The following is a 144,179-nucleotide window of genomic DNA, read 5'->3' on the forward strand; positions in this document are numbered from 1 at the left end:
TGAGTGCAGGGGCACAAACACTTGGGCCGTCTTCTGCTGCTTTCCCAGGCACATTAGCGGGGAGCTGGATAGGAAGACTAGAAGTCAGGACTTGAACTGGTGTCCATATGGGATATGGGCATTGCAGGCAGTGGCTTTACCTCCTATGCCAGAGCGCCAGCTTCACACTTGATTTTTAAAATGGTTATTAAAAAATGTGATGCTAAGGAAACTCAGACCCTCTGCAAGGACTGATTCATCAGAAAACATGTGTGTATTGTGTGTAGATGGTCTTAAGATGTTTTCTTAGTCTAGGTTTGAAGGCATTACACTTGCATCAAAAAGGGTAAATATCTGTAAGACTAAGTGATCATACATAATATCTGCCAGCCAATCAATATCTAAGCGAGAGGATTCACAGTCTTGGTGTAGACTGTGCAGAATATTCACAAGTCATTTCTGCAATTTTAAATGGTGTAGTTGAATTTTGCAATGACTTTCTTCAATGTCAGCTTGATAAATAATCTTTGGCAGTAATGCTTATGCTTAAATGGTTTAGATATTTTCTTTCAACATTAATAATTATATCATTATAAGCACCGTTCCTTTTCGTCTGTGTACAAATTCTTTTACTCTTTGGTGGACCTTCCCAGTATAAGCTTCTTGATTAAAGAGAAACTTAGAAAATTGTTTTCTGCTGTGGGGTTCCTGAAAGTTAGAGTGCAGGATAAAAAGAGACATGGGAAGCCCAGGTTTTCAGCCAAAGTCCCAGCATCATGACGGGTCTATGAGAGAATCCAGTGCTGTAGTACATTTCATGGTGTAATTCCAAGCAAGCCTTTTAAGCATACTCTGTGCTCTTCTTTATTTCCTTTGACTTTCCTTAAGAAAAAGATTTATTTTATTTGAAATGCAGAGTTCCAGGGAGAGTAGGAAAGAGCAGACCTTCCATCTGCTGGTTCATTCTCCAAAGCACAGTGTTGCCAAAAGCATCTTGGGCATATTTGGAATGGGTTTTGGAGAAGACTGAATTAATGGTTTTATTATTAAACAGTTAAAAATTTAGTATAGAAATCCTCCTGGTGGAATTCTGACATGAGTTGAAAACTCCGGAATGTATGAAAGTCCTATTTTGAAACACATACACATGGTGTAAGAAATACAATGGAACAGCTATGAGGTGTGGAGTTCTCTGAATGTGCCCGTTTTCACCTTCTCTTGTACCTCTGCACTCGATATTCCCTCTATTCCCTTTGTCCTTTCTGTCCTCTATCCAACGGTTAATCCCTTCTAATACAGGTTGCCCTTTTCAAACCCATTTCACTCTTTGAACTCTTTTCTCTCAGAAAGGGGTCTATATGGGGCTGGTGTTGTGGCAGGGTGAGTTAAAACACTGCCTAGAACACTGGCATCCGATAGGGTACCAGTTCAAGCCTTGGCTGCACCACTTCTGATTCAGCTCCCTGATAATACACCTGGGAAAGCAGGGGAAGATGGCCCAAGAGCCTGGACCCTTGTACCCATGTAGGAGACCTGATTGAAGCTCCTGGCTCCTGGCTTCAGCCTGGCCCAGTCCCATCTATTATAATTTGGGAGTGAACCATTGGATGGAAGATTTCTCTCTCTCTCTCTCTCTCTCTCTCTCTCTCTCTGTCAGTTCTGCCTTTCAAATAAATAAAATAAACCTTTGGGGGAAGTAAAAGAAAGACATCTATGCTGCTGTACACAGAACCCAATCCCTGCCTCATAGTATGAACCATGCTAAATCTTGGACACTCTAAATCTATGCCTATCCTACATACTTCTTCAGCATTCCATTGTTATTAACCACTAACTACTATCTGTAGTTATATATTTATATCTGTGATTACTTGATTGACATATGGTGTGTCAAGATTTTATAGGACTTGGAGGCATCTGCTTTGTTTTCCATTTCATTCCAGTGGTTTAGCATAGCACCTGACATCTTGTTGTTGAATAAATGAATTCTGAGTTGCCAGGGCCTAACAGGAGGTCTGGTGTGGAGTATCACTCAATATTTATCTGATGAATAATTAGATTTAATTTCATTTAAAGTCCAAGCTTTTTGACTTATATGGTGGAGATTATAATACATACACATTTGATACCTTTCACACAGAATTATCCCAAGGATAAAATTGAATGATGTATGTAAAGGAATGTGTACTCTGTGCATGATAGTCATTATAATTGATGATAACAGATGGGCACTAGGCATAGAGGATTTGGGATATATATCTATACAAGCCTAGGAAAAACTTTTTGGTAAATTTAGAAAAAAATGCATGGTTTATTTTAGAGGCAGGAAAGCAGAGAGAGAGGCAGACAGGGAGAATGCCCATCTACTGTTCCACTCTTCGAATTTCCACATGGCCACGTGCTAGCCAAATCTAGGAGTCAAGAACACAATCCATGTCTCCCCTGTGGATGAGAGGAACACAATTACTTGAACCATCACCACTATCTCCAAGGACTACCAGGAAGCTGGAGTCAGGAGCTGGAACTGGGAAATGAACGTAGGTCCTCCAATGTGAGATGTGGACATCTTCCCTGTGGGGCCCTCAACTTCTTGCAGGAGTTTAATTCTCAAAGTCACATGCTAACAGTATTAACAGGTAGGAACTTAATCCAACTACAGTATTCGGGGTGGAGCTCGTGTGATTGAATCCTGGTAGCTTTATGAACATAGAGAGAGATGCACAAACATAGGCACAGACACCAGCAGGCACTCACCATATCCCTCGCTATGTGGTGCTTTGCATTGCCCGGGGGGCTCTGCCAGCAAAAAGGCCATTACCAGGTGAGGCCCCTCAACCTTGTACCTCCAGAACTGTGAGTGAAAATAGACCTCTTCTCTTTATAAAATTGCCTGCTACAGCGATTTCATTAAAGTAATGAAAAACTGACCAACACATAAGGCTCGGCACACAAAGTCTGAAATTCACAACATGAGTGCCTGGGTGCAGTCAGAACCTATTCAAAGTAGGAGACAGGAGAAGAATGGGAGGTGAGAATATTCAAGAAAACTTTGCCTTTTTCCCAGAGTTCACTAAAGGCCTCACAATAAGCTCAAAACTATAGGTTAGTCACAATCCTGCGTTTCAGATTTAGTCTGTATTTCTTCGTATGAAATTTGGAATATATAGGCACTGATGAAATGTCAGAACTGAAATCTTCTCTTTTTACTTGAGAATCTAAATGAGTTTAGGAGTCAGAAATGCAAATGAATTTTCATAATCTATGTCATTTTAAGCATTTGTGCCATGATCATCATGCTGTGATTTTTTCCATTTGAGCAGATCAGTCATCATTTCTGTATTTACTGTTTTAAAATTTTTCTATTCTCCTGGTATATCTAGGTTCACTTTCTATGAGTGATGCAAAAATCTGCTTATTGTCTACTGCATTTCTTATACCAGTTTTTCAAGCCTTCAATCACTTTGTCCTTATCTGATATGTACCGGTGTATAAGCTTTAACATTTCCCTCCCTTCCTTCAAAACACAAGCAGGAAAGTACAGTGACAGCAGGGAGAGACCCTGAAGGCCAGTGCCCCAGGCCAGAGATGTCAGCCAACTGAAAGGGACACTAACTGAGACCAGGGAAGGACAAGTCCAGCTAATTCAGCAGCAGGAGATTTTGTATAGTACTGAGTTCTTTGGTCCACATTCACAGCAGAAAATCTTTGGAACTCCTAAATATAACATCAAGCGCAATCTTGCTTTGCCATCACTCAGAGAGGATGGATTCATTTGCATGCATTTTTCCAGGTAACACGAGCAAGAAATGTGTGCCAAGAAACTTAGGCTGCTAGCACTGGCCCTGTAATTAACCTGGTAAAGGACCGTTGCCAAGTCATTGCACTTCTCTGGGGCTTTCACATGTCTGTGGCTTTGAAGGTAGTATCTCTTCTATCTGGAATTCCCAAACCTCTGTTACAGGCAAACTTTTACTCATCAGCAATACTGGGTTTGGTGTCATCTTCACTCTGAAACATCCCTTGACTACCCCCACCTACGCCTGAGCAGAGTTAGGTGTTACTTCTCTCCTCTGCTTGCATGCAGCAATTATTTTTGTCAGTGTCCCTCCCAGATCTGCTGCTTTGCAGACTGCGAGTTCCCAAGAGACTAAAAGAATATTTCCTCTATTTTTGAAACCCCAGTGCCCTGCATGTGGTTTGACCTTATAGTAATCACACAACATATATTGAATCTCATGAATGAACTTTATGTCTTTATATTTCTTTATATGTCAAATGAAGGAGTTGAGCAAGATTTGTGACTTTCAAACTTTTAAAAAAATGGAAGAATTAGTTCTATCAGTTAAATATTTAAGATAAGAACTAATACATTATGAAGAAGAAGAAAGTCTCTTTAAAGTAAGAATAGGAGTCTAGAAACCTGGGCTCTTGCTGTCTCTTCTTAGAACATCCTATTACAGTACAAAGTATTACAATACAATTAAAACAAGTTGGCCTAGAATCATGATTGCTAACTTTTTTGTTTACAACTATGCCAAGTGAACACTGTTATTTTAAGTAGCAACATGTTTTTATTTGGCATTTGTTTCCTAAAATGTAAAAGTATTGAACTGGCTCCCTGAAAGACAGAATATAGCATTCGCGTAAGTGACTGTTTCCTTAATGACTCAGGTTCTCATTAGGAACACTGCTTGGCTGTTTCACTGAGCTGAATTCACAGAGGTGTTATTATGACATGTTTATTTTCCTGTGTCTTCCTTGTCTGTCAGCTGTCATTTCTCCTGCTGTCATTTTTACTGACCTAATAGCTCCCTTAGCTAATCTCTTCTAGTCAAAGCCCATGTGCCCTAAATTTTCTTCTACTAATATACTATGAGCTAAGACAATAGAAAATAGTTTATTTAGAGATGTACATTTAGAAAAGAATGAGTAGGATTTGAGAAAGTTGATGGATTTTGTGTCCCCACCTTGTTAAGGCCTTGAAAGTTATTTTAGGTAGTGGAGGGTTGGGTTTATTTCCCAGTTTCTAGGTCCTTGAGTCTGGGGATTGGTAAAGTAGTGCATCTACAAAAATGAGGTGTAAATGTTTTTGAGAAAAACCAACCCTGACACAACCTGGAAATGGCTGAATGAGTGTACTTTAACTGATTTAAAATATTAAAAAAATCTTTTTTATAAACAATTGATGAAATATTTGAGTATGAACACCTAATGTTTACTTACAAAATTACATGAAGGTGCTTTTATTATATACCCTTCAAAATATACTCAAAATATAAAAATGGTAACATAAAAACAAATATAAGTGTTTATTCTAATACTTTCTGCTCACATCCCATATAATTGTTTTGTGCACTCCCTGGGTGCACTCACAACTATACACTCTATTTGTAGACCTCTGGTTTAGAGATCTATATAAGGATATTAACTTTGAATTTACCTAGGCAGATAAGCCTCCATTCAAGCAAAAAACATGTTTATCTGCTTTTCAAGAAATCAAGTCAATTATTTTCAGAGCCTAACATGTGGCCTGGTAGTAAATAGTAGGTGTACAACCACAGTGATGAATTTTAATGAATGAATGAAATTAAACAGCCAATAAAGATGGTTTATTCAGTCTCTCAGTTTTTTGTTTCCATCAAGGCAGACCTCTTTCACAGTTGAGTGTAGGTCAGCCATCATTAGTGTGTGCCACACTAGACAGGAATGGTTGTGAAGCACACTGGGATTTCAAAGACACAGGGTTAAGGCATTCAGATCCAGTGGAAGATGAGACCTCGTGGTAGGTTTTATCCATACAAATTACCATAGAGTGAAACATGACAAAGTCTTGTTTAATAATAATCCCAGGGGTATTTGGGATAGCAGATAGGGCACTGACGGTAGCAGTATCTAAATAATGATGATGCTCCAAGCCATCAAATAAGAGTATTATGACACTGAGAAGAGGGAAGCAAGGGAGAGGGTCCAGTAAAGACACATTTGTATTGAGTTTCAGAGCATAGCTGTTCCTTAGGCCCTCTGTTGTTACTCTACACACTCACCTTGGTTACAACCTTCTAGCTAGTAAAGTACCATCTGTATAAATGTATTCAAACCATACATCCAGCAGCCTTCTAGAAAGTTCCAATTAGTGGTCTCATAATTACTATATTATTAGCATGATTGACTCGGCAGATTTCCCCCAAGCCCGCTTCTCATACAGAAACCTGGAAGTTGCCTTTGATTCTTCTAGCTCCCTCATCCTGTGTATTTGGTTCCATTGCCATTGTCATAGCCATTGTCAGGATGGTCTCTGATTTTCTCATTGGGCTTCCTAGCTGCAATCTCAATTCCTGCAAGTTATTTCTCGTAGTACACCAGAGTGACTTCTATAAACAGCAATCTGGGTGCTATAGCACCCACTCTGCCCTGCAGTGTCTGAATGCTTGTGATCCCTGAAAGTTTATGTGTAAGCAGATGACACCAGAGTGAGACCTTTTGGAGGTGATTAGATTCTCACATGCAGAGAGCAGAGTGAGGAAAACTATGCTCCCTCCTGTGTTTTTCTTTTTTTTTTTTTTTTTTAAGATTTTATTTATTTGTGAGGCAGAGTTAGATAGAGGGAGAGACGGAGAAAGAGGTTTTCCATCTGCTGGCTCACTCCCCAAATGGCTGTAATGGCCAGAACTGGGCCAATCCAAAGCCAGGAGCCAGGAACCTCCTCTGGGTCTCTCATGTGGTTGCAGGGGCCCAAAGACTTGGGCCACCTTCTACTGTTTTCCCAGGCCATAAACAGAGAGCTGGATTGGAAGAGAAGCAGCCAGAACACGAACTGGCACCCTTATGGGATCCTGGCACCACAGGCAGAGGCTTAGCCTACTATGCCACAGCGCTGACCCTACGCCTGCTTTTTTTTTTTTTTTTATAAAGGCACTAATTCCACTCATGAGTGCGCCACTCTTATGACCTAATTATCTGCTGATACCATCACGTTAGGGGTTAGGATATCAATATATGAATTTTGGGGGACACAAGTATTTAGTCCCTGACACTCAGTGGAAGAGCAAGAGGATGAAGTCCCTGGGGTAATATTCATCAGGAGCCAAGCTAATTGATTAGTTAGAGTAAGTGAATAGAGAAGGGTTGGAAGAAATTAAGTTAGGGGAACATGCAAGAGCTCACACTATAACTATTGGCATCACAGACACTAAATTTACAGCATTAACACCAAGTCAAGGACCCTGCAGCTAGAAGACCTCAGTTTATCCAAAGAATTAAGATGCCCTTGAGGTCTGACAGCCCTGAGCTCTACAGATTATTTGTTCACAGTGCACATCATGGTATCTAGTATTTTGATGTGGCCCTTGTGATACAGTCATTTTGCCATATGTTACTGCTATATAACAGTAATAATAGTTAATATTTAAAAATATTTTTATTTTTAATTAGCATATAATAATTACTCATATTTACAGGATACTCTGAAATATTTCAGTGCATCTATACAATGTGTGATAATCAGATCTGGGTAACTGGAATAATCATCACCTCAAACATTTATTACTTCTTTGAGTTGAGAACATTCAAAATCCTCTTTACTAGCTATTTTTTTTTTTTTGACAGGCAGAGTGGACAGTGAGAGAGAGAGACAGAGAGAAAGGTCTTCCTTTGCCGTTGGTTCACCCTCTAATGGCCGCTGCGGCCGGCGCTCTGCTGCCGGCGCACCGCGCTGATCCGATGGCAGGAGCCAGGTACTTATCCTGGTCTCCCATGGGGTGCAGGGCCCAAGGACTTGGGCCATCCTCCACTGCACTCCCGGGCCACAGCAGAGAGCTGGCCTGGAAGAGGGGCAACCGGGACAGAATCTGGTGCCCAGACCGGGACTAGAACCCGGAGTGCCGGCACCGCAAGGCTGAGGATTAGCCTAGTGAGCCACGGCGCCGGCCTTTACTAGCTATTTTGAAATTTACACAATTATTATCAATCAAAGTTACCCCTACTGTGCACATTAGAAATTATTCCTCTTGGGGCTGGCATGGTGTAGTGGGTTAAGCCACTGCCTTAAGTGCCAGCATCTCATATGGGCACTGGTTCATGTCCTGGCTGCTCCACTTCCCAACCAAATGTCTGCTGATGGCCTGGGAAAGCAGCAGAAGATGGCAACGCTGGCCCCAACAGTTACTATTTTTGAGCAACTTCCCCATTTCCTATTCTCTTCCAAATTCTATAGGAGAATTACCTTATTTGATTCTCACCAAGAAACTCTGTGAAGATTTTTCTTTTCTGATTTTCACTTGATGAGACAACCTAAACCTCAGAAAGGTTGACTAACTTGCCCTAAGTCACCCAAGAGCAAAGATCTGACCATCTCAGTGATTCTACAACTCAGCCTCTCATTTGTTCCTAACAGTTTTATTTGAATTTTATCTCTTCTCCATTAGATGTTTACATTTAATTAAAGAAATATTTATTGAATTACTCACTATATTTGAAACATTAAGCACTGTGTGAAATTAAATTAACAAATATTTACTACTGACTATGACTTTCTACTAGAGTACTGGAACTTGTTTGCTAATTCTGGATCTTACCATCCTTGTGAGAGAATTAACAAAATGGGACAAGGAAACATAACAACAAGAAAGGACAGACTTTTCCGGATCAGCTGCTTTCTGCTGTAAAACATAGAGAAGCTTCCTAAATGCTTGTTCTCAGAACTGATACTGTCATTCTCAGAACTGATCTGCTCCTGTCAAGCAGATTTCAAATAACTTGGGCCCCTAGACAAGTTTTCAAGAGAGTTACCATGCTTTCATAAGTGGCATTTCTGAAACTGTCAACAAAATAAACACGCATTTGTTTGTTATACATCATTGGACAAAATGTCATTTGTCCTTCAGGGAGTGTGAGATGAATCATCATCATCAGACTCTTCCAAGGATGGTTTTTTTTTCCTGAATAATAAAAATCAAATTTGAGTGCACTGACTCTTAGGAAATGCAAGTTTTCAATCAATTGGATTCGATTCCAATGGGCTTGGTGAAGAAATGAAATTCCGTGGATATTAATGCTGCATCTAGAAAAAGGGTGAATCCAGTATACTTTCGTTCAATGTTAAGAGAATTACTGTGATTCCTCTCTTGTCCTAGAGTGTCCAAAAATGAGTTTGCACTAGCTTTCTGTAAACGAATTCTGCATTTTCTGACAAGGAAATAAAATGGAAATATCTGAATACCTGACTAAAGTATTCTTTTATCAGCAAATTACTTTACTTTCTGGGCTCTCAGGATTAAGCTGCAATCAGAACGTCTCATTTACACGCTGAGAGTTGATCAGTTTTTCACTTCCAACCACAACTTTATCTCCCCCACCGAGGGCCTTGGTCCAGTGAGGCAGGGAGCCTGCCACAGGCCAGACTGGGAGAGGCGCCAAAACCTTCATCCCCAAGGGTGTCAACTCTGCCTGTCTGGATCTCTCCAGCGGATTCTGCAACTGCAACTGGTTTTACCTGATCAGGGACCTACCTGTTGGGCGAAAACAGACCAAGAAGAGAAAAACAGAGATAAAACGCTCAACCTGCAGCACGTGTGTGTGTGTGTGTGTGTGTGTGTGTGTGTGTCGGGAGTGGCGGGGGGCTGAGGTCAAGGTTTCAAATGCACACTATTCCACCAGGAAAATTACATGTAGTTTCTTTTCCTTTGTCCTTGTCCATCTGAAAGGTTTCCACTTCCCTTCAGGTGTCCGGGGTCAGGATGAGAATGAGGAGTCGGGATGCAGTGAGCTTCTGGGCAGGGCTAGGGTTCAGGGTGGTTCGTCTGGGCAGCCTGAGACCAGCCCGGCCCACTCCCTCTGGTTCCAGAGCCCGGGTGGGGAGCCCGCGGGCGAGCGCTGGGTCCGTCTTTGGCCTCCTGACCCAGACAGCGCGGGGCGCGGGCTAGCGCAGCAGCCAGCCTCGTGGCCGCCCGCCAAGGGTTCGAGGCCTCTGCGACCCGGACGCGATGGCAAGAAGCCACACAAGAACAAGTGTTTCGGGGCCGCAGACGTGGAGCGGCGGGCACTGAGGCAGAGGAGGAAGAGTCCTCCTCCGAGGGGACCGGTCCGGAGCGAGCTGGCTGGCAAGAAGGGGCGGGGTGCGCGCAGTCGGAGCCGCCGCGGCCGCCGTTGCCGCCACCGCGACGTCTGGGCAGAGCCGCAGCGAGGCGGGGAGGGACGCGCAGGGGCGGCTGCCGCAGCCCTCAGGCCACGGGGCGCGATGCGGCCACGCTAACTTTGCCGGACGGAAGAGGAGGAGGAAGGGGGCTTTGAGCGACCGGGGCGTGGGGGCGGGGGGATGCTGAGGTAGGTGGTGGCCCCGGGCCTGGAGGAGAAGGGGTTCGGGTCCCGTCCCCGTGCTTCCTCGGCCCTGTCCCCCTTCGCTGCCCACTGCGAGCCCCCCGGGAGCGCGCCGCTGTCAACTTGCTCTGTCACAGTTTTCCTCGCCGCTTTCAAATCAAAACTTCCCCGGGGTGGAGTTTGAGGGAGGGCCGCGCAGGGGGAGGGAAGTCCCGCAGGGGTGGCGTGCTCTTCTCTGAAAACAGGGCTTTTTTTTTTTTTCTTTTTTTTCTTTTCCGCCAGAACCAGTCAGGTCCTTGCGCCCGACACGTCCCGAGCCTTCCCCGGTGCGCCCCGCGGGGCGGCGAGCTAGGCGGCGGCGGCGGCGCGGGCTCGGCGCAGCGGCCCATGTCCGGCGCGGGCGAAGCTCTGGCTCCCGGGCCCGCGGGGCCGCAGCGCTCGGCCGAGGCGGGCGGCGGCCGGCAGAGCTCCCCGGCCCACGGTGAGTGAGCGAGCGTGCGCTCGAGAGGGGCAAGCGAGTGTGTCGTGGCTGCGTTCGTAAAGTTTGCTCGCACGGGTACTGTGGGAGGGGGTGGCTCGTGCGCCGCGAGGCCGGGTTCCCACCGTGTGGTTGTGAACTTTTGCACAGTTCGCGTTCCTCCAGCAAGTTCGTCAGGATTCCTGCCCTAGATCAACAACCGGATAGGAGGGCGGATCGGCTGGTCCCTCCACTCCTCTTCCTTTGGTGGCGGAGGGGCAGGGTGACAGGCTTGCTTCTGAGTTAAGCGTATGCATTTCTGGGCCTGTGGCTCAACAGTGTGGGTTCTGAAGCCCTACTACTCCAGGCCTCTCTGGTTCTTGTGTCCTGGAATCCAGGACCCCCGCTGCTCTCTCAGCAAACATGCGGGCTCCCTCTCAGCTTTTCCTCCCGGGCTGCTCTGCACCCTGGCTGGTGATCTGGAGTTCTGTGACTTGGGAATGGCTCATGCATATGTTTTTAGTAACTGTTTTGTTTTGAAATAAACGTGCTTTAAAAGATGCTTTTCAAGAATGAATTAGCTCCCGTGTGTTTTTACAAAGTGTAAATATGTACAGCCTATAAAAAATGTACTGCTGTTTGTAGGAAACGCATAACAAGTTGATACACAAATCAGACCCGTATCTTCTCTTCTGCTGTAGGTAGTATACTCCAGGGTTTCATTGATGATAGAGAGCAAAGGTCTTAGACTCCTCTCACCTTTTCCTCTAAGGACAATTCTGATTTAAAGTGTTCTGACACTGGAAGGAACTAAGTACTCTATCAGGGATCAAAAACTTCTTGATTTCAACCAAATCTGGAAGCACCCTGCTTCCCCCTCCCTTAGCCCAGGAGAATGATAATGTAATGAGGTTTGTTTTTTTTTTTTTTTTTTTTTTTTTTTTTAGCAGCAAAAAGTGGAAAAGAAGATGTTAATGTTCACGCCACACAGTAGGTAAAAGCAGAAACCAGCCATGGTTAAATTAGAATGTTCTGGCATCCGGGGCTGTTAGATTGAATTACATTTATCATTTTGCATGGACAGAGTGACTCATTTTTTCTAAACTGAGAAAATTAAAAACGATGAGCTGCAGAAAAATCAGGGAACTAGGATGATAAACATATGTTTTCCCAGAAGCAGCCTGTGTTCTCCACATTGTATTGTCAACACAATCATTTTCCTGTCATTAGACATGCCCTCAGTAGTCATATCGACTCATTGATGGGCTGTTTATGCTCACATTTGAGCTATTAATCACTACTGTTAAACAAAGCATATGTCAAAAACCAACATCAACCATCCAAGAAAAACAGTTTGACTTGGAAATGGTTAGTACCTACAATATCCAATGTTAGTAGAATGCATTTTTAAAATCAGCTGGAAAAGCCTGCAGTGGTACTTATTGCACCTGTACTATAGGAAAGCTGTGTGATGTCACATGATCTGACTTTATGAGGCAGCTTGCCCAGGATGGCCTAAAGTAGAATGCTTGCTGCATACAGCACATACAGTTTCAGTGTGGGAACACTTGGATTATATTTTACCTAAAATAGCCATCACTTCAATGACATATGTTGCTTTCTTATTAGTTTAACTTTGGCACAAAAAGTTCTTTAAGTAGGGACTCAATTATAAATGTAATATGGAGTTGATTCTTTAAAAAGAAAATTCTCAGTGTCTTGTTAAAAGTATTGTATTTCAGACAGGTAGATTTCATAAGGCATATTAAAGAAAAAAATTTGGAGGGAGTGAATGGCAAACTTTCAAGATTCAGTCTTTAGGTTGGTTTCATTGGTAAAGACATCTGTCAAGAAGGCTTGTCTAAAAGCCACTGTACTCCTAAGCCCTCACTCAAGGTCCTTAACCCACTTCCTTCTGTCCTTGGATTCTTCCTCATTCCTTTCAAATAATAGTTTAGCAGTTCTCTTGTAGGACATGGCTGCTTAGTTAATTGAAACTTAATTTTAAAATTCTGAGTGTTTTGTGAAAGTTAACAGAAAACATGATTTCATGAAAATTGTGTCTTTACTGTAAAGTTATACATTTATGTGCACAATATGTAGGTACAGACATGTATGTGTAACCTGTGGGTAACATTACTATTTGGTAATGAGTTATCCATGCTGTTAACCAAAGGCATGAAACCTTGGAATTGGAAGTACTTTTAGGGATTCTCTAGTCTGAACTTCTCATCAAATAAAGGACTGCAGCCTAGGTTGGTTTAAACCTACACAGTGTCATCCATTACATTCAAATGTATTAAGAGTAAGGAAGGCTTTTCTTGTTGAGAACATAGCTCTGCTTTCTTAAAACTTCTACTTTCTTGTTGTGATTCTGCAAGTTTTACTACTGCTTTGAAGCATTAAACAGCATAAAGAATCTTTTATGTGTATTTTAAAAATTGTTCCAGAGTAGGGACATAAGCTCACATACTCCTAACTGTGAGAGGGAACCAAGATGGGTGTCAGACACTAGGGATTTCAGGAGCCTGAAGAGCACAAGGCCAGGAGGGCAAGGCCCAGTTATAACTAATTGTTGCCATGTGGCTTAATACCTTCCAGTATTTCAACAGATCCTGGAAATCTGGATCTTTGTGTCTTACTTCCCCACTTTTTAAAGTTGGCAGTTAAATACAGTTTCTGCCCAGGCCACACAAAACAACCACACCTGCAGGCTAGATGTAGTCTCTGAGCAGCTGATTTGTGACCTCTGTTATTAAAATAGAAAGTAAACGTGATTTTAAAATTATTTCCCTCTCTGAATGCCTTCTGAAATATTGATTTATGTTCTTATGCACAGTACCTGTATAAAGGTCTTCATAGGTGAAAAATAACTTCTGTCATGCCTATTTTTGTTTTACGACTGAATACTTTTGAGGGCAGGCATTTGACACCGTGATTTCAGATACTGTTTTGGGATACCTGCATCCCATATTGGAGTCCCTGGGTACAAGTCGTGCACCCACACCTGATTCCTGATTCTTGCTAATGCACATCTTGGAAGGCATCAGGTGACAGCTCAAGTAGTTAAATCCTTCCACCCATGTGCGAGACCTGGATTTGAGTTCCTGGCTCTTGGCTTTGACTTGGACCATCTTTGGCTGCTGGGGCATTTGGGTGTAAACCAGTGGATGAGAAATATTTTTCTATCTGTCTGTCTCTTTCTCTCTACATTTCAAGTACATAAAATAAATAACTCAAGATAAAACGTGTGAATGGGTCTTGTGTATGTGGTTCCTCCAACCATCAGTCTTTTCTGAGTAAGCATTCTAGAATTCATTATTTATCAAGCAACATTGAAAGTGTTGGTATTTGGTGCAATAGTTATTAGATCCCATGTAATTGAAAGAACCTTTTAATTATTTCATTCATAAGTTTGTGACTTGTACCCAGAGAGATCTTTAGAAATGATTTAGTCTAATCTGACCGTTTTTTAGATGAGGAAAAAGTTGTTCAAAGAATTTAAGTGACTTACCCAAGGTCCCGCACATAGTCAGTAGCAAGAATTCAGGGTAGAAGCACAAATTGTAAAATATATTATATGTCATTGTGATAAATGTGGTTGAAGTAGAAAAATCAATACAACTTTTTTGTAGGGTCAGGTGGATTGAAGTTAATAGGCTTTGGATATTGTGAATCACTTGAGCCTGTTTCCGTCTTTGTAGTATGCTCCATCCCCCACTCCAGTGCCTTTGCCAAGACATAGGCTGTTGGACTCTGAGTGCTGCAATACACTTTAATGTGATAATGTGTGATTTAATGCACTCTTTTCTCTTGGGAGAGTCCTCTGAGACTATTAGGCGGACTTTTCATAGCAGGATGCAAAATGCCAGTGAAGTTAATTAAAAAATAATCTAAAATAGAGGCTAGGGAGAGAATCTTCAAGTTGAAATTACATAAGAAGAGCTTTGACTTAGAGGCTTAGCTAAGTTGTCAGGAGTTTGTAATGGCTAATCAGATTTCCTTTTTGGGAAGCCTGTTTATTTCAATTTATTTAATGCATGCTTATACATACTGGCTTTCTACTTTTTTATCATATTGTTATTATTGTTTAAAAGATAGCATTTCTCAAAATGTGTCATCTTTGGACAGCTTCTGTCCCTGGTTCTCACTGGGGACAGTTTTGCCCTCTGCAAGGCTTTGGACAATACCTAGAAAAAAGCTTGTTCCTAACAAGGGCTGGGGCGTGTGCTTCCTGTGGGCATTGAATGAGTAGAGGCCAGTGTACTGGGATTGGGTCCATAGGATTCATGTTCTTGAGATCCAGAAATCTTGCTGTCCAGATCTCTTTAGAATCCCTGGGAATAAGAACCCAAGGTCTTATTTTTAAATAGCTCCAAGTTCTCCTTAGCTTGAGTTGAGGATCACTATTCTGGAGGCTTTTATCTGGAAAAGGACATAATATATTTTAAGCTTTATATTATAAACAGTCTTTTCTTTCTGAAGCCAGAGAACGGTTTCACAAAGCTCTAAAAACGTCCCTTTTGTAAGTTCCAAAATTAAAGTCGTATCACTAGGTAAACTCTCTACTAATATGCTCCAACATTTTTTTAACACATACCGCAGTTCATCCTCAGATTAGTCCTGAATATTCATCTCCAAAAATTTTCTTTTAAAAATGTATGTACTACAATCAAATATATTTCAAACATCATAAAAATGCAAGTAAAAATTAAAAGATAGTTAACAAATAGAATTTTAACACTTACTTTCACCACCTCAGTAGACATTCTTGCTGGTGTTCCCCTGCACTTCTCTTTGGAGACCCTCACATATGACAAAACATGGAAAGGACTCCTCCATTTTTACATGAGTTGTGTTCATATGTAAGCTGGACCTTTGAAAACCTGGATTATACCTTCTTATAGAAACAGAGTGATAAATTATATTTGGTTTTATAATAAATCTCAAAAGATGTTGGAATTAAATTTTTTGGAATTTTTGTTTATGATGACAAATCACAGAGAACATACTATTATAATACTGGTAATCACATATAAATAAGTGAGAGTAAAACTACACTTAAAAGAAACTGCTTTAAAATGCTTTTTGAATGTAGCTGCTAGAGTAGGGACAGATTTAATTAGAAAATATAGGGAGACTTGTCTGGATTTAAAAGAGGATTTGGAGACATTTTCAGAACTTATACTTCTAATTCTTTTTTATGTCCAAAGGAGCTAATAATGTTCATTTTATAAGTTTAGCTGTAGAAGTTAATGGCTTACCAGTTGAGCATATTCATTTTCTTTTTGCTGAGCAAAAGAAGCAAATGAATAACTGCTTTAACTGGGTGGGCAGCTGACAGGGGGTGGGAGGGAGGGCAAAACCAAAACAAACTAATATAGGAGAGAGGGAGGAGGGAAGGAAGTGGTTAAAGAAAATGTGTCTAGAAATTTAAGGAAGTTTTTGGACAAGTTGAATGGAGAAATGTAGAGAAAAAAATGTTCATGGTGTGAGCTGAGAATATGGCTGGTATTTAAAAAAAAATACTTATTTTATTTATTTTACAAGTGGAGTTACAGAGAGAAAGGGAGAGACAGAGACAGGGAGATCTTCCCTCTGTTGGTTCATGCACTGAATGGACACAATGGCCAGGACTGGACCAGGCTGAGGCTAGGAGAATGGAACTTTGTGCAGTCCACATGAGTGGACTGTAATTATGCTAACTTTTGAATGGAAAAGTAAAAATAAATTGTTTAAAAAGATACTGTTTATAAATAAAGGAGGTGCGAATTAAATGAGTACCCTGCCCGGGTACTTGGGTCATCTTCTGCTCCTTTTCCAGGTATATTAGCAGGGAACTGGCTCAGAAGTGGAGCAGCTGGGACATGATCTGGCACCCATATGGAATGATGGCATTGCAGGTTGTGGCTGTACCCAGTATGCCACAATGCTGGCCTATGGGTGGCATATTTAAGGAAATAGTTACCATGGTAGGGGCACAAACATGCATGAGGAAAAGCATCTATGTCTAGGGGACTGGGTAAACCTCGAGCAGAAGTTTTGGTTTGCATTGGACCAAGAAGCATGGTCATAGGGCGGTAGAAAACAACGCCTGGAGCCGGTGATTGCAGAATGCTGTCTCCTTTACTAAGGATCATATAAAAATTGTATGAAGGGGCAGAGAATGAGGTATAATTGTAGACAGGCTGCAGTCAGTTTTAGGAGGGTCCTGATTCTCCTGCTGAGCAGCTTATACATCTTTTCTGTGGACAAAAGATGGACCATTGAATGTTCTTGAGAAGAACAAGGACAGGATCCCATTGGACCTTTTAGGAGAATAAATCTAGTGGAAATTTAAAGGATGATTTTGGAGGGAGGGCCAAGAATGGAGGTAGCTCACCATAGCCTGACTAAACATTAGATGACCTAGGAAGACCTCTGCCAGTGGGAATGGAAATTAGGAAATGTGTGTGTAAAAACAATGACAAAACTAGGGTAGAGCTGTGTCTTGGCTGTGAAAGTCGCTTTGAGGACATTGATTTTTATTATTCATCTTCAGATCTCCTCAAAGTGCAGTGTTCACCTTTTGATGAATAGATATGGTTGGATAAAATATTTCATGGGAGATAATGGAAAGGCAGAAATTGGAAGTCATCCATGGGTTTGCCTTGACGCCAGAGTGGAAACACTGAAGTAGCTTTAGGCTTCTTTATGAAGTTGATTCAAGGGAATTTAGCCACGGTCATGGTCGCAAATGGGCAGCTGGAAAGGGGAATATGTGACCAAAAGAGTGATGAGGGTCAGGCTCAAAGTCTAAGATTTCTCTACCAGTTGGTGCTGGTGCTGTGACCTCTTAGGTTAAGCAAAGGCTTGTGGTGCTGGCATCTCATAAATGACTCATATATGACAGCATCTCATACTGGCATCTCATATATGAGTTCCAGGTGCCCTCGTTCCAATGCAGCCCCCTGCTCATGTGCCTGGGAAAGCAACAAAAGATGGCCCAAGTGCTTGGACGCCTGCTACCCATGTGAGAAATCTGGATACTGGTCCTGTCTTCTGGCTTTGGTCTGGTCCAGGTCCTGGCTGTTAGGGCCATTTGAAGAATGAACTCGTGTATTGAAGGTTTTCCTCTGTCTCACCCTCTGTCTTTGTTTTTGGTCTTTCAAATAAATAAATAAATAAATAAATCTAAAAAAGAAAAATAATTCACCAACAGGAAGCTGATGGATAGGCCTAAGAGTGAAAGAGCAGTCTGAAGACTAAATTTTGGGGAATGGCCTCACTTTAGGGGAGGAATGGGAAATGGATGCACAAACAAACAAAAATATCAAAACAAGTTCATGATGATCACTCACAGATGCATTGGATGCTTGGTGGTTACAGAAGGTAAGATAAACTGTGGTTTGTTAAAGAACAAATAAGGTGTATGCTTCTCTTGGATGGGTGGATTGAGCATGCTCACTGCACATTGATGGGAAGACAGCCAGGGGATAGAGACTGAAGATGACATGGAGCAGAGTGAATTGGTGATATGGTGGGTTTTGTAATTGAACCAGTTCGGTCTGGAAAGAATGGGAAAGAGTGCAATCTTAGGGAAGTAGGGAGTGTTTTCCTTTAAGATGAGGTAGGCAAAAGAATGAGTGACCATCTAGAGAAAACTTGATATGAAAAAGAGAACATGGAAGGCTTAGATTTTCTCATTAAAGCAGATGGTAACATTTGGTGAGAGCAAGGAGCTTTGGATGAGTCAAGAAATTTGAGACGTGTGGAAAAGATTTGGAAGAATGAAGAATTCACCAGCAAGTGAATCTGGGGCAAACAAAAGGGCTGCTCTGTAACAGCATGGGCTTAACCAAGAATGAATGGCATGAATTCTCCTGGACCTGGATCAGTATGGTTGGTTACTTTTCTCAGCAAGAAGCATGTGGGAGCTTGAGAATAGCTTGGGAATAGAAGCAGATAGAATAGATTTTGGAATTGGCATGGGTGGGGGTTGGCTGGGTGGAAGCCCTGCAAGGACAAGGGGCTTGCATCACAGCATGTGAGGGAAGAGTGTGTTTTGTACTAACTGCTCTTGCAGTCCAGGCTGGAGAGGGGAGCCAGAGAGACTAGAAATGGAATTGGCAGGCTAACATTCCTGGCAATCAAAGTCTGTGCTTGCTTGCTTTGTTTGGTCAGTCCATGTTTAGGGATTTAATATACATGATGGAGTGACCTTTCAGAGGCTAGAAGGGAAGTTGTGGAATTTTGGGGTGTGTAAAGGCTTTTCCTGTTTCTTTGAACCTTATTTCCTGGATTTTGTTGAGGTTGTTTCATGGAAAGAATTCTTAATAACCATGTAATTATTTTAATAGTATTGTAGTTTATAATAATAAAAGACTTTGGGAAAATAAGGAAACATAAATCGACATAATCTAAAGTTAGGCCATTTGCAAATGGAAAATTATTTAGAACAATAAACACAAGAGAGAAAAAATTCAGTCAAATTATGTTTTTGAAACTAAATATTCTCCTGTATAAAGACAGGGGACTTCTAAGTTTCTGTTTCAGTCTTTATTCAGTTTTTATTAAGAAAATGATTTGGGCCTGGCTAGTTTCTAGATTATTGATGCTTTAACATTGGTGATTTATGACCAAAGATGCTGCAACTCCTCTGTTCTAATTAGAGCTGTGTGTATGCACCAGCATTTTGGATGTTTTTATCTCTTTCTCTCTCTTCTGTCCTATCCCCTTACATTTTCTTATCTCTCTCTCTCTCTGTCTTGCAAGTAATACTTCATTAAAGTTACTTTTAATATCTCCTTTTTTACGTTCATGTCCTAAAGGGGGAAAACCTTTTAACCCTATGTTTTTGAAATTGAATTGTATTTTTATATTCTACTTCTAAACACTTAGGGTTTACTAAGTAGGAACTGTGAAAATAGTTATTTTAACATGAATTTAATTTTGCTTGTGGTTTCTACTCGCAGTCCACTTCTGTTTTCAGATTCACACCCATGTGATCTGAAGCAAGATGATTCATATACATGTGCTTTTCTGCCAGATTTTTTTAGCAGCCTCAGGAATACAATCTGAAGTTAATTTTTATTCCAGCACATTTACCACATATATCTTAGTATTGAGTCATTTAAAGGGGAAAATCCTTTGTATACATATGTTTTTAGTGCCTACTATGTACAAGGTCCCGTGGAGGCTGAGAATGTATAATACACAGTTTTGCTCACAAGGAATATGTAAACTAGATGAGAGAGGATGAGATCTAAATGTGCATGAAAAGAAATTGCAACTCCTTCCTTAAATATCAGTTCCAGAGTGCAGAAAGAACCATGTGACAGAGCAGTAGCTAGGCCAGGTACCAACTGACTACTGTGTTTCTGGCTCTAGGTGAAGGTGAGTGTAGAAGTTGAGGCAGAGTCTCAGGATGGCAGTAGGATTCAGTTTTGTTTAGATAAGGCTGCTGATGACCCCAGTCAAAAACTACATAGATTGTGGTGTTTTTGGTTAGAATTGTGTCGAGTTGAGCACTAAGAAATAAGGCAACTTGTGGTCAAGCAGTTGACAGGCACTCTGAGTCTAGGTGGCAGAGTACGAAGACACTGGCTTCCTTTCTGTTCTTTCTCTACTCCAGGGCATCTTTTTTCTGCTCTTTTTCATGGTGGAATAGCCCTGATTTTTTGAGTCTCTGAGTGTAAACCCATTCTGTTCTTATTTCTTTCATCACCCAAGCAACACACAGGATTGTTAGTAAGTTTTCTGTAGGGTTTTACTGTTTTTTTTTTTTTTTAATAACATACAAGATGAAATTAATGAGCATGGAAAAGGTGTAGGAGTTTACAAGTTAAATTTGGGTACTGTGTTAAAAAACAATGTCAGTTTTTCCTCAATATACAAAATTAGTGTAGTTCTTATTTGAACTAAGGTGCAACAAATCCAATCTTTGTGTTTTTGGTTAGAGAGAAAACACATTGAGGCACTATAGTGGGCATGGGAAACTACAGATTTTGAGAGCAGTTGGGGAATTATAACTGTACGATCTGGTAATTGGTTATGTTAGGACAGAGGAAATAAGGAAAAAAAGTCAAGAGTGAAAAATGATCCTGTGACTACCATTGACCAAGGTACAGACCAGTTGGAGAAATAGCAGGGAGAGAAGTGATGAATTGTCAGCCATGTTGAATTTGCATTGCTGGAGATATTTCTCTGTACAGTTGAAACTTCAAATGTGTAGTTCAGGACAGGGGTCAGGGTTAGGATAATGTCTCCAAAAGTTACTCTTCTGGACGTGACTAAAACTGTGGAAGTCAATGATATTGCAAAGACGGGAGAGCCAGAAGAGAACGAGTGAGTTGGAGACTTAAAGGAGAAACAGAAGAGTGAAGTGTCCCAGAGCAAGGGAGGAGTAGGCCCAGAAAACAGAGGCTGGCCTAATGAATTATATGAGATACTCCTGGTTTGGGTCTTATGAGAATTCACAGAGAGGACACACTTCCTGACTTCAAATCCATATCCATCATTCTGAAGTCCAAGAAATCAATTTCAATATACTTCTAATTCATTTATCATTATCTTATTTGTGCCTTCACCACTGTTTGAAATGATCTTCTCTTATTTACTTCAAGATCAGACTTGAATCATAACTTTAAAATGCCTTCACAGATTAAGCAACCCCCTTTGGTTCACTTTTGATCTCCAATGGCATTCATTCTTGTAATGGTGCCAAATAAGGGTTCATTGCCTAACCAGAGAGCTGAGAAAGAAAGTATTCTTGATAAAAGGATTCTGAGGGTTCATACCTGCTAAACTTATTTGGTGATATATTAAGCCTTTTTACTGTAATGTACATTTAAAATATGCTATCCCAAAAGCTAAAATAAAAAGGAAAGAAAGAAATGGAGAAGGAAGGAGCATGAGAAGGAAAGAGGAGAAAGAGGGTAAGGGAAGCAAGAAGGTAATATTATGTTCTTACGGTTGTATCTATAAATCACACTGAATCTGTTAAAAACTAACTAAAAATTAAAATAAAAAACTTATAAGACTGATATGCTAAAAGATAGAAAATGGATTTTGTATAATTTTTAAAAGGGGGTGATGGTAGAGTCCTTAATTCTGTTTTATAATAGGGTTAATGGGCTGCTAATTCATTAAATTGCTGTAGATATGGTACATTTGGATTTGAGCAACCAAACTCTTCCATGATACATAGCTTTCCAGGTAAGATTAAAAAACTGTTGTGCCTGTAAGAGTGGATAGACTATGAAACCTCAGCAAAATCATTGAACGAACTAAGGCTACTTAGTAGTACAGAAGACATGGATGAAAAAACATGAGCTATTTTCTAATATGCAGCTGTCACATGGAGGAAAGATTATTTTTTACTTGTTTATTTTGATTTTGGAAAGACCAAACTATGAAGAATTGATGGAAATGACAGGGAAGTAGATTTTTAGCCATATGTGAGGAAGATGTTGAATAATTAAAGCAGTTCCAAATTGGAGTAAGATATTTTATTTTTTTTTTAAATTTTTAAGGTATACAAATTTCATACATTTCATATACATACAGATTCAGGAACATAGTGATTCTTCCTACCCATGTTTGGACGCTTCTTTCTCCTCCCTCTCCTATTCCCGCTCTTAATTTTTTTTAAAAATTTATTTATTCATTTGAGTGTCACAGTTAAAGAGAAGCAAAGGCAGGGGGAGAAGCAGAAGCAGGGGGAGAGGCAGAGGAAGAGAAAGAGAGAGATTTTCCATCCTTTGGTTCACTCCCCAGATGGCCAAAATGGCCGGAGCTGGGCCAGTTCGAAGCCAGGAGCCAGGAGCTTCCTCAGGTCTCCCACTTGGGTACAGAGGCCCAAGCAATTGGGTCATCCTCTGCTACTTTTCCAGGTGCATTAACAGGGAGCTAGATTGGAAGTGGAGCAGCTGAGATTTGAACCGGTGCCCGTATGGGATGCCAGGACTGCAGGCTGTGGCTTTACCCGTTGTGCTACAGTGTTGCTCCTTCCCACTCCTAACTTTTACAAAACTGTATTTTCAGTTTACTTTATACTCACAAGATTAACCCTACACCAAGTAAAGAGTTCAACAAATAGTATAAAGAAGAAAAACAGTGTTTCTCAACAACAGAGACAAGAGCTGTAACTTGAATCTCACAATGCCCATTTTACTCCTATACATTATATTTTAGATTCTCTATTAGTTACTGCAGATCAGGGAAAACAAATGATGTTTGTCTTTTTGGGAACTGGCTAATTTCACTTTTGCAACAAAATGGATGCAACTGGAAACCATTGTATTTAGTGGAAGATATTTTCTGAGGTTGTTTTCCTAGCCCTGGAAGTATTCACGCTTTCATGCCTTGACCTACTCTTGAGGATGTTCCATATTGATGTTGAATGTTTTCACTTGAATTTATATTATCAGGTTGTCAGTGGGACCTCTGGGAGCCTAACTCCAAATTTCTTGAGTCTATGACTGTTTTGTGTTAGTGTGAGTATATTGTTGAAGAAACAGAATGAACGTGTATTTGAGGAGGTAGGAGCTCACTGTGACTCAGGGTCAGTCATCCTGAAAATCTGTTCAGGGAGTAAGAAACCACAGGTTTGGAAGTAAACGATGGGGCTGGCACTGTGACATAGCGGGTAAAGCCGCTGCCTGCAGTGCTGGCATCCCATACAGGCACCGGTTTGAGTCCTGGTGCCCCACTTCCAATCCAGCTCTCTGGTATGACCTGGGAAAGCAGTGGAAGGTGGCCCAAGTCCTTGAGCCCCTACACCCATGTGGGAGACCCAGAAGAAGCTCCTGGCTCCTGGCTTTGGATTGACATAGCTCCGAATGTTGCAGGCATTTGGGGAGTGAACCATTTGATGGAAGACCTCTCTCTCTCCCTCTCTCTCTCTTTGCCTCTCTGTAAATCTACCTTTCAAATACATAATTAAATCTTAAAAAAAAGAAGTAAAAGGTGCAAATTATGATGACTGAAATAATGTGTACTGGTTCCCTCATCAGGGTGCTGTAACCTTCCCACCTTTGTTTTTACAGTAGAAGTTCAGAATTCCTGTCTTCTCTCCCTGTTTATTTAGAGCCTTTACTTATACTGATGCATTTTTATTTATTTTGAAAGTCAGAGTTACAGAGAGAGAGAGAGAGATATCTTCCATCCACTGGCTCACCCGCATGCTGGCTGCAACAGCTGGGAAGCCAGGAACCAGGAGTCTGGAGCTTCATTCTGGTCTCCCAAGTAGGTGACAGGGCCCAAACACCTGGGCCATCTTCTGCTACTTTTCCCAGGCCATTAGCAAGGAGCTGTATTGGAAGTGGAGCAGCTGGACACAAATTGGCACCCATATTTGATGCTGGAATCACAAGCAGTGGCTTTACCCACTATACCATGACCAAGTTGATATGTATTCAAAAAAAGTTTTTAAAAAGATTTATTTGTTTATTTTGAAAGAGTAACAGAGAGAGAGGGAGAGATAAAGGGGGGGGAGAGATAGAGAGAGAGCAACTTCTATCTGTTAATTCGCTCCCCAGATGACCACAAAGGCCCGAAGTGGGCCAGGCCGAAGCCAAGAACCAGGAACTTCATCCAGATGTCCCATGTGGCTGGCAGGAGACCAAACCTTTGGGCCATCTACCACTCCTTCCTTTTGCATATTCCCATTTTGTTGCATATTTGTGTAATTTTGCAGTTTTTTTCTTTGTTTTATCTCACTGTTACTCACCCACCCCAAATCTGTAAACTGATTGAGTCAGTGTATGTTTTTTCGTTCTTATGCTCCTGAGCATACCATAAGCTTCTATATGCATAAAAAGCCCTTTGAAGGAATGCATTTTAGACCATCCCTGTCATCTTTTTTTCCAAAATATTAGTAATCATGGATTAAGTGTTTAATTCATTCTTTAAATATATATTATGTGGCAGGCGCCGCGGGTCACTAGGCTAATCCTCCACCTTGCAGCGCCGGCACACCGGGTTCTAGTCCTGTTCGGGGCGCCAGATTCTGCATGGTTGCCCCTCTTGCAGGCCAGCTCTCTGTTGTGGCCTGGGAAGGCAGTGGAGGATGGCCCAAGTGCTTGGGCTCTGCACCCCATGGGAGACCAGGAGGAAGCATCTGGCTCCTGGCTTCAGATCAGCGCGGTGCGCCGGCCGCAGGGGCCATTGGAGGGTGAACCAACGGAAAAGGAAGACCTTTCTCTCTGTCTCTCTCTCTCACTGTCCACTCTTCCTGGCCAAAAAAGAAATATATATGTGTGTGTATATATATATGATGTGTCTGTTATTACAGAGTTATTTTCTTGTGTTTACCTTAACATATTTTCAAGAAAAGAGATTTTAATCAATTTTAGGACATTAGGCCAAATAGGTTCGTTTTGCAATGTTCCTTAAAGGTCATTAGGTTTGAGGGTTGTTTTTCTGTTTTGGATCAGTGAAGAAGTAAAATTCCAGAGCCTCAAGTCTTCCTGAAACTGCCTTATCTTTGATTTTTTAAAGGTTACATTTGGGAAGCATTTATAGAATTTTCATTTTGTTCCAAGCCTCTGGGAAAGTACAGACCCAGATTTTTCACTTTTCCCAGAGATTTTTGTTTCAGATTATTTGAGATTTCATATTCCAGAATACACAAATATTAAATGTAATTATGCTAACTTTTGAATAGAAAAGTAAAAATGAAATTGCTTAAAAAGATATTGCTTATTAATAAAGGAAGTATGAATGTAGATCAGAGAGCAGTGACAATATCCATACAATGCAGATTAAACATGATCTGTCATAGATTATTATAAAATATTTAACTGAAGCAGCAGAATTCTTCCATACCAAAGTCCTAAAGCCTAAGCACTAAGAGAGCTACTTAGAAGAATCTTTGCAACATCGATTACGTTTTACAGGTTTTGTGAAGATTTTGAAGCACCATCATTTATATACTCTTTCATGAAGTAAGCAAATAAAGTACGAATAACAAGTGGAAAGTGCATTTGATAGCTGTGAATTTACACATATATGCCTAGTTCAGTAGAATATTTGAGGTGGCTTATGAGTGTGCATTAAAAATAAAATGATTAAAAGAGATTAGTGGGTAATATAGGTAGCCTAGAAAAGCCAAACCTGGAGGAAAACCAGAATGTACAGATTTAGACTGTAGGGTCAGGCTCAATTATTTGACTTTGTTTGTAAATTTGAATTAAAAAGAAGACTTTTATTTCCTATGAAAGTGACTATCCATAAGAAAAAAAGGATAACACAAGACTTCTTGGAAGAGCAGTCCTTTTCCTTGTAGTCAGTCTGGAAACGGATTTCTTGCATGGTTTTTCATAGCGGGATTGCTGAGTAGATACTGCCTTGAGCAGCCTTCCTATGATATGTTTATGACAGGTTTTTTAAAGCTGTTTATTCCAATAACACTGTAATAATAATAATGGCATGAATGAGCTGCTGTTGTACACCGGACACTATGTGTTCCAGGCATGATTTCATCTATGTCGGCATCCTCCTTATGAGGTAGTACTGTTGCCATCTCCATTTTAGACGAAGGATCCAAAAAAAAAATTGTTTACCCAGGGTCCACATCATTAATACTGAACCCGGACGCCCTGATTTCAGATCATGTGTTCCTAACCACTTGTTTAGGGCAGTGTACAATTTAGGGATAGTATTTCTGTCCCAGAGAACCTAAGGTCCTCATCAGGAGGGATTCAAGTGTCTTGACCACAGAATGGCAATATTGTCTGTATTTCTTGGAAGACTGGCATGTGCAGCACTTTATATGTCATAGTGTTCAAGCACATAACTACAGTAACTTTGATAAGCTCATTTCATCCTGAAGCAATATCCTATGTTCTTTTGTACTATTATTTGTTAATAGTGTTCAGCTATTGAGTTAAGGTTTTTGCTTGATTATAAACTGAGGGAACAAATATCCTGTTCAATAGTTTGAACTTACAGAAAAGTAGCTTAGTGTTTTTACTTACAAAGGACAGAGCTAGGAATAGTTATAGCTGACAAGGTATGGGATTTATATTCAGGATAAATAATATGTGATGATGCACTAAACTGACCCATAATTGACTTGTCTTCCCTTGTAAGGTGTCACATTCCTTGACATTGTGGAGAAGAGCTGAGCATTGCAGAGGAGCTCTTTACTCTGGGTGGGGCATGAAAGTAGCTGAGCCACAAGAACCTGTTTCCAGCTGAATCTCTCTAACACTCGCTCTGTTTTCTTCCCTATTATATTGTTGATGGTTCTGAAGATATAATAAATACATATTAATGTCCTTTAAAAGCTGTAAATACTGTAATTGCAAGAATTCATTGACTTATTCATTCAACCAAAGGAAGAATTTTCATATTTTTTTCTTTTAAAACAACCACATATCAACTGTGTGGCTGTTGTATGGCATATATAATATTTTACATAAATTATTATTCAGTTGATTTAATTCCAGTGCTCATAAATTTTTATCTTCTCTTATTTACCATTCCTTTGCTTTGTGCCTGAGTTGTCTAAGTAGAACTATCAAATTTTCAAATTTGGATAATACTAACTATATAAAATATTATAGAGTTTTAAAGTTGAATCGAAGTTCTGTTTGCCTGAATCTTTTCCATTCTGATTTGGCAGTAATAATCAAGATTGAACACCATTGCTTCTCACCATTCATAAGCTTCTTCAGAAAAAAAGCAAAAAAAAAAAATAAGTATATTGATCCAGTAAGTCATTAGTAAATCATTTCTGAGTAGGACATAATTGCATTTAAGTTGATCATTATTTTTCCTTTGATTCTTTTGTGTCATTCATGCTCATCACTTTCTTTGAGAATTAACTCAAATTGAAGACTTTTCTATGATTTTCTTTTCTGAATTCTGAACACCCTTGTATAGGAGACTTGTGTGCTATTGTTTAGCTCCCATGCAAAGGCAGCTTTACAGGACTTCAGAGCCGGAAGGTCCTCTGCAGTCATCCAGCACATCACCCTCATTTCCTGATGAAGAGGATCAGGGAAATGAGGTCCACCCAGGTCACACAGCTGCTCAAACTTAGAGCCAGAAGTGTGAACCAGGCAGCTTTCCTTACTTTCTGCTTTGTCGTTGCTTGATTTTCTCATGTGTGTATGTGTGATTTGTCTCTCTGGTTAGATTTGTTACCATGGACCTACCTTTCTTCCTTAAGCAAAAATTCTTCTTCACATCTGTGTACAAAAGAGGCACCTAGAACCCTTGGGAATGAGGCCTTTAGAAGCAGGTGTCAGTGGTCTATGACTAGCCCTTGGTCAATACCATTTTTAAAGTGTCTAAATGTCTATTTTTATATATAAAGCATATAAGTTTTCTCTCATCTATTATTGAACTATGTATAATTAAGGTATTCTCATACCTGCCTGAAAATGGAGACAGTACTACATAACATCTATAATAAGTAGATGACCAGCTTCTGATTACTTGAAATACTGCGACAAGGTGATGAGTAGTAAAGTCTGTATCTCAATATTTTATACATTTTTCTAAATGTTTTTTTAGTACAGAAGAATATGTGCCTAGAATGGTGCCCATCCAACTTGGCCATATATCATGAAGCCATCAATTTAACCATTTGAATTCAAAGTAGGACATTGAGACCTGTGCACCTTTGTTTTACAGAGCTCTATAGTTGGTTGTAACCCCTAGGCAAAGTAGGGAACCATGGATTTAGACGAATGGCCTTGTTGGGATGACAAAAGCTTCATTTTAGGAGAAAATTGCTACTTTGGGAAACACACCCATTGAATGTGTGTATAGAAATCTTGTAGAAAGATACCAACTGAAATTCATACATCACTAAAATCACCTGATTGTCTGTGGACAACACCTGTCAGGCCTACACAGTAGTTGAATTACAGCTACAAACCTTTGTAAATCCAGAATGGAATTCATTAGATCAGGAATGAGCCCTCTGCTTTTCAATTCAGAAGTGACACAGGAAGCCAACATTGATTACAGAAATACATTGTTTAAAACTGTCATTTTGCCATCTTATTGAGTAGTGAATGACCCAATGAATTCAAAGTTGTAGTAAGGTTCATTTTTTTTACATACTGGTTGTATATGAGTTAAATCCCACTATCTTTGGTGTATTTCTTCAGTGAGGCTGCCTTATGGATATTCCATTAAACTGGGTTAACTATCAAGAGCATATTAATAAAATATGCATACATTAGAAAGCCAAGGACAGTCAAATGGTCAAAAAATTTAGTCTATGCAAGTGGAAAATTGGCAAAAGTCAACTTAAATTTTTTTCTTGGAACCTGTTCTGAGCCTTGCTTTGGGCTGGGTGCAGTGGATCCTAGCAAAAGCCAGACACTATTGAGCCAAGACATTCAGTTTTCAAAAGAAGCCAAGTTGGATAGACTGATGATTGTGATGTAATAGTAATTGCATACTACTTGTTATTTCTTGAATATAATGATGCAGAGAATGAAATTTTTTTTCTCCCATTTTAACCTGAGAGATGACATTGAGGATCATCTGATTTTAGAATTTCACAGATAATGACATATTTTTTTTTCCAAGTATGGTAAAGCATCCTGTAGTGAAAAATTGGAGAACTTTATTTTCCTTTCAGTAGTGTGTTGCAGGGTTATAAATCCACGTGTATATGGACTACATGGCATTTCCATTTATTCAGTGGAGAGTTGAGAGGGTCTGCGTTTAGCACTTGAATATTGGACATGATTCAAATATGAGTCAAGTGTGTCTAGAGGCTTTATTCATACCTACTTTCTTTTAGTCAGCAGTGCTTCATAATGCCTTGGTTTCATGAATTAATTTTAATGGAATTAAACTTGAACAGCTCAAAATTATATAATTAATTTCATTCAGCTTCAATTAAAGTTACTAATTGAATCAAGCCTACTAGCATGACACCTGGCGGCAGTCAGCTACATTACAGTAGCAGCAAGCATGTGGGACTCTGCCGATGAGCTAGGGCACTGTTGAGTTTATATAAAAATATCTTTTTTTGATAATCTAAGAAAGGCCTTGAGTTGACTGTAGACATGCAAGATTTCTGGAGTTGTTTAAAAAAGTAAAGATTTTAATGAAAACTAACACATCTCATGAAGATTACACTTTCTCTATGTTAATGCTGAGTAAATGTTAGATAAACCTAGAACATACTGGTTTAGCATGCTTTTAATTTATGTTTTACTGCTATTTGAAATGGTTTTGCTTTCTAAAACTACTTAACATTGAAGAATTTATTTTCTTTTAGCATCTTAGCCTCTGGACTTAGTTGTAAGTGGGTGTCCATCCATTTTAATGTGTTGAAATGTATCTCATGGCAGAACTTTTCAATTATTGTGAAATTCCCTTGTTACAGTAGAAATTTCTGCATGTGCAAAATTTTTCCCTTCCACTGGAAATATTAACACAGTTGACTAACAACTTCTGTTTGAATCTCTTTCCTTTCTTTGCTTCCATGGTTTGACATCATCCAGCTCTTGTTACTTCTGTAACTCCTTCCTAATTGTACAGACCTTTCACCTCTTCTCATACATTCACTCTTTCAGTGAGCCCAATAATTTGAATGACCTTAGCAATCAAGATTAGGAAGAAGAGTGTTTCTAGATTAACCCTTTTTTCCCGACTTGTAAATTCAAATGTCTTATATTGAACTCATCCACTAGATTGTACAACTTTGAAATTCATGAGGATGGCCTGGGTTGCATCTCATAATGATTGTACCCCCATCACCTAGCACAATACATAAACATCTAGTGTGTTCAAATATATATTTTTGAAAGATTATTCTCTGAATCCCCCAGGTTTTCCTAGTCAAATCCAGACTGAGAAGTTAGTCTTCATCCCATTTTCCTTGATTATCTGTACTGATGTCTAGTTTCTTACTTTTTTTATCTAGCTAATTATCTAGTTAACTAAAAATCTTATCAAATACTGTGTGGACTGTGCAGTCTCCTCTGTAGTTTCCCTTACTCTACTCTCCCTCTTAGATGTCCATACTCTAGTGATTTGCAAGAATGTAAGTGCAATGGAATCATTTGAATGCAGCCCCCAAGTGAAATAGAATCTCCCTCATTGAAATTGGGTTTTTGGTTGTGGGACTGTGGAATTGCTTTGGGTTGAAAATATCCAGGATTGAGAGCCACTGTTGTACATGAGTCTGTTAATCTTTCTCATGCACAGTTCTGATTAGGCATTTGATAAAGCTTCAGTGACTACTTTTTAATTGTTTATCTTGATTTTGAATTAAGCCAAATTTTTCATCTTGGCATTCCAACACCTATCCTATATCTAATCACACATTTACAGTCTTACCTCCTAACGTACCCCCTGCAAGTACTTCACAGTGCGGAGCTGGAACCTTTGCCCAAGTGTCTGCTTTTGGAGTTTACCCATGCTGTTCTTCCACCTTTCTCCCATCTGCACTTTTTGAAATCCTTCTAATCTTTTAAAGACCATCTGACATGCACCTTTTTCTTTGGTACCTTTCTTGATCTCTGAATCCCGATGAGTTTTTTTTTCCCACCCTTTGAACCAACTCTTTGGTGCTCTGAACCCCTCAGAGCATGCATTTTGCCTTCTGTTACAGTTTGCTTTTTGTTTGACTTATGTTCCCAAGAAGACATTACATTTCCTTACATATTGGCTTTCCCTTGGGAACCCATAAACCTACATATAAATCTCTCATCCTAAATGTACTTCTTCTGTGAGGATGCATTACACAATCTTTGACTTTTTCCCAAGTTTCCACAGAGAGAAGTCTGCATTTGCTTTCTGTACCTCCTTAGTACTCAGTCATTTCTCATTCAGCTATAGTCTAACTTGCATCTCCACCACTCATTGGAATCTCTTCTCTGGTGCTTTCCTGGCCACACTCATCTGCTCCATGCACTATGTTCATCTTTGATGTCCCTTTCCATGGCTGTCATGTCAGATCACTTTCTGTGTAAAATTGCTTGTTTACTGTAATCTTAACAGATTGTTTTTACTATTAGCGTTTCTATCTCTTCAATTTTAGAGAGATAAAAGGGACGCAATAAACATCTGCTGTGGAGCCAATTACTCTGTAACAGTCAATAGATGCATACCTCTCCAATTTATTTAAATTACAACAAACTTAGAAGCAATTAGGAAAACTATATAAACAAAAAGAAAATATGTAACATTCAGTGATGATAATCTTATATATGTATTTTTTTGTTTAGAAAAATGTGATAAAGACAATACTGAGAAAGATATAAATGAAGCTACTAACAGCCGTTTCACACATGGAGAGATGCAAGACCAGTCCATTTGGAGAACTCCTTCAGGTGGTGAACTCATCAGAAGTAAGTAATTTTAGAGAAAATTTGAGTGATGTGGGGATATGACTGTGTTACTATGCTCTGTTAATTGTTCTGCATAATTCTGCTGCAAATCTAATATCAAAAGAATTTATCTGACCATGTTTTCAATAATATTGTAAATTACAGAGCTATAAGTAGGGTGTAAAGGGTGCTGTCTGATAGCTTTTATCCTTTCTTTAGGAAAGAAGTATTGATCTGTAAATTTTGAACTGGATATAGTCAAAACTGTTCCTTCTCAAGCTGTGTTAGAGTGGAAATCAGGCAACTCTTAGTTTATGTGAATGTAAAACTAGAAAGAGAAATATGGAAAGAACTGAAGAGCGAGCAGTAGCTTTTTTTTTTCTAAAAATCATTTATTTGAGAGAAAGAGAGAGAGAGTGACAAATAGAAAGAGAGGCAGAAAGCTCCCATTCACTGATTCATTACCCAAATCCCTGCAATGGTTAGGGCTGGACTTGGCTGAAGCCTGGAACTGGAAATTTAGTTGAGGGCTCCCACATAGATGTCAGGAACCCTATTATTTGAGCCATCTTTGATGACTTCCAGGGGTTGCATTAGCGGGAAGCTGGGATCAGGAGCTGGAGCCATGGTTTGAACCCAGGTATTCTGAAATGGGTTGCAGGCGTCTTGACTAGGCTAGACCCTTTCCTACCCCAGGTAGTATCTTGATAAAGCTATTGTGATCCTTGTTTTGTCTGGTCAAATGATTCCAAAGTGTTTTTATACAATTAACATTTTGTCACTATTTGTTTTGATGCTGCCTAAAATTTCTCTCTAGAACATGTGCAAAAGTTTTGGCATATTTTTGTTTTACTCTGGGGATGTCTTTAAATCCTAGTGTCTTTGGGTTATCATTGAGAATGCTGATTCTCTGTGAGGTCCTACTCTTGACATTAGAGTTTGTGCTCTGGTCACCCCTAAGGGTTTCAAGATGAATTTTACATGTAATAATTTATTCTATACAGTAAAAATGTGGATCTAAAGATCAATACAATACCACGCCTCGAAGAGCGTGAGAAGAGATCTCTTGAAATTCTCATTCATGGTAACCAAATCCCCATCTTTCATTTTCACTTTTCCAGAGTGACAGAGGAGAAGAATTCATTTCTGGGTATCATGTGTTATTTTCATCATTATTTTTTAATTCATCAATTAAGTCTTGTTACACATTTTTTTAAACTTTTATTTAATGAATATAAATTTCCAAAGTACAGCTTATGGATTACATTGGCTTCCCCACCATAACGTCCCTCCCACCCGCAACCCTCCCATCTCCCGCTCCCTCTCCCCTTCCATTCACATCAAGATTCATTTTCGATTCTCTTTATATACAGAAGATCAGTTTAGCATACATTAAGTAAAGATTTCAACAGTTTGCTCCCACACAGAAACATAAAGTGAAAAATACTGTTTGAGTACTAGTTATAGCATTAAATCTCAATGTACAGCACACTAAGGACAAAGATCCTACATGAGGAGTAAGTGCACAGTGACTCCTGTTGTTGACTTAACAAATTGACACTCTTGTTTATGACATCAGTAATCACCCTAGGCTCTTGTCATGAGCTGCCAAGGCTATGGAAGCCCCCTGAGTTCACTGACTCTGATCATATTTAGACAAGGCCATGGTCAAAGTGGAAGTTCTCTCCTCCCTTCAGAGAAAGGTACCACCTTCTTTGATGACCCATTCTTTCCACTGGGATCTCACTCGCAGAGATCTTTCATTTAGTTTTTTTTTTTTTTTCCCCCCCAGAGTGTCTTGGCTTTCCATGCCTGAAATACTCTCATGGGCTTTTCAGCCGGATCCAAATGCCTTAAGGGCTGATTCTGAGGCCAGAGTGCTGTTTAGGACATCTGCCATTCTATGGGTCTGCTGTGTATCTCACTTCCCATGTTGGATCATTCTCTCCCTTTTTGATTCTATCAGCTAGTATTTGCAGACACTATTCTTGTTTATGTGATCCCTTTGGTTCTTAGTCCTATCATTATGATCAATTGTGAACAGAAATTGATCACTGGGACTAGTGAGATGGCATTGGTACATGCCACCTTGATGGGATTGAATTGGAATCCCCTGGTATCTTTCTAACTCTACCGTTTGAGGTAAGTCAGCTTGAGCGTGTCCCGAATTGCACATCTCTTCCCTCTCTTATTCCCACTCTTACATTTAACAGCAATCACTTTTCAGTTAAGTTTCAGCACTTAAGAGGAATTGTGTATTGATTACAGTATTCCACCAAAAGTATCAAGTAGAACAAACAAAAAAATACTAAGAGGGATAACATATTAAGCTGCTCATCAACATTCAGGGTGAAGGCTGATCAAGTCACTGTTTCTCATAGTGTTCATTTCACTTTAACAGGTTTCCTTTTTGGTGCTCAGTTAGTTGTCACCTATCAAGGAGAACAAGTGGTATTTGTCCCTTTGGGATTGGCTTATTCACTCAGTATAATGTTTTCCAAATTCCTAACAGGGATCTCTTTTAAGTTAAAATTTAAACACCTAAGAATAATTGTGTGTTAATTACAGAGTTCAACCAATGGTATTAGAACAAAAAAAATACTAAAATAGATAAAGTATTACATTGTACATCAACCGTCAGGACAAGAGCTGATCAAGTCACTGTTTCTCATAGTGTCCATTTCATTTCAACAAGTTTCCCCTTTGGTGCTCAGTTAGTTGTCGCAGATCAGGGAGAACATATGATATTTGTTTCTTTGGGACTGGCTTAATTCACTCAGCATGAGTGAACATATTATACTTACTTTGAACCTTGGAAATTCCTTTGTACTCTAGAATTCCCAATACCTGGGTCTAACTGAAACCAAACAGAGCAAAGCAGGAAAAGAAAAGGAAGAAGCCAACTTAGCAGAGAAAACAAATAACAATAAAAAATTAAGGAAATTTTCAGTTTTTCAAAACCAGCCCTAAAATTGAGTGTGTTTAGCATCATTTTTTAAAAATACACATATGTCTTGGTGAAAGGAGTAGGAAGGAAGGCAGTGAGACTCAGAAATTAGTGAGGAGCAAGATTTATAAAGCTCTTTAAAAAGAGTTAAAAAACACATTATTCCAGCATTTATTCCAAAAAATATATTGCTTGCCTTTTATTTAAAGACTGACTGTACTGTTGTGAAGCTTATGGTTTTCTGAGATACTGGCATGTTTTATCTGATTTCCCAGCCCCTGGAGTGCCAGAAAGCTCCTCTGGGAGAGAATCTTAACTCCACCTGTTGGGCAGTATGATTATTCTCTAATTGTGTTTTTCATGGTAACAGAATTTTAAATGTGTGTGTGTGTTTGTTTCATTTAATTGAATTATTTCCCTAATTTCCTTTCCCAAGGCCCACACTAGGAAAATGTGAATAAGATCACTTAGAAGAAAACCCAGAATACAGACAACTGTTGCACAAGGATATGGAGAGTCATGCTAATGTGTGAAATATGTTTGTTTTGCTCGGTGAAGCTCCTTTTGGTCACAGATTTCATCCCCTTAAAGAGAATGGATTCAAATAGAGTTACTATATCTGTTGTTTGCGTTGGATAAGTGGACGCTGATCAGAAATATTGTAAATTGAAGGAACTAGTTTCTTTATAGAGATAATGATGCAACTTGTGCCAGGGGACACTGCAGCATTTGGGAACAACTGCTTAGTTTTCTACTAATCTGAACTGAAAGAATGCAAAGATAGGGAGATTTATAGCTCCCTCAGATAGGGCTGCTGGTAAAACTGAATACATATGCGAAAGATAATGGCCAAAGACAGTAATGCCAGTGCCGCTGTAAACATTAAGCTGGCAAGTGTTTCCACATACTTGTGGGTGACATCTGACTCTGCATTCTGATTACTGATTCCAAAAACTTCTTATTTAAACAAAGGTTATTTGTTAGATCTACAGGAAAAAAAACTGCGAGATCTGGATTTGCAGAAGTAGAGCATTTATATCATCTTTAAACTTGTCTCCCCTCTGGATAGCATTTGAAAATTTGGGCTTGTGGTGGCTTCTGCTGTTCCCACTCCCAGAGATGAAACTGCACACAGCTGCCAGTCTTTCCTTCTTTGGCATTTTCCGTGGAGCGGTTGGCCATCTCCAAAACCCGAGGGTATGGAGATGTGTGTTTTCCTCTTGCTTCAGCATCTAGCACCGTTTTGGGGCCCAGTAAATCTTTTATAAGAACAATAGGGCTTGGAAAGGGAGACTTTGGCACAGACCTCATGTGTGGTGAGCCAGGACCATGCTGGCTTCTATTCAGGGAGTCCTGTGCGGCCCCCTGAGCGCCGTGGAAGAGAAGGGCTGTCACGATACTGATGCTCCTAGTCCCACTATCGAGCAAGGTTAGCTGAGTGGAGGGATCATCTGTAAAGTGAGGCCAGCTGTGATGTGGGAGCATTTTCAAATGCACAGCCCACTCTTTTTCCAAGCTGTCATGGGTCAGCTCAGCTGCACCAGCAAGGCATGAAGGAGATTGATTGTGTCGAATGTGACTTCTTGCTCTTTATCTGTTCCTGAGAGTGGTTGGTCAAGGCTGGCAGCTCATGTCTCTCTTTTGTCCTTGCTGCTGCCCTGTTCGTGGGACATTCTGACCTAATTTAAAGGGGACCGTTAGCTGTCTGTGTGATGAGGCTGTTTTTACTTTTCTTTGCTGAGAATAACCAAGCTCTGGAAAGTCAAGGGAGTGGCTGCTTTGGAAATTGCATTCTAATTAAAGGGTGTATTCTCAGGCTTCGTAAACCATGTCCAAGCTGAGAATAATTTCCAGTTATTCCATGAACTTTAACCCTGACATCAGTGGACCACCTGCTTGTTGCTGTTGCTTGGTTCACACTCCATGCAGAAGTTTGTGTTTTTTACTGTCCTTCCTGGTCCTTCGAGAAAACATTGCACAGGGCAGACCTGGAGTGCAGGGGTCTTTCAGGGCTTGGATTTCAAATTGTTTGCCCTTAAGTTGCTTAGTATTGAGAATCTTTTCTGGAAATAATAAATAAGAGAGAAGAAATACAAACATTTTGAATAAATAGGCCACACACAAATCTGGTCAGGGAATATGCATTATAATTCTCTTTTTTATGAAATTTAAATTTAAAAAGATGATTCTGCCCACTTAAGTGTATTTAAAAAAATCTAAATCAAATTAGTAAAAGAATTAGAGACACGGTGGAGGTTTTGAGAGGAAATTTTGTAATTGGAAAATTTCTTTTTTATTTTGTGATTTTTAAATTCCTTTTTACAGTTTTAAAGGCTTTCGTATTCTGAGAAAACCTTTTGGCATATAATTTAATTTCTGGAACAGGGCTTAAAGTTTGGGGTTTACAAAAACATTTTTTAATGAGAGCACCAACTAAGACTTTGGCTTTTCCCCTCAGATTAGCATATATGGTACAGTATATAATTTGGAGCTATGTCTTGTTTTAATAATTACTATTCCCTCGACTTAATAAAATAAATGTTGCGGTGAAGTGCCACCCTCAATTAATATTAATTTTTCTATGTAACCCGTAATATGCATAAACTGATAACAGTAATAGGCAACATTTCATGTTTTAATTAGACTAGAAAAGAAACAGAAGTAACATTTTGATCTCAGTCTTTGGGGGACTTTCTAAGGTAGGAAGGATGTGTGTGTGTGTGTGTGTTCTTGTGCTTACATTCAGGTATGTGTAATGTTTTCCTTTGATTTAGGTCAAATTCTACTATTCTAATTATTTCCTGTAAAGAGCTTAGGTTTTTCTTTGTTCCTCTTTATAAAGTGCCTCAGGTCTCTCTCTACTTCAGATTTTTCTAGGTCTTTCTGAAAATTCTTATTACTTAACTTTATCCTTGGACCTTACTTTCACATAAACGTCTCCTAATTCTAAATGTCATTACTTAACTCCAGAAATTTTCCTTAGCTTCTCTTCTGAAATAAATTTCCCATTAAATTAAACTATTTTGTTCAGCTAATTCTCTCCTTTGTGATTTTACAGAATTCCCATGATCTGAAGCAAAGTTAGAATGCTCTACTTAAGTGGTAATCCCCATTCTATTTAACCCATTTATTCATTTTGAAGAGTTTTTAGCTCTCATAATAGTAAGCACTTAATTGGCAGTGGAATGCAAACCGTTTTCTAATTCATACTTACCCACTCTTACCGCTTTGCCTTGTGCATTTTACTTATGCTCCTCCTTGAAAACTTCCTCTTGTCATCCTCTGAATTTACTCTCAATATCAACAGGCTTTGTTATTAGGGACCCTATTATTGCTTTTCCTAGGCTTTGACAATTTACTGCTGATCACTCTTTAATGAATACTATTTCATCACTTTAGGGAATGATGCCTTTATATAAAACACTGAAAGAAAAACAGATACTCAGGTATACTATTTATGTAGTTAGAACATTTCTTACTTTGATGGAAAGGGAAGGGCTTTGGGAGGCTTGGATTTAAATTTCTTCTGTGGCTCTTTTCTTTGAATGCATACTTCATCAAGTATTATTTGGATTCTTTAGGATTCACGTTATATAAAGCAAGCCATAGATAAGCCCACAGATAAGTATCATTCAGTTATGACTGGTGCATGTAGCTTTTGTGTTATATTCCTTAGGTAATCTAGGATTTCTTCCCATAACACTTATATTATTCATATTTGTTGGAACACATATTGGGAGGAGTTACTCTCCCTTTTACTCAATATCCTTTCGTCTTCCATTTAACTCTAAGAAAAAAAAATCTCTGTTTTTCCTTATGCTGGCTGATTGTCTATGTGGCTGTAGTTCAGATCCTTTGGTTATTGCTCATCAGTTGTTCCAAAATCAAACTCAGGATTTGATTTCAAGGTTGGGTGGATAGTTGTGAGTCATTTTTGATGGGCTGCTATGTTTATCTTATTGGTCACTGGCAGCCACTAGAATGTGTTCTAGAATGAAGATCAAGTTCTTTGGCATACTTTTCCTCAGGATGCATTATTCTATTTTATGTGGATTCTGCCCAAGAAGCTGGAGAGAATTATTGTCTGTCTTTTGTTTTGAGCATCTTAGGGTCAGAGGTAGGAAGCAATGGAAACTGACTGCCAGGGTTCAGACCATGGCTGTATCATTACCACTATTGTTGCGTGAGTTGCTTTACCTCTCTGAGCTAGGATTTCTCCTTTTAAGATAAAAGTGCTAACACCTTATTCCCCATTGTATTATTTTGAGGATTCTACAACAAAATGTATTCATGTACTTAATTAGCACTTTGCTGAGTAAGCACTCAATGAACTCATTGCTTTTCATTATTATTATTCTTGTGCCCAAGTATCAGATTTAAGGCTTTGTTTTTCTTACTGATATGGTTCTATTGGATTGCCTGCAAAGGAATGCTGTGTACACAGTCCAGATCCTTCCAAGAACCTTGATAGATATGTTCACAGCAATAGGCAGCAGACTAGATGCTGCATGGTTTATGCTTAATGACTGTCTGATGACTTAAGTGTCTTGAACTAATGAGGGGAGGGAGGAGATGCTTTATCAGTGTTGCCTCAATTCAGACTTTTAGGTCCTGTGCTGAAGATTCTGAATGACTCTGTTTTTCCGTTTATTCCTTTACACTACCAGCCCAAGCCTGCTTCATTCACATTGAGTTCCAAGTTTATATAGATGACACTAATGACATGAAAGCTACCAATTCTAAATTTGACCTCTTTTCATGATCTTCATGAACAGGATACTCTGAAGAATTTTCTGTGAGTTTCTTAAAGGCAGTGGTCAGATTAACATCCATTTTCTGCAAATGTGTGTGTGAATAGCACCTTATTTTAGGCCTTTTTTGGTCCTCTATTCCTTATTTTTTTCACTTACTATAAGAGACAATTTTTTAACTTTTATTTAGTAAATATAAATTTCCAAAGTACAGCTCATGGATTCCAATGGCCTTCCCCCCATAACTTCCCTCCCACCCACAACCCTCCCATCTCCCTCTCCCATCCCATTCACATCAAGATACATTTTCAATTATCTTTATTTTTTTTATTTTTTATTTTTTTGACAGGCAGAGTGGACAGTGAGAGAGAGAGACAGAGAGAAAGGAGAAAGGTCTTCCTTTGCCGTTGGTTCACCCTCCAATGGCCGCCGCTGCCGGCGCGCTGCGGCCGGCGCAGCGCGCTGATCCGATGGCAGGAGCCAGGAGCCAGGTGCTTTTCCTGGTCTCCCATGGGGTGCAGGGCCCAAGCACCTGGGCCATCCTCCACTGCACTCCCAGGCCACAGCAGAGGGCTGGCCTGGAAGAGGGGCAACCGGGACAGAATCCGGCGCCCCGACCGGGACTAGAACCCGGTGTGCCGGCGCCGCTAGGCGGAGGATTAGCCTAGTGAGCCGCGGCGCCGGCCCAATTATTTTTATATACAGAAGATCGATTTAGTATATACTAAGTAAAGATTTCAACAGTTTGCACCCACATAGAAACACAAAGTATAAAGTATTGTTTGAGTAGTAGTTTTACCATTAATTCACATTGAACAACACATTAAGGACAGGGATCCTACAGGAGGAGTAAGTGCACAGTGACTCCTATTGTTGACTTAACAAATTGACACTCTTGTTTATGGCGTTAGTAATCTCCCTAGGCTCTTGTCATGAGTTGCCAAGGCTATGGAAGCCTTTTGAGTTCGCCAACTCCGATCTTATTTAGACAAGGTCATAGTCAAAGTGGAAGTTCTCTCCTCCCTTCAGAAAAAGGTACCTCCTTCTTTGATCGCCCGTTTTTCTACTGGGATCTCACTCGCAGAGATCTTTCATTTAGGGTTTTTTTTTTTTTTTTTTGCCAGAGTGTCTTGGCTTTCCATGCCTAAAATACTCTCATGGGCTTTTCAGCCAGATCCGCATGCCTTAAGGGCTGATTCTGAGGCCAGAGTGCTGTTTAGGACATCTGCCATTCTATGAGTCTGCTGTGTATCCTGCTTCCCATGTTGGATCATTCTCTCCCTTTTTTATTCTATCAGTTAGTATTAGCAGACACTAGTCTTGTTTATGTGATCCATTTGACTGTTGGACCTATCATTATGATCAATTGTGAACAGAAATTGATCACTTTGACTAGTGAGATGGCATTGGTACATGCAATCTTGATGGGATTGAATTGGAATCCCCTGACACATTTCTAACTCTACCAGTTGGGGCAAGTCAGCTTGAGCATGTCTCAAACTGTACATCTCCTCCCTCTCTTATTCCCACTCTTATGTTTAACAGGGATCACTTTTCAGTTAAATTTAAACACCTAAGAATAATTGTGTGTTAATTACAGAGTTCAACCAATAGTATTAAGTAGAACAAAAAATACTAAAAGGGATAGAGTATTAAGTTGTACATCAACAGGACAAGGGCCAATCAAGTCTCATAGTGTCCATTTCACTTCAACAGGTTTTCATTTTGGTGCTCGGTTAGTTGTCACCAATCAGGGAGAACATATGATATTTGTCCCTCTGGGACTGGCTTATTTCACTGAGCATGATATGTTCCAGATTCCTCCATTCTGTTGCAAATGACTGGATTTCATTTTTTTTTACTGCTGTATAGTATTCTATAGAGTACATGTCCCATAATGTCTTTATCCAGCCTACTGTTGATGGAAGAGACAATTTTGAGGCTACTTTAGTTTTCTACTTTCCTTTTTTCTCTCTCATTATTTACCTTTCCTTCTGTCCTTGCCTCTTACCTTTTTCCTTTCTTCTTCTGAGTCATGTATTTGTCTGCCCTTCTAACAGATGTGTGTAATCCTATTGCATACATAGATGTTGTTTATTTGTGTAATATGTGTACATGTGTATAAAATGAAGCCCCTTATTCTTTAGAGACTGTTACTCCCAGTGAGTTTCTTCTAATATTTACCTCTGCCTGTATGGATTTGTAAACTTAAATTTGCCTGTTAATTTTAATGGGTTGTATAGTTGCAAGTTGTGTATAAACTAATTTTCTGGATGTATAAAAGAAAGGAGACTCTTTTACAACTTGTGGAAGTTCATGTTTCTATGTATATGTCTTTGTCTTTCCCTCAAATGAAAATGTGTCTTTTTCTAGGTCCTTTCCATAATGCCTGTTTAAGTGATCAGAGTTTTATTTATGTAAATACTGTATGAGAATATTTTTAAAGTGCTTTTATACTGTGAAAAAGTACAATATGGTATTATTGTTCATCTTATTATTAAAATGATTCTACTTTATTACTTTGTACTTCACCCTTCACATATCCCATAACTTAGGATATTTAATCTGTATCCTACTTCTTTTTGGCCAAAGGTTTCAATTTCTTCCTGATAATACTAAATCTTACAACCTTTTAGGAGTAGATAAGACGGCACTGAAGTGTAAGTGGTGGATGAGGGCTCAGCATGGAACCAAATTTCTTTCTTTCCCATTTGGGAGTTCATTGAGCCTCAGGGAGGAGCTGAGGCCTGGGAAATATCTTAGGGATCATTCTGAAAATGCTAACCACTGAAGAAGTAAATAAGACTTCATGATCAAGACCACAAATGCTGTGGCCTAGATAATTTTAGTTCTCAGACCTCAGACTTCCTGGATCTGAACATTCTGTGAATTTATACACTAATTATTTTCTGTAGAGAATGTAGTTAGATGGAATTTTATGGTTTAGGAGTCAAAACACCAGAGAATTTCAAAAAGTTCATGGAAGATGGAATTAAAAGGCAAATTTATTTTGACACCAAAATTTTTTGAAATCATTGCATTGTTTTTTAATAATACAAATTTCTATGTACTTGTTGAACATTCCTTGTTTAAGTTTGAAAGCTGAATTAAAATAAATTTCATTAAGATTAAGTGCTTTTACATGTTACTAACTGGGGAAATATAGTGATGTACAAAACAGGTGTGCTGTCTGCATTCAAAGTTTGCAATCTGTGGGAGAGATAAGCTACCCCAAAATGATAATGTGTGCTGTAAGTGCTTCAGGCTGTATGTGTTCACAGGAGAAGCTCAGATACCCACATAGCAGACAGGTCCAAGAGAACTTTCTGGAGGAAGTGATGATATTATGATACCTACAGGAGTTAGCCAGCTGGACACGGGAGGAGTGAGGTCAGAATATTCCACACCCACAGTGCATCACTGGTCTAGAGGCCAGAGAAGCCATAGACAGGTTGAATAGAGTGGAGAAATTTTTTGTGTTCTGGGTGTAAATGTTAGATGAAGAATGGAAAGAGAGATATGAAAATAATCTGTTAAGGGGTTAAGGGAAGGTGGAAGGTACTTCAGGAAGTGGTGACCCAATCAGGTTATTCTTTCAATTTAGTTATATTTCAGGATAATTACTTTTGTAATAGAAAGTAAATGAGAATGGAGAGGGCTGAAGGTAAAAAAGGAAGGTGTCTAGGATTGTGATAATGGCTGACTTCTAATGGATGAATTTAACTTTTTATGGGATGCAATAAGTAAGACTTGTGGAGTAGGAGAATGGCAGGTGCTGGAAATGAGGCCAAAAGGTTTTAAATAATATTTATTTATTTAATTTATTAAGAGGGCATGGGGCGGTGGGGTGTCAGATATCATCTATCTACTGGTTAACTCTCTGGATGGGAGGGAGAGAGACAGAGAGAAATCACCTATCCACTGGTTGTTCTCCAGATACCTGCCACAGCCAGAGTAGGACCAGGTTGAAACTAGGAGCCAGGAACTGAATTGGGGTCTCTCACGTGAAGGTCAGGGACCCAGCTACTCAAGCCATCAGCCTGCTGCATCCCAAGGTTCAGGAAGCTGGAATTGGAAGTGGAGATGGTGCCAAAACTCTTTGCATTCTAGTATGGGATGGGGGTGTGGGATGTCTGAAGTGACATCTGTAATTTCTAGACTAAGCATGCACTCCCAAGGTCTTTACTTCGGACAAATGATAGCTGTGTTGAAAGGAAATGAGGCCAAGGTTTTTAGAACATTGTCCAAAGCGAGTCTAAAGTGATGGGCAGTGGATATAAAATGGGTAGGGAAGGAAGTAAGGACAAAAGAAGTCTTAACAAATAAGAAAAAAAAAAATAGAAAGGGTAAATATCCTAGGTTTTGGTTGTTTAACAGATAAAACAAAACAAATATGGATGTAGTGAATGAGAGGAATATGTGGAAAGAGGAGATGGAGTAAGAGGTTGGGAACAGGAATGTTACATTTCTAAGGTGGAATTTCAGGTGAGGGCAGGGTCCAAGGTGTGGTCATGAGGACGGGAGACTGAAATAGTTTCTCCCAAATCCAGAGTGCTACATTTGGAAGAGGCTTTGGATAGTTCATAAAATTTTCCATAGTTGGAAGGTGGGAGTCAGAGATAGATGTTTGTTCCAATCTCCATGTAAGAGGGAAACTGAGATTTTATCTTTATTTCTTGAATTTCAGTCACCTAGATTTCTCACTGAACCAATGGTTTAGAAGTGGCCAGTTGGTTATCTCTGATTCTTTGGTGCCTTGTTCTTAGATCAGTCCCTTGTTGTGGGTAAATGGAATAATTGTTTGGCATTTTCCAGGCTGAGATCCCACAAACTAGTGAAAATTAATACAGTTAATTTCTAGATGCTGGTCTTCATTATTGTAAAACTCGAATAGGTCTCTTGTATCTAGTCCAATAGTCATACAAAGTTGGAATTAAGAAAAAAAATCTATGTCAGTATTTGTGTGTGATTATGTATACATACGTGAACACATATATGAAGGAAAGATTCCTATTAAATTGTGTGTATGTGTTGTTAATTCAAGATTTATAGCCATTTTGCCAGGTAAGTTACCACTAGATAAACAAAATTGAATTGGGACATATAGGTGAAGCAGACTTCTACTAGTATCCTGTGTTCTCTCTTTTATAACATTGATTTTTCTCCATAAAGGACATTTTTATTACATTAAAATAATTAATATTTTGCAAAGGAAATTCTCCCATATAGCAAAAAAAAAAAAAAAAAAATGCAGGGGTCAGGCCCTAGCTTCCCAAAGCTGCACAAAGTCCTGGCCACCTGGAGGTGATACCTGCGAGTATAGGTAGACCAGAAGATCTACCTCCTTCAGGTTCTGTGGAAGATAGGACAGGCTACATAATTTCGGAGAGGGATGGTAGCCCAAAATGAGAGTATAAGGATTTTTGTTCAGAAATTATATGGATTTCAACCCAGCAACAGCAGAGTACTAAGGCAAGTGTGAACCCTTTACAGCAAAGAGCTGTTTATGGTGCACAAGTCCATGCCAGCTGTAGTGGGGCAAGGCTGGAGGCGTGACAGACTGGAGATCCAGGTTTGGCCGTGTAAAATATACTCTGTACTTACTTTATAGTTTTTTCTCAGTAAGTCCCAACAATTCCTAAATGAAGCAGTTTTTACTGGGCTGGGGCAAATCAGTTGGTAAGTTGGTTACAAATGTGAAGATCATAGAGCTGTCTAGAACTCCTGCCAGAGGCAATGGTTCCAGTCACAGCCTAAAGAAGGGAGCAAGATTTGGTGGGCGCTGCGGCTCAATAGACTAATCCTCTGCTTGCGGCGCCGGCACACCGGATTCTAGTCCCGCCCGGGGCGCCTGATTCTGTCCCGGTCACTCCTCTTCCAGTCCAGCTCTCTGCTGTGGCCGGGGAGTGCAGTGGAGGATGGCCCAAGTCCTTGGGCCCTGCACCCGCATGGAAGACCAGGAGAAGCACCTGGCTCCTGGCTTTGGATCAGCGTGGTGTGCCGGCCGCAGCGCGCCAGCCTTGGTGGCCATTGGGAGGTGAACCAACTGAAAAAGGAAGACCTTTCTCTCCGTCTCTCTCACTGTCCACTCTGCCTGTCAAAAAAAAAAAAAAAAAAAAAAAAAAAAAAAAAAAGGAGCAAGACTTGTGCCCAGCTTCATTCCTGGCTCAGGATAGTGGGTGAGAAAGAGGGGATGGGTGCTGGTTAATGGAAACCTTCTTCCACTCCTTTGGTGAGCTCTTCATCTTAGCTCAGCTGTAACTTACCCCCTGTTTGTTTCAGCTAGGCCTTCAGGAATTGGTGGGAAATCCATGCTCCACATTTCTCCTTCACAAGCTGGATTCTTCCCATGTCCCTGAGTTCTGCAGCAAGATACACAAAAGGCAAGGGGAATCTGTTTTAAAACACTCAGATGCTGGTATTAGAGGGTGAAAATTACATTAAGTGAAACATAGTAGAGAGTGGGTGGAGAAATTTGTTCTGCTTTGGAGCATTATTTAATTAAATACATTTTCCATGGTTCTTGAGAACTTGTGAGAACTTGGATTGGAAATTTTAAGGAAAAAAAAGGTTCCCACCGTCTCAAATTGTCATGAATAATTGATTCCTGCCAGTGTAATCATAATAAAATCATAATAAAACCATGCATCTCATCTTTGGATATTGCCCATCATTCCTTGTCTTTATGAAAAAGATGTTAACATATCATTTATGTGGAGACCTGTCTTTGCAGGTTATCTTCACAACATTCCTTCAACATTTCAAAGGTGCTGTCACAATCACGAAGGTGAGTGATAATGTAGGCAGCAGCAGCAGCAACAACTGCAGACCCAACTAATGGTATGATTATTAGTAATTATCATTTTCCTACTATTTCCTGTGAGTTGGGTTCTGATTATTGCACTTTTCCCATATCCAGCAGATTTATAAAAGTCTTACCAAATAACTCAGTATATAGATATTCACTATTGGAAATGTAAAATTAACCCCATATTTTTTATACATTTAGGTTTTCAGTATTTCAGCCAAATAAAGGTTTTTGGTCTGGACCTACAGTTTTTAAAGATGAAAAACAAAATGCCGCTTTTTAAATTTAAATCTATATAAATTGTCTTTTAATTTTCTCAATAAAAGAACTCATTTTAAATTGATTGAAGTTCAAAGATTGTACCTAAGTAAAATATACAAAGATGTATACACACACACACACACACACCCCTACCTACACAAACACTGATACATACCTGTTTTTAAGAGGATTTTAGAAATACTGATTATAGCTATAAAGTCCACATTTTTTAGATGAATGTTGAACAGTTTCAGGTTATATGATATTATTACTTCATAATAAGGCTAGTTGCTAATCTGGTACCTGGGCAGTTGCTGTGAAGAGATAGTGGTAGGACAATAATTCCAGGTGACACTGAAAATCAAATGGCAGAACCTTAGTCACAGAGGGTGCTGGGGTGTAACTGTTCGTGTCTTCTGCTCTACTTTCTAGCTTGATCTATGTGATCCTGAACTAGTATCTTATTTGACCCTCTGAGTCACCACTTTCCAGTATTTGATTGATGTAGAGCTTCTTTTAATTTCTTTGAAATTTTATTGATTTTTGACTTCTTTAACTCTGAAGACCTTACCAGTCTCACTTTAGTTGCCTTATAAATAGGGAAACACTTTGGACTTTATTGTCTCCTATTGTCTCTAGTCTAAGATGTTGAAATCAGAAATTCATGTTCTCATTTCTCTCTGTTCTTTAGCTTAATAATAATTATTTCTAATCTCACTGTGTTTTTTTTTTTTCTTCCACAGTATCTCATGTCCTTATCATGGCCAGCTGGAACCTGCTAATCATGTTTCATTATATCCCTAAATTCCATGACCTTATGGCATATTTGCCATGCTTAAGCTGAAATCACAGTAACACCATGTCTTCTCACTTTGGGTTTCAAGAGCTGTGAATCATAGGGGAAGAATGTTATGTATTCGAAGGACTAATTCTCCTATAATGTGTGTTATTTAATCTCAATTAGTATGTCTCTTTTCTCTGCTGTAATTGATTTCCATTTTGTTCCATTCCTGCCTTCTAATTTTATGATACTATTTTATAGTGACTTTGCTGATTGATCACTGGAATATTTTAGGTTATATTTAAATACCTGTTGCTGATATTCAACCCATTTCTGGTGTACATTACTGGTACCTTAGCCCCTTAAGTACTTCTATGTCTTGTTTACCCTTGCCATATCCCTCCACCTAAAATAGTTCTCCCTCTTTCACACAGTATCCTTTTCCTTTTTAGTCATTGCCACAGTTTATAATTGATCTCTACAGTTAGATTTCTAACAGGCACTGTCTCTACTTTGTGTTCTCAGAAGTTAACAAAATTTCAGGGCCACAATCAACTTAGAGTGAATCATTTTGGATGATTGATTCCAGGAATAACATAAATTTTGATTTTTGTCCCAGCTACTTCCTTTCATGAACTTCTGCTGTAGCCAAAATATGTTGCTTGCTCTTCTCTACATGACTAGTATGTTCCTTCTACCGCATCTGTAGCTAAGCAGGCAAGGCTATGTGATTCCTTCCTCATCTGGACTCACAGAATTCATCTCCATCTTTCCCAAAAGACTCATTAATTTCAAATGTGTAGTACATGTTCTGTTTATGACCCTCATCTCCATTACTGGACTGAAGGCTCCTTAAGAGCAGGGTTGGTGTCTCATTTTGGCTTTGTAGCTGTCACAGTCCTTAGCCCAGGGCCATGCAGAGTTGGTTCCCCATACTTTTGTGTTAATTGTTGAATAAATGAAAGTCTTTACCTTTTGACTACATTTAGCTTCTCTGTAGGAGACTGACAGCCTTGAATTAGTTAAGCTGTAATAATTTGTTTTAAAATGTGGATTGACTAGCTATGCTTCTGTTAAGGAGCTGATTTTCTCAACCTACAGCTCCTGCAAATTGAAGGATATTTTTATTAGTAATATTAACAGTATTATTACAATATTTGTTACAGTTAACAGAGTCTTTCATATTGATGATCTAATGTGCTCTATTAGAAATTTTTTGTCAGCCAGGATAACTATTATTATCTAAAGATAAGACTGAGCCAGGACCAGTGCTGTGGCACAGCGGGTTAAGCTGCAGTCTGAGCACCAGCATCCCATTGGAGTGCCAGTTCGAGCTCTGGCTGCTCCACTTCTGATCCAGATGAAACTCTTGGCTCCTGGCTTTTGCCTGGACTAGCCCTGGTGTTGTAGCCATCCTGGGGAGTGAACCAGAAGATGAAAGATCTCTCTCTCTCTCTCTCTCTCTCTGTCTCTCTCATTTATTTATTTGAAAGGCAGAGTGAAGGGGGCGGGGTGGAGAGAGAGAGAGAATCATCTATCTGCTGGTTCACTTCCTAAATGCCCACAGCAGCCAGAACTGAACTAGGCCAAAGGACAGGAAGCAGGACAACATCAGAAGCCTGGAACTCAATTCAGGGGCAGTTTTTCCAAATTATAAATTTATTCTATGTTCCAAATTTCTGGTCCACTTCTTTAGTTGAAAATTGCTGCTGTGTTTTACCACTGTGGCTGATGAGACTTTATATTACCTTTGTGTAGGGTCAGAAAAAAGTTGGAAAAATTGCAGCATACTATACTTATTCAGAATTTCTTCTCTATTATGACAAATTCAAGACAATTCCTGGGATAAACAAGTAATTGACATCTTTTGAAAAAAAGATCCTTTAGTTTTCAGAATTACTTACTCAATTGCATTCAGAATTTGGTCTTATTCCAGCAGATAATTAGAGAACCTTGAGTTATACCATTCTTTTTGTGTTATAAAAATACACACTTCCCTTCTGTAGGAAGAAGAAATCCTGATAACTGAAGCTGAAGATTCAAGGTGGGGCAGGAAGATGGTTCTGTAATCAATCATATCTCTTTGTGCAAAGCAGTGATTCTAAACTCTTCACATCAATTTAAAAAATATACTGATGGGGCCAGGGTTGTGGCACAAGGGGTTAAGCTGTAGCCTGTGACACCAGCATCTGTATCAGAGCCCCAATTCCAGTCCTGGCTGCTCCGCTTCTGATCTAGCTTCTTGCTACTATGCCCAAGAAGGCAGCAGATGATGACCCAAGTATTGGGGCCCCTACCATCCAGTTGAGAGACCAGGGTGAAGTTCCTGGCTCCTGTCTTCAGCTTGGTGCAGCCCCAGCAATGGGGAATAAACTAGGAGATTTGAGATCTCTTTCTCTCTTGTCTGTCCTTCTCTCTGCCACACTGCCTTTCAAGTAAGTAAAACAAATCTTAAAAAAAAAAAAAAAAAAAAAAAAAAAAAAAAAATTAATGTCCAGGACCCATCCAAACTAGTTAACTTGGAATCATTTGGGAATGAGGCATAAACATTTGTAAGCTTCCCTGGTAATTCTAATATGCAGCACAGATGGAGAACAAATAAGGTTTTCAGTAGAACACATTGCCCTGAATGGATACTGTTAGAAGTTGAACATTAACTACTTACTTGAAAGTTTAAAGACATTTTTTCTCCCTCCCTCCCTCCCTTTTTTTCTTTTCATTATTTTCTTTTCTTTTCTTTCTTTTTTTTTTTTTTTTTGAACATGGTTTCTTTCATTATGCATTGTTGTCCTGCAGAAGCTGATGGGTGTGCCTGCCTCTTTGGGGCAGCCCACGTTTTGGCTTCTCATTGTAGTTCTTAGCCTTTGGGGGAAGCTGATTCCTTGAGAGGTGTTAACGTGGTTCCAGATGTTTCTTCTTGTTTCTCCTTACAGCACTTCAAGTTTTATAACATCAGAGAATGATTATAATTAGTCATCTAGCCCAGCTAACTGACACAATGAAAGGACTTTGACATCTTTAAGATGTAGTCATAAGGACTTGTTTGGTTAGTTTAGGATTCCCAAAATAAAGGCTTATAATATATTAGTAAAATGAATAAAAATTTTAAGGTCTAAAGCTGTTTTACTAATTTTTTCTGAAGAATTAAAAATGTCTGTTTTTTCATCTTTGGATACTCTGTCCTGAGTGGGAGTCTTAAAATTCCTGGAATCAGCATCCTTTTAATCAAGTGTTTGTAGACATATTGGAAAGAATATCTCCCTAACTATTAGAGTTTGTTCTCAGAGCAAAGCAAAGTCTTTTATAATAGAGATACAGTTTACCTAAGAGTCATAGTAATAAGTAAAAAAAATCAGCTTTTTGAATAATATATGAATTCATATGGTATCAGTGGTATCTAGGCATTTGGGACAATACATAATTAGTTTCAGTTCCCTTTGAGGGGGAGATGTGGATGTTAAAATAAATTGCTGATGAAGCATATACTTTGGAGAACAGTGTATTTCAAAACTTTGTGCAATATCAGCTGTTTCTTTCAATGGTATGAAAATATAGCCTAAGACTAAGAAGATTTATTAGGGGCAGTTTTAAACCATTCTGACTGTATAAAAATTCAGAGTTTGCTCATTTAGGAGTAGTTACTAAAACAAGGAAAATAGCAAATATTTATAGATGTGTCAGGAAAACATTTCTTCTATATAACTTCTGGCATCATTGTTTATTACTACTAAGCCGATAATAATCATTGGCTTATGTGTGAATAATCTGGACCACAGTATTCAAGCATTAAATAAGGCTGGGTTACATAATTATTAAGAGTTATTCTTTTACAAAACACTGAATAATAGACCCACTCCGGAAAACTCAGCACTTGGGGTAAGAAGACTTAGAATTGTGAAATAAATATACTGAAGAAGACAGAGAGGAACGGAACTAGGAAAAAGTTAATTAAGTAAAAGTAAACAAATGGCTGGTATGGAAGGAACTAGCTTGCTACCAGGAATAAATATTCTAAATTAAACTGTTATTACATAGTTGAATTATTCACTCTTGCCTGGAGGGAGATCCTTCAAGGATCTAGATTGTACTGTGAAAACTAGTAAGTCTGCAGTATATACAGTTATAGGTCATTAGAGACATATATGCAAAGTATACAATCTACTCCTGATTTAAATTTTCTTTTATTGGTTTGTTTGAGAAGTAGCGAGACAGAGAGAACTCCCATCTGCTGGTTCACTCCTGAAACCATCTGCAGTGGCCCAGGTGTGGAGCAAGCCAAGGCCAGGAGTCAGGATCACAATCAAGTCTCCTGAATAGGTGACAGGAACCTAATTACTTGAACCATCACTGCTGCATCCCACCATCTGCATCATCAGGAAGCTGGAGTGAGGAGCTGGAGGTTGGACTGGAATCCAGGCACTCTGACGCTGGAGGTCTTGACCACCAGGCCACACGTTCACCCCTCCTGATTCTTTTGAGACACACAAACAAAACACTGTGCCTTCTTATCCTTTGCACAGATCCTTGGAGTCTATACTCTGATATTGGTGCAGGTCATCGTCATTGTCTTAAATATGTCCAAAACTCTTCCTCCTGAGAAGTGGAATCCATTATCTATGCAAGCATTCCTCACTCCATGGTTTCCTGTTTCTCAAGTTTGCTTATTTTGATAAACATTGAGTTCAGAGTCAGTTCCTTGTCCCCGTTAAGTCTGAAGAATATGAGGGGTTTGTTGCAATACCAAGTTTGTTAGAATGCAATAGAAGCTTCTATTTAGTTTGTTTTTCTGGTGACATCATCAATGTTACAATAAAAATACTTGAATGGTACGGTTCACAGAGTGCATAGTTAACGTGCAAAAAGCACAAATGTGGGGGAGAGTTTCTTGTCTGCATTTTGTTTTTCTTTTTACCAAAAACAAACAGAAGCCCAACCACTGCTTCTCGGGCTTAAGAAACAGAATTGAACAACTAAGCTCTCAGAAGCAGAATCTACAGTTCCAGCATGACTGAGTAGGTCCGATTACAGCCTGGTCTTTAATAAGACAGATTCTAGCGTCCCTTTTAGTGTATGAAACATTCAATTACAGTGAATTGGAAAACAGGTAGTTTGTGGCTCTAGTACAGCCTATCTCATGGGGCAAAGTCAGTATTAAATTGTTTGAGGATAGTTTTGTTCTTAACTGAAGGTACAGTGTCATTTTTTATTAATACACTTTTTATTAATACAAATGTGAAAATGTTTATAGATGGCTTCTTTGGAGAAGTTACTTCTTTTTTTCTTTTATTTAATAAAATATTTAATAAATATAAATTTTGAAAGTACAACTTTTGGATTATGGCGGTTCCCCCCCCATAACCACCTTCCCACCCACAAACCATCCCATCTCCTACTCCCTCTCCCATCCCATTCTTCATTAAGATTCATTTTTAATTATCTTTATATACAGAAGATCAACTTAGTATATACTAAGTAAAGATTTCAACAGTTTGCACCCACACAGAAACACAAAGTATAAAGTATTGTTTGAGTAATAGTTTTACCGTTAATTCACATAGTACAACACATTAAGGACAGAGATCCCACATGGGGAGTAAGTGCACAGTGACTCCTATTGTTAACTTAACAAATTGACCCTGTTATTTTTGGTGTCAGTAATCACCCGAGGCTTTTGTCATGACTTGCCAAGGCTTTGGAAGCCTCTTGATTTCACCAACTCTGATCTTATTTAGACAAGGCCATAATCAAAGTGGAAGTTCTCTCCTCCCTTCAGAGAAAGGTACCTCCTTCTTTGATGGCCTGTTCTTTCTGCTGGGATCTCACTCACAGAGATCTTTCATTTAGGTCTTTTTTTTTTTTTTTCCCCACAGTGTCTTGGCTTTCCATGCCTGAGAAAGAGTAGTTACTTCTTAAGAGTAGTTACAAGAATGAGGAAAATAGCAAATGCAGACATGTCAGGAAAACATTACTTCTGTACAACTTCTGGCATGATTGTTTATGACTAAGGAATCAATAATAATCACTGGCTAATATATCAATTATCTGTATCATGATATGCAAGCATTAAGTAGAACTTGATCATCTGATTATTAAGAGTTACCCTTTTATAACACACTGAATAATGGATCTACTTCAGAGAGGCCTGTTGCCATCTGTATCTCCACCTCCAATATATCCCTATGATGTTGTCTTAGCACACAGTGTTGCAACTCCATCCCTTGGGGAAAATGTCATAAGGATATTTCGTTATTTGAAGACCTTAAGTTTTCTGAGTCTTCCTCAAGGCTGCTTCAGGAGTTTACAGTCAGTGAGTCCTGTTGCTGTGCCTTGTAATGTGTCCTGGCAACTAACTGCTGAAATCTGGTATCTTACACACTGTTAGTGATTGTGTGTAAAGGCTCTGGAAGAACTAGGAGTGCCGCAAGTGACAGCTAGAAACATGACACGAGACATAGCAAAGGGCCAGGCAGTGCCTGACAGCAGTGTTATGGAGAAAGACTGTGCACTTACTCCCCATGTGGGATCTCTGTCCTTAATGTGTGGTACAATGTGAATTAATGTTATAACCAGTACTCAAACAGTACTTTATACTTTGGCTTCTGTGTGGGTGCAAACTGTTGAAATCTTTACTTAGTATATACTAAATTGATCTTCTGTATATAAAGATAATTGCAAATGAATCTTGATGAAGAATGGAATGGGAGAGGGAGTGGGGGATGGGATAGTTGTGGGTGGGAGGGAGGTTATGGGGGGAAAAAGCTGCTATAATCCTAAAGTTATACTTTTGAAATTTGTATTTATTAAATAAAAGTTAAAAAAAGGAAAGACTATAAGTACTTGGAAAAGATGTGGTGTAGAGTTCCGTAATTTGGATTGTAATCCTGACTAAAGTGCATTTGCTATGGGACATTGGGTGAAAGTCACTTTGTGTCTTGGCTTGAGCTGTAGCATCTTTGAAATACACTTGGAGGCCATGTCTTCCCTCCCTACCTTATGCAGTTGGTGAAGGGTCAGACTTGAACATCTGAATGGAAACACTTCATTGGGTGTTTAGATGGATGAGAATAACGAGTGACTGGGTTCATGGAAGGTGTACAGTTCCATTGAGTTATGCTTGCAAAGAGTAGAGCCTCTTCCTACTGCAGTTCAGGCCTTTCCAGAGTCACTGAACAGAGAACCTGGTGAGGAAGGTGGAACATGACTTTGTGCACCCTCTCACTAATTAAACAAGAACTGGGGGAGAAGAATCCAGTAGGTATAGCATGGCCTTTTCCACATGAGCCTGAAAAAACACAACAAACTATAAAGTCCACAAAAGCATCTATTGGATATTTCACAAAAATATGAGGAACTAAGCCATTGCACTGGATAGACCCTTCTTTATTTTAAAATAAATTTGAGTTTTAAATACAATATCTCAATGAAGTAGGGAAATATATGGAAGAATATTGCAACTACCAGTGTACCAACCCAATCACTCAGATGAACAAGTTTTAATATCTTGACAAATTTTCTGGATTTTTTGTTTGTGTTTTAAGAATAAAATGTGTTTTATTCAGCTTGGCAGTTTGAACCGTATGTGCCATTTTATTCATAAATCCCACTTTAACAATAGTGAAGTGTAATTTTTATAAAGGCATTTAAGGAGAGAGAGAACAGGTAAGGAAACAATGATGGATTGGAAATGTCAGGCATTCCCTGGAAGATGGTAAGAAGGCAGAGAAATAATAGCTAATGATGTAGCACTGAGAAGCCAGAACCTACATGCCAATATGACACAGCACAATATTGTTCCTAAAGGATCATTATTTGGTTGTACCAGGGCTCTTGAAATCTGGGATGAGATTTGCACCTGAGAAGGAGAATGCCTAGGATTTAGATTATCAGTTGTGTTCTGTACCCTCCACGCCTGCAGAGCAGAGTCCAGGAATGAGTGTCAATACTGGACATATGGTGCCCAGTGAAATCAACTGCCTGAATGGTGATGCATCCTCCCTTCCCCATGACACTTAGAAAGTCCTGTCGTCTTTTCTTCTTAAGCATTGAGGTCATGAACCAGATAACTGAATCACATAGAGAAAATGTGACTAAATACCTAAAATGGCCTGAGCTGGACTAGGTGAATTCAGGAGCTAGAAATGCAACCTAAGTTTCCCACCTAAGTCGGGGGAACCCAATTACTTTAGCCATTATCTGTTGTCTCCCATAGCCTGCATTATCAAGAAGCTGGAATTGAACGCAAGTACTCTGATGTGGAATGCAACTACTAGGTTAAACACCCACCCCAGAAAATGTTTATTTTAATACACTATTTTATTCATTAGTTTTCCAATTTGCAAACAAACAGGAGAAATTTAATCTTACTTCCTCCTGGTTGCTGTCTTTACTAGCAGGAGCCTTGAGATCCTGACACCTGACAGAGTGGAGGGGATATGGTGATTGTTCAGTCAATAATTGTTGGCTGCAGGTAGGAAAAATACTCACTACTATCACTCCTGCAGGTTAATCTTGCTGCCAGTGAATGTTTCTGTTAAGGTATACACCTTCATCCTCTGTTATGTACTTTTCTAGCAAAGGAAGAAAATTTTAATATCTATGCCATCAGCTATTGTTTAGGTGGCTTACATCCTAAATTACAAAGTCTTCACGAGTTGAATCATTCATTCATTCCATATTGTTTTTGAGACACTATATCATATGGACATTGTTCTTCTCTAGATTGACAAAGAATTATGGACCTATACTCTTATAAAGTAGGGAAGATGCCCTAGAGCTCAGTGTGCTCAACCTCTGTGTTTCTTGCTTGACATACAGAGACTGTAAGAGGTAAACAGTTTGTCCTAAGTAGCCCAGGTTGTTGTTGGCAGATGTAAGGCTATAATTTTTTAAAATAATCCTTGATTATTACACAGCATATATAATTGCCACTTGCAATTTGTAAACCACAGTGTGGGATTTGAACATCCATATTTATAGAAAATAATTACTGGAAATTAATAAGAATTTTGAAGATCTCAGGTAGATTGACTTACCCAATTCTCTGTTGAATTGCTCATTTTTCTCTCCCCTAAGAGCTTGAATTTGTGGTAAAATTCGCTGTTGGTCAGCATTCTAACCATTATGCTTCCAGGATTAAAATTGGGATTCTCCAGTAGAGTATGTAAGGCAAGAGATTTGAGAATCCTTGGAGAAGGAATATGTTTTTTCAAACCACAGAAGATATTACTAAAGAGTATGTATTGCTCACATAAACTCTGAGGAGTTGGAAAAAGATTGAGATCTATTTCTAGAGAATTATGTGTTTTAATTGAGTAAAGGAACCTGACTTAGGAAATTAGAATAAAATATGAAGATAAATACAAATCAAATAGTCTCATTTCTAAATCTGAGTAGATTTGTAAGAACAGCAGCATGATTCTCTTACAGCTATTCATTCCATTATTAAAGAACATCAAATCATTCATGCTGTTCTCTCTAGCCTGAAAACAATTTTCACTGAATTTCAATATAAATAGGTTTGTACATTTCAGAGAAATGGTTGTATGTGTTTCTCTCTTGGAAAGTAATTAAAGTATAAGATTTCTATAAATGTTTCCTAATGTTCCAAATTGTGATATGCTTTACATTTATATACAGTTGATGGCTCCTTTATGTAACTTCCTAAGAACCTTTTATCAGGAGTGTCGTGACTCATAACAAAGTATTCATGCCAGCTTCTGGTCAGTTACACTGAGAGTGGTCTTGAAAATGAATAATTTATTGTAGGAAAGAAGCACAACATCTGGGAGAATATTGCCAGCAAGAGTTTATGGAAGCCGGCGCCGCGGCTCACTAGGCTAATCCTCCGCCTAGCGGCGCCGGCACACCGGGTTCTAGTCCCGGTCGGGGCGCCGGATTCTGTCCCGGTTGCCCCTCCTCCAGGCCAGCCCTCTGCTGTGGCCCGGAGTGCAGTGGAGGATGGCCCAGGTGCTTGGGCCCTGCACCCCATGGGAGACCAGGAAAAGCACCTGGCTCCTGGCTCCTGCCATCGGATCAGCGCAGCGCGCCGGCCGCGGCGGCCATTGGAGGGTGAACCAACGGCAAAGGAAGACCTTTCTCTCTGTCTCTCTCTCTCACTGTCCACTCTGCCTGTAAAAAAAAAAAAAAAGTTTATGGAAGCACGTTTTTGGATTTCTCTAACATATTTGTTAATTTTTATAGTTTGAATTAGGGAACAGATATGTGTATTCCCTGGCTACACTGGCTTCCCATCAGGTCAGCAGATGTGCAGAGACTAGCTCTGTGGCAGGACTTCACAAGATGATGTTAGTCTGTCTGGCCTCAAACCCTCTTCCTTCTCTTTGGGAAGCCCCTTCCTTTTCAGGTCTCTTTTCAAATGCCCATTCTAGCTGTCCACATGGAAATAATTGCTCTTGTTTTCCTCTCTACTCTAGTATGTATTTTCTTTTATTGCAGTTACCATCATTTAAAATTGTGTGTTCTGAGTGTTATTTGCTTATTTACATGGCTAATTTTTTGTTCACTTCTATTTAACTAGTCATAGCACTCCGGCACAGAGATTTTCATTAAATATTGAGTGAAAGGTGTATCATGTAGAGGAAACAAAAGTCTCTAAGTGGCCACTTGACACTTCATTGTTTATCCTTCATGTGCTAAAATTGTTTTTTAGCTCCAATTATTATTTATGGATTTTTCTACAATTGATGAAATTAATATGAAGTCTACGGTGATGAATAAATATGACATCCTCATTTTCCTAATTCTTTTAATAAAAATAATTGGCCTTACAGATGATGGAATATGTATGGGATGGGTGTGGTGGTTTGGGGGTTGGGGATACTTGCCTTAGGTTCTAAAAATGATCCAGATTTTGAAGAATAAATTAGAAGAATAAATTAGAATATATTAGGAAGGTGCAGAAGAAAGCAATTCTGCTTAGGATTTCCTTATTTACTTCCCTTGAAAAATTGTGTACTTACTTAGATTTCATTTAAACAACTAAAATAAGCAGCTGCAGAAAAAAAAATTATTGCTTCCTTCTATCCTTTTTGTTATTTATTTGCAAGGCAGAGACAGAAAGAGATAGACAATCTTCCATCTGCTGCTTCATTTTCAAGATTCTTGGGATAGTCAGGTATGGGCCAGAACAAAAACAGGAGTTGAGAACACAGTCCCTGTCTCCATCATGAATGGGTGGGACCCAAGTACTTGAACAATCACCTACTGCCTCCCAGGGTGCGCATTAGTAGGAAGTCACTATCAGTAGTAGAGTCAGATCCAAGCCCAGAACTCCAATATGGCATGTGGGTGTCCTAAGCAGTGTTTCAGATGCTGTGCCCTGTGTCATTTTTATAAGGGGCCACTTTTCCAAATGTTGTGGCAGATGTTCAGAATAGCATTGTACGTACCTGGCACTTGAGTGTGACACTTAATGGATGCTTGCCATGTGACTGCATGAGTGAATGAATGACATGTTTGTTGCTATGAAAGAGTATATGGTCAAAGGAGAAGGCAGATGCATTTAAATAGGCCTTCCTCTTAGAGAAGGGAAGCCACAGTTTCCAAAAGGAACCATTTAACAGAGAAGAGTTGATGGAATTTGACCTGGCTTTCAAGGCAAGTGTAAGATGTAGAGGAGGGCATTTTGAGGAGAGGAGTAAATGCAAATCATGGAGGCAGGAACTGTGTGATATATTTGAAACATGGGAGAACTTCTGTGTTGTTAAAGCTGGGGAGATGATGGGCTGTGACATTGGGGCAATATGGTGAAGGGTTTGGTAAAGCTACTAAACTATGATTTTATCCTGGAGGTTGGTATATTTTATCTAGGATGCTAATATAAACTGATTTAATTTTTGTTTTATTATATAGATCTATAATGTGTGTGTGCACGTGTGTGTGTGTGTGTGTTAGTGTGGAAAATGGACTGGAAGAGAAAAATCTGGAGGTATGGACCCTTGGTTGGGAGGCTGAAGTAAAGTAGGTAAGAGATGATAAGGACTTAAACTGATGATGCAAGGAAGATGGAGGTGGAGAGGAGGCTTTAGACAGCACAGATGGCATGTGAGAGATTTGTGTGCAAGGCACACAACCAAAAGGCTTGCTTGATTTAATGGGTGACAGGTGGTGGAAGATGAGCAGGAAAGGTTTAGTGTTGTAATCTGGCATTGTCTTCCTGTCACATAGAAGAAACATTTTTTAATCTCTCATTGTTTTCTATCTTTTCCTAATGTTTCATTATTTTCCTCCTATTTTATCGTTATTTTCTAACCCTGTTTTTTACTGTTTTTTTCAGCTATAAAAATGCTTTGATTAAAATATGTCACATGCCAAAAGCAATACAAAAGTCAAACCAAATCAAAGTAACAAAAAAACCACCTCTGTACAATGTTGTTTCAGGTTACAATTCATATGTACTTATTATATATATATATATATATACACACACATATATATGCACATATATATTGATTCCAAAGGATATACTTAAAATCAAAGCCAGTAAACTTATTTAAATTTATATTTTACGTATTTGTCAGATGTTAAGTCACTGAAAATAATAGTTGACTAAATTTCAGACTTTCATAAATGAAAGCAACCATTTAAGGAAATGTAGAGGATGGGTTCAGTTTCAGTGGGATGTCTTATTTACTTGTTGTAAAACATTAGTTATTCAAGAGAAAGGTGGTGTTGCATGTTACAGAAAGACGTTCTCAAAGGCAGCAACAGGTTTGTGAGTGCCCATGGCCTTGGCAGTACTGATGTGGTGGGCCTGATGTTATTTTTGGTTTGTGATTCATACAGTCTGCTGTCATAGGGCTCACTGTGATGGGGAGTGCTTTCATTTTATATGGTTATTTTCCTTACCTTTGACCCTACACCAACATGATAAATTTGAAGCAGCCACCTGCACGTGAGGCTGATGAGCCCTAGGTGAAGCTGCCGTTGTGGAATTTTACAACCCAAATCCATATGACTGTAGCCCTTCATCAAGCAATATATCAAAAAGAACAGGCTGTTTATGTCACTAAACACTCTAATAAAATAATACAAGGGAACATTTGCAGTGTAACTATTTGAGATCAGTCTTTTCCAGTCTGGTTATCAGAGTTACCTGGAAAGCTGTTTTAAGATGCTCTTCCTGGGATTTGCTCTTTGGAGTGCGTACAGCTGTTGTATCTGGGAAGTGAGTTCATAGCAACAGAACGATTTTCAGGAGAGACTGTTCCAGGATATTGTTAAAGGAAAGAATTTACCTGCTTAATGAAGTGAAGGGAGATATTAGTCATTCAAGAAAATGTGTAGGCTTTTTTTTTTTTTTTTTTTTTTTGACAGGCAGAGTGGACAGTGAGAGAGAGAGACAGAGAGAAAGGTCTTCCTTTGCCGTTGGTTCACCCTCCAATGGCCGCCGCGGCCAGCGCGCTGCGGCCGGCGCACTGCGCTGATCCGATGGCAGGAGCCAGGAGCCAGGTGCTTTTTCCTGGTCTCCCATGGGGTGCAGGGCCCAAGCACCTGGGCCATCCTCCACTGCACTCCCTGGCCACAGCAGAGAGCTGGCCTGGAAGAGGGGCAACCGGGACAGAATCCGGCACCCCAACCGGGACTAGAACCCGGTGTGCCGGCGCCACAAGGCGGAGGATTAGCCTAGTGAGCCGCGGCGCCGGCCATAGGCTTTTTTTTTTTAAAAGAAGCAGTCATTTTAAGCAAATATGCAAAAGGTGCAACTTTTAAAAACTCTGGTAGATATCTGGCTGTTACATATTATTCCCAAGACTTTCTGTGTTTAAGTAATAATAACAATAATAACAACAATAATAATAGCATATGGGTGCATTTGAAATTGTTGCTCTTTTAACATCTACCTTCTTTTTTTAATTTTTTTTTTTTTATTTTTTGACAGGCAGAGTGGACAGTGAGAGAGGGAGACAGAAAGAAAGGTCTTCCTTTGCTGTTGGTTCACCCTCCAATGGCCGCCGCGGCTGGCGCACTGCGGCCGGCGCACTGCGCTGATCCGATTACAGGAGCCAGGTACTTCTCCTGGTCTCCCATGGGGTGCAGGGCCCAAGCACTTGGGCCATCCTCCACTGCACTCCCTGGCCACAGCAGAGAGCTGGCCTGGAAGAGGGGTAACCGGGACAGAATCCGGCACCCCGACCGGGACTAGAACCTGGTGTGCTGGCCTCGCAAGGTGGAGGATTAGCCTATTGAGCCGTGGCACCGGCCGACATCTACCTTCTTTTTTAAGAGAGCAAAGATTTTGTTCAAATATCCAAAAAGTCAGCAGGGAAAATATTGATTAGTCTCAGCCAGTCATGGCCAACCTATTCCATTTTCAAGTAGCTGGCTTTGGTGACTCAGTACTGATCAATGAAATTTGAGTGAATATTCCCTAGGGAGTTTAATGGATATGGTTTAAAAGTATTCTTAAAGAAGGCAGTAAGAGAGTGTCCTCTTTTTTAAAGAGTTGAGAATGTTCTTGAATGCATTGTCTGGAAGTGCATCAGAGTCTTATAACTAGGATGGGAGTTCATTCTCCTGTGGTTAGCCATTTCCTGATACTTAGGTGTTGGGTAACATTCTATTTTCATAGAAACTAAAACTGTCTTGATACTTTGGTGAAGGCAAGAATCTAAGATTCACAGTCCTCAAATCAGTCTCTAAAAAAATTAAACCAGTCTTCATAAAGGGGGCAATTAAAAAGTTCCAATTTATTCATTTCAAAGTTAGAGAGAGATAGAGAGATCTCTCAACTATTAGTTCACTCTAAATGGTTGGCCAAGGCTGGGCCGAGGCCAAAGCCTAGAGTGGGGAACTCAATCCACATCTGGCACATGGGTGACAGAGACTCAACTTCCTGATCTATCAACACCGTCTCCCAGGGAGTGCATTAGCAGAAAGCTGGAGTCAGACTCAGAACGGGTATTGAACCAAAATCATCTGGTATGGGGCATGGGTGTCTTAACCACTAGACCAAACATTTACCCCCAAGGGTAAGACTTTAATCTCAGGAGAAAAGATGAGAATAATGAAGAAATAGTAGTATTTTTTACTTATTTATTTACATATTGAAAAAATTTATTATGTTTAAGCAATACTCTTATTCACCTATAAAAATAATTCAAAATTCATTCCTGGGAACTCAGTTTTGCAGCTTTGAAAAACTTTACTACACTATTTTATGAATATTCTAGGAGTTGGGCATGATAGTGAGACCATCCCAGTCTGTGAATCAGTTCTTAGAACTTTGCTTGCAATCCTAAATTTTCAGATTGTGTCAGAAAGAGCAGCTTCTTCAGTAAGAACTGTTACTAGACCTAAGGCCCAAATGTTTCCTTGTCTTGGGTCCTGTTTTCAGGGAATTTATTGGTGCCCTTTTCCTAACAAGTACTTATCAGTGAACTTGAGAGTTGTGAGGTCTGTTTAAGTTCTGGGGTAATTCATAATAATGGAATTTGTTTTTCTTGTGCTTTACCTTGTATAAGCCATCACAAATAAGTTTATTTTCTAAACATTCATTAGCTGTCTATAGCTTGCTCTGCATAATTCCACGTCTCTTAACTGGAACTTCATTCGCATTTCCACTGTTCTCATCTTAAGGAGATACTGGTTTCACTTGTACACTAAGGTACATTTGCTTTTATTAAAGGGAGGGGGAAAACTTTTTGATATATAATTTGGCACTGACTTTTCTTCCCCTATTTTCACAAAGGTTACTTAACTAGTATTTTTGATGTATTTCTGCACACATAGTATGATATCTGTAACTGAATCTTTAATTACCTTGCTATAACAGAGAGAAATTCTCGAATCCTTGCTGCAGTTCCACCGTGTGCATATTATGCTTTTACAGCAATTCCCTAGACCCATGAAGGTGAAGGATGAAGTTTATAATGGTACTGAATACCAAACTGTTGCTTGATTTATTCAGGAGGGTTGTTATGTGCTGGGATCAAGTGACAGCTTAAAAGCTAGTATAATTCATCATCATCAGTTAATTTTCACTGGGTGTCCACTGGGTGCTGAACATCGTACAAGGCTCTTTGTCAGCATGTACAAGTGTGTGTCTGATGAGGTTGACAGACTCCTACGAATATGAGATCTTGTCCTTAAAGTACTCTGTATATATTCAAGTCAAGTAAGCAGATGCCCTCTGTTGTCAAGCTGTGTGTGCAAAACACAAGTAACCAGAAATACTTTAGTTTTGTGAAGGGATCATGTCATTAGTTAATTCTCATTAATATCTACATCGTTATCAGAAAAAGGGTATGATGTCTAATAGAGCAAGAGTAGGTGTCTACTCTAGTCCTGTCTTGGGCTACCCAGACCATGTGTATTTGTGCCTGCGTAATATTTCACAGTGTTTCCCTTTGATGAGATCCAGTTCTCCATTGAAAGATAAAGCACAGTCACATCCAGGTGATGCATCTAGAGCTGGTGTTATTATGTGCCACATACTGCCAGGTGATGCTTATTTACTTGTATGTTGTTGGCTACGACTGTGTTGTTTGCAGGTTAAAAATTTTTTTTCAATAAAACTGCCTGGTTTTTCTAGTTGGTTTTCACTTTGGTCAGCTGGAATAGCATTTCCCATTTTATTGTAGTAACTAATAATGTTGTAAGACATGGACAAGTTTCTGCAGAGTTCCTTAAAGCTCCAGCCTTAACATGAACACAATCTGCATTCCATTAACTCAGGATAGCTTATAATAATACCTCCTTGGCTACTGTTTCATATTGACTGCTGATTTTCCATGCTGGGATGGCATGATCTCATTGCCTACATTCTTGCCTTTACTTAGCCAGTTTTACATTTGAACTCCAGATGCAGGTTTTTTATATTAGGTCAGAGATTTTTGTTTCATTTTTGTTTTTTGCTTTTGTTTTTAACTTACACCCTTGCCTTATCAGAGTGCCTGTATCACATTCGGGCTGCTCATGGGATTCAAGGGCAGGGCTGGCTCTAGGACCTATATCAGAAAGCAGTTCTTGGGGCAGGCATTTGGTGTAGTGGTTGACACCACTTCGGATTTCTGCTTCTCATTTCAGAGTGCCTGAGTTTGAGTCCCTAGTGGCTAAGTTTCCCATTCCCCCTTCCTGCTCTTTTGCACCCTGGGAGGCTGCAGATAGTAGCTGAAGTACTTAGACCACTGCAACTCTTGTGGGAGACTTAGATTAAGTTCTTGGAGCCTGGCTTTGGCCTGGCCCAGCTGTGGCTGCTAAAGGCATCTGGGGAGTAAACCAGCAGATGGATGAAAGATTCTCTCTCTCAGCCTTTCAAATAAGTTTAAAGAAAAAGAAGTTCATTTCTTCATTTCTCCAAATATCAACAAACATAAGTGAAGCTAAAACTTAAAGAGTTCATCATACTTCTTAATGTGAGGTCTTCTTGCATGCTTTGTGGTCCTTGAATGCTATACTCAGGGAATAAAACTGAGTGAATTCTGAAGTTTGAAATCTATGCAGTTTTTTGTATATGCTTTATGATTATCCACTAATTTGGGCTATTTTCTGCTTTAATTGTTCTGTAGTACACATTGCTTAATGTTTGTTGATGCTGAACTTGGTTAAGAGAAATATTCAAAAGATAATTGAATATATCTGATCCCATTGTGATAGCCTACCAGGTACTTTTAAAGTGGTTGCTTATACAAAGTAAGTGACAATTTAAAAAATGTTTTCCTTTACATTTTATATTAAAATGTCTAAGAAATGTTTAACTGATTGTTTGAAGATTACAGTATAAGAAGCCTTGTTTTGAGAATACTGAAGCAAGCTTCTGTTTGTTGAAACATAATGAAGTAACAGTAGGACTTTTCAAACTCCTATTAGAACACTCAGGAGTGATTATTTAAAAAGTAAGCATTATTGCTTCTTAATCTCCATATTGTAAAAATTTCATCATGTAAAATAGAAAGATTGTACCTTCATGACTGTTTGTAATTGAATTATTTTATTTTCTTTCATATACAACACTTTGTAGGTGTTTTATTTTCTGTAAAATATGTGTAAATACGTACATTCTTATTTGATACATTTACTATACAATGACAAATAATTACTGAATGGTCACTTATCAGTTTATTCAAAATATGGAAGTATCTATTGAGTCAGGGGACAGAGCGATCCCACAGCAAACTTAAGTGAATACCATCTTGACATGAGATGAGGTGGGAAGGCCATCCATAAGGTGCTTTAGATATACTGTTGCAGGCAGCAATCCACTGGGTTTCTAGACAAGCCTACTGAATTAAATGGAAACTATTCTGTTTGCAAATGTGTGAGTGATAGACTCTGTTATTGGATAAGTAGAAACTATGATGTTTGATAGCTGGCAGAATTTGGCATTCATTTGAGGATAAAAACTAGCATTTCTCTAAAAGCTTACAGTTGGATGGAATATGGTAGAGATTGTTGTTTTTCACTGGTTTACTGTCTTCAGTAATATATGCAGATTTTAAAAGAAAATTCTGAGTATTTATTATTTTTGAATGCATTTTGCTGTAACTTTTGGAAAAAAGTTGTAACTTTTGGAAAAACGATTGCTAATGTTTGAATATTTATTTGAACCCTGTGTATTTATAAAAAGGGTTTTAGATTGATATGTACAATAAGAAAAGCTAGTAACACAGAACAAAAGGTAAAAGCTAAAGGATAAATCAGAAAGAAATGGGAGAAAACGGGGAAGTAAAGGAAAGGAAAAGTGAGGTTGTGGGACTGGGAAGTTAGACTTGCAGATAGCATTGAGGGCCTGTCCTCTGCATGTCCCCATGCCCTGGGGAGCAGAGAGAGAGTGGTGGCAGTGAAGTAACTTTGTCCAGACTGCAGAACTGCAATACCAAGTCCAGAATTCAAACCCTAGTTTCCCTTGTTGAAGTTCACATGCTCGCTGTGCCACCATGCCATTTGTGGCTGTCAGAATCGCGTTTGAGGAAAGCAGTAGCAGTTACCCACAAATCGCTCCTAATGCAGGGGTCACCAGCTCATCCCAGTTTGCCTGGGACTGACCTCTTTCTCAAACTAAGAATTCCACATCCCAGGACTCGGCTTGTTCCTGGACAACCTGGATGGGTCACCCTGTTTGATATCCAGCCAGCCATGATGAAAATTGGATGGAATTTGAAATAATTATCTTTGAATGGTGAAGTAAGCCTGGGATGGATCATTTTTTTTTCTACAGATTCTTTGTATCATTAGCATATCTCAGCAATTATTAGATCTTGTGTTATAAGGGTCATCTGTTTTCTAAAATGCACCACAGGCTTGAATTTGGCAGCGACTTTTTATTGCTACTTAGTAGTAGATGTTTTATATTGGTAGCAGTTCATCACTTTAACATTTGGTATCTTTTGAGTCATTTGGGTTAGGGGCAAGTTTATATTGTATCTATATTTATGGCACATAGTTGTTAACAGGTCTTGATAGAAACTACCAATACTTTTATAATGAGTTATAGCATTAATTCTGTGTCTTCAGCAGGATCAAAGTTAGTTTCTTTTGTAGCAGTATAGGAAGGACACTCAAAGTCAGCAAGAGGCTCTGCTCCATGCTGACATCCAAACTCCTGTTTGGTTTCTCCAGCATCCCTTAAGATAGTTCCCACTGCTGTGGTCAAGGCTAGGTTGCTGCCAGGAGAAAAAAGGAAAGTGAAAAAAGCGCACACCACGTCTTATAGCTCAGGCCCAGAAGTGGCAGGAATAATTGCTGCTCTCATTCCTTCAGAGAGAACTTGAATACCCAGCTAAACCTTACTGCGAAAAAAAGCTAGGGAATGGATTCACCAAGTGCCCAGGATGATGGGGAAAAGGGATTTGAGGGAATGCTGCCCGTCTCCCCCTCCAGCCATTCCATAAGTCTGTTTACGTACTTTCTAAATATTCTTCATGAAATACAGAAAGGCGATTACCTCTCCGAAGGACTTCTAAAGATTTAATCCTTTTGTGTTCGTAATAGTATCAGTAGTTACCACTTGGTGATTTGTTCTGTAGTCATTAACCTGAGTTAATTATTAGAAATGATAGGCTGGCGCCGCAGCTCACTAGGCTAATCCTCCGCCTTGCGGCGCTGGCACACCGGGTTCTAGTCCCGGTCGGGGCGCCGGATTCTGTCCCAGTTGCCTCTCTTCCAGGCCAGCTCTCTGCTGTGGCCAGGGAGTGCAGTGGAGGATGGCCCAAGTGCTTGGGCCCTGCACCCCATGGGAGACCAGGAGAAGCACCTGGCTCCTGCCATCGGATCAGTGCGTTGCGCCGGCCACGGTGGCCATTGGAGGGTGAACCAACGGCAAAAGGAAGACCTTTCTCTCTGTCTCTCTCTCTCTCTGTCCACTCTACCTGTCAAAAAAAAAAAAAAAGATAGAAATGATGTAAGAGGTGATATCTTTAAACAGTCCTCTCTGGCCGGCACTGTGGTTCGAGTCCCAGCTGCTCCACTTACTTCCCATCCAGCTCTTTGAAATAGCCTGGGAAATCAGTAAAAGATGGCCCACATTCTTGTGCCCCTGCATCTGTGTGGGAGACCTGGAAGAAGCTTCTGACTCCTGGCTGTGGATCGGCACAGCTCCAGCTATTGCGGTCGTCTGGGGAGTGAACCAGTGGATGGAAGACCTCTCTCTCTCTCTCTCTCCCTCCCTCTGAAACTCTGCCTTTCAAATAAAATAAATAATTTTTTAAAAAAAATCCTCTCCATCCTGTGAATTCCCATTTATGTAGTCATAGAACTTGATTGGAGTCCTCAAATTGATCGATGTTTCCAAAAGAATGTGATGATTACAAAATATGTTTCACTTTGATAAACATATACATTATTCAATAAAATGAAGATGGAAAATATGTTGTAGTATGAAAAATCCTGGAAGTTCTAGAAGTAGATAACATTTTTGAGAATTTGTGGGGGGAACAAAGGAAACAGGTATAGAAAATATTAGGAGTTTGCAGATTGCCTGAGTATCAGTTTCCATCCAGGGTCTGCGTTTTGGGAACTGTTTGGATCAAGCTGATGAAAAAAAACTGGGTTTTTAGCACATTTATTGTAGTTTTTTTTGTCTAAATTCATATTATATAGCAATTAAAAAGTAATATGGTATTGGTGCAAATAGAAGTAACTTTTCTTCTTTTTAAAGCTATTATTGTACATAGATGAATTTTTATATCACATTTGGTATGGAATTAGCATGTATGTACACAGGCAATGTCTGCCATTTGTGATATGTACACGAATACGTATTTGTTGCATAGTGACATAGCACTGGGCACCCAGTAAAAGCTTCATAACTATCCATGGAGAAAGTAGTTTAGCTTTATGCTAAGTCATTTCCTTGACTGCATATTCTGTATTGATCATTTTGTTATTAGCAATTTTAAATCCTAAGCATTTAATTTTGATATTTTTATGTGTACAACAACCATTTAAACTAAACGGTATGAGAAATCTTTTGTAATTTTATTAAATCTGACTTGTATAAAGAGACCAGTGACTGGAGATGATTTGTACATGCTAATAGATTATATGCTATAGCAAAATGTTGCTTTATATTACTACTACAGCAGCTGTCATTTCAAGTGTAGTTACTACTAGCTACAATATCACCCAGCTTAAAAAAATTATCAAAAGAAGTCCATGCTATTGATTCATTTACGCCCATATTTATTATTCTTATTGAAAATCACTAGACCTAATTCTATTGGTTTCCTTCCTGATTGAAAACATTTGAACCTAGAAAGCACAGTATTTCTTAAGACATTTGTAACTATTCATCATGGATGTTAAAATTACAGTCATGCTGCATTGTGTGAGCAATGATTAAAAAAAAATCCCTACACATATGGTAAGCGGGTGACCAGTGCTATCCAGGTTTGAAGATGCTGAATGTTCTTATAACTGGTATTTGAAATTTTGATGTGTATTGCATTTGTTACTGAATATCAAGAATACATTTTTTTGCTCATATAGAGTAAATTTAAAATGGGGTCTTTTGTAGAAGCACCCATCCTGTTTAGAATGATATAACAGATGCTGAATGTTCACATATCAAACAAAATGCCAGCTTTCTGTAGAAAAGAGGTGTCAAAAAGTTTCTTTGTACCTTTAACGCATGTGATTATGTAGTACAAAATGCAGAGTTTGTAAAATTTCTTGAATATACAGGCAAAAAAATGAATAATTCAAAACAACTCATAAGTTCTACATTCTATTGTCCCTTTATAACGCAGGCAGAAGATAGCAGTGTGCTCCCAATAGAGCTGAATTTGCACAAGTCACACCTCTGAAAATGCCAGATGGTCTATGGTCTACTTTTGAGAGCTGTCACATATGTAAAGATTTGAAAAAAGAAAGACAGCTGAATGAGAGCAGTGGATCATTAAAGGGAGAGTGAGGGTCCCTAGGCATCACTTGTGTTTTAAGAAGCATTGTGTCATTCCCATATTAGCGTGCTGTTTTGTTTTTTTTTTTTTTTAAAGCCATACACAACTTTTACACAATAAGGAAAAACCACGTAGTTGTGGTATAATCAGTCTGGTGCTTTTGTTTCTTTTTTTTTGAAAATAAGATCATATTTCCTAATTGATTTTAATAATAATTTAATCTTAAGATGGAAGTCATATGAATAAAAATGATCAACAATGCTAAATGTTATGTTGATTAAAATAACTCATATACCTAGGGCATATCCACTTTTGATCTTATTTATGTAAAACTGCACATGAGAAAAATCATAAAATTAAATTGTTTTGATGTTAAAAATTAGAGTGAAGAAATAATACTTGACTTCCTGACCATGATACAAACTATAGCAACAATAACTAGGTAAGAGTGAAGCAAAAGTAATGTACTATCATTTATCTTCCAAACGAAATAAATATCATGCTGAAGGTTGAAATGTAGCTTAATCATTAAGAATATGTTAGACTATCACTGCCACCATACCTGGTAATTTGCAAATAGTCAATTTTGATAGTAGCAAAAGGTCAGATCTGTCAAATTTATAATTTGGTGGCAGGACACAGTTGTATTCTACCATGTGTATTTTTGTTTATTGAGCATGCATAGCAATTCCATAGTAATTATAAATTTACCTTGGGTTATAGAATATGGCAGGATGCTTTTGATGGATAAGAAGTCTTTGCGGCATTGACCAATGACAATTTGAATTAACCAAGCTCTCATAAATCTTGAATTATTCTTTTCAGAGAGAAAGTGGCTCCAAACATCCCATTTATTTGGTGAGATTACTAGAAAGTGCCCTGAAAAGAACATCAAATTAGACTTAACTGTCTTCTTTGGCATCCTTTTAAATACATATGCATAACTAGCTTTAAATTCAACAGCAGTCATTAAAATGTCATTCTAGTTGATACAAGAAGTTGCAGGAGCAGCAAATTAATCTTCAAATCAAGTGACTGCACAACCATAAGAAATAGATCTCCTTTTAAGATGCCTTGATTGTAGATTTTAGTTATGAGATGGGTAGACACAGTTGCTCAATGGAGAAGTGACCTTTTCTATTTTTCCTTTTCTTGCAAATGTAGGAGAACAACTATTTTATGACCATTTTTTTAGGTATTTCTGAATCTTGCCTTATGGAGAATTATTTTTCACAAGGGAACCAAAAGACTGTAAGAGATTTTTCATGTTTTAATTTGGTAACTCAGGTTTTAATGTTGATAGACTTGATATGAAACCATGTGTTTTTTGTTTTGTTTTGTTTTTTGTTTGTTTGTTTTTTGTCAAGTGAACTAATTGAATTAGTTCCTTTTCTTGAAATATGCACATTCAGGAGTAGGGTATTTTGATATGTTAGAATGTTCTTTTTGAAGATATAGAGACTATGTGAATAAGAACTGAAAGCAATCTTGTGGTGAAGACTTACTCAAATACAAATTGTCTCTTTGTTAAAAATTGATACCAAGTCTTAGCTAGTCCCCAAACTGAATAATCAGTCCCTTTGAGACATTTATCAATACCAAGCATAACTGTGTCAACTTTACATTTGATACCTTTTATTTTTATTAAGGATTCATTTATTTATTTGTAAGAGTTACACAGAGAGAGGAGAGGCAGAGAGAGACAGAAAGACAGAGGGGGAGAGAGAGAGAGAGAGAGAGAGAGAGAGAGAGTTCACTCCCCAAATGACCGCAATGGCCAGAGCTGTGTCAATCTGAAGCCAGGAGCCAGGAGCCAGGAGCTTCTTCCCGGTCTCCCACGCTGGTGCAGGGACCCAAGGACTTGTCCATCTTCCAATGCTTTCCCAGACCATAGTAGAGAAGTGGAGCAGCTGAGACTTGAACAGGCACCCATATGGGATGCCGGCCCTGCAGGCAGTGGCCCTACACACCATGCCACAGTGCCGGCCCCCAGTACTTTGAGTTACCTGGAAATGGAGCAGCCAGGATAGAAACCAGCACTCATTTAGGATGCTGGTATCATCTTACACCACACTGCTGGCCCCCACAACATAATTCTTACAAAAGATTTACTTATTTTATCTAAAAGGCAGAGTTACAGAAATAGAGGGAGAAACAATAAGCGAGAGGTATCTTCCATCCACTGGTTCATTCTCCAAATGGCCACGACTGTGTAGCTGGGCTAGGCTGAAGCCAGGAGCCCAGAACTCCATCTGGGTCTCCCACGTGGGTGACAGAGTCCCAAGTACTGGGCCATCTTCCCCTGAATTCCCAGTGCATTAGCAGGGAGCTGGATCAGAAGTGGAGCAGTGGGGACTCAAACCAGCACTCACATGGAATGAGGGTTTACAACCTACTGTGCCACAACACCAGCCCCAAATGAAAATGTTTGCTTTTCATGTAGAGACATTTAATATACCTGGAATTTACATGTATGAGTTACACATGCATATATATGAACAGACCTACCTACTTGGGACTCTACTGTTCTGTTGGCTCATATGTCTGTCTAGTCCAACACCACACTGCTTTAGTTACTGTACTTTTATAATTAGATTTCATGTCCAGCAAGCCAAGTCCCAAAACTCTTCTTGTTCCTTAAAATTTCCTTAGTGAGTCTTGATTATTCTTCCTTATAAATGTTTTTACCAGCTTTTCCAGTTCCATAAACAAGCTTGTTGGAAATGTGGGAAATATTTTATTTAAGTAAGTTGGAAAGAATAAATATATTAACAGAATCAACAAATGCATACTTTCTCCATTTATTTGGATTTCTTTACACCCTTTAGTTAATGTTTTGTCATCCTTCCCATAAAATCTCTGCCCATATTTTCTTAGTTTAATTCCTAGTTACTGTTTTATTTTTCCTTTTTTGCTATTGTGAAGCTTTTATTTTCCTTCTATATTTGTTATTCAGTTACTGTTGGCATGTGAGAATAATTGTTGATTTTATATGATTGATCCTGCTTATATTTTGCTACATTCTTAGTCTTTGAGGATTTGTATATTAGTTTTTAAAGAATATTATAATCTGTGCACACCTCAGAATCCTACTCTTTCTTTCCAGAGCTCAGACCCACTTTTTCTCTTTGTTTATTGGTTTCACTAGGATCTCCAGTGTAATGTTGTCTAAGATGGGTGAAAGGCAGCAGTCCTTGCTTGCTCTTGACCAAAACAGGAGTGTTTACAAAATTACTGACAGTTGATTTTGGTAGCTATGTTTATCAGTTGAAATAATTTCTCATTTCCCCTCACTTTCCGTAAATTGTGTGGGTTTTTTTTTGTTATAAAGGAACATTTAGAGAAAATATTTACTTCTCCAGGCAGGATTTAAAATAGAATTTAAAAGAGCCACAGTTCTTTCTGTATTGTACCAATTCAGCTTTGGATAGCTAAATTCGTTATTCCTTTCCCTTTGTTTCAAAAAGATAGTCGAGTAGTCTATCATTATTAGGAGTATAGAGATAATATTGTTGTGCTTACAGCACTGAAAAGAGGGCCCAGCATGTATAAAACAAGAAACATTTTGTTAGTTTCTCAGGTTTCAAACTTAAATTTCTTTTTAAAATACCAAAACCAGTGTTTCTGTACCCTGTTTTATGATATACTTGTATAAAACCACGTTTGATGACCTGCTCCTCTTCTAACTTTCAGTAGTTATTCTTTCTCTTTGTCCATCTATTCTCCCTCTTTCTCTTTTTTCCCCTCTTCAGTTTTAGAATTATGGGGAAAATCTAAATTTCCATTACTGAAATTACTGAATGTCTTTTCATTTTTTTTTCTTTCCTAATTTAGCCCAACCTCAGCGCTTACCACAGCTTCAACCTTCCGCACAGGAACCAAGTGAGGAGGAACTTGGCAAGATAAGGAACGGTGGCCACACAGGTCTGAGCAATGGAGGTGGAATTCACCACGGGGCCAAACATGTATCTGCAGATAATCGCAAACTTTCAGCACCTGTTTCTCAAAAGATGCATAGAAAAATTCAATCCAGCTTGTCTGTAAACAGCGATATCAGTAAGAAGAGCAAAGTAAATGCTGTCTTCTCCCAAAAGACAGGCTCTTCACCTGAAGGTAAGTGTGAGTTATATGCATACTTTATTTGGTCCGATGTAAAAATCGTATTCACCAGTAATGATTTGATCAAGCACACATAGTTGAAGAAATCTTGCTTACCCTTCAGACAAACAGGAATTTTGGTAGAAGGCAGCTTAACTTCCCCAATGGAAAGCACGGGGTAGAAAAGAGGTATTGGCAGCTGACATCCTGGTTTTTTAGATTGTCGTCTTCTAGAGGGAATAGTCAGTACTTTAAATATAGCTGCTGTGCTTTTTTTTAATGCCACATTTAAAAATATGAATACAACATTTTGGTGGCACATCTGAGCTTGAGTACTTGTTCCCTCCCGCATGCAATATGCTAGTCTATAGTTTGAGATAAGATTACCTGCTTGTATTTTTGTCTTGCAAATCAGTTCTTAAATATGCAAAGCCAACATAAGAAAAAGATGGGATACTTTTCTTGATCTTGCTAGAGACTGGGCCAGGTGATCTTTGTTGCTGGACTGACCATCACCTTCCAGACCCTGTGCTGTGTGGAGCCTCACCCAGTCTGACCTCACTCTAGTCTAGCCACTATTAGTTCCTCCCTGTGGGCCCTTAGCTGTATACTCAGACTTGTGGAGAACAAGTCACTGCTTTTATTCAGTTCTCTGTCTCATTCTGCCCTTGGTAAAAATCAGGTTAAATACTATGAACTTGAGAAAGTTTGCATTATAAAACAAACCCAAGTGATGATAATGAACTCTATAGATATTTTTATATGGTTCGTTATTTTATGTTATCCACTCCCTGCCACCCCACATATTTAGGGTTCCAAATTTCTCCGAGCATATCTATTGCTCTTCCTCCTTTTCCCCTTAAGCAGTTCTTGGGAATGTAAAATGTTGAATGTTATATATGTGTGTATATATATTCCCTTTAGTGGTTTTAATTGCCATGAAATGTTAAATAAAGGAAGTTCTGTGGCATGCCTGTGTGAAGTTGGCCATGCTTATTCATAGAGAGAAATTGAGTTGTAAATAGGAAATTGTATTGAGAGTTACCAGTAATGAGTAGTAGAAAGAATATTACATTTTGGCTACAGGTGTCTCAAACTCAACTAAGGTAAAATGTTAGGATGATCAAATGATATGATAATAAATGGTCTGCATAGTTCCAGGTCAGTGACACTACTTTCCAAACTAATTAGATTGAAAGGGACATGATTGACACTTTAAAATGAGTTTGACATGTAAGCTCCTTGGTCATCTCTGAAGTATAGGTAGGCTGATAACTAAACTGGCTCTCCAAGGAGTTGGGTAGGCAATGCAATTTTCTTTAGAGGATCTTCGCTTCTGGGTGATTGGGTGAAATAATTGAATGCAATTGAAATCTACTTGTTTTATACATTTGAATTTACTTATTACATCCCTAACCTCTTATTTTCCATTGGATATTTACTTATTTTAATATTAAAGAATGGTAGCATTTGCATATCAATCCAATTTGAAATAGGTTGTATGGAATTTTTATAAAAATATTCGTTATTGCTTGCTTTTAATAGCATAGCTGGTTTCTAATGTAAGAATACAGCTTCATAAGTAACATATGTGCAAGGAAGAAAACCAACATCATTTGAATGAAATATAGTTCCACATTTTCTGTCCTTCCTTTTCACCTGTACACTTAAGTTATCACACAGATCTGGATAAATGAAGTCCTTTGTAATCTGCTTATTACAAAGTGCAGTTCAGTTTGTGTTGGAGTCATGAGAAATACGAAATACAAATGAAAATGTCTAGATATGCTGATTGAATCCTGTGATCTGTGTATTCTCCATTAGGCCATAGCATTATCTATTGTAGGTTTCGGTTTTTCATTTTTAAAACTTAACATTTTTTAAGATGGGTGGGAGAGAGAGAGAGAGATCCATATTTTTTGTCCCCCCCCCCCCCCGGCACTTATTCCCCAAATGCCAGAGACTTCCTGAAGCCAGGAACTCAATCCAGCTCTCCCGTGTGGGTGTCAGGGACCTGATCACGTGAACCATCATTGCTGATTCGCATGGTCTGCATTAGTAGGAAGCTGGAGTCAGGAACTGAACTAAGGCACTCTGATGTGAGATACGAGTGTTTTCACCAGTGCCCTGCCCATGTGGGTTTCTTGTATTCTGGTACTTGAATCTAAATTAAAATACCCCTTTTCTTGTTTCCTGTTTGTCCATATTTGGATTGCTACAATTTTTTTCATTATATAAATTTATGCCCTAAAATTTCATTGTTTCTTCTTTCAGTTTTGAAGTTGTTTATTCACTGACAATGTAGTATAGTAAAAAGATAAAAACACACTGAACTAATAATTAAAAATTAAAAAAAAATTCTCAACTCTGCTACTTGCTGGCTGGGGGACTTGATTTCTCTGGGCCACTTGTTTTATAAAATTAAGGGTATGTATTAGATTATTCTTAAAAGTTATGTTTGGCTCAGAGATTCTGTAGTTCTCTTCATACAGCACAGCTGCTTCAGCCTCATAGCAAGTCTCTTGGTCTGCAGAATGAATTGAGGTGAAATCTAAAACCTCACGAGTAGAAGGGGAAAGTGGCAGAAACAATTTTGGTGAGATGGATAGCTGCTGGGTTTCTAGAGACCTGTATATCAGAAGAGTCTTCAATAGACTTGCTTTGTTGCATGAATAAAATAGGTAGAACATAGTTTTGAAAAAAGCAATAACAATGATGGGATTTAGTATCTAGACTTTTCTTAGTTTTATGTTTTTCTATTCCGTATTTTTCTTAAGTCTCCATCAATGACTCCTTCTTCTTTAATAGCAAATGTTCAAATAGTTGGCAAAGTCTATTAACTGAAAACCTCAAAACAGCTAACCATGCTCATTTTGATAGTTGTATTCTTTCTGGATACATGGCGCTTGTGGTTGTGATTTTTGTATTGCACATAAATAATATAGACAAGCTGAAAGGGAATCTTTCTGGTTCAGATGATGGAATTAAATGTTTACTTCATAGTGTTCCCTTAAGTGCACTAAGGGCCTCTGCTGACCAGATTGCAAAACACTGCTAAGAGGTGGGTTCATTGAACACAGAGGTAAGGAGTGAACCAGCTGCATAATTGAGTGTGTGGGTTGATGAAATGTTTTAATGTCTTTCTTTAACCATGGGCTACATGAGGCCTGCATCTAAATAGCCTTGTATTTCTTTAAATTGTTGATTCTTATTATTTGAGAGGTGGGGAGAGAGATAGAGAGACATAGAGATAGAGGTAGAGAGAAAGAGAGAAAGAGAGAGAGAGAGAGAGAGAGAGAGAGAGAGAGAGAGAGACGTCCCACATGCTGGTTCTCTCTCCAGTTGCCTGTGATGGTTAGGGCTGAACCAGGCTGAGGCTGGGAGCCAGGGACCTCCATCTGGGTGTCCCACTTGGTGGCAGGAGCCTTTCCTTGCTGCCTCCCAGCGTTTGCATTAGAAGAAAGCTAGAATGGAGAGCAGAACCAGAACTTGAATCTTGGCCCTGCCATATGGGATGGGGGCATCCCATGTGACGTCTTAACCAGTAGGCCAGATGCCCATCTCCAGTCTCTTAGGATGCATCAATTCATGTAGTTAGAAAATGTCTTCTATGGACTAGGCCCTGCTCTGTCTGCTTTGCTCACATGAACTCACTGATCCTCCCAACAACACTGTCATTCCATGAACTGTGTGTATTGATATAATGATAAATGTGGAAACAGAAGCAGAGAGAGGTGAACTGAAACAAACAAAATCAACTGGTCCATGCGTGGTAAAATTGAGATACAAGAACAAATGCTCTGTCTTTGTAGAACATGCTGCTAACCACTGTATTGTGCCATTTGTCTCATTAGGGATCTCTGAGAAAACAATAGTTTGCTACCCATTCCATCATTGCATTGGATATTACTGATGTTAACAGGTGTGGATTAGAAAGGCTCTTCCTATTAGTAAACATTTGCTTCTTGAAGTCCTTCTTATGAAAGTTTGGAAAACAACGCTCATCTGTCCTCTTGTTTCATTTTTCTTCCCTACTCATCCATAAATTCTAATAGGGCTAGACTGAGTCTAAGCCAGGTTTTTGGTTTTGTTTTTTCAAATGTACAGTCATGCCCAACATAATAGCTCTAAGGAGTTTCTTATGAGTTAGCAAGTGTTACAGTACTTGGTTCCTTTTTCTAGGCACATATTTTCTTTTTTATGAGATTTATTTGAAAGGTAGAGTAAGTGAGTGAGAGAGAGAGATACAGAGAGAGAGAGAGAGACAGAGACAGACCATCCATCCGCTGGTTCACTTGAAAGATGGCTACTATGGCCAGGGCTGGGCCGGGTATAAGTCAGGAGCTAGGAGCTTCTTCCGGGTCTCCCACCTGGGTTCAGGGGTCCAAAAACTGGGACCGTCTTCAGCTGCTTTCCCAAGTGCATTAGTGGGGATCAGGATGGGAAGTGGAGCAGCTGGGTCTTGAATTGTGCCCATATGGAATGTCGGTGGCAGGCAGCAGTTTTACCTGCCACTTCATTTCAAACCAATGTGTCGTAATCTTCCTTGAAACTAGAATTGGAAAGTAAAATATGTGCTCATAGTCACTTAAAAGAATTCTCTTTTAAAAAGTTCATTTTTTTACAACAGAAGAAAAAAAATACCCATGTGGGAAAGTATTGCACACTTTATTTAAATGTTATTAAATTAATAGATTTCTACTTGTTTTGTATAATTAAATATTTTCATACATACTTTCATTTTCTGATTGCCTCACCTGGGTGGAGAGTTTTAAGACTAAATGTGTAAAATTCTTGACCTTTGAAATAATTATGGTATAATTTAGTATCATATAATGCTCAAATTGCCAGGGGTTTTCATTAGGTTCCAAGACATTTCTCTTATCAGAGGAATGATAAATCCCAATGTATTTTAGCTACAGCTATATATTTTTATAAAAAATTAAGTTGTAACAAAAAGTTTTTTAAAAAAGTATTCATTTTAGGAATATTTGATGTTAATTTATATTCAATACTTGATACTATACATTGAGTATTTATAGAGATACATACCCAATCCTAGTATATCACTGATCACAAATACTGAATAAGACAATGAAGAGCATGATTTATGTAACTAAGATCATCTCATTTTTGATCACGTGGAGGGCATGGACTCCAGGACCAGTCTTCTTGGGTTCATTGTTGGCTTTCCTACTGAACAGTTTCTTGGGGCAGATTACTTAACCTTTTTGTGACTCTGTCTTATCTGTAAAATGGGAATATTATTAGTGCCTTCCTTTTAGGATTGTTAGGAAGAATTACATGGATGCTATTCAGTACTTGGAGCACAGGCTGGTCTAGAAGAAGTAGTAGATAAGTATCAGCTGCTGTTAGCTCATCACTATACAGGATCACCGAGGAGTCAGGAATATCAGCTTCCTGGAAAATGCAGTGCCTGGATGGGGACCTGAAACATGAGGCACCGTTAGGTTAGAGAACTGAGGGTGCACAGTGGCACGCAAGGCTGGAGAGCTTTATAAATTCATGTGTTCTCTTCACAGAACCTGAATTAGGAGAAGTGAAACTGGGAAGGTGGGAAAGGACCAGTTGTTAGGCAGCCTGGGATGCCCTATTCTTCCAAAATGGTAGGTCAGAGCTATAGCACTTCTCGGGAAGACACTATTTTATATCCCATATCTACTTGTTAGAAAAATTCTGTTTTCTTTTCTTGCTATAGTACTGTATTTCCATGGTTGCTGTTCTGTAGATGTAGGACGAGTACCTTCATGCTTGTAGGAAACGTGTGATACATGATGTACCTGCACTCCTGCTGCCTTAGTAAAGACCCATTACTATAAGTAAATAGGGAATTGGTTTTAGATTTGTTGAGCTCTGGATGCCAACGAGCTCTCCATTTGCACCCGTGCATAAGAGCGTTTGCTCCTATGGATGGACTGAAGTCCAATCCTATTTTACTGGTTCTTTTCTCTCTAAACTCTTCACTCAGCTTCTGACATCTATAACTTTTCTTCATCTTCATTGTAGGCATCTCTTCCACTTTTTGGTGCATTTTTTCCTTGTATTCACAGTGTAGGAATTTTTCACAATATACCAGAGAGGAAGGACATATGCCTACCAGTAGGAGAACAACCAGGATTCTATAGGCCTCAGCCTGGGTAGGCTACACAGTTTTCAAATGAGGTGCTAACCAGGTGATTCAGAGAGGACCTCCCTGCTCCTCCTTGAGAATCATGGTGAAACAGCAGAAGGATCTTTCCTTAACCTTGTTGTAGCCCTTTCCCTCTTCTGCACCTGCAAACTCCAACTCAGCTCCTTGCTTAGAATTGTACCTTTACTACAGTGCATCAAAGTCCCTGCACAGGTGATAAGACAACACAACTCAGTGCCTCTGCTTCTCTTCTGTGAGCCTGGAATGTCCTTCTCACTTGTTTTGCTTTCTTGACCTCTGCACATTTTTTTCAGAACTTATCTTTGGCATCTCCTGATGCCTCATTTGGGCTAACTGCCCTTCTTTTGGATCTCCACAGCACTTTTGATAAACAAACTGTGCTAAAGTTTATCTCTTTAACTCTATTTCCTGTGCTAAACATTGATCTCACTGAATGAAAAGACTCTGTCTTGCTCTTCTTATGATTTCAAGCTTACAGTCTAGTGCGTGGTTATATGCATTCAATGAGTGTTCAAGTGAGTAAGGGTTGAAACCTGGAGAACTTGGATACTTGTTCTTTAACATTCCGTAGACATTGTGGTTGAAAGGAATGACTCAAATCCTCAGGGGGGAGAATGTGAAGACATCAAAAGAAGTGCAAATATTTGAGCTAAAGGAAATATAGAAAAAGAAACAGCAGAGCTGGGATTAGAACTCAGAGCTCTTGCCTCCAAACTTCATCAAGTTTTCTCATTATTCCATATAGTTAACAACTTCACTGTCCCAAATCCTGAAACTAGAAAAACAGCAAGGTAAAAATGAAATTGAGTTGTTTGTTCTTAATTTCAGTGGTGTTGTAAAATCTTATATTTATTTCTTCCCATTAAAAAAAAAAAAACTCAGTTTTCCCTATAATTGTAAAAATGTAGTCCTAGTTTTTTTTAGGGAAACATAATAATAGGACTTCATTAAATGACCAAAGTGATATAATCAGAGCCTCCAGAAACAAATTTTCTGTGACTTTGGGAAGATATGTCACTGCATACCTCAAAATACTTAACTTGTTTGGATGATGTTTTGTTTGTTTTACTCTGTTTTCTCAGGCTCAATGCCTTCCATTCCATGTCAGAATAATGGTGTGGGAGAAGGGTTGAGAATTCTGCCTTCCAATGCAATATTTTCTAGTCCTTTGAAAAAAATGAGATTTTAATGTATTCTGTTGCTTAGCCAACATACTAAATGGAACAACGGGGACGGGTGCATGTTTGTGTGTGTGTGTGTCGACTAGGCATCATCATAGCTGACTATGTTGAACTATAAATCATTCAGCACCTATAAATCATTGATTTTTGTTTACTTGAAGTATTTAATGATTTTTTTTTATTTCAAAGGCAGAATTGCAGAGAGAGGAGAGGAGAGGAGAGGAGAGGAGAGGAGAGGAGAAAGAAGAGGAGGAGGAGGAGGAGAGAGAGAGGGTAAGGGGTATCTTCCATCAGCTGATTCATACCCCAAATGGCGCAGTGGCTAGGGCTGGGCCAGGCCAAAGCTAGGAGCCAGGAGCTTCTTCTAGTACAGTGTCCCAAGCACTTGGGCCATCTTCAACTGCTTTTCCAGGCACATTAGTTGGGAGCTAGATGGGAAGTGGAACAGTGGGGACTTGATCTGGGATGACAGCGTCACAGGTGGAGGCTTAACCCAACTATACCACAACGTTGGCCCCTTAATTATATGTTATTTAAAAATTATAACATATAGTATTTGTAAGTGTTTCTGTAGGGCCAACATTTAAATATACTTCTTAGTGTTTAGGGTTGCAGTGTAATTTGTACTCTCATATTCATCTATTTGATAAGGAGGAAAGAAAAGATTTTTACAAGGTTCTGAAATATATATAATTTGAGCTTCAAATATAGTGACAAATCAAAATATACCTCAAGTCTCAAGTTCTGCTTTTATAACAAGCAACAGTTTTGTGCCCATCTTAGAGAAAAGATAGAAGCTGTCAGTTACATATGAACTTCACCTCCTTCACTTTCTGTTTTCTGATTTTGCAAACAAGCTATCTGAGGCCACTGTTTGAATGATTTAGATTAGTTTAGCATTTACTGAGGAGATGGGTGGGGAGGAAATAAAACAATGGAGATACAGATATAATGGCCAGGAAGCTCTGGGGTGTGGGTGGTTAAGTGAAGAGGCTATTTAGAAACTGAGCTTCAGAATAATAAACTAAATGGAAAGATTTGAACAAACTTTATGACCTTATTACTACACCAAGGTTTTTATGGTTTTTAAAAGACAATAATGAACATTTGAGTATTTTTTAAATCTCAAATAGCACAATATAGGTACTATAACAGACAAGCTGGAGCCCAAAGCTTACTTTCAACCCCAAGTGTTGTGCCAACTCTAGACAGTAAAGGACCTGAATTTTTTTGTAAAGATTTGGGATTAGATGTAGAGTCCTGGACGAGGCCTAACTTTGGAATAAATTCAAACAGCAATTTGATATGCCTTCTGAACAGGAATGCCACTAACTTCCCAATTCAATTTGATGGAAAAATGAATAAAAATCAGAAACAATGTCTGAATATAGTTTGGAACTGATCATCAGTTGAATTTTGATTTTTTTTTTTTATTTGAAAAACAGAAAGAGACACAGAGAGACTTCCCATCCACTGGTTCACTCCTCACATCCCACAACAACCAGGTGTGCCAGGCTGAAACTAGGAGCCAGGAACTCAATCTGGGTCTTCCATGTGGGGACAGGGCTCAAGTGCTTGGACCATCACTGGCTACATCTGGAGTATGCATTTTCAGGACACTGGATCAGAAGCAGAAGCAAGACTTTAACCCAGGCACTCTGATATGGGATATGGGCATCCCAAGTGGTATCTCAGTGACTGAGCCAAAGGTCCACTCTGTGAGCTGAGCTTTAGAATTGTTCAATTTGAAATGATAAAACATTGTACAAGAGGAGAATTCCAAAATGCGTTTGGATATACACAACTGGGGCTTGTGAGGAGTTAGAACCAAGCACACTTGCTTTTGTTCTCAAACTGGAGAGATTTATAACTGAGAATCTGGATGAGCTTTCTTAAGTAGAGATTTGAAAGAAAAGGTCAGATGTCTGAGAACAAAGTGACTCAGGGAATCACTGGGGGCTGGCCAGTTTGATGGGATGGGAGTGTGAGTTCAGCTTGAGTTTGGAGACAGTCCCATGGAAACTTCAGATGTTTCTCCAGAGGCGAGGTCAGATAGAGAGTAAGTTAGAGAAAGGCTGCACAGATAATATAGCCTGGATGAGAGATCAGAATGCTTATAGAAGAAACAGTAAGAACAGTGAAAAAAGAAATAAACTGGAGAATATAATGTCATGAAGGAGAGGGGAGGATTTTTTTCTTAAATTTTAATTTATTTATTTCCATTTTATCTGAAAGGCAGAGAGATAGAGACAGACTGGTCACCTATCTGCTAGTTCATCATCCAAAATGCCTGCAATATCTAGGCATGAATCAAACTGAAACAAATCTGGGTTTCCCACATGGGTGACAGGAACCTAAGTACTTGAACCATTATTTACTGCCTCCTAGGGTGCACATTAGCAGGAATCCAGAATCAGAAATGGAGCCAGGATACAAACCCAGACACTCTAATATGGGATGCAGGCATCCCAAATAGCATCTTAACTGCTGGACCACACACTTACCCTGGGGAAGAGTGTTTGAAGAAGAGGACCATACCAAAGTGCACCTGATCTTGTTGACAGGTTCAGTAAAAAGAATGCAGAATAATTCTACCAGATTCAACAATGTGATTGTCCTTTGGTCATTTTATTAAGAGTCATTTTTATGGAGAACACAGAATGGTGTGGGTTGTGGAGTTCCAGTGAGACCAAAGTCCAGGGCGGAAGTGAAGGGTTAACGAGGTTTTGTTTGGTTTGCATGAGTATTATTTTGTTTTAAGATGGTAAGATTTGAGTATGTTTCCATTTGGATGGAGGGCATCCAGGTGAGTTGCAAAGTCTGAAAATCTAAAAGGCGGTAATGTTGCCTTCTTAACAGGCCAGCATATAGTTTCTTTGGAGACAAGTGGTAGAATTCAGTACACTGAATGAAGTGAAATTCATACATTGTCAAAGCAAGAAGATTGAGGAACAAGAGAAGCGTTTGCACAATTGTGGTCCCCAGAGGCTGTGCTCTTTGTAGGCTCTGTGACTGATGAGGTTCAGACTTCCGAGTAACTTCTCTGGGATAAGGAAAGGTAACCTTTGGTGACTAAAAAGCCTTTCTTGAGTCCACACTTCTTCCTCTTTCATTGAGCATTAATTGCATTTGAATGGTGGAGATTTACAGGGCTATGTAATTTTGAGTTCCAAACTTGTGCCTGTTGTATTTGGGACCACAAATTGATAGCAGTGGTAGTTTTTTGCAATTTAGATTTATAAGGTCCTAAATTGAATTAAATCATAACTTTCACACATAATGCAGTATAAAAAATAAAACATAAATAGATAACCAAACAGTTAAAGAATTAGAAGTATAGAAAAGGTGAGTATGAAAACCACTGCAAAATCCTGAGAAATTGAGGCCAGTAGGTTAGTTTTAAAATATATTTAAAGTAAATTTATGCTTCCTTGAATTATAGTTATAAGCAATGGCTTGAAAAGGTTAAGACTTAACCTATAATAACCTAAACCATGATTATGATCATTTTTGGTTTTATGAGCTTCTTCAAAAATCTGACCAAAATTATCATTTCCCTCCTCGTCCCCAAGTTTTTAAGAAAAAGAACAAAATCTGGTTAGCACTTGTGTTATTCTTGGAGGTAACAATAGAGATTGGATACATTTAGATATCTTATTCTGTTTTTTTTTTTTTTTTTTTTTTGACAGGCAGAGTGGGCAGTGAGAGAGACAGAGAGAAAGGTCTTCCTATTGCCTTTGGTTCACCCTCCAATGGCCGCCGCGGCTGGCGCACCACGCTGAACCGAAGGCAGGAGCCAGGTGCTTCTCCTGGTCTCCCATGGGGTGCAGGGCCCAAGCACTTGGGCCATCCTCCACTGCACTCCCTGGCCACAGCAGAGAGCTGGCCTGGAAGAGAGGCAACCGGGACAGAATCCGGTGCCCCAACCGGCACTAGAACCCGGTGTACTGGCGCCACAGGTGGAGGATTAGCCTATTGAGCCATGGCGCCGGCCTAGATATCTTATTCTAAAATCAAACATATTTATGAACTGAACAGATAATGAGGAGCCTAACAACTCATTGTAATGTTTTGATTTTGGAGGAGGAAGCTTGTGGCAGATTTTGAGCAGATCGTTGACATTATCTGACTTACCATCTCTAAACAGCACTTTACCTTTAAGAGCTGAGTTCAGGTACCTAAGAGCCAAAGAAGGGAGACCAACTATGAGACTTTGGCTTGATTCTCATGGGAAGTAATGGGATTGGATCAGGGTGGCCATGATGGATATGATGCGATGTTGCATACAAATGTATTTTGGAGTTAAAACAAAGTTTGCTGAAGAACGAGATTTTAGTGTGAAAGAAAGACGGGTTAAAAATGACTTCAAATTTTTGGCTGGCTAGTTGAAAGTATGGAATTGCCATTAACTGAGATGAGAATACTGTGGGAAGAACAGGGTTTAGTTCTTAGAGAAAAGTTAAGTTTGGTTTGAAAATGTTGTATTTGAAATGCCCATTACTTATACAGATGGTGATGTGGAATAGGTGGTTGGAAAGAGGTGGGTGGAGTTCAGAAAGGTTTGCAGTCGTAAGATGTGTGTGTGGTTTTTAGAGATTTGTTCATATATTTGAAAATCAGAATTACAGAGGTGAAGAGATAGAGAGAGAGAGAGAGAGAGAATCTTCCATCCTCTAGTTCACTCCCCAAGTGGCTGCAATGGTCAGGGCTGAGCCAGACCAAAGCAAGGAGGCTTCATCTTGGTCTCCCATGTGGGTACAATGGTCCAAGCACTTGGGTCATCTTCAGCTACTTTTTACAGGCCATTATCAGGGAAATAAATTGGAAATGAAGCAGCCAGGACTCAAACCAGCACATATATGGATGCTGGCATCACAATATGGCTTTACTTGCTATGCCACAACACTAGCCCTCTAAGATGCATTTTGTGAATGATTAGGGTACCGGGTTTAATGTAGATGGGATTACCCAGGGTTAGGATTCTCAACCCAGACATCTGGGTATTTAGAGTAAGAGCTTTAGGACAAATTTTATTTTTGAGGAAGTGAAATACAACTTTGGACCTTATTTCAGAGATTATAATTAACTTGAAATGGATTTGGTCCAAGGTTTCAGCCTCCCATATGATTCTAATATTCATGCAGGGTTAAAAACAGTTGGCCAGAAAGTAAACAAAAAATATTGTAAAAAGTGAGCCCTAAGCTTTCAGTTTAGCTTCTTCACCTTCCTGCAGGTTTCTAAGAGTCAGACCACATGGTATTCAGACATATATTCTGTATTTTTTCCTATGAAAAAGTGAGGATGAACAGCCAGTAGTGGATAAAGAAGTGCAGTGGAGGAATCAGATGAAGGAAGTTTTAAAATGGAGGGATTAATCATGTTTCAAATGCAACTGAGAAGTCCAGTAAGATGAGTAGAAGTGACCACTGAAATTGTTATGTTGAAGTCATTGTTGACCTTCATATTTTTGGTGTTGTGGTAGGGACAGAGTCTGACTGAAGGTGACTCTACAGAGAATGAGGGAACAAAAATTAAAGATTGCAAGTCTAGATTACTCTGTTCAAGAAGTTTCCTAAAGGGGAAAGGAAGAAGGCCTGGGAACTGAAAGGGAGTGTTTTTAGCAATGGGAAATGCTGGCTGAGTGCTGTGGGTAAGGAGCAGACAGAGGGGAGACTTCAGTGTCTTGAGTACATAAGAAGGGAGGAGAGCCATTACAGAGTGCACTGTGTTGCAGTTCTCTCTCTCTTTGTGTGTGTGTGTGTGTGTGTGTGTTGTGATCCCTGTCAGATTTAGGTCGTTGGAAGAAAGGGCTCATGCTTTGACAACATTGTGTTTTACAGTTTATGTAGCCAGGAAAATCATACATCTTAAGTACAGCACTTTACATGTAGGACAGACTTTTATCTACTTCACTGGAGACCTTTCAAGTGACCATAACAATTTGGCATGGTAAATTCACAGTTTTGGAGACTTTCCATGTAAAAAAAATTATGATTTGGAATAATGTTAAATATACTACAAAGTTTCCTCTCATTTTAGAAGAATTTCAAAAAAATGTCTTCGTTATAATAATAGCACTAGACACTGCAAAATACTACAATTAGAAGGAGAAAGTTTTGGGGGAAAGATACAAGGTTTGCAGAGTGTTTGAATCTTCTGACAAAAACTTGCTGACCATTCATAAGTGATTTGCAATTTATAAGCAATATACACAGAGAAAAATACTATCAGGATTAAAATTGTATCATGGGTACAATTTTAAAAATATGTTGTATGCATTTCAGCCTAAATTTTACCACTTCATTTAAAGTACTTTGGCTTTTAATAAATGAGTTGCATTTTGAGACTGTAAAAGTAAGTATCAGCACATCAGACTCATAGAATGGCGGATGTCCTAAACAGCACTCTGGCCTCAGAATCAGCCCTTAAGGCATTCGGATCCGGCTGAAAAGCCCATGAGAGTATTTCAGGCATGGAAAGCCAAGACACTCTAGGGAAAAAAAAAAAAAAAAAAAGGACCTAAATGAAAGATCTCTGTGAGTGAGATCCCAGTGGAAAGAACAGGTCTGCAAAGAAGGAGGTACCTTTCTCTGAAGGGAGGAGAGAACTTCCACTTTGACTATGACCTTGTCTAAATAAGATAAGAGTCGGTGAACTCAAAAGGCTTCCATAGCCTTGGAAACTCATGAGTGGAGCATAGGGAGATTACTGATGCCATAAACAGGAGTGTCAATTTGTAAAGTCAACAACAGGAGTCACTGTGCACTTACTCCTCATGTAGGATCTCTGTCCTTAATGTGCTGTACATTGTGATTTAATGTTATAACTAGTACTCAAACAGTATTTTTCACTTTGTGTTTCTATGTGTGTGCAAACTGTTGAAATCTTTACTTAATGTATACTAAACTGATCTTCTGTATATATAGAAAATTGAAAATGAATCTTGATATGAATAGAAGGAGAGAGAGAGCCGGAAAAGGGAGGGTTGCAGGTGGGAGGGAAGTCATTGAGGAGGGGGAAGCCAATGTAATCCATAAGCTGTACTTTGGAAATCTATATTCATTAAATAAAAGTTAAAAAAAAAAGTAAGTATCAGGGTACTTCAAAAATTTGTGAGAAATGGAATGAAAAGGTATTTATTATTGAACAAAATCTTTGAAATTCATGCATAGAACAATCTTGAACAAGTGAATAATAAATCTATATGGTAAAATAATCTATGTATTTCAAAATTGTTTTGTAGCAAAATGAACTTGGCTTTTAATGCACTTTTTAATGAATATTTTGAAGTCTGCATGTATTTTTAAAGATTGATGCATTTATTTGAAAGCCACATTTGGGTACACACACAGAGAGAATCACACACACACACACACACAGAGAGAGAGAGAGAGAGAGAGAGAGAGAGAAATCCTCTATCTCTGGTTCATTCCCCAAAAGACCGCAACAGCCAAGGCCAGGCCAGGCAGAAACCAGGAGCCAGGAGTTTTTTCTAGGTCTCCCACGTAGGTGCAGGGGCCAAGCATCTGGGCCATCTTCTGCTGCTTTCTTAGGTCCATTAGCAGGGAGCTGGATCAGAAGTGGAGCAGCCAGGACCTGAACTGGTACTCACTTAGGATGCCAGCATTGCAGGTGGTGGCCCAGCACTCTACACCACAGTGCTGGTCCCTCTGAATTTTTAAATCAAGTCCAAATACTATGTACCCTGCCTGTTAGAAATTTGTTAGGGGGAGAGCATTCTAAATTTTTAGTCTTGCTGAATGATATTCATGTTTCTTTGTCTTTAGCTGAAATTTGTTTAATGGGACCATATTGTATATTTGTGTGTGTGTGTGTGTGCATGTGTGTGTTTTAAGATTTATTTTATTTATTTGAAAGACAGAGTTACAGAGAAAGGTAGAGAGAGAGAGAGAGATCTTCCATCTGCTGGTTCACTCTCCATATGGCCTCAAATGGCCGGAGATGTGCCGATCTGAAGCCAGGAACCAGGAGCTTCTTCCTGGTCTCCCACGTGGGATCAGGGGCTCAAGGACTTGGGCCATCTTCTGCTGCTATCCCAGGCCATAGCAGAGAGCTGGATTAGAAGAGAGCAGCCGGGACTAGAACTAGTGCCCATATGGGATGCTGGCGCTTCAGGCCAGGGCTTTAACCCGCTACGCCACAGCACTGCCCCCTATATTGTGTGTTTTTAATTATTGTTTTTGGTGCCTTATAAAATTTCCTTTTTTCCCTTCTAGTATTTTATGACCGCATTCTTTCATTTCCTTTTTTGTGTGTGTACCCCCATCCCATTCTATGTATAAGCAAAAGATATATGATTTCCTGGCTACATAAACATAAGAATATTTAAGAATAGAGGATTTTAGCATTGGAAAAAATAACTTTGAATATGGAGGTTTTGGATTTTTTTAAAAAAACAAATAGTTACTTAGTCATTGTAGTATTTTTTAAAATTCCATTCCCAAATGATCCTACCTGACTCTCACAACTAATTGAAGTAACATAGAAATACTAGTTTCCTTAGAAATCTTTTCACTTTGTGTTAAACTATCATAGTTTTGAGACACTTTTATAGATAATTTGTGTAATTCTCAATAGAGTGTGAAGTAGAGGTGAACTCATTGCATAAACAGATACATATCTGAAGCACTCTCACAAGGTGAGTTTTTGATATGCAAGGTTTAAATAGAATACAATAAGACGCTAATAGAAAGATTCACTGTGATCCCCCAGCTCAGTGTTCACTAATTTTGAGACCAACTATGTCTTGAATGAGATTTTAAAAAATCACTTAATTTCACTAACCTCTAGTAAATGAAATTTTGTTTTCCCCTCAATTGTAAATGTAACCATCAATATTCAGTAGTATTAGTAGTACCTGTGAGTCTACCTATAATATTTTCCAATCATATTAATGCTGTTTTTTAAGTCATAAAATATTGTTTATGCTGAGCACGACCTTAAAATCATGATAGTTATCAGGTTCTCACTAGATCTTGTTAATGTAAAGAAGCACATAATTATTCTACTTCAACTTTTATTTTTTTAAAGATTGATTTATTTACTTGAAAAACACAGTTACAGAGAGGCAGAGGCAGAGAGAGAGAGAGAGAGAGAGAGAGAGAGGTTTTCCATCTGCTGGTTCACTCCCCAGATGGCCTTAATGGCTGGAGCTTTTGGGATCCAAAGCCAGGAGCCAGGAGCTTCTTCCCAGTTTCCCATGAGGGTGCAGGGGCCCAAGGACTTGGGCCATCTTCCACTGTTCTCCCAGGCCACAGCAGAGAACCGGATTGAAAGTGGAGCAGCTGGGACTCAAACTGGCACCCATAATAGGATGCTGGCACTTCAGGCGGCTGCTTTACCTGCTATGCCACAGTGCCAGCCCCCTACCTCAGCTTTTAATGTTATGATTATTTTGACACAATTGGTTTCCTCCAAAGTCCTATATATTTCATTTTATAGATTTAAAAATATTTTGTGTCCATGGCACACTAAAACCAAAACCAGAACAAGCAAAGAAAACCCCTAAACATACCTGTTTTAGCCCCTTTCACATCCTAGGCATTCTTTGTAGGGAAAACAATTTCTTTCTTAACATACTTGTTTTGTAAATTTGCATTTCCGTGTACAGTTTTCATGATGTGGAAACAAAGTTTGTTTTTGTGAATAGCTCTTCTGTGCTCACATTAGATTGAAATGGTAAATAAATAACATATTCAAATTTCCACCTTAAAAATCACATTAAATAAATTCCAAAGTAACTGTTATTTTCATGTTTACCTTTTAATGCCATACTTTTACCAATACATAGTCAGTAATACCAGGAATACAATTCATTGTCTTTGTAAGCAACTGTTTGGGTTATCTTAATTTAGCTCTCCATAAATAAGTATTTGTGAAACCAGAGGTTATGCTTCCAAGTCAACAACCCAGTGACACAATGTTTTCAGGGCTTTTGGGCAAATCTTCCAGTGGGATTTAAATTGATAGGCAACACAGTGTGGCCTCAGGCTCCCTTCTAAGCACTTACTAGGGCCCCCGGTAATTTGTACTGGCTTCCCTTCCTCTTGTGCACTTAACCAAAGGGAAAACGGAAAGTGGTAGATATTCTCTCAAGTGGACTAGAAGGCAATTAGAAGAATAAAATTGAATAATTATTCAACACTTTGCTAAGGGAAATTAATCATTCTCTCCATTTTGAAAGAGGAAAAGTATGCATACAAATAAATTGTAGTTGTCTGTTAGAAATTTGGAAGTTTGGTGGAAGTGTGAAGATAATTGAAAGAAAGGAGCAAAATGAATTAATATGCTAGTTTTCAAAGACATATTAAAGCTGCCTAAATTTCTACTCTGACTTCTCTTGGGAAATCAAATTTGAGGAAACAGACCTCTTGGGGAATAATATCCCCATAACATAACAGAATTTAAAGTTGACACTGGAAGTTGAAGTTTATTTTCCTTCTCATAATTATGCTCAGTGAGGGGTATAGAAATTGCAATTTCAAATGACAGAAGAGTAGTTATTTTAGAAAGAACATTTCAGTATCAATGATAGGTATCACCTAGAAAGTTGTGTTCAGTGGAGTGACAGGGGAAGTTAAAGCAAAACCAAAGTCGTCTTTCCATTAGCATGGCTTCAAGTCAACAGGTATTTACTAAGGGTCTGCCACAAGCCAAGGCCTGTGTGTTAGAGCCTGTAGTGGAGTTGCATTTTATCTTTTAATAAAGTGTCTATGGTATTTAATTTTTCTTTTCTTGAAAAAAAAAAACAAAAACAACAAAAAACCTTGTAGTGAGAAATAAATTTGAAACTACAGGCTCTTGAACACCAACTGAGCATGCCATAAACATATATATATATTATACCATCATGTCTATATGAAAGGACTACAGGAAATTTATGGAAAATGAGACTATGAAAAAACTATGCATGGTTTTCAAAATTTTTTGAACCAAAATACACATCTTTTTGTTCTATTTTCCAACAACCTTTTTGAAGTACCCTCATATTGTCCTCACATACATTTCATTTTTCATTATTCAGCTGTGGATCTGTTGATGAAGATCCCAGCTCCGTTGTGACCCTGGCATTCTGGAATACCTTTCAGAACTAAACATCTATATTGTGTTGATGTGGGAGCTGGGTACTACTAGAGAAAGCTTGTTGACCATGTAGATCTCTATCACTCTGCATGTGTTCACAGGTCTCAGGTGGATGCTCAGACCCCCTCAGCCATTCTTCAGAATGTGCCAAGGTCATTCAACAAATACTTCTTGCAACTTACTCTCCAGGGACTGGGTTACAGCAGTGAACCACCAAGGCGAGCCCCTACACTCCTGTTTTCCCCTATGGCTTTCTCATTCTGTTGCTGTTCTCTTCAGAGGAGCTCTCTGCAAGGTTTCCTCATAGTCCTGGAGGAGAAGCCGTCCTGCTTTTTTCTCAGGGTTTCTCCATCAGGGGCCCCACCTACACACTTGCCTACACCTAAGTCTGATTTTACCTCCCATTTCGAAGGAGATGCCGCTCTTCCTGTTGTAGCATTCCCCCAGATGCTGCACATCTTGTTAGCCACTCATTCCACTGTGGCACCTGTCCAGAGGTGTGCATGCAGGGGACTGTGTGTCAGTGTGCATGTTTCTTCCTGGATTCAGCTTCCCTTTGTAGAGTTTCCTGTTTCCTCCTTCCCTTCACGGTTAGCTTTCTGGAAAGGGTGCTTGAATTCATGGTCTCTGCTCTGTCCCATTTCAGTCACACTCCAGGTCACTGCTACGCATTCCCATCACTGACGCATCACTGGGATACACAGAGCATCTGGCAGAACCTCCTTGAAATGGACTTCTCCCTTGCTTCCACGGTGCCTCCCTTTCCTACCTTTCTGCACCCTTGTTAACTTCTCCATCTCCTCTGCCAGCAACTCTTTCTCAGTCTGTTTCCTTGACTGCTGTCTCTCTTCACTTGGTTATTTTATTCACTAGGAGAGTTTCAGCCACCAGTGACTGCCTAGCCTGGATCCATCTGCCTTCCAGGCTACATTTCCAGCTACCTCTCACCTGCTACTGAGGGTCCTCAGACTTAACATGTCTCCACTACAAACAAATCATTTTGTCAGAATTATTGTAAGCCAAGCCATTCTTCTTCCTAGATTTTTTTCTTGGGAAATGACTCCAGAAACCACGGTGTCACAGTTGACTCCATCTCTTCCCGTCTGTGCCTCCCCCAGAATCATCAATGCATGCTGGTCCTGCCTCCTTTGTATTTCCTCAGTCCAGTTGCCTTGCTTGACCTGATTCTGTGTTGTCACTGCATGCTCTCCCTGCCTCCATGTCTCAGACACAGAATCTTGAAGGTGTTTTCACCTGATTCCCCTCTCCAAAGATACTGAGCCACTTGCATCTCTGAAAGTATCTGATTCTTGCCTCATAGCCGTTATAGAAATTACCCACTGGCTGGAACAACCTTTGCCTTTTCTTTTCCCTACCTGCTTCTTCTTCAAGACACAACTCAGAGATCACCCTGACTTGCTTCCTCTACCCTGCCTCCTCCTCTGTCACCCCTCAGAACTCCATCATTCAAGTCTGAGTTGGATGTTGAATATGCCATCCATTTGTGCCTCAGTGACCTCAACTGTAAAATGGGACTACTTATAGCAACCATCTTATAAAATTGCTCTAAGAGCTTAATGAAGAAATACTTGTAACCTGCTTACGGTAGTATCTGGGCCATAGTAGCTACTGTATAGAAGGTTGACAAATAAAAAGAAAATTTAATAAACTAAAACATGTTGACGGTATGTCTTAGTGTTGAGAACAGCCTTTGAAGTCACATATACTTAAATTTGAATCCTAGGGCTTCCCTTTGTTGCCTTAGAATCTTGGGCCTGTTATGTAAACTTTTGGAACCTCGATTTCCTTATCTGTGTAGTGGGCCAAGTGCAAATGCCCACTTCATGAGATTGATGGTCATGCCAATGAGGCCGTGCCTCGTTAGCTTTCCTGATCATTACCTGACCATTCCTCCCCATCAGCTTCATGCCAGCACTGTGGGCTTATCTCAGTCACAGCAGTTACAATGCTGTATTATGACTCCCTTTAAATATACATTGCATTCCTTGAGATACCTCTCTTCAGTTAGGGCAGTGTAGCCAAAAGTTCAAGTTTTCATTGAATGTACATTTAACCACCAAGGTGTTGTCTCTGGATTCCTGTGCAGGTCAGGAATAAGGACTGTATTTATTTTTCATCCCCCCACCCCATTCCCTATGTACTCACCACTTTCAGAAACTTGTGTGGCTAATACCATGTGACTAACAGCTTCTGTGGACCTGAGCATGCAGTTTGTACTTTGATCATTGCCCATTGCTTATACAAAGCCTTCTTTCTGGGCCCCTGTTTAGTCTTTGCAGTGAGGCTGTCTGGGCCTGTTTCTTTTTGGTTCCTGCACAGTAGAGCCAAGTGCTCCTGGGGCTTTGCCAACTTACAGTCAGTTTGTATTCAGCTTTCATTCTTTCCATAGTGCTTTGAATGTTGCATTAAGTTCAGTAATGGCCCTATCGGAGGCCAAGAAAAGACCCTGAACTAGACATTAAAAATCTACTGGTTATAGATAATAGTAGATTATATCATCTTAGAATGTTATTTCTTGGAAAGAACTTAGAGATCATTTTTCCCTTTTCTGTGTGCATATGGACATCCATTGAAATGACTTGTTCAAGATTACTCAGCCAATAATTGACAGAGCCAAGACTAGGAAGCCAGTTTTAATTTTCCAGTAACACAGCCCTCCTGAATAGGGTAATCATTGGCTATCTAGGACACTCATGAAGTTGGAAGAGTGATCGTTAACTGAAGCACCTTTGTTTCTGTGCCCCAAGTATGTTATTTCCCTGTTGCTAATCACCTAATTTAAAACAAACATACAAACAGGTGGCAACCACAGACACTTACAGCATTTCTTTTTGTAGCTCAGGAGTTTGTCTGTCCAAATGGTATATAACGAGCTGTGACTCAGGATGAACTCAGCTGGAGGTGGAGTTGGGGTTGGAGGAAGTAAAGGGATTGGGAGTCAGCTCAGTCAGAGGGCTTTTATTTTTATCTCTTTTGCACAGTTTAATAAGAATAAGTAAGCCATTTTCATTGTGTGAGAAAGGCAGGTTTATCTGCTTTTGTCAGTTTCAGTGTACTTGCAAACAACACAGTCATAGATTTTCTTGGCTCCAAAGTTATCTGCACACTAAATTAAGGTAGAGGTATTTATAACTTATAATTTCAATATCATGCTGTCCTGTTCATTTGAGCCTTGTGATAGTGCCTTAAAAAAATCAAATGCTATTAATAGATGACACGGGTAAAGGGATGTGTGTGTGTGTGTGTGTGTGTGTGTGTAAAGAGTAACAATGCCAGCATTAATTCACAAATTAATTCCATAAATAATAGGATTTACCTCCTGTGCACTGCTTTGAAACATGCTTTGGTGCTGCATTTCACTGTCACTTTTCACTCTGCTTGTTCCTCTTCATCTTTCCTGGTGTGTCTGTTGGACTGCTGTGCCTCTTTGGTTGGGGCTGAGGATCTCTTCACGGGCCTTCTCTGGGTGAGGCTCCTCTTCCTGTGTGAGGCTTGTTCCTCCAGCTGGGCATGCTGCCCCTGCCTCCTTGGGGCTTGCAAGAACATTCATCCGTGGGAACCGCTCAGTCCTTTGGATTACAAAGGTGCTGTTTGGACTGTTGTTGAGCTGTGGTTGGTCGAGTGCCTGGAGAATTGTGAATGATCCCAGTACTGCGAGTATTGTAGGCCTCAGTGCAGATTCTGTCAGCTCCTGTTCCTGTGATTGTGTACTCCCACGAGCTGCCATGAACTGTCAAGGTGATGTGGTCAGCTCCATGGGTCTCTGCAACATGCTAATGTCTGTGACTATCATCAGCCATGGCCAGGGTGAAATTTCACTCATTATCGTCACCACCACTGTAACATTTTGCAGAATCACTCAGTTAGGTACATTATATATTTTTTTCATAACATACTGATCTGTTTTCATAACATACTTTGCACAGTGTTTAAATAAAGGACAAATAAGAGGTGAGGTCAAAATGTGAATTGTGTAAAAAACACAGTTAGGAAAACAAAATTAGAGAAAATATTAAGTCAGGCATTTCACAGAAATTTTGCACACTTTCATTAGCACTAGAGAATTTATTTTCATGTATTTTGCCCTAACCATAAATGTTATTGTTACCAATTTGAGTAGACTGTTTAACATTGATTTTTTTCTAGGACAAAGCTTTTAAGAGCTATAGCAAGGGCCAGCATTGTGGCACAGTGAGTCAAGCTGCTACAATTCCAACATCCTATTAGGACAGCCAGTTTGAGTCTTGGCTATTCTGCTTCTGATACATCTCCGTGCTAATGTGCCTGGGAGGGCAGCAGATAATGATGGCCCAAGTACTTGGGCCCTTACCATTTACATGAGAGACCTAGATGGGGCTCCAGTTTCCTTTCTTTGGCTTGGACCAGCCCTGGCCATGGCAGCCATCTAGGGGAGTGAACCAGTGGATGGAAGATACCTCCTCCCTTCCTGATCTCTCCCCCAACCCTTCTTTCTTGGTGTGTATCTGTGTGTCACTATCTCCTTCAAATAAATATAAGTCCTTAACAAAAAGCTAAAATTGATTTCATTATCCAAAAATTCTATTAAGCCTTATTATTATCAACTTCTTGCATTAGAGATATTTCACTGGCCAACTTAAGAGTCAGCTCTGAGTAGGTTCAAGTAAAGTATAGTCTTGCTGTATTTTTGCTTTCTAGCTTCTGGAGAAAAAAATTGATAAGAATTCAATATGGAAAAAATAGATTATCATTTTTGAGTCTTCTGCTGTAGCCAAAAATAAGATTACAGATTCTTTCCTGCAGATTTCTGCTCCAGTCTTTATAAAATCTGTTTCTTAGAATTGCCTCCTTGTTTTTTTTTTAATTTGTGTTGAAGTGTTAGAGCCATATGAACAGAGCTTTTCACAAATCTCCCTAGATTAAAAGAGAATGATGCCAAGTCAGTGTCATGATGAGGGTGAATGGAACTTAGTTGGATGTAAAATAAATATTGTGCCACCATCATCATTACTATCACCATAATAATATTAAGTACTTGCATATGAAGTCCTTGATACAACATTAACTCTTTCCATCATCATCATAACTATGAGGGAAGTAATATTATTATAATGTTATTATTATTCACAGTATCAAATTTGTGATCTCAAAATGTTGTAGAGGGAGTGAGCTTTCTGCCTAGCTATTGAGATGCCCATTAAGACACCTTCATCCCATATCAAAGTTCCTGAGTTCCCTCCCTAGCTCTGGCTTCTGACTCCATCTAACTGCTTATGCTGACCCTGGAAAGTAGCAGTGATGGCACAAGTAATTGGCTTCCCACCACCCACATAGGAGTCCCAGGTAGAATTCCTGGGCTTCTGACTTTATCCCAGGCTCATCCTCAGCTTCTTTAAACAATTGGTGAGTGAAGCAGGGATGTAATCTCATTCTCTCATTCTTTCTCTCTCTCTATTTCTCTCTCTCTGTCTATGTGTCTCCTGTCTCTCTGCCTCACAAATAAATTTTTTAAAAAAATTAGTGTTGTAAAATGAATATAATTTTTTTGTCTTTGGTTCCCTTCTGTCTGCCCAAATACCAATTTTATGTATCAACTTTTATAGTATACCAATTATTTAATTGAGTTCTTGGTAAGAAATTTAGAACACCAATTTGTGAGGCTAAATTCCATTTGTTAGAACAAGAAAGGATTGCAGGTAGAACTGGGGCTGAGGAAAACTTTGATTTTGGGGGAACTTTGCAAACCCACAGCTCTCCAGTTAACGTTGGGCTCCTACGTAAATGCATACTCCCCTTTCTGTGTTGAAGATCACACCTTCCTGGTATCTGGGCCTCTACAGGTGCTTCTAGGTATAGTGAGCATCAGATGTTCTGGGGTGTTCATGCTATTGATCTCACTTTCTGTGGAGATGATGATGGCACATTCCTGGTGTGTTCTGTGCAGAGAAACTCAACAGAGGGAGGCAAAGAAGTTCAGTCCCAGGCAGGAAGCCACTGCTCATCTGCATCAGGAAAGTCAAGTCCTTCCTCTGTGATACCCACTGGGGATGATGGAAATGCTTTGGAGCTGATGCTGGCCCTCAGTTCCTTATACTCAGGGTTTGGTGTTGTGTCTCATCAGCTTTCAAAGGGCATTTAGTTGGATCATGTCTGGGTATTTCACAAATCCTAGCCACCCAGGTCACAGCATTCTTGTCAACACCAAATGTGACAGTAGCAAGGATATTCTTTGTTTTCTTTTCAGTCTGTATTTAGTGGATAAGGACTTCCTGTGGCTACTCAGCTTTCGCATCTGCCATCTTTCAAGATGGGGAAAGAGCTACACATATGGTTTAAGAAAACCCCTCAGATAACTACATGATTCCTCGGCTTCAGTTTTCTGGGTTAAGCTTTTGGGAGGCAAAAAGTATTCTGATGCCTGTGCTATCTTCTAGACTTTGTAAAATGCAACTTTTAAAAGAACTATCTACACCACTGCTTCAGTTAAGTCACGACCAATGATTCAGGATCAGTTCTCTCTGAGAGTTTGGAATATTTAATGGAACAGTCACAGGTCAGGTAAAAGGATAAATGAATAAGAGAAGCAAAAACTCCATGCCATCCCCTTGATGTAGTTTAAAAATCGAATTTACCACCCATAGGCCAGGGATGGATGGATTCCAGGAGTTTGATGTGTGGTGGGAAGGTCAATGGGAAGTCCCTTCATGGCGAGTGGGACGACAGTGCTGTTTCTTTCAGAGATGGTTTGAGTTCATTGAGAGGATAGATAACAGTAAAGATTATTGTTCACTTTCCCAGAGCGTGGTCTTCTTTGTGCTGCAGTGGAAATGTGGCTCTTCTCCAGCCTTCTTTTCACCTCCTGACCTATCTCACTTTCTTCCCCATTAGGAAAATGTTGACTCTATTCTGGCTAAGACACTTGGCCACTTGGGACAGCCGTCAGCCAGAGGGTTCTGTGTAGGAGGCACACTGCAGGCCAGTTTATTCAGGCAGCAGGTCAGTCTAAGGCTGTCGGCCAGAAACGCTGTGCGTCCTCTGTCTTGGAGGCATGGAGCTACTTGGAGCTGAGCTACCGTGCAGAATGAGTAAATATTTCCCAGCCCCACACACACTTGAGGAGCAGAACTCCCTGGAGAAGACTGTGTCCTGGCCCTCACAGCTGGATTTTCACAGAGGCTGGATACTCACTCAGCCTTCTCGGCTGTGATTCAAGATAACCAAAGCCCACTTCCAGGCTGCTTTTGGACTCTGTATTGAGAAACCACAGTCACAGGAAAGCAGTATCTGGGAAGAGGAATGCCTCCACCCAGCTGGGCCCTGCACAACGGGTATCATCCCACCACTGGGCAGATGTGAATCTTAGCAGCTAAAGGACAGGGAACAACTGTGAGTGCCCTGGAGCTTTGCTGGTGAAGCTACAGTGTCAGGTTTGATCTCAAAGCAGTTTCCTAAATTGCTAATTCCACATAACAGTGATTGCTCATGTTCCAATCTGCAGCTGCTTTTTGGCATATTGTTAGTCTGTCAGATTCTAAAGAACCTTCTTCTCAGAATATAGTTTACATTGACAGGGACCTGATTAAGAAAGTATTTTCAAGCATTTTAAGTCATAGGAAGCTTTATTATAGATTAGTTAAGATAAGATACATACAATCTGTATTCACTCAAAAAAAAAAAAAAATAAAGAAAGAAAAAAGCTGATGGTTCTCAGAATTTGCTGGGCCGTGTGCCTGTCTGTGTTCCAGTTCAGCTGCTTGGTATCTTTGTTCCAAGAAATTCAGAGCACCTGTCATACCACATCTTAAAGGGTGGAAACGAAAGAAACATAAAAGAGTTGTTTAGAGCAGAGCTGAGTTTATTGTGCAAATAGTTTCTTGGTGGCTGTTATTCAGGTTTCCCTTTGCTGTCACAAGCTACTCTCCTCCAATTTCCTAGTGAGTTTTGCTCACATACTGATTGGGTAAATCAATTTGGGGTAATTTATTATAAACTGACATCTATGGAAACAAAACTTCAGTCTCATTTTAAGCAAAGCAAAGCTCCTTGGATGGGTCACAGACATTTTCGGCCAGTATCTGTGAGACTGCGAGGTCGGTTTCCGTTGTTACCTGAGCTCTCCAGGTGTGCCAGCTGCAGGGACGTCACATGGATAACCTCTCCCAGGACTCAGAGACTGAAGTTGTGTTCACAGTCACTCATGACAGTGTTTTTAGCTGTGGTTTGCTTTTCAGATCCAGTGCTGTGCTAGAAACTTTCTTTCATGCTTTCTTTATAGCTACTTGGCTGCCAGTGTGTTTCTTTGTTTTCCTCAATTTACAGTAGCTGTCAGTCTTGTGCTGAGTTCTCCTCTCAGTATTCCGAATTGTGCAATTCTGGCTTGGCCCAGTTTAAGACAGGATAGGCTTCCTTCCTGGAACCCAGTTGGCTTCTCAAAGGTTAAACACTTTTGGCAAAAACTGCAAATAATGACTGAATAAAATCATAAAAACTGAAAACCTCAAGAACAGGAGGAGAAAGAATTATTTCTGACGGTGAACCACATGGATACAGAGAACCTGTCTTTCTGAAAGTTTGTTTCTCTACTACAGTCTTCTTGGATTGGATCACTCTTGCAGTCTCTTTCTGCTTCAGTTTTCCTGTCTTTTGTGACCCTCAGTGCCCCTTGGCAGTGTGGGGCAGGAACCATTGCAATTACTTCATAGTTTATTGTACCCTTTTCATCAGTTGAGCTCCTCTTTAAAGAATACAACTTGAAAAAAGATAAAACGTGTTGTAAGAATAGAAACCAGATAATTTCATTGATTTGATGTAACTTAGGGATCCATTTCTTGTTGTTGCCATTTCTAGATCTGTTACTACATATAAATCACATAAAATGGGTGTATTTCTATGGATATACTGTGTTTAATAGCTCTGTCATCTTTAAGATGCATTTTGGTTTGTGGCTTCTTTGGGTGCCTGTTAATAGATTAGGTTTTTCTGAGTATGTGGTTTCCTAGTAAAATATGTAGGGTCTGTGTTTTAAAACAATGATTGTTTTTATAAGTTTTAATATTTACATAGATAGCTTAGCCTTTGGGGTGTCTACCATTAACGTTTCCACTAGTATTCCTATGAATTGTCCACATTGCTTTGGTATATACAACTGTGGCCCTTCATTTTTATGTTTCAGATTTGCTAAGGTACTTCTTTAGGCTGAAACATCATCTGCTTCCAGGTTGCCAACCCTCTGCTGCCTATTTCAGTAATGTGGCCAGTGATTTAATAGTTCTCCAACTCAGTGATGACCCTGCTCTTACTTATTTAGTGTTAGCGTTTACTGTGAACTCTTCATTAAACTCTAAGGTCAGAATAATCCATAGAAAGGAAAATGAACATGAATGAGAACTAAAAACAAGTAGATAATGATGTGCACATTGTGGTGCTATGAGCTCGTTACTGCTTGGGATGCTTGCATCCCATATCAGAGCACCTGGAACTGAGTCCCACTGCTGCTGCTGCTGCTGTTGCTTAATTCTATAGGATACTTTTTTAAAAACTTGGTACAACTTATTTTATTTTTAAATGTTTATTAGTATAAAGATAAAAATTTCATTTATTGCACAGATACAATTTTAAGAAGATAACTGTACTTGCCTCCTTTCCTCCCTTCCTGACTCCTCCTTCCCTTTCTTTTTTCTTTAGTTTTTGCAGTAACATGGTTTTTTATTTCATATATACAGTTTTAAGAGCATAATGCTTCCCACCAGATCCCCCCTCCCTCCCTCATTCCCATCCTTCCACCTCCTTTTCTTATTTGCATTTAATTTTTACAATGACATACTTTCAATTTTCATTGTAATCACAAGCTTAACCTTTCACCAAATAAGGAATTCAACAGTATTAAGTAGAAAAACCACTGTTTCTCAAGAATATATACAAGGGCTATCAACAGCAGTCAAATCTCAAAATGTCAATTTCACTCATATACATTAGTTTTTTGTATTCTACATATTAGTTACCACAAATCAGAGAAACACATGATATATAATTTTTGGGGACTGTTAATGGATACCCTAAGAAGCAGCATATGATGCTTCAACTACTTGCATCCCTGCCAACCGTGTGGGAGACTCAGATGAAGTTCATGGCTCCTGGCTTCAGTCTGCCCTAGCTAAGGTGTTATGGGCATTTCAGGAATGAACCAGCTGATGGAAGATTCTCTCTCTTTCTCTCCCCCCACTCCATCTATGTGTGTCTTTCTCTCTCTGCCTTTTAAAAAACAAAATTAAAAATAAATCAGTCTCTGCCTTGGTAAATTGAGGATAAAACCAGTACTCACTACTTCTTAGGAATGTTATTGGAATTAAGTGGATCAATATCTATAGACTTTAAAACAGAATTTAGTGAAAAGTTAGGTTTATAATTGTTATAGAGTCATGAAAACATCTCTTCTCTTAAGTTAACATATTTCTTAATTTTGAAAACATGAAATAAATATGCTTTCTGCATTGATACTAGATGGCCCATTCTATGTAAAGCAACTGTGTTAGTTATAATGATCAGTTTATGTTATAGGAGGTAGATTCAAAAAAAGTGTTAGATTAACTTGGAGCCAACAGCATTTTCTAAAATCACTTTCTTTGTCTACTAAAAGTAAAATGACATTTTAGCAGACTTAAATTAATTTGTAGATCTCACTGGCTTGAAGTAGAAATTTAGACAGATTCATTTCTTGGCTTAGGGCTTTTAATTTCTGTTGACATCTGTCTTTGTAGTCAGAGATCTGGAAGACGTGAATTCTCAGATGAATATACCCGATGAGTAGCATGAATTGTTTAGTTAGGAATGTCACTTTGCTTATTGGTTTCTACCCACTTTCTGCATGTAAGCATGACTGGACTCCCTTGGTTTGAATCAGACACCAAAACATTTTGTTTCTTTCTGCCACCAAACCATGTCAGTGCCTCCTCTTCTCACTGATTAATTTGTGAAATCTGTCCATCTGCCTCTTAACTTCTTTAGCAAGGTAATTCCATATCGTCAGCTAACTACAAGAATTGATGTGTATTCCTTCATCACCCCAAACTCTCAAGGTTTAAAGATGAACTTGTCCCCTGCTGTTATTTTAACTAAAGAGAATTACATACTTAGAGAGGAAATCATATTTGACAAAGGACTGCTATCTTGAATGTATGAAAAACTTCTGAAAATCAACAAGAAAAAGAACAAACTCAATAGAAAAACTGCATGAGAGTGAAATACACCTTGTGGTAAACTCTGTGAACACATATTTTTTTTATAAAAGATTTATTTTATTTTTTTGAAAAACAGAGTTACAGAGCTAGGTAGAGCCAGAGAAGAGAAAGAGGTTTTCCATGTGCTGGTTCACTCCCCAAATGACTGCAGCAGCCAGAACAGAGTTCTGGAGCAGAGCCAGGAGCCAGGAGCTTCATCCAGGTCTCCCATGCAGGTGCAGGGGCCCAAGGACTTGGACCATCTTCTACTGCTTTCCCAGGCCATACAGAGAGCTGTATTGGAAGAGGAGCAGATGGTACTGGAACCAACGCCCATATGGGATGCAGGAACTGCAGGCTGGGGCTTTAACCCACTGCACCACAGTACCGGCCCTCTGAATACATATTTTATTTTTATTTTATTTTTTTTAAAGATTTATTTTATTTATTTGAAAGACAGAGTTACAGAGAAAGGTAGAGAGAGAGAGAGAGGTCGTCCATCCACTGGTTCACTCCCCAGATAGCTGCAATGGCTGGAGCTGCACTGATCCAAAGCCAAGAGCCAGGAGCGTCTTCTGGGTCTCCCAAGTGGGTGCAAGGGCCCAAGGACTTGGGGGCCAACCTCCACTGGTATCCTAGACCATAGCAGAGATCTGGATAGGAAGAGGAGCAGCCAAGGCTTTAACCCACTGTGCCACAGCACCCGCCCCTGAACACATATTTTAAAGAAGAGGAAAACATGGATGGCCAATGTAAAAAGATATCCAGGGTCATTGGTAAACAGGAAAGGCAAAATGAAATCATCATAGGATGTCATTTCACACACAGCTAACTGGCATAAATATTAAAGTGCATCCATTTCAAAGCTTGGTGAGAATATGGAGTAAATTGAAGTTCAATGTGTTTGGTTAGCGGGAGTAAATTTTGGAACAATCCTTTTGGGAATGCATAGATATTACCAAATAAATAATAACATTGGCAATCCTGCATTGCAGCAGTTCTACTACATATTTGACATGTGTATACTAGGTGACTTTCCAAAAAGTGTTTGAAATATAAATATTTAGAAGAGGAGAAATGCTGAAAACATGAAAAATGCCCATAAATAATGGAATGAACAAGTCAGTTGTGGTATATTAATTCAAAAGAATCCAAACACCTGGAATATGAGTGAACTACACATCTATTAACTGACATGAGTGAATCTGAAATACATTATGTTGAACAAGAACTGCTACTTACACATGAATTCACACAGTCCAGTTTCCATTCTTTAGATGTAGGGATATTTAGACATACACCGTTACTATAGAATCCAATGAAAAACAAGCGAAAAGTTCACTCAGTATTCAAAACAGTATCTCTCGAGATAGGAATATATACTTGGAAAAGCTAGCTTAAAAAAAAATTAGAGCTCTCCATTTCTAAGGCTGAGTGTGACAAACATGCTTTCCCCTTTAAAATTGATAAACCCATTACATAAAGGGTACTTCAAAAAGTTTGTTGAAAATGTAATTAAAACGTTATTTTGGTGCAAAAATTTTTGAAATCTATGCATACAAGGAGTCTTCAAAAGGTTCATGGAAAATGCATATTATGAAAAAAAGATATGCATGAGTTTCAAAACTTTTTTTTACCAAAAATAAACCTATCGTTTAATTTTTTCCACAAACTTTTTGAAGTTCTCTCATATATACGTCTATGTAAAATGTATTTCTATAGTTTGTATGTGAAGAATTGACATGCTCAGTGGCCATTCTGAGGGTTTTAAGAAATTCAGTTAAAAGTTACCCAGTGTCCAGTAGGCCTTTGTAAATTCCTTCTCTGTCTTGAAATTAAAGACATGCCACAGTGCAATCATAGAAAGTGAAATTCTTGGGGCTGGCACCGGGGCTCACTTGTTTAATCCTCTACCTACAGCGCCAGCATCCCATATGGGTGCCGGGTTCTAGTCCCGGTTGCTCTTCTTCCAGTCCAGCTCTCTGCTGTGGCCCAGGAGGGCAGTGGAGGATGACCCAAGTGCTTGGGCCCCTGTACCCGCATGGCAGACCAGGAAGAAGCACCTGGCTCCTGGCTTCGGATCGGCACAGCTCTGGCCATAGCGGCCATATGGGGAGTGAAACAACGGAAGGAAGACCTTTCTCTCTGTCTCTCTCTCTGTGTCTCTGTCTATAACTCTACCTGTCAAAAAAAAAAAAAAAAAAAGTGAAATTCTTGATGAACTATTTTATAATTAGTTAACATAGGATTTGTTTGATAGTCCAGTGAATAAGCGACTTGTTGCCAGTTAAACACTGTTTTCCTAATAATAATAAAATGGATTATAACATTTCAAGTATTTTACAAATTATGATGATAGTTTAATCCTGGAAGAGCCCAACTAAACAGAGATATATAAAACAGATATTAGGATGAAAGTTTCTAGAAAGAACATAGACAGAAGGGAACCATGGCACTCTGTAGAAACCCAGAACAGGGGCTGTCGCTGTGGCTCAGTGGGTTAAAGCCCTGGCCTGAAGCACCAGCATCCTGTATGGGCGCTGGTTCTAGTCCTGGCTGCTCCTCTTTCCAACCAGCTCTCTGCTGTGGTCTGGGAAAGCAGTAGAAGATGGCCCAAGTCCTTGGCTCCTGCACCGCATGGGAGACCTGGAAGAAGCTCCTGGCTCCTGGCTTTGGATCAGCACAGCTCCAGCCGTTGCGGCTATCTGGGGAGTGAACCATCAGATGGAAGACCTCTCTCTGTCTCTCTCTCTCTGCCTCTCCTCTTTCTGTGTAACTCTGACTTTCAAATAAATAAATAAATCAAAAAAAAAAACCTAGAACTTTTCAAGTTCATTGTATACTCATAGATTGATTTGTCCTGAAATTATTGGATGCTACAAGAAAATAAACATTAGGGGAAGATTAGGAGGCTTGGAGACTTTAACATCTAAATGAACTTTTTCCATTTGCCCCATGGATGATCATATATAAGAATGGACTTGGCACTGACAAGCATGAAAGACTGATCTATTCTTTTAGGCTTTAAATCTACAAACAACTCTGGAGTTTCCCATTTGAGTTCTTGTTTGACCCTCTCCCCTTTTTGTCATCTGGCATGTAGAGAATGACTTTGTATTTCCCCACTGCTTCTTTTCACCCACTGAATTCTCTACAGAGTTAGAGACGGCAGGGAAAAGGGGATGTTGGGTGAATTGGGAGTTTATGCTCAGGTGGTTAGGGATAGGCCTGCAGAGTTGAGAGAGCACCCAGATAGATACTTTGGTGATTGCTTGTTTTGGGATGCTGTCAATTCATATCTACATGTAGAGTTATATGGTTTTATATAGAGAGGAGTATTCTTGTCTATTATAGCAGTCTCACAAGCAAGCTGATTATTTCCCCTTCATCTGTGGTTTTCTCAGTTTGTTGAAATTCCATCCAAGGCTTTCAATTTTAGTGCCAAATATAGAAATGCAAAGAACATGTGACAATAAAATGAGGGTGGGGTTGTTATGTGTTGCTGCTGTTGCAGGATATGAAATCCCTTATTAAAATATATATCATACAACATACACAAAAAGGAAAGCCATCCTGTAAAGTAAACCAGAAAAATGGGGATAAAAATATTCAAAGAAAATGGAATTAAATGAAGTTTATTTTGGTGCAAAAACTTTTGAAATCTAAGCATGGTTTTCTGCTAATACGTATTTTCCATAAACATTTTGAAGGTCTCTATACTTCCAGTAAAAATGCACAAACATTTTTAATACTGGACAAATTTCATAAACAGAGGTCTTAAATGCTTTTATTCTTTCAGAAATATAAATTTCCTTTAATTTCTCCTCCTATTTGCTCAAGAATTCCAAAAGAAAGAACTGCAGAATATGTACACAAAGCTTATTAAATTATAATTTGCTTAATTCCTCTTTTTTTATCAGCTAATAAAGTTTGTTTAGAGAGGCATCATTAATTGTGTCTCAGGAAATAACAGAGATATAAGGTATTTTGCCACCAAAGGAAGTGGGAAACCACTGTTACTCTGTTCTTATTCCTGTTGGCTAAGGTGCACATTCCTTTGTTGGAAATAAGAAGAACTTTTCCAGAAACAATGTGTCTCATTACTTTTGTTTAAATTCTTGTGAAATAAAAAAAAATTGAAAATATGAAAATAAGTCAATTTGAGAGTCAAACATGTGGATTCTAGTTTAATGAATTAAGTATTCAATAATATACCAATCATTTCTTATTTATACCTTATTCTTTTTAACTTTGGAACATGTATGTGGAGCAATTGAAGGAAATTTCTGTTTCTCAAAGGTGTTAAAAACATTATGGGATTGTTTTATCCTAGTGTGATAAAGAGGAATAGCATATAGAGGAGGCTGGTTAAAAAAAATCAGACGTGGATGGACCGCACAATGAATGGTGTTATTAGAATGATAATCTTAAGACACGTGGACAAGTACACACACCTATAATATTTTTTGAATGTAGTATTTCCTTCTGAAGATCTCTCATCTATAATTTTTTGAGCATTCAGCCCACAAAAATCTTTTAGGGATGAATGTCCTGGGGGCTGTGTGTTGTTTACTTGATAAGTTCTTATTCAGTCTGCTGATGCCGTATATTTTGTGTTCCTTTTTTTTCTCACTATGTGGTGTCCTCACGACTGAAAACAAAGATTGTTGTGTCCACTGTATCCTGGCGTGCTTGTTCTGTGAATTCCTGACCCTCTGCAATATTGTCCTTGGACAAGCCTCGTGTGGCATCTGCACCTCGGAAGCCTGCTGCTGCTGCTGTGGGGACGAAATGGGGGATGACTGTAACTGCCCTTGCGACATGGATTGTGGCATCATGGATGCCTGTTGTGAATCATCAGACTGTTTGGAAATCTGTATGGAATGCTGTGGAATTTGTTTTCCTTCGTAAATATTTATCTTTTGTTTGTGTTAAAACTGGAGAACATTTTAAACTTTCTTGTAAGGGGGAAGAGAGACACATGGTAAGACTTTCATGCAGCAACCCAGTATTTGCACTGTTAACTCATTATTTTAAGTAGTCTCTGAAAGCCTGTTCTCTCACCAAATCTATGTGGTTTAATATGTGAAAGTTCCTAACTACTTCTTTTAACTACTTCTTTGCTCCCTGTATATTATTTTTCAGTGGGTATTTAAGCTGGACAGTTTATTTTTGATGTTTAACTAGTAGTGGTTAAAAGTAAGCATCCTTTGTTTTAAAGTAACTTTGAAAAACAAACCCACACAATACTTGGGCACCCAGTGTTGCTCTCCGGGCTCTCTTCTCTGTCTTCCCCACCTGTCCCACAGACCCGAAGGCCTACTGTGTGTGCTTCCCTCACACACTGCAGAAATGGCTGTCGTTTCTCTGCTGTCCACAGGGGTGTGCAGTTCAGCAGAGGAAAGGCGCCCTAAAGAATGAACCACAGCACAAGGCACACTGAAGTGAGGGTGATGAGAGGGAACTCCGAGGGCGCTAGGAATACCCAGAGAAGAGCTGCCAGGATATTCAGGAAGGCTTTAGGGGAGATGTGGCATTTGAAGAGACTTCTTGCAAAAAAAAATGTGTGAGTCATCTGCTTCTTGAATGAGTTCTTTAGATTTAGGGCAAAGTGTTAGGTGGACAGCTTGAACTGTGTGTGCCCTCATCCATTTAAAAGAAAAATGCCTTCAGCATACATTTTTTTTTTAGTTGCACGAAAACATCCTTTTTTAAAACTATTAAAATTTAAATTGTCTCAAGTTATTCATTTTCTTACACAAGATTGAAATGTTATTATAAGATTTTGGATGAAAAGATAATACCTAATTAAGATATCTTTATTTTTTAAGGAATAGAGTACTTCTGCCAAATTTAAATTAGGAGGTATTTTATATTAAAATCTCAGTCTTACAATTTTGTTTTCCTAAAATGTTTCCTATTATTTGAAGAGCTTTCAGTCTGTTGGAGAGAGGTTGTTGTTTGTCTTGATTGTTTTTCTTAGCCAGTGTTGTATTTTATGAATACAAACCATTCCTTCCAGTGCATTGGGAATCTAGATATCTACTATGACCAAATTTCAGGATTGCACTTTTATGTTAGATTAAGCCAATATGTCATGTTATGAAGATCCTTAAGTATTTTTAAAAAGTCAATTACAAGACTAATTATGAGTTACTGAGACATGAAACTGTGTAGGTCAGATGAAAAGGGGAGTAAGTTTCCATACTCTTTGCTCTCCTTCTGAGTTCAGTCACTCCAAAATTGTACTTCAGTTCGACTTCATGTAATTCCTTGGAGAAGTTTTACAAATGTCCTTTACGATTAATGGTTATTTTCGGCTCCTCTGTCCAAAATCAAATTGTTAATAACAGCAAAATTATATTTTTCAGAAATCTTTAACAAAACTATCCATTTTATGAGAGTTTTTTAAACTGAAGTATGGGAATGTCAAATATGGTTCTTTTCTTTGAAATAAAACCTAGTTTCTAGTTATGTGAATATAATTACTATAAAGGTTCAAAAAGAAAAAAAAGTTAGCAAATTCTTGAATCCTCCTTTGCATGCTATTTACACACAGACACACATGCACACATACACATATGTATACCTTTAAATTGTTGAGTTTAAATAGAATTCTCATAAACAGCTGTCTTCCTTTTCCTCCCCTCATATGCACCTTGCATTTGTACATCAAATATAAGGAATCCTTTGTCCCATTTCACAGATACCAGAATCTGAATATTTACATATGCCAGAGGTCAACTCTTGCTTATGCATCAGGGTGTAAGAATATCATCTGTTTATAGACATATAAAGTCTCCTAATGATCTGGAATTGTTAAAGATTTGAGCTTTTATCCTGCAAAAATTTTCAACCAAGCGGTTGATATTTAAATGTATCCTGTTACTATTTGTGATGAAAATATTAACACATTTGAAATAACGTTTCTCTGTAGCAGAGAACATAAATGGATATCAGAATTTTATTTTCATATTTATATTGTATTTTTCCTCTGTTGTCTATGCCAGGCAGTCATTCCATAAATCATTTTGTAGAGTTTAAAGAAAAAAGAAAAGTAGGCAAATGTGAATATAGTTTCCATATATTTTAGAATTTCTATAAGTAAAATGGTTTGTTGACTTATATGGAAATCATGACTAAGTGCTATAATTTACAGTTAATAGATTTGATCTCTTTTTAAATGTGGGAACTTAAATATTTTTAAACTGGACCTGTGTTATCCTAATACACTATTTTGAAATAAAACAAATGACTTCTTTATTGTGCTCTTGCCTACTTTCATATCGAATTGATATATTGACTTACATTTGAAGGGATTTGATTGTAGTTTACAATCTGAGGGTTTTTTTTTATCCTATGATATCTTTTTCTGAAGATTTCATGGTTTCCTTGTGTAAATCATATGACTCATGTCCATAAATGAACTATGAAATATATCAGTCACTATGGTACAAAGCATAATTAAAGTATATGAAAGCATAATTTAAAAAAATTTACAGTATATCAACATACCAGTTTTCACCCTTTTTTGTCAATTGATTTAATTTGTTTACTTTGAAATAATATTTCAACTTATAAAAACTGAGGTAAATTTTTATGTATGCTAAAATGGAACACTGAGTTAAAATGTTCAAATATCTACAAAATTGGGTTCAATGAATTTCACACTAAAGTAAATCATAGGAAGTATTTCCATCTAGAATTTTCAATGAAATAATTTTTGGAAAAGTTTCATGGTAAGTATTTAACTAAAACAGTACCATATAACTTCAGCAATACAGTGTGGCCTTTTACTTAGAAAAATAATAATTTCATTTTTTGTGTTCTTGACACTGTATCAACTGTTAACCATTCTCCTCACCTGAATACTCAGTGTTATCTGAGCAGTTAAAGGAGTAACCAAGGCAACCTTATATAATAACTTTACATCCTTTATCCAGACAAACTCTATCAGGGCCCTAGATTCTGATGTTATAAATGTCAAACGTCATTGCCTAGCATAAATAACACTTGAGCCCAAAAACACTGTGGCCTCCTTTTGAATGCTAGTTAAAGTCTTAGGTTTACCCAAGTGCCTAACAAATATATTTGATTATTAATAAGATTATTATTCAAATTATTCAAGACCTTTGTGCCCTTTCCAATTACTTATGATTTGTTGGCCTGAAGGATTGCTGTATCTAATCTGACAGGCAAAATAAAATTTTGTCAACTACTATAGTACCAGCTTTTCTTTTCCTTTTACACTGATGCAGTAGGGCCTATCTTTTTTGTATCAAGTAATAGTTACTATATTGATAGGGTTTATTTGGCACTCATTATTTATACTTTTGATCAGCAATTGGGTATCACAAGGGATTCCTTTCAATCCTTTACCTCCGTGTGCCCCTATAACCAAAAAGTGTAAAGTGAATGCTTTTTTCTGCTTGGATTGGTACTGGGAACCTCCAGAAAGCCATTTAATCCTAAGGAAGCTTCAACTCTGGCACCACCAATTAAAATCCAATAGTTCTAATTGTATGGTTACTAATACTTACTTCCTGTTTAAGAGGACTTTTAGAGGATTTGGAAGGGGTCATGGAGAGGGATAACATACTAGTCTGGCCTTAATATGAAGCTTGAGTTTTACAGACCTTTTCACCTTTTCACTCATTAATAAATTCATAATGAATTTTTTAATTATTTCATTTTGGGGAGAGAATGATCTCCCATCTGTTGGTTTTCTCCCTAAATGATTTCAACAGCATTTGAGTCTAGGCCAGGCCAAAGTAGGAACTCAGTCCAGGTCTCCCACATGGGAGGCAGGGATCCATCTACATGAGCCATCACCTGCTGCTTCCCAGGGTCCATGTTAGTAGAAAGCTGGGATGAAGAGTAGAGCTGGGATTTGAACCAGTAACCCTAATATGAGATATGGGCATCCCAAGTTAAGTCCTAACTGTGATGGATGTTCACCTTGTAAAATTTGCCATGAACAATACTTCTCTCTTTAAAAGACTATGACCCAAAACATCATGCATGTATAATCAAATTGCCCTGAAGACAATAGGCAATCTGGGACAAGGATCATATACAAAGCCACTGACTAGGAAACAAAGTTTGTGCAAAAGAAATCTGCATCATCACATTTCATCCAACTGGGACATTATGACATTTTTCATCGAGGCCATAACTATAGTGCCTAAGCCTTCCAATTGAATAATGACTGGTAGGTTTTTGTTTGTTTGTTTGTTTGTTTTTTTGACAGGTAGAGTTATAGACAGTGGGAGAGAGAGAAGACAGAGAGAAAGGTCTTCCTCCCGTTGGTTCACTCCCCAAATGGCTGCTATGGACGGCGCCGTGCCGATCCGAAGCCAGGAGCCAGGTGCTTCCTCACAGGTCTCCCATGCGGGTGCAGGGGCCCAAGCACTTGGGCCATCCTCCACTGCCTTCCCTGGCCACAGCAGAGAGCTGGACTGGAAGAGGAGCAACTGGGACTAGAACCCCAGTGCCCATATGGGATGCTGCAGGCAGAGGATTAACCAAGTGAGCCACGGCGCTGGCCCCTTGACTGGTAGTTTTAATTGCAGTATTTGTTCATTATTTGTACACTTGCTCTGTCACCTCATCCCATTTAGTGCTCATTGAAAGAGAATCGTGTACTTAATTGAGGGGTGACTGTTATAATCATCTCAGAAAACCGTCATTTGACAGACTATCAATATGAGGTACAGATGTATGTGTTAAAGACAAAGTATAGCTCTTCAGGCGGGAGTTTTGCAAGGTTTGGTTGAGAATGTAATTACTAGAAAAATGGTAAAAATCAAATTCAAACAAATTCGTTCTAAGTTGAGCTTGAAAAATTGAAAAGGTTCTTAAGTTCTGTCTGATGCATAAAGGGGTAGAAGCAAAGGAATTACATTCCAAAGCCAAGAAAGAGGGTGTACAAAAGCAGCTGATCCACTTGACATAGTTCATAGCCTTTTGCAAAGGAATAAAAGCCTGTTGAGCAGGGAACCAAAAGATCTCATTATAGGATGAAGCCAAGCCATATTAAAGCTTGTGCACTAGTAACTATGTCTAAAAACAGCCTGCTGTTTTATATTGAACCAATACATTTCTTAACTTGGTAGGTTGCAGTGTAAAGATGTACAGAGCCTGTCTGCTGGATGCTATGCCAATTACAGATGTGGCAGAGTGGTGTCAAACACCTACAAACAGTATCACAAGCAATCTTAGAGTGAAACAAAAGAAGTTTAAAAATGTCACCTTAAAACCTCGAAAGCACAGTTCATCGTGTGTGTCTGACTCTTAGAGTCTCAAAGTCACCTTTATTATGTAATTTAATGTGGACCTCATATGATCCCTCAATCAAAATGTACAATTCTTTCAAGGACATGAATAGTGCCTGAGAGATAAGGAGAGTAGCTGTTAAAAGTAACACTCTCAGATGACAAGGTGTCTCTGATCAGCTCACAGAAACTGCATTTTGTTGGTTTCAGGGTAAAGGATGAGTAAAGTATCGTGAATACATGTTATATTAGATTTTGTTAGATCATCAGAATAATTGGGCATATTTACACAATTACATTTTAGTAAACTATTATGCCAGCTTAACTATAATACATATTCTTGTAAAAGTACATTAAATCACAATCCAAAAGCAATTTAGCTGCTGAGGACATTATTTTTTATCTAATTATTCGCAAATTAATGAATAAAATTAAATTCCAATCACTGAAGAAAATGAAGCAATGGTGAGAATCAGAACTGCAGATTAGTTAAAGCAAAGATATGCAATGCATAACTGAATTAAAGCATTTCTTTTATTCAAACTCAGTGCTTAAAAAAGAACAAATCCATCATCTTGAAATTTGACTTGTAGCTTGGCATTAAAAATAATATGAGTAGAATTTTCAGTGGGGTAAGCACAAAACTAGTTCAAGTTGTGTCACTCTCAATTACTGTACTCAGGTGGTGTACCCATTAAAATTCCCACTTGTGGGTTCCGCTCACTATGCAAATGGGGTCATTACCTGGAGAATTTAATTGGTTATGACACTGGGAGTGGGACTTTTCCTTTCAAAATAAACCTACTTACACACAATTTCACTAGAAATTTGATTGTTATATATACTTTGGAATTTTTTGCACTATAAATATTTACTAAAATTAGACTACTCTTGCTTACTTATTTCTTACAAATAATGCAAAATGGATTTAAGTTCCTCTGATATGTTTTTATTTGTTTGTCCATGAAGTTAGTTAGAATAGATCTTTTGTAATGTACAGCTTCTCAAAACATTATAAAAATGTATTGGGTCTCTTTCAAACCGCCCTTCATGTGCATATGCATGTCCAATAAAGGTTTTAACCATTTCATAGTTAACATTTGCTCTTTCATCTCAGTTCCAAATGTTTGATTTGAAAGGCTTCTCCCCCACCCCTGCCTTTTACCACATGAAAAACAATTTTACAGTTAAGAGTTAAACTGGGGACAGAATTTAGCCCAGCCATAAAGTTGCCACTTGGGACCCCCGCATCCTCTTTGAGGGCACCTAGGTTCAGTCCTGGATCTGTTTGTAACTCCAGATTCCTGCTGATGTGCACCCTGATGACTCAAGTAGTTGAGTCCCTGTCACTTATGGGAGACACAGAATGAGGTCCTGGCTCTTGATTTAGGCCTGGCCAAGCTATAGCTCTTGCAGGCTTTTAGGAAGTGAACCAAACAATGGGATCTGTCGTTATTTCTGCCTTCAAAGAAAAATGGAGATTTAACAAGAGCTATCTTTTCTCTTAGATGTATTCTATGCATTGTTGAGGCGCCATGTGCATAACACTTGCAAGAGCTTTCTATTTACTGAAAGCACAGAGTGGTACATGAATTTGTTGGTCAGTATTAGAGACACTTCCACCAAAGCCTTGGGATGACTGAATTCAAAGTGAACAAACATGAAATCAGTGTGAACAATGCAGGGTTCCCTACACCCATCAACTGTTTTAATTGACTATGGTAACTTCAACCGCTGAAACCTGTTTGTAGGTACATAACAAGAATATTGGTAATGGTCTGAATTTACAGTGAACACTGAAAATCACAATATGGTTTGTGGATATAATAGTTAGCTGAGCGTTGAGGAATTTATTTTCCAGACATTCTTAACAGTCGTTCCCAGGGTGAACTTGAAGTAGGAACAGAGTTGCTGTAAGTATTAATGGGATCATGTCAGGGAAGCATTAACATTTCCTTGAAGGAAGAGTAATGCCGTCTAAATTTGTATTACTATACCACGTTGTACAACAAGCCAAGATTTTATTACTAGTTTATCTGGACCTAAAGAGAATATTTTTTCTTTAATATAAGAAGAATATTCTAAAATCTGAGGAAAACTCATTCCAATAATATAGAAGAAGAAATACTACAAATTCATAACTGGACTATTGGCAGGATTTTTAACATCTGTAACTATGGGAAATTTCCCATAGAATATCAAATATGGATCCAACTCTCTGACATTCATTTTTCTATGATATTTCTAATTGTGCCCGGAGGATAAGAAGGGGTTGGCGCATCCAATAAATATAATCATTTACATGCACAGAGCTTCCTTTGAAGTTAATAGGACCTATGGAAAGGGGAGTTATGCACCACGAAAACGAAGTTCAATGTGAATCTAGTTCTTTCTTTTTAACATGCAGTGGTATTACCAACGCGTTTGGATTTTCTTACTGCTTATCTTTCCTTTATATGTGATGTTTAAGTTGGAGTTGAGTGAAGTGCTCCATGTGTAGAGGAAAGATAGGCAAAAAGAGAGGATATGATGATTGGCAAGCATACACCCAGGGACCAGCTTTGTAAGATAGCATCCAGAAGTGATAGGGCCTGTAGAGCTTGTTTAACTTGTCCAACAGGAAACCATATTCATTTTTTTATTTGATCTTTTTAACGTGATGATTCTGTTAGGGCATATGTTTTTACTTCCATTTTACAGATGAAAAAATTGGGATAGGTTACTTGAGCTTATTTCCTAAAGTAACATTCCTAATTACTGATAGACCTGGGAAAGCTAATTTAGACTCCTGGTTCTTTCCATTAGATCAGTATATTTCCAATGAAATCTTTTTTTTTTCTGTTTATGCAATTTCTTTTTTTAAAAAAATTCTTTGTTATGAAAGCTTACATATTACTTTATACATTAAATATGCTCTGCTAAGCTCTTATGGGGATATGGGGTCAGAAGTCTTGTACACCTTTTTTCTTTTCTCCCATCTGTCCTACTTTGAAGATCTTGACCTGGGCTACAAGAGAGACTGAAAATCATAACTATTTGCGATAGTTATATTGCTTTACATGTATGACTCAAAAATCAGGCAGCTCACAATGCATGGCTGTTCTATATCTCCTTATCAATGATGTCATTTTCCCATAAAAAGGTGAAGAGTCAAGAGTGGATGTTCTTCATGGGATTTGTATTGTTCATTCTCTATCCCGCCAGATCTGTTTTCTGTCTCTGCCTGCTTTTGTGCCTCTCTTTTGCTCTCTGGTTTGTTGTTGGCTTTGGCTTATGTTAGGCACTGGCAGAAAATCAGAATGTGAGAGAGAGAGAGGTTAAATGTTACTTCCGGCTGGTGCCGTGGCTCACTAGGCTAATCCTCCGCCTTGCGGCGCTGGCATACCGGGTTCTAGTCCCGGTCGGGATGCCGCATTCTGTCCCGGTTGCCCTTCTTCCAGGCCAGCTCTCTGCTGTGGCCAGGGAGTGCAGTGGAGGATGGCCCAAGTACTTGGGCCCTGCACCCCATGGGAGACCAGGAGAAGAACTTGGCTCCTGCCATCGGATCAGCGTGGTGTGCCGGCCGCGGTGGCCATTGGAGGGTGAACCAACAGCAAAGGAAGACCTTTCTCTCTGTCTTTCTCCCTCTCACTGTCCACTCTGCCTGTCAAAAAATAAAAAAAAATTAAAAAAAATTTTTAAAAATGTTACTTCCTAGTCCACTGTGTAGCCCCCTCCCTGCCCGGTAGTGGTTTGACAATTGTCCTGTTCCTCCACATATGTGGTTTCTGTACAGTGGCTCCTCTTAGTTACAGTTCCTCCTGCTCCCCTGCATTATCCCTTCAGGCATAGAGAAGTAATGATGTCCCAGTGGTACTAGATCTTTTCCCTGCAAACTCCCTTGTTGGTTCCCTCGCAACTCACTGTTCTACAGTCCCTTTTATTAAACTCTGTTCAATTAAGCCCTGTGAGTTAGCCACCTGTTTCCTTCCAGTACACTGGCTGAATGAGGTGGTGAGGAAGAGTGTGTGTGTGCACAAATGTACATATTATCTGAATCCAGTGTGGTTATCATGTATTTCTAATATTTATCAAAATTACATCAGTGCTGGTGGTCTTTTGTATGTTTATGTACAGTTAACTGAATATCATATTGCCAGAACTATACTAGACATCCCATAAATTTACTCAGCAATTTGGGTTCCATGATCATACATTCTTCAAGCTAACATTTGACATAACAAGTGGGAGTAGGGGAGGAAAAGAAAGAGGCCATCGTTACCAGAAGTAGTCCCCAAAATTTACAACTGAGTTTCCAAAACTTTAGGATCCCTAGAGGCAATGGTGTTTTCCTTTTTTCTCTAGGACCTGGATTATATCATCCTAATTATCAACATAAGTAGACCCACAGCAGAAGTACTAGCCTGGAAGTTAATCCCTCTAGAAGTGTACAATTTGGAGAATCCATAGAAATGTAGCTGATGATAATAAATCAAGTTAACATAACACTTACATTCCCTCAGTGCCAAACATTTCCAAACTAAAGTAGGTCCAGTATCAAGTCTTGGACATCCCGTTTTGCTAAGTTAGTAAACCAGCACTATATTAATTCCTGCCTGAGACATTCACCCAGTTAGTCAAGGAGCATTTACTGAGCACCTGTGTGGGATGGACCCTAGGCTGGGAGAAATGGTAGCATGGTGGTTGTTGATGGGTTCCCAGTTTAGCAAGAAGGAATGCATATTAATTTGATAGAATTAAAGACAGAAAAGAGACAGGCATAATTGCTCTGAGAGTAGAAAAAGTCTCCCCAAGAGAGTAGAGAAAGTTTTCCTGAAGAGAAACGTTCTGAGTGGGATTTGGAGAAAGAATGACTTCTCATTGGCATATTCTGAAGTTGTAGTAATGCAGTAAAGAATGGAAGGTAGGGAGGTTTGGAAGAAGCAGAGCCAAATCAAAAAAGGCAACACCCTAAGTATCTTGTGAAAAACCCTGGGGCTGTGTCCTGTAGGAAATGTGAAGCCTTCTGAGGATTTTAATGAAGAAGCTGGTGAGATCAAATTTTTATTTTGGGGCAGGAGAAGAGCTAATGGACTACCTAGGAGGTGAAGAGGGAACATGAATAGGCTGAAACACTGCATTTGCTTATAAGCACAAAAAGTGTTGAGGGACTGAGCTAATGCACTGATTGTAGGAACAGACAGGAGAGAGAGAACTGAATTAAACACAACTCTGGAAGAGAACTTTAAAGATGGTCCCAAAGGATGTGTTAAATGTGTCCAGTGTTTGCAAACAAATTAAATTATATGAATGTTAAATAAGTTCATATATTTCAGGATACATATTTATGCTTTTGTTAAATTAATTTTGAAGTGCTTTCTAAACGGTGTCACCAATGTTGGAAACCTTTCTTGTAATTTCTATTAGGGTATACCTGGGGGCACTGATAGTAGTATGTGGCACTCAGGGTGACCAAGACAGACAAATGCCAGAGTCAAATCTTCAGTTCCTTGATATGCTAATTTGGTCTCTCAGGGGTAGGCTGGGAAGAAGTATGAGGAAGACAAAGAGCAAGGGGTCAAGGACAGACAGTATCCAGAGTACCTGGCATCTAAGAGGTATTCTGTTACTTACTGATTTTTTAGTAAATGAGTAAATTAATGAGCATCTATGCATATGAGTAACTCAGTCATGTACAGAACCAGATATATAGTATCCCAAAGCACACTGGATGACAATTACAAGTGTAGTTACTGAAGGAGAGGGAGATTTTCCACTAGGTTATACATATACATGCACACACTTGCTGTCCATTTTTAACTAAATCAAATCACTAACCAGTTATTAGGGACTAATTTATTAGTGGAATGATTCATTGCATACTTGGCTTAGTGAATATAACTATTTCCTACCCTAAGTCTTAGCTACTGTATGACCCCATGTGCCCCAGAAGCTCCGCAGTGAGTAAATCTTCTATCATTGTGTCTTGGTCCTTTTGCACAAATTTATTCAAATTCTCAACAGGGCACATTTCAATTTTTGTTTGTTAGGGAAAATATTAACCCTGAGAGGTTGCCTAATATGTCTTAAGTTCTCTGTATCACATATCATGTTATCTTAGTCCTAATAAATTGATCAAAATTTACTTTTAATTTTTCATTTTTTACAATAATCCACAAAAAGATGGTGGAATAGAATTTTTATTTTGCAAAAAAATCATTGTGTTAAAATGTGAATATTTTTAAAAGATTTACTTATTTAATTGAAATGGACAGTTACAGGGAGAGAAGGAGACAACACACACACACACACAGATCCAGCTGCTGTTTTCTCCAAATGGCCTAAATGGCCAGCGCTGGGCCAGGCCAAAGCCAACAGCCAGGACTTTCTTCTGGTCTCCTATATAAGTGCAGGGGCCCAAGCAATGGGGCCACTTTCTACTGCTTTCCCATTTATATTAGGAGGGGGCTGGCTTAGAAGTGGAACAGACAGAATTCAAACTCATTATAGGGTGCCAGCATTGCAGGCATCTGCAGCTTAACCCACCATGCCACAATACCAGTCCCTAGATTGTAAATATTTCACATTGCAAATATTAATGAAATTTCACAGTCTTTAAAATACAGGTCCTTACCAAGAATAGTAAGGGAGAAGGAGAGATAGTAAGGCAAAAGCAAGCCACTGGGTTCTACTTGTTCCCTATGGAAGTAACCAGCCCCTGAAGGAGAGTTTCACTTTGCATCTGGCATCTGCATCATCACAGAGGAACTGAGACTTCTTCCTGTTTGTGAAAATATTTACATAAAAATAATTGTTGAAAGTATATGTGATAAGGCAATAGGAATCCAAACCATAAAATGAAAAGTTCAAGTTGCCAGATTCTCAAAAGATTCCCTGATTGTTTCTGTTTTGAGTGACTATATCCTAAATGAGAGTCACATGCTGAGGCTTTCTGCGTAGTATTAAGTCAAAAGGTTAACATCCATTTGGATGTTCTTTTTTTTAAAGCAAAGCACTCTTTAGGATCTTATACCTAATATATCATAAATTGTATTGAAAGTATAAACATGTTACAGATTTTTAGGCAGAAGTTATTGTAAAACCTAACCACTTTAAACACAGTCTAGTGCTTAGTGTTGGCATATTAATCATTTCTTCTTTAAAGAAGTCCATGCACAAATAGCTGTTTTCGTTGGAAGTAAAGTTAGTATTTAATAAGAGTAAAGCTTGAATTTTATGTCTTCTTAAATTTAAACAAATACACAATTTTGAAAAGTATCAAAATGCCTAAATATCTTTGTCACAAAAAAGTTATATTTATTTTAAAATTCTCATTATTTGTAGATGGGCAGACTGACTTGGAAAAGTTTTTCTAAGTGAAAAAATATGGTGGTTAATGCATTGCATAATTATATTCCAGGTTTGCATTAATAAAGTATTATACTTGTAAGTTTCACAACTAGAAGTAGCACTGTGGTTGTCATATATTATAGTACACACAATTTGATTGTTACAGAGTAGACATCTGCCAGAAACATTTCAGTTTAGCATGATGAATTTACCTTAGCCCTGTCAAGAATCACATTACAATGCTAAAGTATTGCTTTGAATATATGTTGAAAAACAGAAGTAAATTTGTTGAGGTAGGGTTTCAAATCCCCTCAGGATCATGTCATTACTGGCATTGTGGCTGGGCACATGTGAGCTCAAGTTCCTCTGTGGGGGATTTACCAATAGTGAATGTCATTCATTTAATCAAGACAGCTAAAGAAAAGATATTGTTGACTGTGGGTGATACAAGGAGTTTATCAGCTTCACAGCAAGGATTCTAGCATACTCAATTTACATAAAAGTATAAGGATCTTTAAAACATAATCCCTTACCAAGCCACTTAAGTATATTCACATGAGAAATTGCTTATCTGCTGCTCTTTTCCGTTAATGGTAAAGTTCTCTGCAAGAGTGAGCCTAACTCTTAACTAATAAAGGTTGTCTTTGCCCCAAAATTCCAAATTACAGCCTTTGTTCAAATAGTGAAATTTACCTTTCCTTGTGTGTGAAGCACAAGGTTATTGTAGGGTAGACAGCAGGAGAAACAAACAACAGGCATTGTTACAGACTCACTGAGGAACTATTGAAAAGTGTGTTTCTGGAGCCTTCCGGAGCCCAGCTGGACCACAGTCTCCTCAGCAGCATGCCTTGGAAATGCCAGATGAAATTTTACTCTAAGTTCTTGAAAGACCTGTGAATTCTATCAAGAATTTGCTGCACACTTTGGAAAGATTTTACGGTGTAGACATGACCACATGATAGGATTCTTATATCCATAGCAACTTTTAAAGTCTAAGATGCGGAATAAAGACTATTGCCTTAATAACACCAAAGGGCCACGTCCACGTAGGCAAAACTGTGAGCAAGGTTCACAGTTTAACTACCATAAAATTTAGCTGCCACTTTCATTTGAGAAATGTGGCAGATAAAAGCAGTTTCAATATTGCACCATTGCATTAATGTAGATGTCGCACCGATATATTAAATTTTTCCCTCTCAACACCATGCTCTAAGAAAGTAGTAAAAGTATTATGTTTGCATGATACTGATTTGACATGTAGTCTGAGAAATAGATGAAATGTTGTATTTTTAAAGGACTTGCCTTATGAAAAGTCATATTTGAAGGAGTGTGGAATCAATTCTCAGGAATAGTTTATGGTTCAGAACTGTTACAAGGTAATGGGAGAAGTTGGTATATGTATATATGTTCTGACAAAAGAAATATTAATATCCTATATTGAGCCTCAAGGGAGAAGAATAAAAATCATGAAGTCACTCCCTAAGTTCATATTTACAACATGTCAACAGTACTCACTGCCTCTAAAAGTTCTGTTCATGACATTTTTCAGTTTGCCTTTGGTATCTTCTGGTTGCCTCTAGCTCACATAGAAATACTGATTTTTTAAAATCATATTCTTGTGAGTCACGTATGAGATGCTCTTAGAAAACAACAAAACTGGGACTGGCACTGTGGTGTGGTGTAGCACGTAAAACCTCTGCCTGCAATGCTGGCATCCAATATGGGCTCTGGTTTGAGTCCCAATTGCTCCACTTCCCATCTAGCTCCCTGCTAATGTGCCTGGGAAAGTAGTGGAAGATGGCTCAAGTACTTGGGCAGTGGCAACCGTTATGTGGGAGACATGGAGGAGGCTCCTGGCTTCGGAAAGGATGAGTTCCAGCTGTTACAGCCATCTAGGGGTGAACCAGAGGATGAAAATTTCTCTCTCTCTCTCCCTGTCTCCCCCAACCCTGTAACTCTGTCTTTCAAATAAATAAATCTTACATCGAAATCTTAGTGGTGTATTAAGTAGAAATATATGAATGTGCTTTGTATATACATCTTTGGTAGAACCACTTATATCCTGAAAGAATTCCCTGAATAACTGCTATGAGGTTTTCCTGACACTTTTGTAGCAAAATCTGACAATAACATGGACATGAGAATTCCAGTTGCCTCCTCCCAAGAGGATAAATGTGTGGCAAAATAGCCCAGCCAGACAGAAAATGTGAACAGATAAAGAACAGATAAATATAGTTATACTGTACTCAGAAAATATTAAGAGAGATCATCACTAGTAATATATCAAAAAGGATTACTAGAACATCAAACTGTAACACAGCCAACAATCACATCACTACAGAACAGCAGAAAAAGAGCACTGGTATCAAGGGAAAAATTTTAATTCTTTTTATTGGAATTATTGCCAATCCTTTTCTATATGAATTTAAGAAGTCGGGACATTATTACTTACATATCTCCAACATGTCTTCTTCTATATTAAAACCAAAAAAGAGCGCATATCTTTTCTTTGCCTACTCTAATCTGGTGAGTGGGATTAACACAATGAATTAAAACTCATTCCTCTGAAGTTACAGGTATGATGAAGCATATGCATTTTTCATTTGTGAAAGTTTCAGGGAGTTTTGGACACCCTGTTGCCACTTGGTGTGGGACTCTAACTCTGGCTTTTAGATCAGATTTCTAACTCAAAAGCTGATTCTCAACATTCTTTCTGAGACACAAACTTAGAACACCCACATTCACCAAAGGGAAATTGGGGTTCATCAAACAGTTCCAAACTAGAGAGTATCATTTAAGTCACTTGCCGATACTGTATCCATGTTGTTTTTTTTTTTTTTGTGCACAATAATAAAAAATGATTTGAAATGTTACACTAAGTTAATCCAGGGACTATAACAGTTTGTATGAATAGTTGCAGTACCTTGGAAATTTAGCCTCAATAACCTGTGAGGTATTTCCTAAATTTTGGCATTATCCATCAACTGGGACTTATGCTTCTGTTACCTGTATCTTCCCTTTGCCCTCTGTCTATGGATATTTTTCTTATGACTTCTGGCTTTCCTATCTGAGCTCTCTTTCCATTCATCATTCTTCATGTCTCCTGACCGGCCTGTTTATAAAGATCCTCTCCTTACTCCATCATCCTCTTTTCCCAGGGCTTTCATTCCATGTCCACTTTCTACTTGATATTCTCAGTACCACTTAGTTAAGTTGGCCTCACGTATTTTGAGTGGTGATTTTCTTCCATTCCCTGGAAGACAAGATAAATCAGAGCTGGCCACTGCATTTATATAGCACACTGTAAGCCAAGCGAAACAAAGAAGTGAACAAATCATTAAAATACAATGTGAGAAGGCTTAGGAAAATGTGCAAATTGTCTGGGGTTGCAGAAGATTGAGGCTTGAGAGGAACAGATATTTTGACGGAAATATTATTTGAGCCAGTTTTTGAAACATGATTTCAGCTAACTAGAGAGGAGCAAGGAATGGTCAGGCAGAAAGAAGAGCATCTACTATTATATGGAGTGATAAAGACTGTATCATGTCCAAAGACAAAAGGACATTCAATGTGGATAAAAAGCTATTTTTATGGGAGGGACAGAGAGATGAGGCTGAAAATAGGGACTCCGGTTAAACTGCACTTTGTTGTTGTTATTGTTGTTGATGCTATTCCATTGTAAGCAATTCAGATTTTATCCCATGTGCAATAAGTTAAGTGTAGGAAGTGAGTTTCAGAAAGATTATTTAGACAAATAAAGTGGAAAAATCCTGGGAATAAAGGAGTGGGAAAGGAGGAAATGTGACCAGATTTGTGGCTGCTACCACAGAGAGCTAAGAGATTATCTAGAAACTAAGGTTGCCAAAGTACGGCAGTAGGAGTAGAGAGAAGCAGATAGTGGATGGTATGAGATTCTCAGTATATAAACTAAGGTCAAACAGATGGTACTTAGTACTAGGTGAATATGAGAATGAGAAGAGGTGAGAGATAAGGGTAATACCCAAAATTTTTATCTTGGCAAACTACTTTATTATAAAGCCACTAAAGAAGATAAGCGATGTTAGGTGAATGAAATGTACTAACAATGGAGGCCTCACCTCACACAAGAAAATTAAAATATTCTTACAGTTTGACTTGTAGGATGAGATTTCAAAAGAGATCAAGGCAAGAGAAACAAATCTGAGAGTTATTTTAGCTCCGACAGAGTTGCTGCGAAAGGAGGATCTGAAGCAATAACTTGCATTTAGTTTATTTGGGAGGTCACCCTGAGAGCAGCACTGAGCAGCAGGCAGACGGACTGCGAGGGAAAGCCAGTATAAGGCATTACTGAGGTTGTCACTATGAGATGTAGGGAGAATTTCACCCATATCTGATTAGAATGGCAGGAGGTGGGGACATTAATCCAAGGACCCCCGACATTTCCCTCAAAGGTGACAGTGGTTGACGCTGTTTCTTAGGGTGTTACTTCCATACTTCCAAGCTGAGTGTACTCTGACTTACTTCACATCCACAGTATTCTGAGCTAGAAACCCTGGTGCAAAAAAAGTATTTCGGCATTGCTTGATGCTGATTTTGGTCAACATGGAATAGGCAGAAGCCCATAGGAACTCTCTGCCCCATTCACATCTGAAAACAGAGCTGGCATTTAGAGTTGTGACCCAGGGCACCAGATGTGTTTGATATAAGAGTCAACCACAAATAGGTACTTGTTGAATTTACTAGACTTGATGAGATCACTAGAAGAAACATGACACATTGTGACATGCCAGATTTCAGTGTAAAGCCAGAGAAGTTGAAACATGTTGACAATTACTTTTATATCCATTTTTCCTGGAAATGAACCCGTAGTTTTTATCAAACTCTAAAAGTGCCTCTTGATTCAGGAAAGTTTAAGAAATACAAATTTGGAGCAAGAATAGAAGTGAAAGAAAATAAATTTTGTGAAAACAGCGTAAGAGTCAGAGAAGAAAAGATGGAGAAAGAATTAAGTGCCCAGACTTTGGAATCAGAAATAACTGAGCTTGAGCTGGGCTCTGTACCTCACTGGCTGAACCTGAGAAAATTACTGCATTCACTCAGCCTCATTATGTGCCACTCTCCACTCTGCTTTCAAAGAACAGTTGGGAGCAGAGGTTAGTGACTAGGAAACAATATTCCAGACGTGTGTTTCAAGAACTAAGATTAGCTCAGGCTCCCACATTGTGTGGAATCCTCATCATAACACAGCAAACAAACTTTGAGCTGTCTTGACGTTGTCTAGATCTGGAACCCAGTGAGCCGCATAACTTGAGCTACCTTTCAACCTGTTGTACCTACCTAGTATATTCCACAGAATCATTTATTTTGTTTTGAGATCAGATCTCTTTCTCTCTGATTGTGTTTATACCTTGCTTATTTTCATATATTTATGAAATGTGTATATGAAATATAGATTCTGTATATAAATTTTTGCACAATGCCATCTTTGCAGTAGAAGATCAGAAAGAATGAACGTAAAATGCTACCTTAACTGGAAGCAAAGTTTTAAAGCTAATTTGGATGGAACCATGGAAATGCAAATGATGGAAATCTTTCACAAGGTTATACACTGACACCTAAAGTTCAGAATTAGTTTTGAGCTAGGTTTAAATCACAGGAGTGTTTCACTCCATTTGGAGAGCAAATGTATTGCTTTTATAAAACTATCGATTGTATTTTCAATATCAGAATTTTCTCTCATGCCCTAATAATATGATTACCTTAAAACACATACGTGTCATACAGGAAACATCACTGTCAAATCTACTAGGTCATAAATACCCAGAATCTAGACTCAACTTCCTGAAAAGTAGGACAACGAAGGCCAGGAGAATGGGGAATCAAAACATCTGGTTTTTAAGTCTATCCATTCTGTCAATATAAAAAACTGAACATTCTTTCTTTCAATTCAATCATACCCATCTGCATATTCTCAATTTTTTTTAAAAAAATTAAAGACAAGAAGTAACATTGAGATACAGCTAAGATTCCAGTGAAAGGTTTTTATCATTTAGAATTCCAGGAAGATATAAGGAAAACTATATTTAAGAAACTCAGTAACTCATATCATAGCCTTTTATTTTCTGTTTTTTTTTTTTTTTGTAAACGATATAAAGCATAATTTTAAAAGGTTTCAAAATTTGAATAAATTGTCGGGCACAATTAGTGAAGGACAATGTAATCAGACTTTGAAGGACTTTCTTTTTTAATATTGTGTACTTTTTATTCAGACTGTCATTTATCTAGTAATATAAATTAAAATGATATACACATACACACATCAGATGTACATATTCAGATAGTAAAAATTAGACAAGGATCAAAAATTCATTCTGTGTATTTTTAAAATTTTAATTATTATTCTGGAGGCAGAGAGACAGAGAGAAAGATGGAAAGAGAGAACACCATCCACTGGTTCACCCGTGGCCAGGGTAAACCAGGAGCCAAAAACTCAATCTGGGTCTCCCCTGTAGGTAGCAAGAAGGCAACTACTTGAACCATCAGTCCCACATCAGGTTTGCATTGGTGGGAAGCTAGAGTGAGGAGCTGGAGCTGCAAATCAAAATCAGGTATTCTGATATGGAAGGCAGATGTCTTAACCACTAGGCAAAATGCCCTCTATCTCTTAGATGTTCCTTTATCTTAAAAAAATCTTGTATTTCTTCCCAACCTGTTTGGCATTCTACATTTTGACATCCTTCAGCATTTTGACATCCTTCAGAAGAAAATATTTATTGAGGGTTTTTCTAACTGAGAGTCTCAAGAAAAGTTGTTAGAAATAGATTTATTACATATAAAATTCATGTTGTTATTTCAGACCAGTAGTATTTACATTAATGGTAGTAGCTATTGAAATGTGATCTCATTCTGATATTTCATCCATTGTTTGCAGAATCTGCCTAGAACCTTATAATACATAGAAGTTTAAAATCAATTTTGAATTTCTTAGGCTAATAGAAATTCTATAAAGATCTTTGAGAATGATAGGTACTTATTAATTGTGCTGAATCTTGATCTAAAAGCACGAGACTTTCTAAATATCCTGCCTGACAATTTTGGAAGAGCACTTACCTACCTTGGTACTTCCTACTTCCTACAATGGAAGAGTTATCTTGAGGAAAACACTGACTGACATGTGAGCTGACCAAGTCGCTTTTGTCTCTTTTTACCTTAAACAGTTAATGACGGATAAACCATGTTTTTTTTTCCTAATTTGATGGATCTTTTTTTAAAAATGGATGAAATGAGTCTGTCATTTCAAGGAAAAGAACTATTTATTCAGAATAATAAATATTGAATTTTCAAGGGAAAATCAGAATTTTGGAAAGCATATCCACTACTCAAAACCTTTGTTTTTAAAAAAAAGTCAGCAATAGCGGCAATGGATGCATTTTAAAACATTTTATAATTACATGTGTCAGCATTTGGAAGATCTGTATAATTTAGGGAACCAAACTTCCCAAAGACCAGTGAACAATGTTTCAAAATCATGGAAGAGTAAAAGACCATTTAAAGTGCAAATAGGTCAATGGATTTTAATGCCATAGGAAAAAAAGTTTATTGACATTGTTTAATATTCCTGGTTGCAATTAACCTTTAAAAAACTGGTGTGTGTGTGTGTACAATATTTGTATGTATAACATTCAAAGAATATCCATAGCTATTTGAAAAGGCTATTATCAAGTCTCTTTTTCTAATAACTTATCCTTGTGAAGTAAATAAGAAATTGCAACAAACTGAAGGAAGAAAAAAAAAAAAACAGAACCTTGCTCTCGTCTGTTAAACCAGGTGTGAAAATCATTTGCAAAAATATAAATAATGAGCCGGGGCGCCTGCGCACCGGGTTCTGGTCCCGGTCGGGATGCCAGATTAGGTCCCAGTTGCTCCTCCTCCTGTCCAGCTCTCTGCTGTGTCCCGGGAGTGCAATGGAGGATGGCCCAAGTGCTTGGGCCTTGCACCCATATGGGAGACCAGGAGTAAGCACCTGGCTTCTGGCTTTGGATCGGTGCTGTGTGCCAGCCGTGGGGGCCATCTGGGGGTGAACCAGTGGAAAAAGGAAGACCTTTCTCTCTGTCTCTCTCCCTGTCTAACTCTGCCTGTGCAAAAAAATAATAATAATATTTTTGTTTTGTCAAGGTGGCATGTGCCAATGCCATCTCACTACTGCAAGTGATCAATTTCAGTTCACAATTGATCATAATGAAAGGACTAAGAGTCAAAGGGAGCACATAAACAAGTCTAGTATCTGCTAACACCAACCGATAGAATAAATAAAGGGGAGAGTGATCCAACATGGGAAGTGAGATACTCAGCAGACTCATAGAATGGCGGATGTCCTAAATAGCACTCTGGCCTCAGAATCAACCCTAAAGGCACTCGGATCTGGCTGAAAAGCCCATGAGAGTATTTCAGGCATGGAAAGCCAAGACACTCTGGCAAAAAGATCTCTGTGAGTGAGATCCCAGTGGAAAGAACAGGTCTTCAAAGAGGGAGGTGCCTTTCTCTGAAGGGAGGAGAGAACCTCCACTTTGACTATGACCGTGTCTAAACAAGATAAGAGTCGGAAAACTCAAGGGGCTTCCATAGCCTTGGAAACTCATAACTGGTGCATAGGGAGATTACTGATGCCATAAACAGGAGTGTCAATTGGTAAAGTCAACAACAGGAGTCACTGTGCACTTACTCCTCATGTAGGATCTCTGTCCTTAATGTGCTGTACACTGAGGCTTAATGCTATAACGAGTACTCAAACAATATATTTCACTTTGTGTTTCTATGGGGGTGCAAACGACTGAAATCTTTACTTAATGTACACTGAACTGATCTTCTGTAAAAAAAAAAAAAAGAAAGAAAGAAATTATCAATTCCCAACTTGACTCTCACTGGGATTAAACATGACAATAGGTCTGATCTGATTTCATCATCATTTAAAAAAAATCATCTATTATTTTTCACTTTATGTTTCTGTGTGGGAGCAAACTGTTGAAATACTTACTTAAGGTATACTAAGCTGATCTTCTGTATATTAAGATAATCGAAAATGAATCTTGATGTGAATGGAAGGGGAGAGGGAGTGGGAAAGGGGAGGGTTGTGGGTGGGAGGGACGGTATGGGGGGGGAAGCCATTGTAACACATGAGTCGTACTTTGGAAATTTATATTCATTAAATAAAAGATTAAAAAAAAAATTTTTGTTTTGGAAAATATTATTTATCAAAAATGCCTTTTGTTTTAATATATAATAGGCTTATGACTTTTAATGAGATAAAAATGTAGTGTTAATTTCTTACATGGAAGCTATGATAGAGACTAAACATATATTTTTTTCAGTTCTCAATGAGTTGTAAGAGCATATAGGGATCCTGGGACTAAATGTTTGAAAAAATCTACTCCAAAGGACAGCTCTGATCAGGCCACTGCCTTTTATATAAAGCTTTAGTAGCTTTTTAGCTTTAAAAGCAATGAAAGAAACCATTAAGAAAAAAGAACAATTGATGTGAATTCAAAAAAAGTTATGACCATGTAGTACAAAAACAAAATTATTAGGCACAACAACTATTTTAGATGAGCTATTAATATGCTATATGTAAGAATACATAACTTTTTAATAGTAAATCTCTAATTTTATAAAAAAAATCTCTGACTCCTTTCTCAAATATACTATTACTCAGTAGTGTTGCCTCTAACTGATGAAATTAGGAGACTCTTAGTGATTTTTATTCTTTCTTTTGTAATTTGTACTTCCCAAATTTCTATATATTAATGCAGAAAAATACTAAAAATGTTTGAAGGGAAGACATTTAAATTTTAAGTGGAGTATTCATTCATATTGATATTCTTTATAATACATGATGAAAAATCAATCATCCTGAAACTATGTAAGTCTTTGAATGAAACAGTTAAGTTTGCTTAAATACATTTATTGATGATTTCCTCATGCACATTAATAATTATAGATGTTTTTCATGCTTTCTTCAATCATTTAGCACTTTCTCAGCAATAAAGTATATTACATATTAGTTGGAAAACATGAAATATCAGTTATTAGTTTATTTGTGAGTGATCATTAGCTGTTTTGGTTTTAAATATAGGAATTGCTTGATAAGGCAAAAATGAAAATCGTTGGCTTAAATAGATTTGAATAATGAATATTGATTTAAATTATTCTTGCCTTACCAGTTCCCTATCATTAATACAAATCAAGAATTGTTAACATCTGATTGCACATGGCTTGAGGGATTGTCCTCAAATAATAATTTAAGTTGTTTAAGAATTTGAGTTCCATTTGGTGTGTTTTTATTGTTCTGACTTTTTTCACAGAGCAAGATGATAAATGAGAAGAGAACATGAAAATCAGTTTTAAAATCCTATGTCTTTATTTGACATGTCAACAATTCTATAATGTTTAAAATTAAAATTTTAAAAGAAGTTTAAGATGAAAAATAAGACCTCTTATTTAATATCTTCTCTACAGTAAAATCATATTGAAACATCTTTGCTGGACTCACCACCATCAGATCTAGAAGCAGAATGTTGTGGTAGCTTAGAAATGCTGGTCTGTGTATGGTTTTAATTTATTTCATTTTTCACAGAAAAACAGTAATTAAGCATACTCAGCCGAATTTAATCAAATTCCACCCCTCTCTTCCCAAAGAAGCATGTGAGTGCTTTTAAAAATGTGATTTTGGAGAACTTGACATGAATGATTTGGCAATATCTGCACCCTCTTTCAGTACACTCTTTGAGAAATTAAATGCTGACTTTACTAACGGTATCCTCTGTTCTGAATTTCTCTTACCTAGTCTGAAATCTGAAAAATAGTTGTGTTTCAGCTGTGTGCCCTGAAATATCCTTGTGAGAGCTACCTTTAGAAAGTTTTGTTTCTGTTACTTTCAACCTCCAACAGAATACTCTCCTATGAGGCTATTTACAATAATTATAGTTGCTTTTCTTTGTGGATTACCCAATAACTAGTCTCCATATTTTCATTTTTTTGAATGGCAGGAAAAGACTCCAATTTTATTTCAGGTGTCATATGAATCAGAAGAAATTCTTACCCTTACAACTTCTTTTCTTAATGTTGAAATTCAGCCCCAATTGCTTCCCTTTGTTTCCCAACATTTTTCCATATCTAGCTCACCTGCCTTTTTAAATTTATTTTTTTGGTTTCTCTCACTTGGTTTGCACCAGTATTCATCTCTTCATCTGAATAGGTTGCCTGCAAATAGATTGCCATTAGGTGAAAAGTCATACGCTGCCTTTAACTTCAGTTTACTTCTCACCTTCCTTAGCAAAACCCATTGAACAGATGTTCATATTTGTTGTTGAACAACTAGGAAACACTACAGAAAAGAATTGTTTAAAGGTTGTTCAAGGCTTGATGGTTATTCTCCTAAAGTAAAAATCTTCAAGCAGTTGAAGGGAAGTTGTTCTTTCTCCTTTTTTTCTTACTGCCTGGTTTGATCAATTTGTCTACCCTTGTAGGTGTATTGAAGAGGTCTCATTTTCATGTTTATTTCTCCCAAATGGAATAAAATTTTTTGAATGCCTTCATTCAACTTTGCTCCTACATACATTTTTATTTTAATCAAAAGCTTCCTTGGAGTGAGTGAATGCCACCTACAGAGCTAGTTTATGTCTTTAAAAGCTTTGTTTATCACCCAGAGTGATAGCCTATCAGAGAGGATTCATTTTGGTTCAAGGACATATTATTGTCTTGATTGGGCTTATACTTCAAAGGAAGGAATTAAAGGGTTCTGATGAAAACTTTCCACCCGACACACAGGTGGCTGAAAGTATGTGCAATCCTTTCTTGGGTCCTTTTGTCACCTTTCTTAGCTTTCTTGTTTTGAAACATGATAATAGTAGTATTTGAGTTTTCTGGGGATTTTTGTTCTATATTGCATGCTGTGAAAGGATTTTTCTAGGTTCTGCTTCTGGGCTCCCTCTGATCTTGTGATGTTAAACACGCTGCTGTCTTCCCTCGGCATTACTCTCATCATTTTCTTCTCCACTTGTTCCACTTCTGTCCTGTGTATGTGGGAGGGGGCTGTATAGAAGATGTGAGAGGAAATTTAGTAGAATGGCAGAGTAGGGGGATGTCAGGGAATCACACTGCTGAAAAAAAGGCCTCCACAACTTCTAAAGAAAAAAGGATAGGCTGTACTGGTCTTTGCATTTTTTTCAACATAACCACAAAAGTTAACTTTTTTTCCAAGGGTGCCTTTAAAAAAGAAATATTGTCACTTATCTTTGAATTTTGATACCATCTGGTCCCTAGAGTTGTGTTCCAAATTCATGAAAATTCATGGTTTGTTTTCTAAACACTAAAGAATGATTTATGTAACTCAAATCCCATATTTTCTAGTAAGACCAATGTCATTTTGACCTTGAAGAACTGTGCAAATTGTAATGAAAATAAATACTTCAATAAAGCATGACATCATATCTTGATTAATTTTACATTGTGTGTGTTTAAGGAAATACTAGAACTTCCTCCTGATAGTTTTAATACCTTGGGAAATATGTTGGCTTTTGCTTTCTGTCTTGCCCCAGGGTCATGTTTGGAAATTCCACTCAGTATTAGAACCAGACTTAATCAGTCAACAACAACAAAGAATAGGAATGTTGGTTTTTTTTTTTTTTTGGACTGCTTATCATTTTTTATCCTCCTATGGCCATCCATATAAATAAATATATGTAATATTATATATAAATATATATACATAAATGTATATGTGCTACATATAAATATATACATAACATACACACTCTCACACATGCAGTAAAGATGAACAGTAAAGGAAGTAAAATGTTGACAAATATATTGAAGAATAATCTAACATGGTTCAGATGTCTTGCGTATAGGACCATTCTATTATCAGCTACTGGTATTGAGGGCTACAGCTTAATCTTTCTTAGGTAGTTTTCCTACAATAATGGGCTGAGGTTATATAATTAAAACAATCTGCATTTGGTAACATAAATTTTTATTCCCCTAGACATAAGGAGTAAATAGCATAATAATCATTATGAGCTTTGATGATAAATAATCAGACTTTCAAAGACTTACTTCATACTGACCAGAAAGATTTTATATTCATGAAGAACTTAATATAGCTTCTAGCAGAAATATCTACGAGATATAGATAGAGATATGATTTTGTTGAATGAGTTGATTGTAGAATATACCTAGAAAACTAAGAACCTAACAGCTCTTCTATTCAGAAACTTTGATTCTAGGAGAAACAATACTTAAAAATAATCATGTAGCAGACAACTGGAAAGTCAACACTGAGCAAACCATAAACTGAAGACATCAAGTGAGCAGCCTAGTGGAACATAAATACGTTAGTGAGTGATGAGGAGGATGTTGTTAAAGCTTAAATTTTTGAATCTCATGCTTGCATTCAGTAATGACTACTATGTGTCTTAGGTTCCTGTTTAAAAGCCTCAGAGGACAGTTCACAATTACTGTTGGTAATGTATTCCAATGCAGTCACTTGCTCCTTCTCTCACTTTTTCTCCTCCCCTCTGCCATCCTCCAGATCATGACTCATACAAGACCTCTCTCTTGTTTAACCCATTAATTTACTTTTTTAAAAAATCCATATGCCAGGCTGGCACCGCGGCTCACTAAGCTAATCCTCCGTCTTGCGGCGCCGGCACAACGGGTTCTAGTCCCGGTCAGGGTGCCGGATTCTGTCCCGGTTACCCCTCTTCCAGGCCAGCTCTCTGCTGTGGCCCGGGAGTGCAGTGGAGGATGGCCCAAGTGCTTGGGCCCTGCACCCCATGGGAGACCAGGATAAGTACCTGACTCCTGCCATCGGATCAGTGTGGTGCGCCGGCTGCAGCGCGCTGCGGTGGCCATTGGAAGGTGAACCAATGGCAAAGGAAGACCTTTCTCTCTGTCTGTCTTTCTCACTGTCCACTCTGCCTGTCAAAAAATAAAAAATTAAAATAAAAAAATTAAAAAAATCCATATGCCATTCCTATTCTTCCTCTCTCAGTCGCATATATATTCTGTTAAATGTGCCATATTGGACTTTCACACGCAATTTGTAGTTTAAGTAAATTATATAACATACTGGAGTAATTAGGGTTTTTTCTACTCAGATTAAATTTTTAGAATCCGTTCATCTTGTTTTATGCATAACCAATCCCGTTTCAGTGTAGAATTCCTACTAACATACAAATTACTGGTTATATAATAATGGGTAAATTAAACTAAGGCTCACTTTCTTTATCAAGAAAGTGAAGGATGACCTGCTTGCCTCAGAAAACTATGTGGAGATTAAATGAACAAATGCAAGACAGGTAGGTATCACATAGGAGATTCTCAGTGAAGGAGAAATTTCCTGTGCTAAGTAATTTACTATGTCTTGGCAAAAGATGAAAGATGATAAGACCTTTAGCAGAGACATATGAGGTACAACTGGAGAATGGGAGGGACCAGAGCTTGAAAGGCTTTTCTAGAATAGGGCGGGGAATCTGTACTTTAAATTTTAGGCCACTAGTTCCTTTAGATCACCAGAGACTGAGAATTTATATTACTGGGTTCAAACCACAAAGATTTGTTCTGCCTATGTGACTTACATGATGTTTTTAATGACCTAGAGATGATTGTATGTTTCTACCATGTGCCATCTTGGCTTCTGCCCTTGAAATTACTTGTAGAGAAAGATTTTTCGTTTCCAGTTCTATGTTTTAGCATACTAAAAAATGTGAGAGCAGAAAAGTGTCTAAAAGGTTTTATTTAAAACATAACATCAGTAAATCTCTGAATTGGTGGTTGGAGTTGAGTTTGCCATGTATCAAACAGTTTTCTAAGCCAAGGAAATGATTATCATCATCCTGTCTTGGTTCCTGTCCATCTTGAAAGAAAAACAAAAATGATCTCCTCATTTAGTCCCTCATCATAAGTCTCCGGGAGAAAGACGAGTAACAGCCATGGGTCCTCAGTCTTTTAATTAGTTGATTGATGGATGGAATAAATCATTGGAATCAACATTTTTCAAAAAGCTATAACCCTGAGTCATGTTAAGGTTTGAGAACTTTTTGGTACTTGGGAGGCATCCAACCTAGTGTATGTTTCAGAACTGTTATATCCAATATTGTAGCCACTAGCCACATGTAATTATTTTTTTTCATTTTTATAGAAAAATTTTATTTAATAAATATAAACTTTGAAAGTACAACTTTCTTCCCTCCATAACCAACCTCTCACCCACAAACCATCTCATCTCCTATTCCCTCTCCCATCCCATTCTTCATTAAGATTAATTTTAATTATCTTTATATACAGAAGTTCAACTCTATAGAAAGTAAAGATTTCAACAGTTTGCACCTACACAAAGTATAAAATACTGTTTAAAGACTAGTTTTACAGTTAATTCTCATAATACAACACATTAAGGACAGAGGTCCTACATGGGGAGCAGGTACACAGTGACTCCCGTTGTTGATTTAACAATTGACACTCTTATTTATGACATCAGGAGTCACCTGAGGCTCTGGTTATCAGCTGCTAAGGCTATGGAAGCCTCTTGAGTTCACAAACTCTGAGCTTGTTTTGACTAGGCCATAATCAAAGTGGAAGTTCTCTCCTCCATTCAGAGAAAGGTACCTGTGGGGAGCAACTTGGACTAGACTGTTACTCGAATTAAGACTTATTCTATGCATCTGCTCTCCCACAATATGGCGCTGGGAGAGGAGCAAACAGCTTTTTTTTTTTTAACTTTTATTTAATGAATATAAATTTCCAAAGTACGATTTATGGATTACAATGGCTTCCCCCACATACCGTCCCTCCCACCCACTACCCTCCCCTTTCCCACTCCCTCTCCCCTTCCATTCACATCAAGATTCATTTTCGATTATCTTAATATACGGAAGATCAGCTTAGTATACATTAAGTAAGGATTTCAACAGTTTGCTCCCACACAGAAACATAAAGTGAAAAATAATAGATGATTTTTTTTAAATGATGATGAAATCAGATCAGACCTATTGTCATGTTTAATCCCAGTGAGCACATGTAATTATTTAAAGCAAAATTGAAGTTAAACATTCAGTTATCTCTCTTGTATTAACCACTTTATATATACATATATATACATACTCTCACACATGTACTAAAGATGAACACTAAAAGAAGTAAAATGTTGACAAATATATTGAAGCATAATCTAATATGGCTCTCTATATAATATGGAATCTCTCCAGCCCAAGAAGTCACAGTGTCTAGTGGCTACTTGTTTTGGATAATGTAGACATTGAGAAATATCATTGTACTGGCAAATATAGAGGATGCATGAGGTGAAAACAAGACTAGAATCCAGTTAGAACATTTTATTAGCTTAAAAATATTTATTTATTTTATTTCAAAGACAAAGAGAGAAACACACACACACACACACACACACACACACACAGATGGAGAGAGATCTTCCATCTACTGGTTCACTTCCCAAAGTCCTGCCAGGCTGACAACCAGCAGCAGAGAATTCTGTCTAGGCCTTCAACCTGGACGGCAGGGGCTCAAGTACTTGAGCAATCTTTTGCTGCCTTTCGGAGTATGCATTAACAGAAAACTGGACTGGAATCAGAAGAGCCAGGGCTGGAACAAGGCAGGAAGGTATGGATGTTGGTGTCCTAAGCAGCATCTTAATCACTGAAATAAACACCCACTCCAGAACATCTTAGAAGACAAAATAATGTCAAGGAGAAGACAATGGTCACTGTCATTGAGTACTACTGCAAGATTAAGTATGATGAACATTAAAACCAGTCCACTTGATTTGTCTATCAGGAGGTCATAAGTAACATATTAGTTTGTTGTCAGTGGAATGGTGGACACAAAGAAATGGGAGAAAACTGAGGAAGCAGAAATAAGAAAATGGACTTTTAAGGGACTAGGAGAGGGAAATAGATGAAAGGGTAATTGTGGGCAAGTTAGCCATGCTTACAAGCTGGGAAAGGATCAGTAAAAATGGAAAAGATAATTTTGGAAGACAGATTAAGAGTAGCAAAAGTGATGACTTTAAGAATTTAGTAACAATTAGGCTGGTGCCGCAGCTCACTAGGCTAATCCTCCCCCTGCAGCGTCGGCACCCTGGGTTCTAGTCCCGGTCCGGGCGCCGGATTCTGTCCCAGTCGCTCCTCTTCCAGGCCAGCTCTCTGCTGTGGCACGGGTGTGCAGTGGAGAATGGCCCAAGTCCTTGGGCCCTGCACCCCATGGAAGACCAGGAGAAGCACCTGGCTCCTGGCTTCAGATCAGCATGGTGCGCAGGCCGTGGCGGCCATTGGAGGGTGAGCCAACGGTAAAGGAAGACCTTTCTCTCTGTCTCTTTCTCTCACTGTCCACTCTGCCTGTCCAAAAAAAAAAAAAAAAGGAAAGAAAAAAAAAGAATTTAGTAACAATTAGGTGATGACTGTGAGTTTTCTTTTCATGTGTATTTAGTGTTCACTGAGAAAATAAGAAAAAATAAAAAAAGAATAAACATAATTTCAAACCAAAGAAATATCACTCCAGAATTTTAGAAGTATAGTTCAGCCTGTTTATAAGTGCACACGAATTTGTTAGCACACATCACAGTACAATGTATAAGTATAAAAGCAATACAGGATATGGTATTGGTAGCTTTCAGAAACCCATGTGAGGTCAGATATTATCTTCCACAATTAAGTGGTGAGCAATTGACTGAATTCTGTGGTGTAGAACTGGCTTGTAAGATGTTATTTAGCTAGTTAGTTTTTAGATTGTATTAATATATTAGACAGAGAGTGAGAAAGAAACAGAGAGAGAGGAGAGTTTCCAATCTGATTCACTCCCCAAATGCCCAGAAACCTGAGCTGGGCCAAGTCAAAGCCAGGGATCTAGATCTCAGTCCAGGTCTTACATGTGGGAATCTGGAACACAACTACTCCGGTCATCCCCTGCTGCCTCCTAGGGTCTGCATAAGTAGGAAGCTGGAACTGCAAACAGAGGTAGGATTCAAACTCAGGAACTCCAGTATGGGATGTGGGCAACGTAATGGGTAGAACAAAGTCCACTCCAAGTGTTGTTCAACTTTAGATGAGGAAAAGTTCTAATAATTCCAGGAAGATTTTACTTAAGACTCTAGGCCTTAAAGCATGGTCAGTATTTATAAAAGGAAAATAATAAAGAACAGCAAAAGGGGAAGACTAGGTGGGAATGAATGAGTGAATTGACTTAAATGATCTAGAAACACTAGGCTCAAAAATCATGACAAGGACAGTAGACTTGGAAACATAAACATATTATCAAATAGAAACCAGTGGTATTTGGAAGCAAGGAATTATATTTCAGTCTAGAAAAGAGAATGGCTGTACATTCAGAGGGGAAGGAAAATATCTGAACTAAGAAAATGGATAGATGATTCTTTGAATTAGATATTTTAAAAGAAAGGAGCAAAATTTCCAGGTTTGGACAATTCTCTTCATCTCTTTCAAAATCTACCATGTTCTGTGTACTTGGATTTGAGTCAACCAGGGGAAGTACATGCACACAGCAGACCACACATAGGCCATGAGCCCAGAGCACATATTCATGACAGTCATGCTGCCCTCTTTTTCCTCTGTTGCCACAGACTCGGAATAGCTTCCTGCACCTCCAGTTTCTTCTCAACACAGAAGTTCTAAATCCTCTGTGTCAAAAATGTCAGTCCTCTGCCTAAATCCAAGTAAAAGTCAAAGCTTTCACCCAGAAGGCTCCTGGTCTCTGATTAATTATTTGATCTACACCCTGTCCCCTGTTCTTTGACCTCCTTGGCTGCTTCGAATTTTCCACTTAGCCACACCAGAGTCTTGACCATTCCTCAACAAGCTATCTATCCTCTTTCTCATCTCAGATCCCTGGCTCTGGCTGTTCCCTTTGACTGGTATTGCCTTCTTGTCAGTTCACTAAAGCTCTCATATTTCTCAAGTCTTTGCTCACATTTCAATTTCTAGGTGACTTTTATCTAGATTATTCCATCTCCTTCCTCCTCTGAGTGAAGCCTAAGCATCAGATTATCACTCTTTTTAAAAAATTCATTGCTTATTCCCTTTAACATATTGTTTAACTTACTGTATTAATTGCATTTTTCTTTCTCTAGGATGTAAGCCTCACCAGGGACATTAGTAGAAGCTCAATAAATATTTATGGGGGGGTGGGCATTTGACCTAGTGGTAGAGACATAAGTTGAGATGTGGTCCCAATACCAACTTCTGGCTCCTGATTCCAGTTTCTTTCTAATATATACACTGGGCAGCAGCAGTGATGGCTCAAGTTGTTGGGTTCCTGCCACTCCTGTTGAAGGCCTGGATTGAATTCCTATTTCCTGACTTTGGCCTTGGCACAGTTTTGGATGGGGAAGAGGAACATTTGGGGCATGAACTAATGGATGGAGTCCCTCTCTCTCTCTCTCTCTCTGTCTCTCTCTCCCCCTCCCTCCCCCCATTCTCTCACTCCCTCACAATCCTCCCTGTATCCTAAATAACTTATAAAAAATTTAAAAATATATCTCTTGAGCTATTTATTTCATGAAAACTGAATAACTTCAATTCATTCTGCTATTCCTATTAGGTAACTGCTACTGTAATGCCTTAATGAATTCCATTTTCACCTTTTTTTTTCTCTTTCAGATAACTCTATTGTAGCAGTGGTCCTAATACTAAGATTTTTATCTTTTTGTATTTGCATTTTGTATACTCAACTGGCTTGCTTATATATACAACATGTGTCTGATGTGTCTGGGAAATGGTGTTCACCAGCCGCTCGCTCGGACTGCCTTGCTGATGTTTGATAGCTTGGCTTATTTTGTCTGGTTCACTTCATAATTCCTTGAGAAACTTGGCAGAGCCGTTTTCAGTGGTGTGAAGGCATTTTCTATGGGCTTGCTGATGGTGTGTCTATTTCTCTCTGGGGTTAAAGCTTTTCAGAGGCTTAAAATAAAAGGCTGAATTATTCCTGTACCTGGAAATCTTTATTGCTGCACTTCATCAATTCAATCCTACTAAATCATTAATTTATTTTACTTACATCCCTACACAGGCATGATGGAAAAGGGATCTGCAGAAATGCCACAAAATAAAGTGGCTCCTTTATTGCACCCCTTGCACTTGTATACAGCAGAAGACTTCTCTTATAAATTCTCTTAAACATTCCCATCAAACAAAGACATAGATTCCTACATTTGAAAATGCCAGCAAAATGACTCAAAACATTTTGACTGTGATTTAAAGGCCTTACACTATCCCCATAAAGCTTTAGTTGCTTTCTTACAATCAGTGGTTGATGAAGAAATAATTTCCAGGCTCTTTCTCTTCTCTTCTTAAATTCATGTCACTGTATCTTCAATTTTGTTGAAATTCAATAGATAGCTTTCCTTGATGTCTTGTTATACTCATTCTCCTGAAAATGTTCTATTCCATAATATTGAATTTTGAACTCTAGACTTTGAAAGAAAAGTAGATATTACTTAATCTAATTCTCACATTATCTTAGTTTAGGTTACTATAACAAAATACCATAAATTGTGTAGTTTATAAGCAACAAGAGTGCATCGTCTCATAGGCTGGGAAGTCCAGCATCAAGGCACTGGTAGGTTGGGAAGCTGGGAATGGCTGGCTCCCCAGTTCATAGCTGGAAACTTCTTACATTGTCCTTGCATAAAGGAAGGGAAACATTAGTTCCCTTGGACCCATTTTGTAAGGGCATTAACTCCATTTATGAAATTTTTGCCTTCCAAATGCACCATCATCTAATACCTTGGGATACCCTCACCTTAGGGATAATATTTTTAACATATAAATTTTGGGAGGGACATTCAGATCTTACACATATTGTATCCTATATGGACTTCTCCAGTGCTCCTTCTGTAGTTTTTAATTTGAAAACACAGTAAGGGAGTGGAGAAATCTGTTTGGCACTATTACTATCAGGTAGGAAAAAATTATTTTTTTCAGTTTACAGTTAAGGTGACTGAGGCTGAGAGTTTATGAAACTCCCTCAATGTTACAGCTAAATTGTTGTTAGAGTTCCTGCTGCTCAGTTCTTCAAGACCTCCAAGGTATAACCACACAAACAAAACTATTTAACATTAAGCATAATTGCAACTCATCTTAATTAATCTTCTGCTCAAATGAATTGCTATTTTATTTATAAATATTTAGTGAAATTTTGGTACTGGTGATAGCCTAAGGTCTGGATTTCATATTTTGGAACAACATCTATTCTTCAAAGTGTAGTCACTGTAATGTTTGGTTGCTCATGAAATATTTATTAATGCTAATGCCAATAAAAATAATGCCATGGTGATTATACTCTTCAGTCATTAATGCTCTGAAAGAAGTAATTTGCAAATTGATACACTGTCATTCAAAGTGTTAATTTACCCCATGTGGGTAACAAATTACTCTTGGAATCAGGCTAGGCACAGTTGTCAAGACCCTGGAGTTTTTCTCCCCTGTTGCATTCAGATCCAATCAGTTCCCAAATTTTGTAGAGTTATTTCCCCAAGAGTCTTATATATTCTTCATATTCACTCCATGCCATTGACACAACTACCACCTGAGTTCTGGTCTTTCTTATTTCTTATTCAATGTACTGTACATGTAACTGGTTGTGGTCATCCTTCAGCCTCTACCCAAAACCATCCTACACGCTGCCAAATAAGCTTTCTGAAAACATGGTTTGCCTTTTTCATTTGTTCTTAAGTGAAATGCAAATACCGGGCCTCTTTTGCCCTCCTTTTTGTCCATACTTGTATCTATGTTAAACAATTGTTCTCAACTTCAGTGCACTTGAGAATCTACCAGAGAACTTTCAGTGTACTGATTCTCAGTAGTGTGGTTCAGGTGTCAAGATCTTATAAAGCTTTCTAGGTGATTTTAATGTATAATGAGAGATAAGAGCCAATTTTTTGATTTATAGAAAGAGGCAAATTGTCAAGGAAGAGAAAAATAACAACTCTTAAGTATTAGGAAACTAGTACTCCTGGATGTTGCCAATGAACAGGATCATGTTCTTCATGACATTATTAGCTATCATTTCCTTATCTGTAAATGCAGCATGAAGGAATTGAACTAGATTGATTTATTTATTAATAGCAACAGAGTAATTATTATGTAAAGATGGTTCTAGACTTATGAACAGGTTCTGACCTGATTAAGTTAAAACTATCACATTGGAATACATTTAACACATCTAACCTACTAACATCATGGCTTGGCAAAATAGTACTGTAGAGTGTCAGTTCTTTGTTCCAGTATTCATAAGGCTAACTGACAGCTGTGATTGGATGCTGATGCCACTGCCCAGCACTGTGAGAGAGGGTCACATGGTATGGAACTATCAAGAAAAATGTCAAAATTAAAATAGAAAGTACAATTGCTATGGAACCTGTAGCACTTTTGCATAATGTAAAAGTAACTGATAAGTCCAGCCATTGTACACTGAGGATCATCTAAACTTAGCTCTACATTTGAACATGAAAATGTCGTCTGTCCTCTAAACAAACATTACAAAGCATAAGAGACAATGAAGATGTTAACAAGCACACCAATGAATTATAAATTACCATAAATACTATGGAGAAATTAATGGATGATTTTACCGAAAAAACACTTGGGTAGGGGTAGGCACTACATAAAGAGAAGACAATAGCCCCCACTCCCCCACTGTGGTTCTCTTCCCTGGTTATAGTAACAGTGCATCGTCTCTGTTAAGAGAAAGGGCTGTACAAGAAAGTATTTTGAGAGAAACAGAGGCCACATTTGTAGATAGCTTTTATTATGGCATATTTTTATAACCGCTGTTTTATTATTGTTGTTGGTAATC

The 144,179-nt window shown here is 38.6% G+C and overlaps 1 protein-coding gene across 3 annotated transcripts; it reads left to right on the top strand.

Annotated features, from left to right (window-relative positions):
• Positions 1–10,160: 10,160 nt before the first annotated feature.
• Positions 10,161–110,979, top strand: MDFIC (MyoD family inhibitor domain containing). Of its 3 annotated transcripts, XM_089327992.1 has the most exons (6): positions 10,161–10,299; positions 10,576–10,774; positions 31,939–32,061; positions 73,781–74,059; positions 79,588–79,671; positions 108,380–108,496. In XM_089327992.1, exons 2-5 carry the CDS (start codon positions 10,681–10,683, stop codon positions 79,638–79,640), a joined length of 549 nt encoding a protein of 182 aa, XP_089184118.1. In that variant the 5' UTR covers positions 10,161–10,299; positions 10,576–10,680; the 3' UTR covers positions 79,641–79,671; positions 108,380–108,496.
• The last annotated feature ends 33,200 nt before the right edge of the window (positions 110,980–144,179 follow it).

The sequence above is a fragment of the Oryctolagus cuniculus genome, chromosome 3 (assembly GCF_051225735.1).
Source record: "Oryctolagus cuniculus isolate XC-2025 breed Fujian yellow rabbit chromosome 3, ASM5122573v1, whole genome shotgun sequence".
In the NCBI taxonomy this organism is placed as follows: Eukaryota; Metazoa; Chordata; class Mammalia; order Lagomorpha; family Leporidae; genus Oryctolagus; species Oryctolagus cuniculus.

Excerpts from the sequence above, each read along its gene's own strand:
- MDFIC (XM_008258188.5), top strand. The coding sequence starts at position 10,681 with ATGTCCGGCGCGGGCGAAGCTCTGGCTCCCGGGCCCGCGGGGCCGCAG. Across the intron at positions 10,775-31,938 it reads GCAGAGCTCCCCGGCCCACG|AAAAATGTGATAAAGACAAT; the intron begins GTGAGTGAGCGA and ends TTTTTTGTTTAG. Across the intron at positions 32,062-73,780 it reads AGGTGGTGAACTCATCAGAA|CCCAACCTCAGCGCTTACCA; the intron begins GTAAGTAATTTT and ends TTCCTAATTTAG.